The sequence below is a fragment of the Grus americana genome, chromosome Z (assembly GCF_028858705.1).
Source record: "Grus americana isolate bGruAme1 chromosome Z, bGruAme1.mat, whole genome shotgun sequence".
Classification (NCBI taxonomy): domain Eukaryota; kingdom Metazoa; phylum Chordata; class Aves; order Gruiformes; family Gruidae; genus Grus; species Grus americana.
The window spans coordinates 16,455,020-16,599,198 of NC_072891.1; the positions used below are offsets into that span (position 1 = coordinate 16,455,020).

Genomic DNA, 144,179 nt, shown 5'->3' on the forward strand with positions numbered 1-144,179 from the left:
TTTGTGATGCCTTAAAAAATAGCAATGGCACCAAAATTGGCAGAAAGGTGCTGGTGGGAGTGTGCTGGCTCCCTGCCACCGAGCCTCACAGCTGGGGGCTGCGACAAAACCCGGTGCCCACACCACCCCAGCAAACCATGCTTTAGAGAGGAATTAAGGCTCATTTTAGAGCACCAACTTCACTTAAGAGGACATAGCAGTTTTCCTTCTCTGTGGTCCTGGGATTTTGTGGCAGAAACCAGCTAAGAATTGACCTTTCTTTCTGTCCTTTCAGCCTGTTTGGATATTACCCCTCTGTGGGCGAGGATGTGCTGACTGCACCATTTCCAGGCGTCTCTGCAGCACCCCCATCGCTCACCTGGGTGATTGCACAGTGCCTGGGCATAGGGCACCCACCTCCTTCTCCTTCCACTGTAACATAGGTAACCACACTCCACAGCAGAGATGATGGTGCTGATTTATTCAGCAAACCAAGTTATCTTTTTTTTCATTTTCCACCTTAAAGGTTCAATATAACTAGTGAGACTCAAGCTGATTCATTTTTATTGTCTAAGGCTTCACCTGCAAATAGGGATGGTGGAATTAGAGCTTTTTTCCCTCTCATCTGGCCTCCAGTAATTATGCAGATGAATGCCTGCTGCTCAGATTGATTTGCCCAAGTCCTCTTAAACTGCGAAGCACTGTGTGAATCTATGAAGTTTTGAGTGCTAAGCGGCAAGAAAGTCACGGGAAAACCCTTCTCATCCTGCACATCTTTCTTTACTGGATTTTTAAAGAACCTCTCAAATTAAATATACTTGTTAGATTATATTATTATTATTAGATTATTTCTAGGTTTTAGTGCAACCCATCTCAATTCTTGAAAGCCACAGGCTTAAAACATTTACTGTGACTCAATGGTGAGAGCCCACATGTGGGAGCAGTACTCCTGGGATCCTGAGGCCACAATCTCACTAAATTAATATGTTTAGTAGTTAATGCTTAACTATCTAAAACTGCACTGGGCAAAAAAGCCCATTCAGGTCAGGATGCCCATCCCCTGCCTTCCTCTGGCCTTCGCCTCCAAGCCCGTGCTCCCGGAGGTCCCCAAGCACACACTTAAATCTGATGAGATCTGAAGATATGCTTGAACTAAACATGCACTTGTAGAGATGACCCAAAAGAGGATTCCATCCAAATCAATTGCCACGAGCAGTGGCCTCCAGTGGGTCGGTTCGCTGCCCCAGGACCAGCGGTGCCATGATGTGATGTGTGGGGCCGTTTGCCTGCGAGCTCCCTGTCTGCCGCACCCGGCTTACCTTTGGTGCTCCCTGGGCCCTCTACCACTTTCAGCTCCACCGTGAAAGTAATCTGCTGCACAATTAAAATCCCCATAGAAACAAGCTTTCAGGCTGATACCTTCTCAGAGGGATTGTTTTGCAAAGGGTCAGACAGCTTGTTAGGTAGAGACATACAACAGTAGTGATTTGGATAATTAATTACCAGCCATGACCTCTCCCACTTTTGAAGTGAAGCTATCAGCGGTTGTTACCCTCTCTCAGTTTCTCCGTGACAACATACATTACCTCTAGGTTTTTGTCCTTGTTAACATATGGAGATTTTTTTTCAGATTGGATGAGCTTTGCAACTCCACACCCAAACTGGTCTGTCATGTTTTCTTTGTAACTATTGCCCCACTGATGTACCAACAATTACTTTCCTGCATAACTGAGGGGAAGTATTTTGGAAATTATAAATGGGATTTTGTGAGGTTGTGGTTTATTTTATATTCATCTGCAGCCTCTTCTTCTTACTGCAGCAGTTAACATGTCCTAAAAATGCTGAATTGCTCTTAATGAGAACATGGATATGCTATTGCAGACAAATTTCACCATCCTTCAGTTTTATAGCTAGCAGATTTATGCTGTTGGCTTTTTTTCCTTTTTTTTTTTTCCCAGGCTGTAGGTTGTCTGAAGAAGAGGAGAATCTGAAAATGTCAGTATTAATTGACACAGCAGCAGAGAATCAGCAAATACCAGCCTGTAAGCCTGAAGAAGTATGTATCAGCAATACTGTGAGAAGCATCTCCTCGTGGAACCAAAAGCGTCAGTAGCATTTCTGCTGCGCAGGACAGAGAAATGTTCTTGTGCCGTTTCAGTCTCTGATCTCAGCCCTGCCTTTTGCTCTGAAGAAATCCTGAGCCATTCTCAGCCAAGGCAGACAGACATGGTGGTACAGCCCTGTCCCCCAAGGCTGGGTAAGCATGGGCCATACGATGTGTGTTGAGAATCTGAGAAGAGCCATGCTCAAGCCTGACATCTTCCTCCGTGTCCCAATGTGTATTGCAGCCAGGAGTATGCGCAGGGCTTGGGCTAGCCAGCACCCAGCTCTTCACTAAGATGCATCCACTTGACAGCAGTGCATTATTTTCATTTTTCAAACACAGGCATCCACACGATCTCCAAGTTGAAATGAAATGAAAAACAGAGAGATCATACCGTGCATCTTTTTTTTTTTTTTTCTTCTGGCAGGAGGTGCGTGAGTAACAGTGCATTAGAAACAGGCCAGCAAACCAGACGTGCTGATGCTCAGCGGTAGCTCTGTGACGCCGTTCCCCAGCACCATCTCTGCCCACGCCATCCGTCACAGTCACGTTTTGGCGGAGAGCAGCCGGAGCAAGCAGTGCCCCCCTGCAGCCATCCAGCCGAGCACAGCGCACACCAGCTCTGCAATTCTGGTCTCAGTTCCCCGCTGGCACATCTCTGCAGACACACGGACACACGTTTCTACCTTCTCTCCTTCACTTGAGAACAAGCCCGGGCAAGCAGGAAGATTGATGAAATTTGAGCAGTGTTCCTTGGACAAAGGGAGCTCCTCCTTTAGGATTAGGAGGGTGCCAGAAGGAGGAAAGCAGAGGTGATGGGTTTTGTTGGAGCAAATGCAAGATGGAACTAGTCAGAAATGACTGGCAAGCCAGAGTACGTGATAATAGCTTTAAAGTTTCTATTTGTAGGGATATTTATTGGACAAGACAGCTTTGCCTGCTATAGCCTCACACAGCTTGCTTTATTCTTGAACAGATCTGAGAGAAAGTGTTAATTGCTCATAGAGCCAGATTTTCCAAAGGGGTGGCAGAAGCACTATTTTGCAGGATATGGGCATCAGATCCAATTTATAGTCTTGATTCAGTCACCGCCTAAACAGATGAGATTGAATTTTTCCTAGAATTAATGTATACTTTCTGTAGGTGGTACCAAAGTGCTGCTTCTGTGGCTTGCCTTTATTTTTGGGGGGTAACATAAAAGTTTGCTTTTTACATTGCTTTTGCTCAGTTTATGCAAAATACTTCTCCTCCTGGCTGCAGTGCTTGTGCTTCTTGTAACATGTTTGTATTATGTACTTTCCAGCTGACAGAACCAAAGGGAATATTTAGGAGCTTTTTCAAAAAATAATTGACATATAGACACCTACAAGAGAATTTGATTCATTTAGGCAACCTGACCTTAAAAGGGAAAATCCCGCTCTGTACCCTGCTGAGGTGCCAGAGCAGCACACTGCTTGACCTGCCCGTTCTGTAGGTGCCCTTCATATTTATGTTCTGCGCTTGCCCTGAAACACCTGGCTTAACGCAGGTAGGTGCCTACACGCAGGGGAGCCAGAAAGGAGGGGGAAGTGAGTTGCTCACACAGTTTAAAGCCCATGTTAATAAACCAAAAACCCCTCTTCAAAGCTAACTCAGGCCTTGCCACTGCTGGGCAAATGACTTACATGCTAGATGGCCATCTCCTGGTCCTTCTTTACTTCTCTATTGACAGCTTTGTAGCCCTCACAAGCCTTTCCGCAAAACCAGCCGGTTTCCCCCAAAGCAGCAGCCTTTTCCAGCTCACCGTGCAGCGTGGTGGGTTAGGTGCTCTCCTGGGACAAGCAAGATGCGCTTTCAACCCTCCTGGACAGAGTTAGGAACCAAACCTTCACACACTCCTTGCTCAGTTCACACAGGGAGAGAAGCGCCGTTGCTGTTTTAAAGGAGCTGGGGCTGTGCCACTTCTGTGGTGAAAACTGCACAAACCTACACATTTGGTGAGATGCTTCAGCAGTCAGGCAGGTGCACGCCAGCTCGTGAATCTCATGCAGGCACAGGTTTGAGACAAACGTGATGAAGTGCACTGCACCGAAGGCAGCACTTCTCACCCCGTGCAACAGCAGCAGTGCTGGTGCCTGAAAGCATTGCAGCAGCTGCAGTCTAAGCATCTGTCACAGCTTTACACAAATCTAACAGTTTTTCTCTGGATTGCGTGCTCAGGGGACAGCTTTAAGAGCATAGAAATAGAAATTCTAGTTTTAGACTCTACTGCTCCCACAAATAAGTAATGATGTGCTACTTGCTTTTGCAAGCCACTGCAATAATAAAACACAATAGATAAAATCTAAGTACCAAGGGAGGCAGATGGAGAACCCGTTGGCCTTGAAGGCAAGAACTTCTTCCATGATCTCACTTCTTCTAAGTATGTACATAAATATGTAAACCAGGCACAGCAAGTTTTGCAACACAAACACAATAGCTACATTTACCTTTGCTGGAGCCTCAAAATCTGATGCTAGGTAAAGGAATTTCTCTTGTCCCCCCCTCACCCTGCCAAGGTGTCCCTGAAGTGGTTCCATTAAAACGTACCACGCACACCGCGGTGTAGGCACATTCAGAGCTAAGGCCCCGTCGGCAGGAGCAGATGGGTACAGGCAGAAGAGGGGCTCAGAATACTGCAGTGCATCAAAGAAATGACGGGATCTTGTAAAACAGGCAACAACTGCAGATATACAAGATGTCACAAAATTGCTCAGATACACCTGTAAGCAACTTTCTCCTCTTGTCAGAGGAAAACTTTACCTTCTACATTTGTATGAGTGGATTTTAGCACTGCAAGACTGGTGTATTATCTCAGTGGTTTGGGCACTTACCCTGTACCTCCTTTCACAGGGGTGACAGACAGCTGGATTTTGACCATGCCTATAAATTACTGAAGTTTCATTTCAGAGCGAATTGCCAAGTTTTTTTCTGAGCCTCAACATTTTTTTTTTCACATTTATCAACCTGCTTTCCAATGATACTGAAGATAAAATGATACAACATATTTACACATGACCTTATGACATGTATGCAAGGATGACCCCACTATCCATGGAAAAGCATTTTCATAACTTTGCAATCATCTACTTTATCATTTACCAGGTGGTTAATGGAATTTGTCTTCATCTGTTATCTAGTACTATTTTCAGAGTGCAGCCACACACTAACATCAATGATTAACATCTCAAATGCTATCATTTCTACAGCAGTTTTAATCAAAAGGTAAAAAATCACTTCTCTAAGGACTACATATGTAGTCCATCATTTGACTTGATTGAAAAACAAGTAATTACGAAAATGAATGTGACAATTACATTTGAGATTGACCCAACAGAGACATCAGTGAGAAGAGAGAACATGGAGAATCCAGCTGTTAGCTGAGTTTCAAGCTTCATTATTTCTGTTTATCAAATGTCTCCACCTTCAGCCAAGACCTTGAGGTTTTGGAGTGTGCTGAGGTGTGACATGCTGATGTGAACACAAGCTAACCTTTTACTGTTCCTAATGGCAGGACAGAACATCATGAAAAACAGAAACAATAGATGAAACTTGAGATTTTTAAACTTTGTTTTATTGATTGTTTTGCAAATACATAGAAGGACTTTGATGTTTAGTTTGCAGAGCTTACAGTACAACTACATTTTTCATTTTTTTTGCTTTTCCAAGGACAAAAGTCAATAAAATATAAAGTGAAATAAGTCCAATGTGATAATATAGTAGAATCATCATCTTCTTCAGGACAAAGAGTCTCAACTATCCTTGTCTTGTGAAGTGCTGTCAAGCAGAGGATGATCTCAGTGATGTCACAATAAACCTTCATGCATACCATCAACGACCAAAGAGGAACAAGAAGCTCTCATATTTCTGTAGTAATGATCATTGCACTACTGCTCAGAGTATACCTTACCTATGAACCACACTTGCGTCCACAGAAATACTTAGGAGTGCTTTAATTTCTAATCCTACTTCACAAATCAATTTAAAAAGTGGAGTCACAGCTTGTTGCAATTAGGTGCGGACACATGATGTTTTCACAACAATACCAATATTCTACCACTACTGTCCTCAAGATAAAAAATTTCAAGTGTGACATACATACATACATGTATTTGCACCACTGTTCTATACAGAGAGAGCCTGTTCTCCTTTCTTCCCCAGTTTTCAGCACGGTATCAACTTTTGCTCTCTTGCATTAACACTGATACAAATAAGAGAAGACACAGAATTCAAATATCTAGCACATATGACAGTTTTCAAGTACTCTTCCACACTCTTGATCAAGTGTGATCTCCAAGCTGAAGAGAAAAATTAACCTGTTGCACAGACGTTAGCTGGTTATTCCCTCACAACATCCCTGTGAGGTAGGAAGAAAAACATCCCCTTTTCCAGCAACAGGAGACAAGGCAGAGAGCACAGATAACATTTCTCAAGGCAGTAAGTAGAGAACTGGAAAAGCTGAAAGTCAGGAGTTCTTGGCTCCTAACTCTTTGCTTCAGAAACCAAGGTGCTGAACTCCCGGACATTATCTGGTTATTAGTCTTTTTATAGCCATATATTTATGACAACAATGGCTTCTGTGCGTATGCCAGCAAAGCATAGTTCTATGGCACAAGCAGCACATACCTGATGCTGCCCTCAGACACTTCTGTACTTTGTATGTGTCGATAAATGCTTGCTGTAATTAACTAATCAGTCCTACAACTAATATAACATAGGTAATTGCAATAGATCAACATTTCATTTATAGATGTCTTTAAGACTTCCCCAGCTACTTAAATATATATTTTTTTTTCCTCTGGATAAGTTAATAGTAACTCACTTCCCCTCTATAATAGCTTTTATACTCCTCCCCTAAAACTAGCATTCATTCTGGGTACTCTCTATGAGAGTTCTGAGTGATGACAAACAAGACACCTTCAGGGATCAGACCCATCCCCTTAGAGTAGCCCTTCACCTGGCCCTGAAGGCAAAGATAGGCACCTCTTGCTGTGTACAGCACCACAAGGGTCAGAGCTGTCACTGAAGTGTCTTTATGGATTGAGGAAGAGGCCTCTGGACTGCTGCATCCAAATCCAAAACTATTTCATACTGAGCTAAAGCAGAATCAACTTTTGTTATACAGACTTTTAATCTGCAAAATCTCTATAAGCAGAACTTCATTCCATCTTCACAGCAATAGAAATGGCCAAACTTTAAGAAAGTAATTTGCTTGGAGGGTGTGAATAACATAAGGAATACACCTAAATAGAGAAAACAGCTGAAAACTAAAGCTAGGTGAAAACTAACTTGTGCTAATCCTGGGTTAATATATTCTGGAACACTTTGATCGATTTAGTTTTGAGTCTTGCATCCAAATTACCTATCAACCAAATCACTTGTATATGTTTAATCATGAAATTAGCACTAGTCTTTGTACAACATGTTTCTTCCCCATGGGCTCAGCATCAGGTCTTGCCTACACATCCAGGCTATACAACAGCCTACCACCCATCAGCACCCATGAGTTCAAGTCATACAACTTAGTATTATGGGAGTACTTTTAAACTAGCATAACAGTGCTTACAAAGGTGCTTTATTCCTTTGTGGGAAGGATAACCTGTTCCGGTATTGGCAAGAGATTATCAAAGATTTGTTTAAAGTAAGTGCAACTAAACAAAATAATCTAACCAGAACAGTTTTACTGCTATAGAACCCATGTGTAGATCAAGACAAATTTTATAACTGTCCCATGAAAGAGGTGCATTTCTTATTTTAGAATGGAAAAATGCAGTACAAAGGCTAGTACAAGAGCTAAATATTGCAGGATTTTCCTATCTGATCTCCTAGAAATGTGTTACATCTCCCACAACACACACTGACTTTGGTAAATATCTCATCCGTCTGGTATTAGAATGCTCTTCTACATCATATCCCAACAATGCTTATCACATGTGTGATAGGCATATTTTACATGTTTTTCAGTCACTTAATCTGCTCCAGTCCTGATGTCAAACATTATGTCAGGAATTATTTTAACTGAAATGTTTTACATGTTCCTATTTATATGAATGACAGAAACCATTATACTTGGAGAAAACACCGTATTTTAGTAAATGAGGATTTCCAGTCAGTTCTGTATAATAAAGACATATTGTGCTGATTTGGAATGTGAGATCCAATGCTGTCATATTACCTATTTGCAAAAATAACAGTGATTTTGTAATTAATAACAGGGAAGGAAAGATCTTTATCAAATAGCGGAGCCAGTATGAGAGAATGACTTTTCATTTTGATTGTCTCATGGCTTTCATTCTAGTTATCATGAGTTTGGATTCCAAACTCTAGTTTTTGCCGATGCCTTGATTGGCAAGCGATGCAAACTTACTGCTTTTACCCTTAAACAACTGTATTCCCATCAGAAGAATCTTCCAAGTGCCCACAGCATTCTCTTCCCCTGTTTCTCTATGTAACACTGGAAGGACAGACCTCACTCCAGAAACAATCTTCATTTGCCTTTGAATTGGGGCTGCGAAGAAGAATTATATCAGGTGAGTAAAAGCAGTTCACCTGGAACAGCTGTGCAGCTACCAGTTGTCTGCATGGGGACAGAGACTTTTTAATCTTCTTCATACTAGCCCCATTCTAGTTTGCATGATTTAAACAGAAGGGGTGAGAGTTGGACTTTGGCAGGTGTGGGCTTCTTAATGCCAACAGACACACACTGTGGAAACTGCAGATACATTCAGGGCTAAGGTCCCAGTTATTTCCACCAGTATAAACAGTTTTGTCACAGATTCATCAAAAGTTTCAGGAAAAGGGAAGTCCATACTCCTGATGTCTCTCTACAGCTGTGTACATTTGCTATAGACCACTCCTCCAGAAAAAAACCCCACACCTTTACAGGAGAATGGACGTGGCAAGTGCTGTCGTTCCAGACCAATGGAGTGACTTGTAAGTTTAACGACATCAGGAAAAGCAGAGGCAATGATAAGTTTTGTGTGGTCATTTTCTGAACCTGTGTAAAAATGTAGTATTTGGTAGAGAGACTACAAGGCATTTTTTGGACAAATGTTCATTAGCATTTCAGTATATTATTAAAAATTTAGGGAATATATTCACCGTTCCATTAAAATTGGTAACATTATGAAAGTAAAATACAGTTTAGGCTGATAGTCACAGCCTGAGTTTAACTATCTGGAAACTACTTACAAAGCCCTTAAAAAAAAAAAAAAAACCCAGTAAAATTGCAAAACAGTCATCCATTTCTCTTCACTGAGCTCCCATTTGGAAACAAGCCTTCTGGCAAGTTGAGCCCAGTCTGTATTTCATGTTTAAATCTGCCTCATTGGTATTAGTTTTGGCGAAACCTAGCAAAAAGGAGGGAAAAAACACAGCAGTTGGCATACAGATATAGCAGTACAACCCACTGTTCACTTCCACCTCTATCAACTATATACCACTGAAGACTAGAAACACTGTATTTATTTAAACTGATATGTTTGCAGTATTTCAGAGATAAACACTCCCACAACTAAATCTTCTGATGCAGAAATACAAGATATGTGTGGTGCTAGTAGCCAGCCTCTAAACCGCATTTATTTTGAGTTGAGTTACTGATTTAAGAATGCAAGCAGATTAAACTTGGACAGCTGAACCTGTACTTGTCCCTGCTAACTACATGGTCTTCTCGGATGGCTTCCAGTGCCAGCAGAAGGGATAGCTGAACTCAGGTGAAGCAGCTCCTCAGTTAAACAGCGTACAGAATGGTGTATAAACATAACTCAAAAATGGGCCATGGCTTAGTTAACGCATTGGCCCATAAATGGTCTCAGTTTGTGTACAGTGGGACTACACTTGCCACGAACAGCAACAGGAGAGCGAGCTGCAGATGGGCAATAGCTTCAGCCATCACCTTCTAATCCACTTATCAATATCCAGGTATCAATACATTGAATGATGCAAAGGCACCAAAACAGACTACATTCAATACATGATTGAATCGCCACTGCAATATTAGAACAAACATGCCAAGGAATCTTAAACTGATGATTTCCCTTCTTGTTCAACAGACCAATTCATTCTGCTTTTCCTCCCCACCCACCAGGAGATAGGATGCTGTCTGTCAATGCTGGATTTGTGCAGAAGTAGTCAACTGAGCTCTGGAACATGCATATTAGCAGGGGATATACAATCAAATGCATATGGCTATTATACACATACTGTACCTATACTATATGTATACATTTCATTTGATTATTTGTTTGGTGATGATATATTCAATACTTCTAATTTTACCTATTTTTTAAAAATTTGCCTACTTCCATCACATTCATTTGATTTGTTTGATGATGATATAGTTTAACATTTCTATTTTTATTTTTTTTAATATGCCTTTTTCCATTCACATTCATTTCTGTGTGAGGACACACTTAGGTATTATATTGTTTTAATTCCATGTACTCATAAAAATCAATTAGTGGTATTACAAGATATCCAGCAGACCAAAAATAAAACATAGTAAGTCTATAAATAGGAAACTAGGTGGGGAAAAAAAGTGTAAACAGGAACAATACAGAGAAGACTTTGAAGAGTAGCAATGGTTAACATTTGGTTGAACCTTGACTGCAGGTCTACAAAAATACCCTGAGGAAAAGCGCTCCACAGAAGATCCAAGCCTCTTTAAATTGCTCCTGTTCCCAGTCCTATTTAAATAGGTGCCCCAGGATAAAGATCAAAAGTAACTCATGTGATCTCACTTGTTCAGGGTAAAAACCAGTTCCTAAGCTTAGTTCATGAAGAATGTGTTTACTGTATCAAATGCTAATGAAATGTTTTCAGTGGATGGAAACTGTTTGATTTTTCAAAGCTGCGTGTGAACTAGGATAATAAATAGATGTAATAGGTACAAGTGTAGATGAGCTGGAGAAACTCCCTCAACCCATCGATGTTCCTGGACTAGTTCCAGAAATGTTTCAACATTTCTGATTCCAAGTGCCTATGTGCCTCACTTAATCTGGGCCTCACCCAGGGATGTAAAGTACTGAAGTAAAGGCAAAAACTGGAGGATGAAGACCATACCATTTAAATCTGTATTCTGCAAATATTGTTAACAAACAATTACTGGAGAAGATTATTGTTTTTCTGCTACTGTAAATTCTGGTGCCTTTAAAACCTCAAATGTTTCACGTTTGAATGAGCATATTAAGTTAAATGTAAATGTCTGCACATCTGATGCTAACAGCTGTCACGTGTGTGTACCACTATCCGCTTCAGAAAGGGTCAGATCCGATGAGTGCTGAAGTGCCACAATGCCTGAAGATAACAGAGGTGGTGAGAGCCCAGCTCCACTCAGAATTGGACCCAAATACAACGGTTTGCTCTAAATAAAATGTGATTAAATAAGCAGAAAAACGCTAATGTAACAAAAGGGATGGTTTGTGCTTGGAAAACAAGGAGTAATCAAGTCTGAAATGCAGAAAGCCCCCTGGGTCCACTGCTTTAAATCCAAGTAGAGTCAGTCAATTTGGTAACACCCTACGCTAAGAGCACAGCACTTGATAAGGGCTGAACGTGCTCAGTCAAGACCATTTTACAGCACACAGCTGCAGAGTTGCTACTTTCTTGCAGTACCTCTTAAGCAACACATTCTTAATATTATTTCACTTAGGGGAAGAACAGCTTATCTTGGAAGCCTCAAAATACTTTGCTAACGTTGAACAGGTAGGTGTACTGGGAGGAGATCGCCTGGGCAGTCCTGAACGCAGCCTCTGAACTGGTAAGAGGACACACGGCCTCAGGGACTCCCGGCAATTCAAGCAAACTACCCTTTTCAGCTACACAAACAGCCCTATGCTTATTTCATTATGTTTCTTCATAGCAAGCAGTTCTTTCAAGGCCTGATTCTGAATGATGCTGAGTCCTAATAACATCTAATGACCTTACCAGGTGTGCAAAAGCAAGTTATTGTTCAAATATGTAAAAACAGTCCCTCCAAAATAATAATAATTAAAAAAAAGATCAGTGTTAGGATATTTGCTAAAATTATAAGAGTTGCTTATCCTTTATTAACTCCTAATTATTTGAAATTGAAGATAAATGCAAACCACAATTCCAGCATCACCTTTTATATAAAAATCTGTTCCTAATGTGACTTTTGCAACAGAGGTGATTGATTAGGAAAAACCACAACAGCCATTTAAAAATGGACTCAAGCCTGCAGCAGCCTGTTTCCTCAGAGGAAAACGTACTTTCAGAAAATCAAATCATCTCCTCTATTATTCTGTACTCACTTGCTTGAAGTTGGACAGTCAATTTCTTCTTAAACATACACTAGTCAATTGCTATTCAACTACGTAATGTTTCCTTGGCAGACGCTTTTCCTAAACCCCATGTTACCTTTTAAGATCATTTGGTAAAACTGAGCTTTTGCGTTAAGAAAAAAAAAAAAAAGGAGAGGTGGATGGGGAATTTTTACCCAGGCAGACTTATCCTGATTATTTTTATAATGAAATACATCTGCAAAATACGGTTCTCAGTCTGTTCTCTCATGGTCTCATCAATGGTATAAGCCAGTACAAGCCCAAACAGATTACCTGCCAAGGTGATCTATATGCTAGCCTACAGCAAAACTGATTTAAGCATGCAAGATAAGCCAACACTTTGTCTTCACAGCACAGTAAAATTGAGAGTAAATTGTTTATTTTTTATATGATGCCATGCTGTAATGAAGGTTGTTGACTCTAAATCACGTTTTCTTTCACATTTTGTTGTTGCAAATGTCCTTTAGGAGATGGTTTTCCAAATAAGTAAGCAGGCTGTGAATATGGGACTGTATAGCCAAATGTGTCTCAAGGAAAGCCATATAGGCTGTAAAGTTCTCCGCTCCAAAAAGAAGTAGTCTGCATGGGGAGAGATAGTTATATATAAAGATACAGCTATCTCTTAAAATCTCATTTGTAATGAACCTAGAGAGATGTTTGGTTTAGTTCAGATCATTCACCGCATCCACTGAACAAAGCTGCTAGAAAAGGGTCGACTCCTCATTTTCCACCCATTAGTTCTGTTTCAAACTAGCAAAACATACGATCCAAAAAACCTGCTTTTACTGTAGCAATACAGTATCACACTAAAGTTCCTGTCACCGATATAAACAAGATGTCTCATTCAGTGAACATAAATAATCACAAGCACAACTGCTACTCTTGCAAGGAAGCCTGAGGCAGATGTGGAATGTGGAAAAAAGGACTGAGGATGCTGCTTTCTAAACTAATGCCTATCACAATGCTCAAATCTCTATTTTCTGAACTCCAAAACTAAGTGAAGAAGCTGTAGGTGTTCACTGAATATGAAAATCAGACCATCAAGGGTCCAATATTACTGAACAGTGACCGAGTCCCGCTCTCACAGATGTCAGCAGAAGTTTTGGTAAGGATTTCAGTGAGAGGAGGACTGAGTCTCTGTGGCCTGGAAACACTCTTTACAGGGCGGGGGGGGGGGGGGGGAAGAAAGGAAGAAGGAAGAGCTAGTGCTCTTTCAGGCCCTTTTGGAAGTACCAATCAGTAGGTAATGCTGACCCCCACACATACCTTAGCAGAGGTACATGCTTTGCAAGCAAGCATTGCTTTGCAAGCATTTATGCAAGCCACATGCTTTCAAGTATATGAAAGTGCATAAACCAAGCAGCATCTACATTTTTCATGGCGCCCACAGCTCCTTTAGTGGAGCTCATGATTTCATGCATGACCATAGCAGCTGTACAAAGCAGACTGCCCTGGAGTTTGCCTTCAGGAGAACTAGGAAGTGGTGCTTGTGAAGTGTCCCTTCCTGATCCCAGTAAGACAGATCCCAGGGACGTAGACAGTGGATTGTAGCAATAACTCTCATCAATTGCTAACTTCAGGCTATCCTACAGATTCAAAATTTATAGTACTCCTTTGTAACATTTACAGGAAAGCACTAAGGGACAGGAGGTGGTGCTAATCTTTTCTTTGGTACTAATAGTCTTGCCCTATCATACCCACTGTGCTGAAGCAAAGATTGATCTCATAGCCCATCATTTTAAGCTTATCACTTTTTTCTCTGAATTTTTTGGTTGCTTCTGCTTTCATTGCCTTGAGCGTAGGCTGCAGGACTTTACTTTGGGTCACACAAGCTCAATTAAATGTGTATATATATATAGGTCACCTGAACCAAAAAGAAACCAACTCCTTCCAAACAAGCAGGTTTGGAACACATAAGGACTGCTGTCTTCTGACAAAAGAAGTCCTTTCCCATAGTTTCAGTCTATTTAAATGCTTACTAAACACAGCACCTTCAAATTCATCATTAAGTTAATTACCAAATTAAATACGCAAGAACAAACCAAACTGACTGCAACAGGTACAAACCTAAGAGGTCATTTTTAGGTTTTAATTTTGGATGCTAGCTGTTTGATAGGCTGATCAGCCAAAGAAAAAGAAGTCCCAACACAGAAGTCGTAAAACACTGATCATTTTTTCCTAAATCAGAGTCAGAAGTTGAATGAATAATTTCTTTTGCACATAGAATTGCTGAATATGGAAGCTTGCTTCCACTGCAAATTAAAAAATAATAATAACTTCCATAAAATGTTACATGGAAAATAAATAATGGAGTGAAGTGATTTTGTAGCAGTTTCCTGCACTCTGCAGTTGCGGGTCACTCGTCTTTAACTGAACAACGTTTCTCAGATAAAAAATGTATTTTCAGAAGTGAACAGCTCTTCATTTAAAACTTCAGAAGAAAAACATACACTATCATATTTAGTTATCAGAAATGCTCTCTTATGGACACAGGAAATGAATGAAATTCCACAGGCTCATTGCTCAGGAAGTTTAATTTACTGCCAATACTATGCTCTAAGCCTTAATAACAAACTTTCACATACTAACTGCTCTGCAATCTTTCAATGACAGGCCCTAGCCTTGACATGAAACTCTGCAAAGAGGAAGACTACTGCACTTCATTACCAAATAATTCTCCCCAACTATATTTACAGTCCAATTTGTACACTCTTATACTTGCTGTCCTTGCCAAAGGAGGGCTGACCTGCCCCAAAAGACTTGAGAACACAGAAGAAAAAAATTCATAATGTGCATATAGGAGAAGGCAAGGAAGAAATTGTATGTTATCAACCACCCATACACAATCAGTTACAATCTAGTGTGCTACAGCCTTCCATTAATAAGCCAGTTTTGTGTTAACATTAAGGGATACTTAAGAATGAATGTGAAGGTCAAAATGCAGTGGCTCTCTGGATTAATTCAGAGCCTAAGTTTCATTCGTACAAGGCAATGGGAGAAAAAAAGCAAAGATATCAACAGTAGAGCGCTTAATTGATCAGCAATAGTAACACAGAGTGGACACCTGTTGAGAAGACTCACAAACCCACCTAAAGATAGCATGAAAACTTAGCAACAGAGAGTTAGGTAAACCAACTTATACAGTGGAAAAATAAATATTCATCTACCTCTCAGATATGAATCAGCTCCCCTCTTCAAAGCATCATAAAAGTTCTCTTTCCACATCGTGCTTTTACTCTTAGTCATTTCTCCATTTCTTCTGTTTTTCCCAGCTTCTAATTCTTCCAATATAATCATACTAGATAAGCCCTAAATTATCTTACTTTTATTGTAAATCCCACAGGTCATCTACCCAGCCCTCACCTATATGGAGGAAACTTACTGCATCTACAAGTCTTCATGTGATGAGTATTTGTGGACAATACTTGTTCTGACACCAGTCTAACTATACTTGTTTGTAAAATGACTTACTGTGAAGTCACAGCCAGTGCTTTTCCTGATATCATCCACTGTCAGTCCTTCCCAGATTTCCACAAGGGTCAACCCCTTCTTCTTGTCCACATCAAACACAGCCTGTCAGGTTCAAATAGCACACAGTTAATTTTTTATTATCAAAAGAAAAAATGAGGATGTAAGTAGTAATATAGTACAAAACGGTGTGCTGAAGTAGGTAGCGTTCCCTCAGTAAGAAAAGATGCTATTACCAATTGGTTTTGCTTTTCACTTTTCTGACAGACCAATAAAGATTTCTGTTACATTTATTTGTACCTGAAACAATATAAAATATGAGATGTGTTAGTTCTGTGGGAAGAATGTGCAACTGTTCTTCATTGCATGAAATGAGGACCATGCCTCCTGCTCCAGTCTGGTGAGTCCAAACGAAGGGTTGAGACGTTCTTTGCTGCAAGAAAATGCTCATCAAGAGATCATGAAGGAAAACAGGAAAAGACAGTGTCTCCCTCATTCTTCGGTTTCTTTTTAAGGCTAGTAGAGAGCTACAGAGTGGTTGATCACCTTTGCCAGATTATAAGCTTCTCCAACAGCTATTGCATACCCAGTGCAAATTTTAGTATTGACAGAAGCTAGCAATGAAAGACTAGATTTCTTGTTGTATTTATAATAGAAAGCCTGGGCAGAAGTAGCTGAAGAAGCAAAGGCTGTTCTTTCTAATATCTTCATAAGATATGCTTTCCACTTCCAAGGCTCACAAGTGCATTAAATAAAAAAACCACCTGTAAAATAATACGCACTTTAATGGTGCCTACCAGAGGGAGATATACAGGTTGCAAGCTAGTTGCCAGGGAAACCATAAGGTCTATAGTAATTTTCCTTAAAAAAAAAAAAAAAGAAAAAGCCAGTAGCTGAGTGGTGAAGATTGAACTTGAAATGAAAGCAAAGTCTTAAGCTCATCGCAGAAGTGTACTACAGTTCCACTGTCCTTTGAGCACAAGACTGAATTATGGGACTGAAAAACAATAGTTCCTCCAAGTCTTAAAAGATAAGCTGTGCATAAGGAACATACACACTGGGAAGGTAGTGTGGAAACAGAATTTGCAACACTATCTAAGTACTGTTGTACATTTGTGTCATCTCCTAATAAAGCAACCAGATCGGATGAGTGGTGACTCTTACAGAAACTTCTGCTTGTTTTTTATTTTCTGTCAGTCCTTGTTCACTCTCACTTTTTTGTACCTTACATTTGTATGTGGCTAGTTAGTAGAAGACTGGAAAAACTTCCACGTTTGCATTTATTTTCCCTAGCTTTGTGGAGAAAAAAAAAATTTAAATTACAGTAGCAATATATCACTGGGAGGAAGCAAATTCTACATCAACACCTTTGATGCATTCTACTTAGTATCATAGATGGCTCGCAGAGGGACTACTCTAAGCCCTTAAAAATGTAAACACTGATAATAAAAGGAGTATAATCACAGCAAAAACCTTAAGTCACTTATCCTTTGCTGAAAAGATCCACTAATGTACTTTGAGCTTCAGCAATATCAGATACATGTACTTGCACTGGAGAGTAAATTGGCATGAAGTAAGGACGAAAGAATTAAAGCTGTGATACAGCTACAGGTTGTGTTTCTCTGAAAGAGACTGTAGTACACACCAAGCAAGATGCCAATGGTCTGACATGTACGTGCTACACAGTTGTTGCTCTGCTGGAAAAAAAAAAAAAGAGCTGTGATTACAGCTGTATTTGAGGATTTGCATCTCACATGGCAAATTTTCAGGAATACTTTGGGGAAAATAAGGAGATACACACTTTGCATACTTCTCATGTGTGGCATCTTTGTCCTGAAGAACATGGTCCAGTATGCTAAATGCCAATGGTGAAAGCTTTAAAAACAACAATATGAGCCCCCAGACCTATGGAATTGAACTCCAAATGGATCTTTGCCCTTTATTGGTAACAGATACCAAATATATTCTTCATTTTTACTAAGCTTTACTACTTTCACTGAGTGTCCCTTCTTAGGGACAGAGGAGGAAAGTATTGACAAGGATTCAAGAAAAGTACTTTACCTTTTCTGTAATGATGCGGTTTACACATTGTTTCCCAGTAAGTGGTAAATTGCATTTTTCCAAGATCTTATGGACATTGCCCTGTGTTTAACAATATACAGACGAGCATTAATATTCAAAACCAACACAACTTAATCAGAATTCAAATACATACATGAAAATCACAGCTGTAGCCATTTGTTGTTATTGAAACATTCACAGTACCCAGAACACTCTTTGAATTCACTTCTATGGTAGACTACATCTTTTGCAATTTGGGACAGTTATTACTTAAATCCCACACATAGGCAGATGACTAAGAAGAATCTCACTGTACCACTGAGTGGGCTCAGGAGTTTAGAAGTTCTACATACTTCTGCTTAATAATCTTCCTGCTGCAACATGAGGAGAAGAGATACATGGGACCTCACTGATGACACAGTGACATGACTTTGATGGCATCCCCACAAAGAGGAAGTCAAGCAAAAACACCAAGAGGCCCCAATGGATGGACAAGGAGCTCCTGGGCAAAGTCAAACAAAAAAAGGAAGCCTACAGAGGGTGGAAGCAAGGGCAGGTAGCCTGGGAGAAATACAGAGAAACTGTCCGAGCAGCCAGGGAGCAGGTTAGGAAAGCCAAAGCCCTCATAGAGTTAAATCTGGCCAGGGACATCAAGGGCAACAAGAAAAGCTTCTATAGGTATGTCAGTGGTAAAAGGAGGACGAGGGAAAATGTGGGTCCCCTCCGGAATGAAATAGGTGACCCGGTTACCCAGGATATGGAGAAGGCTGAGGTACGCAATGACTTCTTTGCCTCAGTCTTCACTGGCAAATGCTTGAGCCACACTGCCCAGGTCACAGAAGGCAAAGGCAGGGACTGGGAGAATGCAGAACCGCCCACTGTAGGAGAAGATCAGGTTCAAGACCATCTAAGGAACCTGAAGGTGCACAAGTCCATGGGACCTGATGAGTTGCATCCGCGGGTCTTGAGGGAACTGGTGGATGAAGTGGCCAGGCCACTCTCCATCATATTTGACAAGTCCTGGTAGTCCGGTGAAGTTCCCGCCGACTGGAAGAGGGGGAACATAACCCCCATTTTTAGGAAGGGTATAAAGGAAGACGTGGGGAACTACAGGCCGGTCAGTCTCACCTCTGTGCCTGGCAAGATTATGGAGCAGACCCTCCTGGAGACTGTGCTCAGGCACATGAAAAAGAAGGAGGTGATTGGTGACAGCCAACATGGCTTCACTAAGGGCAAATCGTGCCTGACAAACTTGGTGGCCTTCTATGATGGGGTTACAGCATTGGTGGATAAGGGAAGGGCAACTGACGTCATCTACCTGGACTTGTACATTTGACACTGTCCCACACGACATCCTTGTCTCTAAATTGGAGAGACATGGAGTCAATGGATGGACCACTCAGTGGATAAGGATTGGCTAGATGGTCACATTCAAAGAGTTGTGATCAACGGCTCAATGTCCAAGTGGAGAACACTGACGAGTGGTGTTCCTCAGGGGTCGGTACTGGGACCGGCACTGTTTAACATCTTTGTCAGCGACATGGACAGTGGGATCGAGTGCACCCTCAGCAAGTTTGCTGACGACACCAAGCTGTGTGGTGTGGTTGACACAATGGAGGGAAGGGATGCCATCCAGAGGGACCTTGACAGGCTGGAGAGGTGGGCCCGTGTGAACCGCGTGAAGTTCAACAAGGCCAAGTGCAAGGTCCTGCACGTGGGTCGGCGCAATCCCAAGCACGACTATAGGCTGGGCGAGGAATGGATGGAAAGCAGCCCTGAGGAGAAGGACTTGGGGGTGTTGATTGATGAGAAGCTGAACATGAGCCGGCAGTGTGCGCTTGCAGCCCAGAAAGCCAACCGTGTCCTGGGCTGCATCAAAAGAGGTGTGACCAGCAGGTCAAGGGAGGTGATCCTGCCCCTCTACTCCGCTCTTGTGAGACCCCACCTGGAGTACTGCGTCCAGCTCTGGGGGCCCCAGTACAGGAAAGACACGGAGCTGTTGGACAGAGTCCAGAGGAGGGCCACGAAGCTGATCAGAGGGCTGGAGCACCTCTCCTATGAGGACAGGCTGAGAGTGTTGGGGTTGTTCAGCCTGGAGAAAAGGCGGCTCCGGGGAGATCTAATTGCGGCCTTCCAGTACCTGAAGGGGCCTACAGGAAAGATGGTGAAGGACTGTTTATCAGGGAGTGTAGTGACAGGACAAGGGGTAATGGGTTTAAGCTGAAGGAGGGTTGATTTAGATTAGATGTTAGGAAGACATTCTTTACTGTGAGGGTGGTGAGGTACTAGAACAACTTACCCAGAGAGGCTGTGGATGCCCCATCCCTGGAAGTGTTTAAGACCAGGTTGGATGGGGCTTTGGGCAACGTGGTCTAGTTAGAACCACAGCAGGGCGGTTCTAACTAGATGATCTTTGAGGTCCCTTCCAACCCAAACCATTCTATGATTCTATGACACGTAAAGGAGAAAAAGCAGGGAAAGACATTGCAGGCATGACACTTCTCTGTTTTACACTTCATCACAAACAGTATGTGCAGGATCAGCCACACACACAGAAGTTTAAAATCCCCAGGGCTCAAGTGCATAGTCATGCTCTGAAAATAGTTAAAACCAGTTTCTTTACCCACATTGAATTCCTATTCCCTCCATCTCTCCGGAAAGCCCAAAAGCAGACTAAGAGATGAGTGTGATATGCTCAACTTCAAGTGCTACACAGAAGTTACATTATCTCTGTTTTAGATAGAACAAATTAGCATGCAAATATATTTAAAAAGAATGTAAATATAGAAAATAGGATTTAAGGCACTTTCTTTTCTGGGGCATCAAATGCCAGCTACTCTTAATCATGGGAAAAATACTACCTAATATGACATAGCTTCTGCCATAAAGGTAGGCAGGTAAGGTTTGTGTGGTGAGTTTTTTGGGGGTTTTCCTTTTTTTTTTTCTTTTTTCTTCAATTTTTTTAATAAGAGTTCACAAATTACTTTAGATCCTGCTAAATGAATGTAGGCTGCAAGAGTTCTGAATGGATGTAAGAGAGATGGATCACTACATTTTTAGTCAGTATTTGTAGGTGTGTTACAGAGGTAACAGGAAGTGCACGTTTCTCCCATTAAAATGTGCTTTTATTTTTTTCTCTAATTATCAATTTTCAGTTATGCATTTCAAAACTCTCAGAGTATTACATGTCCCACTTAACCATCTGAATGCAATACTTTTTAAATTTACAATCATCAGTTTGCCTTAAGGCTTAATATAAAGTCAGGAACCATCTCTCAGCCAGTTTCAGTCCTGAATGATAATAAAATGAGCAATCTATGTGCTTTTGAATTTATCTTTTTCTGAGAAGAACTATTTCTTCATTTTAACTTTAATTATACTAGCAAGATCCACATCTGGTATCAAGGCAACTACTCTGATGAAACTCACTCCCTCTTAATGAAAATAATGACTTGCGACAGTGTTACTTTCAATTGATCTATATGTATCTTGTCCATCTTGAGGACCTTCCTGCGCACTTTGCCTAAGAGCCAAGATTAATCTGTGCTATTTGCAATATCTTCAGTAACATATCAGGTATACTTCTCAGCCATATGAAATGGTCTCTTCTTGGTACTCAATTGAGATTGAAATGCATGGACTTGCAGAGGTGACAGCCAGAATGGCTCCTGTGACCCTGAGAACTGATACATTCTAGCTTCTTAACACTTGAACTGAAGATTATTGTATTACCAGTTAGCATTAAAGGCGACTTTTGGAAGACATCCATCAGGCCTCTATCAGAATAGCAATCCAAATGGAAATGCATGAATTTTTACCATCTTAATTTATACGAGATTTGCCCAGATAAAGGAAAAGGCTGTTGTGTAGATACATAAAACCTTAAGGTGTTTCAGTCTGCTTTAAGTAAAAAATTCTGTTGTTGAAGAACAAAAGTGTCCTTAATCTTCCACAACACATCAAAATCAAAACTATTCACAATGACAGAACAGAGTTTTCAATTCAGTTCTCCATGTTTCAGTCACATCCAAATCAAGTGTTTGAAACTAGTTTCCGTTCTGTTTTTCTGAACGGTGTAAACAATTCGGTTCACAACATGGAACAATTACCAGCCATTACTTTACTATGTTTTGCAAAGCATGTCAATGACGGCATGAAGGTAAGAACCTGACTTTTATTTCTCCTAGGCAGTATGTAGCAGATTAGGCACAGATGCACAGTGACTGTTTAGATATTAAATAAAAACCTTACATTCTATTATTTTTTCATGGTTATAAACAAAAAAGTAATTTAGCAAAAAATACATTAAGAAATACCATAAAAAGTCCATTTGCCTGGTGTCTCACAGTGGCCTAAGCACGTGGAGCAAAAATTGAGCCACCCTTCCACAGATAGGCCCTCCTGGTTCCTGACATTCGGTGATGTATATATGTCCTGAGCTAGAGACTGCTTCTGGGCAATGCTATTTAATTGTCGCTGATGAACTTAACCTCATAAAATGTTTAGTCCCTTTCATATAGACTTAGTTCTTTGAGCTCCTGCATCATTCTGCTGATCACCCACAACTTCATTAGCTGGCTGTGAAAAATGTTTCTAGATATTTTAAACATGCTTGTTGCTAATTTCAGTTGGCTACCCCTACTTCTTTCACAAGGCAGTGACTAGCCATTCTGTATCAATCTTCTCCATGCCCTTATTATTTTGTGTATTTCTATGTTACCCTTCCTCAATACCATTTCTTAAGCTGAAGAGTCTTCTACAAAACTCATTTCATGTTCTGTCATCTTTCTTCTTTACCTCTTGGTTTTCATTACATGCAAAAATTTTAAGTAATTAAAAATGTAAATAATTTGGGGCAGAGTGAATTTAGTTTTATTTGTAATATACTGCATAGCAGACTTTAAAGAGGAAAATTCTTTGATAATTTATTTGAGTGTTAAGACAGATACTAGTTTCACTCTCACAAATTAAGTGTAAATTATATTTTGCCTGCACTGCAAGGACTCAGCCTATTGCTGTGTTTAAAAACTGCAACATGTACTGAAAGGAGAATGCACTTTTAAGCTCTTAGAAAACTTATTTAAATGTTTAACAAGCCATTACTATTATACAAAAAAACTTGAAAAGGATTAAAAGATCCTTCACAAGATCACTAATTAGACAAAACTGACTGCAAGAACTACTTATTGCAGGAACTCTGGAACATGTCCATTGAAGGTACTCTGTATGTATATCCCATGCCTTCCACTGTATTTCTATCCATTAAGTCTTGACTGCTGTTGATTTACAGGAGATTTTGGCATCTAATGATAGATTTCTTATTATTTGGAGAACAGGAGGACAAAAATGTCCCTATACTAAAAAGTCAGCAGACACAACGGACTGTCACAGTGCATGCAGACATTTCTTTCACGTAGTAGCATACTGGACTTTGAGCAGAATGAAAGATTGCTCCTCTGATGCATAGATACAGATGCAGTAAGTTTGTGAGAAAGTCTTTGGTGTAAAGAATTAAAAAGCCATGAATATAAAATCATCTCTGTAAGAAGCAGTCACCCTAATAAAAGGCTTCTGACTTTCAGAATTGGTCTCATGGGTGCTACATTTGCTTGTGTATATAAAAAAAAAAAAAAAAAAAGAGAAAAAAAAAAGAGGACCACCTAAAAACTGCAGCAACAGCTTTTGACTTCCAAACATTAGATTTCCATATTCAATCTTCTTCACTTTTGAGCAAACATGAAGAAGCCGTATGAAGACCCCAAAAAGAGGCTAGGTAAGAGGAAAGAGTGCCAGAATGCTGTCCATTTTAAAATAATAATAAAATGAAAATTCATGCACATAGTTTAGTTTTGCAGTGCCTTCTCACAAAAGCAGAAGGAATAATTTATGAAAGCCTGTAAGTGGCTCTCTAGAAGTGCACACCAGGCATCCCATATACATAAGAGCCTAAGTAATGTATACATATGCCAAAATAAATAAGTCTATGCCTGGACTGTTTGTAACAGTGAACCTATCTGTGTTTCCATCTTTTTCAGTTTTCAGTACTCCTACTGACAAAAAACCCACCCAATATGCAAACAACTTCCAAACACTGTACTGAGAAAAGATTTTGGTAATAGTGCTTTTAAGAGAAAAACTGTCATGAATAACTATACCGTGTGTGGACTCTGAGCCTTAACCAAATTGCACAGTAACTAGAAATTTAGTATGAATATTTATTCAGATCATATTAATACCTGAAGTATATGTCTGAGCAAATGATAATTACATATCTAATTTTGGGGAGGCTGTGATAGGGATGCAAGTCATATAGATTAATTCGCTTTGTACTTTCATTTACACATATGCACGCAAAAACTATTAGGTCAGACTCAGCTGTGTTACTGAAAATGTGCTCCTCGAGATCACAGCTTAGTATAAATTGTGAAGCTACTATATTTTCAACTTTTTTTAAGTGAAAATTCATTCTTCAAATCACATTTAAAAAACACAGAACTGTTAATATACCTAGCTTTCATATTTACATATTTACTATAGTTTACCACACAAATTCCTTATGATTGCCCTTATGCATTCTGACAGGAATATTATCTTGAACAACACACAACTAATTCTTATTGCAGACATAGAACAAATTTGGAACAACAGAAACACAGAAATGAAACAAAAAGTTCACTTTTAAACATTCGGTATAGTTCCATGAATATGGAGATTTTTGTCCTTCAGTCCATTTTTCTCATAGTTTGGATAGTCCCATTTCAGAGTTTCAAATGACAAGTTTCCTATGACCTTCTGTGGGAGACTGTTTATATCTTTAAACCTCCCCCCACAAAAAAGTCTCTAGATTAACCTCTATCACATAACGATGTAAGGCAGCCCTGCATCTCATCATGCCAAAAGATCTATTCTATTAAGCTGTCAGTATCAATTTGACTGGTAACTTCAAAGGTAAATATCTTTCCATCATAACAAGTATTTAACCATGGGGAACGTCATTTTTCAAATTATTCTGAGGCGAAGAGTAAAACCTCTGGGGTAGCATCTACTGTAGCTCTGGCAATTGCCACTCTCATTAAATTTGCATGAAGTAACTAAAAAATGTGTGCAGCTTTCAAACATCAAGTTAATATTTCATTTTCAGCATGGTGAATGATTCACATGCCAGAGGAAAGGCACCATACTCACCTAGCTCCCCTTTGCACCACCATAACTCACAGCAAAACTGTCAAATCCTCACAAAGTAGCAGAATGAATGTAAGATGTCTTCTTCTTCTTCGTCTTCTTTTTTTGGTACAGAACAAAACACTTAAATAGAAAGAAGCAGCAGAGCCTTACCTTGGCTGAATGCTCCATGGTGACAACCACTTTGGTCTGCGCACTGGATACCAGGTCCATAGCACCCCCCATTCCTTTCACCATTTTACCCTAAAATTAATTTTTTAATGGAAATATAACACTTTTACTATTAAATATATACATGTGTATATATATAGGCTGCAATGATAGCACAAGATATTCACATTTTCCTGCTAGAAAGCCCACCTATTTCATCACTGCTATAGTCAAACACTAACAGAGCTTCACCAGAGTGAAAACAGCTGTCTCATTCTAGGCTCTATATGATGCAAATAGAAAAATTATGAGTAGAATAAGGTTTCACTGGCTGGTACCCTGGGGTGTAACTTAAATGGGAGTAGTACCATTGGCTTAATGGCAGCCCTGACACTGAGGAGTGATGAATTCAGTTCCAATGGTTCTGACATTAGAAAAGTAAAGTGTTCATTCTCCTGTTGATATCAATGTCATTACTCAAAAGAAATCTTTGCTTATGAAATGTAGCAGCAAGAACATATGAGCACTCTCCACCTGCCTGTTTAGAAAGCCATGGCTTGTATCACTGTATCAGCACAAACCGATCTTTTTGTTCTATTCCAGATGTCTGTGGATGTCATTTCAGAACATGGACAAATACATGAATGTGGATCAGTATTCACTTCTGTCTGTCCCTCAAATCAAGCAATCCTTTCTGCCTCTGTGACTCATTCTTCTCTTAAAGAATGTCAGAATTGCATCTGCTATCACAGCAGCTGTATTATGGCTTGGTGTTCAGCTATCTCTATTTCTACTTTCCGTAATGCTATGGCATTCAACCTTTGCCTGCTTTTGCCACTTGAAACTAAACACATTTGATCATGGAAGGTAAGAGGTCCAGACTTGGCAAACTTCTGACAGAAAATGACCGTTAAATACAAAGTTCTATCAGTAGAACAGTCATTTCTGGACAGAAAGTGCTAGACCCCAAAAAAACCCCAAGGTAACAACCTCATATGCCACTCCAGAGTTGCTGAGGAGGACAGAAAGCAGAGTGGAACATCAAGCACCTGCATGATAGGGGAGGTTAGTAGGAAATAGAAGGCAAGGAATTTTACAGAATTTAATTTCTGTCTTAAGTGTTTTGTATTTTTTCTCTTTTGGTTATTATCTGTAATTAAAATAAGTTATGGACAGTAATACAATGTATGCTGGTTTATATATAAAACCTAAAAGTAAACAACTGGAAAACTTTGTAGTACAAAACTTCTTTTATGCTTCCTTTTATCAGCTATGTGATTCAGTACCTTACTAGTATCAATACTTACGGTTCATGATATATAACATATGGAAGAGATTTGTCTCATTAAGCTGCCAGGTCAGGCACTCATTGGTCTCTTGATCGTTATGGTCTCTTGATCATAATGAAGAGAATACACACACACCCCCCAAAATAAATCGTATTTTCTTACTGTTTGCGCAGTGAGGAATAAATCACATCTCTCTATATCTATAAACAACCCCTTTGGAATTTCTCAGGTCAGATTAATATTTAGTATTAATCAAATTAATTAACATTAGTACTAAATATTTCTTTGCAAATACAAACCCAAAATGGATGAGAGGATTTATCTCTGTCCTTAACTTCCTGGTACTACTCAGATCATTCTCCATCCTACCTGGAAATACAAAGCTCTTACAGAGACTGCAGTGACCTCTCACCTGCCAGCCAGAGGCTCAGTGACAAGATAATGCAGAGTAGCTGAGGACAATGGATTATCTCCCCAGTAACTCAGGATATGTTTGCATTGAGGATTATGCTATCAGTACACCTGTCCTGACAATGCCATTAGTTCATTTTCTAAGCCTTTTAGTTCTATTAACTAGTAAAGACCTACAGCCACTAGGAAATATCTGAAGAAGTGCGTGCTGATGAAGGACAATGACAAATCTAGTGCTGGAGAAGCTGCCACACAGGACTAAGAGAAGAGACTTCATCCCTTTCCATATGCAGAAGCAGGAAAACACAAGTTAACTTGAAGGAAGGACTTAGGGACCTTTAAATTGCTACATCTGCTCCTCCTCTTTAGGCAAACATACTCATCACTGTAGGGTGCCCAGTAAAGCAAAACAATTAAGCATTACCTTCAAACTAGCCAAGTAATTACATGCTTTTATTTTGAAGAATATCCCAACCGTAAGAGCTGTAAATCGCTCTCAGTGCACCTACCAAACCCCCACAACTTGCTCTTTCCCCCCCACTATACTGGCATAGGGGACAGCTGCATCCTAAACTTGAATTAAAATGCTTGAGACTGAAAGGTGATTCCCAAAAGACATTTTGTTCCTTTTTGCCTACGATAAGCATGCAGACTAAAACAGTTCTGATATTTATAAACACTGCACATTCACAAACAATAAGCAATTTCTGTTTCTTTTAAATTTTAATAGCATATTTAACTGCATCTGACATAAGTCAGACTGTTTTATTTGAATACTTTGCATGTAATACACAGTCTGTCATGAAAATAAATATTTTCTCCTCCCGAAGACCACTTGCAACAGCCACCTCTGCTGTGAAATCTCTGAAAAAAACCTAAATTTTGTTTACAGTGCTGAAGTGGGAACTATACATTTCACTTTAATAAAATGTAAATTTTCATTTATTTTTGTTTCAACAGGGCAAATTGCAGACAGTAAAACTGTTCACTCTTCCTTACTTGATAAGGCATTTAAGTGTAATGTTATAACCTGTACACAGCTCAATTCATTTGAACAATTCATAAAAAAAAAAAAAAGGAGGTATTTCAAATAAGCAACTGATAAAGTACATTTGCAGGTTTCCTGCTCCTTCTTACCATGTTGGTAAGGTCCAAGGTTTGCATGTGTGTGTCCCCCATTTATTGATGTAAGATCATTTTTATTAGTTCCCAATTACATTGGTGCCGCTTGCTTAAGAAACCAGAAGAAATGACTTAGTTCAATGGCAGAGCACTGGTAATCTGAAGTACTACTGTAATGCCCACTTCATCAGCAAGAGCTTGAAGTGAGAAGAAAAGTTTTTTGAATTAGCCATGCGCTTCCTGGGAGGTCCAATGTTGGTAATATTTATACAGAGGGTTAGGTAGAGGACAGAAACAAGCTGACAATTTCCTTGTAGCTTCTCAGTTACCATAAAAGCTCCATATTGCTGGGAAGAATTCTGCTTTTTCCCATTGTGCTTCATCAGCAGTTCTTCCTAAGTCCCAGTCCAAATAATCTTGGGATGCAACAGGTGGAAATTCATGGACCTGATGGATTTTTTTTTTTTCCCAATTAAGATAATCAGCTCTTCTGCTTCTTCAGAGCCATAAAACTACATAAAATTAGTGGAATTTCTTATAATGCCTACTTACTGCAAAATAATTCATTTTGTTATTGTGGTGATGGGGCATCTTTAAGAAAATATGTCAAAAGGGTACATCTTTTCATATTTTCATCTGATGTTTTCTTATCTGAACACATCTGAGTGGTCAAAATACAACAGTAAAGAGCCTGAGAAACCAATTTAGCCTAATAAACAGAAACCTTCGTGTTGGTTTGGTCGTGGCATCTAAGAAAATCTGCGGCAGTCCAGCAGAAGCTTTGAGTACTCCCAGGGGAGTGAGACAGTCAAGGTATTTTTTAGAGAACATGAAGTTTTTCCACAGTGGTACTGCAAGCTAGAAAGATGCTACAGCAAGTAGGAAACAATTTATAAGAAAATCTAAGCATACTAAAAAGAGGTGGCTGAGAGAAAAGAGGAAAACTCAGGAGCCTTCAAATACTATTCAGGTATTGAATCCACGCTGGTGTGTTACACCTTTCCTCTATACGCCCAAAGAGAAAGACTTTTCTTTCATAACTGAATTTTATAGTTACTCCCAAAATCATAGGTCAAAATGTATCTGAACTGATCTGGTTCTGTTATAAGAACATAATCTTTTGATACAAAAACATATCACATCAACAGTACAGCAAAGCAGATGCTAATAACGTGTTCAAGAAACAGTGAAAACTTAACAGTGGTAAATGCAGCCTTTGAAGGACTAGAATGCAGATGGAAATAAAAGCTTGAATAATTCCGTTTAAAACTGAGTATCAAAGGACAGCCAAGGTGAACATGTATACCCATTTGAAAAGAAACTGAGCTGCTTCCCTGTTAGGAGTCCTTGCCCATGTTGCCAACTGCCCTCATACTGTATTAACTAAATACAGTTTATTCTGAATTTTCTCTTTCCTTCCATTAAATAAAGAATACATATGCTTTACGCTATGCTCAAAGTTAGTAAAACCACTATTTCAAAAACTCTTACAGAAGATAATGAATGCTTCTAGTTTAAACTACAGTCCTCATGAAGGCTTCCCATTCAATCTGAATTTTCAGGCATCCCCCTGGAAGACCTTGAACGAGCTACCTAGGATGAGAGAGTAAAGGTTTTAAGAATGTCACTATGGTCTCTGATGGCCACAGACACAGAGTAGGTGACAGGCACATCCATCACCAGTCTCAGCTTCCGTATGAAAGGAAATAATTATATCATGCCAGGGACAGCTGCTAAAATTCAGAGCAACTGGAACAGTATGAACTCCACAAAGAAAAGCAGAAATGAAGGTAATGCAGTGGATACAAGATACTTCCATCACCGCTATCAATGGTGCTAACGCTGCAGTAGAAGGGATGAACTTAGGACCGCTTCAAAGTTTTCTGCTCTGCCCCTCTCCGCAGTGGTGTATCTGTACTACTAACATACATCAGTCAAACAGGTCTCCCCCTCCGTATAGGTACTGTTTTCACAGATGTGCCAGCTTCAAATGACATGTACAGCACAAGTAAGGAGGTCATCAGAGCCATATATAACTATTTAACAAAAACATCTCATCAAATGTTGTGGGGTTTGGGTTTTTGTTTGTTTGGGGTAGTGCATATTAGCACAGACCTTAGCTTTGTACAAAAAAAGATACCAATCAGAAGGTAATAGTAAAAAAATACAAAGGCATAAATCTAACTACATAAAAATGTAGATGACAATCCTTTATCCATTGCTAACAGTCCTGTCCAGTCTTTAAAGGAAAGGTACATTTATAGTTGATTCTAAAATGAAAGCCACAACTCTTCCAGATTTCATTTCCTCAGTGAAAAACACCTGATGAAGACTGTATCAAAAAAGATGGATAAAGCTGAAGATTAAGTGTTCTGAAATATACTTCCTTGTCCTATTTTCCACTGATTTTACATCCTTATATGGCACAATTATAGAATTATTGTAATTATACTGTCAACTATGACAGCTACATTAGATTTTACTTTGAGAGTATGACTGAATAAACATTACCAAGAAACACTGAGAAATCATTAATGGGATTTTTGAATCAGTAGAGTTGATAATGCAACAATACAACAAAGAGTTAATATGGCTGAATGCAACAAAGCTAAGCACACTCTACATGCGCAGAGTGAAGATATTTTTTAAAGGATGTACAAAATATTTAGTAGTTTGGCTTAGCCATACAGAAAATGACCTGATTTTCAAGAATGCTAACCAGATATCTCCTAACAGACATAATGAAAAGCAAAATTAAAAAGTAATTATAATTTTTGAAAGAATGGAACATAAGTTCTTGAGTGACAGACACTTCTTGGTAAAATTTATTAATAACTCTTCCCTAAAATGTAGCATACACAAATATGTGCACTAACTGTATTCATATTTTTACTTTCCATAACGAGAAAATTAAGGCAGCATAAAATACGTGCAAAGAAAGTTGGTCTAATTTTATTCCTTTATTCTCCCATAAAACTAACTTGAAATAACTGTTGGCAAGAGATTCAAATGACTGAGTGAAATTCAAATGAATACACTGAGAAACTGCATCTCCGGAGCAACTCAAAACAGTCTGTGACATGCTTCATTGGAATGGATTTGCTTTACAGTGATGAATGCCATTTCAGTGTAATGGGGCAGTTAAGCCTCCATTTACCTTTGCATACCCTTTCCAAAACACACAGCATAGCGTGCAATAATTAAATATTATTGCCAACATAATACTAGTCTCACTTGAAAGTGATGGTTCCATATCGTAGTCACAATTGTTACCACTAATCCACAGATCAGGAGTCTTTTGACATGTGCTTGTATTTTTGAGACAGCCAGAATTTCTTCAGCTGCTCTCATTATACAGATGCCTAACACATAGCTTCCACTTCCCACATTGAAAATTTAAGAGTATGGATAAAATACCAGCAGTGAGCTCCTACATTCCTTCCATGCAGTCTGAAGAGAAAGAAACACAAACAAAATTGATAGAAAAAGCCCTCCAAAAGGCTGAAGAAGTAGAGCTAACACAAAACTCTCCCTTTGAGGCTCCAGGACTCTTCCAATGGTGGTAATTATGTGCCACAAGAACTCTGAGGGGCTTCCAGGGCCATGTTTGTTGGGAGGGAAGCAGTAAGCTGATACGCTACTGTAGGCTTCCTTCCAAGACACATGTCTGCAAAAACCTAGTATCTCTGCATATTAAAATAATATCCCATTGAAATGTAGATTGCCAAGGAGACTCTGGGTAACTGCATGTCCTGTTATTCGCCTTTATCCAACTACTGCTGTATAAGCCCTAATCAGTCATGTACTAGAGAACTTCACATTACTACTAAGAGAAACCTAGTCATTGAACATAATTAACCTGCAAATTTTCTATTAATACAGAATTTAGCTAATTTGTAATGCTTAATTCATTTTATGGTTAATAGTTAAAGTATGTTTCTCAAAATTTCTTGCAATGCTGTACAACTTGGAACAAAACGCTGACAGTTTGATGCACTCAGTGCAACAGAAATACTAGAAGAGTTAGTCTATTTGGATACAAAATGAAAATAAGTCTTGTGCAAAGATACTCCTATTCAAGCAAAGTGGCAAATGGCCTGCAACAAGGCTCCTTGGAGAAGACCTAGAGTGCTCTCAGGCATTCAGGGATACATGTTGTTTCTCCCATCATTAAAAATGATAATTTCAAATCAGAAAAGCTCTTCCTGTGGAGCTCTCTGCTCTCTGGTTTGGCACTACAAATAATAATTAAAAACAAAAGCAAAAATCCCTCCCTTAGTCACATACTCAGCTGCCTCTGCCAGTTTACTTTCATTTTAAAAATGTCTCCACCAATGAACGTGCAGTTCATCTTATGTTTGAAATGTCCAAAACTTGCAAAAGATGCACTTTGAACCTCTGTAGAAAAACTACCAATAATGTATAAAATTATGTTGCTAAAGTTTTAGGTTATACTGACCTCTACAGATAGTAAAATAGAAGAGTACTAAATGTGAGTTGGGTTTCCTTGTTTTCTTTTCAGATAATCTTTGAAAAAGCTTAGAATTTTTGTATCGTTTTCTTTCCATTTATTTCATTATTAACACTTTAATCCTGTAGCTTTGGCTACTCCAAGTCAGAGTATTAAAAATTAAGGCTGCTGCTTCAAAAATTCAAGGATTATTTATTTATTTTTTCCAAGAACGATCCAGATTTATGTATCCAAACTGCATCACCCTGCACAAATTACATAACCCTCTTCCTCAGCCCTGTAACTGCATTACTTTAGCTATCAAAACATTAATTTTATAATCCAGCAGAAGAATATACAAAGCTAGAGTTAATTTTCTTGCTCAAAATTGTATTTGGTCTATATTGTTTGTAGGGAATAGAGATGTTAAAGAGTATCAGTCCCAGTATCATCCTTGACACTGCTGCTTGTTAACTGAACTGCTGGCCACTAGGCTTTGAGCCTGGTAATTTAGGAAATTGCCAGCTTCCTTGGCAGCTTTGCATGTATCCTTTCTGCCCTCACGGACTTACACACATCCAGTTTACTTAATCAGTCCTCAGTCCTCTTCCATGTTTGGTACTACCCACCATCTACCAAATTCTACCGCTAGCCATAGAGACCCTGCCACTAAAGTATAAGGCAAAGATGATGAATACCTCAGCCTTTATCCAGAATCATAGAATCATTTAGGTTGGAAAAGACCTTTAAGATCACCAAGTCCAACTGTTAACTGGTGCAAAGTCCACCACTAAACCACATTCCTAAGCACCACATCTACATGTCTTTTAAATACCTCCAGGGATGGTGACTCAAACGCTTCCCTGGGCAGCCTGTTCCAACGATTGACAACCCTTTTGGTGAAGAAATTTTTCCTAACATCCAATCTAAACCTCCCCTGGCACAACTTGAGGCCACTTCCTCTTGTCCTAGCGCTTGTTACTTGGGAGAAGAGACCAACACCTACCTCACCACAACCTCCTTTAAGGTAGGTGCAGAGAGCGATAAGGTCTCCCCTCAGCCTCCTTTTCTCCAGGCTAAACAACCCCAGTTCCCTCAGCCGCTCCTCATAAGACTTGTGCTCTAGACCCTTCACCAGCTTCATTGCCCTTCTCTGGACACACTCCAGCATCTCAATGTCTTTCTTGTAGTGAGGGGTCCAACACTGAACAAAGGACTCGAGGTAAGGCCTCACCAGTGCCGAGTACAGGGGGATGATCACTTCCCTAGTCCTGCTGGCCACACTGTTTCGGATACAAGCCAGGATGCTGTTGGCCTTCTGGGCCTCCTGGGCACACTGCTGGCTCATCTTCAGTTGGCTGAAGACCAACACCCCCAGGTCCTTTTCTGCCAGGCAGCTTTCCAGCCACTCTTCCCCAAGCCTGTAGCATTGCATGGGGTTGTTGTGACCCAAGTGCAGGACCCAGCACTGAGCCTTGTTGAACCTCATACAGTTGGCCTCGGCCCATCGATCCAGCCTGTCCAGATCCCTCTGTAAGCCTTCCTACCACCAAGCAGATCAACACTCCCTCCCAACTTGGTGTCATCTACAAACTTAGTGAGGGTGCACTCGATCCCCTCATCCAGATCACTGATAAAGATATTAAAGAGAACGTGGCTCCTTCCAGTAGCTCCGAGCTAGTAGCTACGGGCTGCTCTGCTCTGGCCTGTCTGCCCTACTCCATGGCCATGTCCTCAGCATTTCTCTTCCACCTCTCTTGGACACATTCTCCCAGCTGCACTCTGTTCCTAGGGGCTCCTCAGAAATTTGCAACCTCCTTCTCCTTTCCCTCCCCAGAAACCCTCTTGTTAGTTGGAGAAATACCAAAGGGAGGAAGACAAAAAGCCAGGAAGTAATAGTGCTTAATGGAATAAAACTACCAATAAATGCCAGTGTTTAGGAAGTAACTTCTACCTAAGCAAACAGCATCGTTTATTGCATGTGCTTAAAATATTCTCACCCTCTTCTTCCTTTACTCATGGGATTTTCGTCTCCATTAGAAATTAGCAGATAAGAGCAAAGAAAGGGCTGTAATTATTGCAATGAGCCTTCCTTATCTCATTTCCTAATAATAAGTGCAAGTAAATACGCACATGCATGCACTAGGACTGAAGTGTTATCAAGCTCTTATGGGACAGAAAGGATAGCTTCATGATGGTACTTATTTGAATCACGAAATTTAGAGTTATTACTTGCCTCTGAAATAATGGCAAATACCATCAATTCAAGAACCCAAAAGCTACAGTGTATAAGGAATATTTAAACCAAACCTGAACGAAAAATATTGCAATAAAATACAGCTTAAAGTTTCCTTCCACTATGAGCTTTCAGCAAAGTTGATCTTTGTATCACCCCACACAAATCTCTCTCATAATTCAACTTAACTGACGATAACGTATCATCTTATTTACAGGAAAAGCAGAAAGATATGAATGCGTAAGTGCTGGTAAATCCCATTTTAAAAATCTGTACTGTAGAATAGTAATAACACATCAGTAAAGCAGATTAAGAATCATCTGACCAACGGATCTCAAAACAAAGTACCCAAAGGGAAATGACTGCTGATTGGAAAGGCTCCTGGCTGGATTTAGGGAGTGTCATCAGGCATATTTACTCACAAATAACTACAAACTCACTGCAAAAGAAATTTGCAGACAGCCAAAGGTTAGTAAGAGTGGCAAGTAAGGACAGCAAAAAGTCACAGGAACACGTGGTGTATACTAGTAAAAAAGGTAACAAGAAGACAAATAAAAATCTACTCCAAGTTGTATTTTATACTTTCCTGCTCTGAAAACTTGTTATTCATAAATTTGGGGCTGAACAAAATAGACAGGCATCTTCATAAGCAAAATAAGCAATTACAAATATGGAAAATACCCTTGATATGGATGCAAAATTAAAATCAGCATCTTCTAGAGAACATAAAGTACTGAAGGAAGGAATATGTAAGTCTGCACAGTTTTGAGAAAAACAGAATACAATCTAAGCTTAAACATTTCAGGAAGTATGTTTGTAAATGAACCTGTTTTATTAATGCAAAATGCTGACTTCACCTTTTGATAGTTCAGATCTCGAAAAACAAGTCAGTCACAAAAACTGTCAGTGAAAGAATTTCAACATCATGATCAGAAAAATGAGTTTCATTTCTCTATGGCAAAAAGTATTCTGAAAGGAAGTAAAAAGTGCACAAAGCTATTGGAAAAGTGAGTACTACTTGGTCTCTGAAAGCATTGTGTGGTATTGTAAATATTATTTGTGCCTGTGGTGACTGTGAATGCAGTGGTTTTGTTCAGTCTAAGTCTAGACAAAAGCTAACGCTGAGTTAGCTGAGTGGAGGTCAAAATAAAAATAAAAAGGAAATATAGCACAACGGGCTTTAAAAACAAACAAACAGAAAAAACCCATCCCAAGTAAAATGAAAACAAGAAAAAAAAAGTCATTAATTGCTCCAGCTTATACCATTGCTTTTCAAGAATGAATGCTCTAGTGAATAGCTTTTAGATTCAGCACAGATGCAACTGCATGAAATTTTATATCCTGAGATACCAATATGGTCAGTTGAAATTACTAGGATTTTGTAGCGTTAAAATATATCCACTGATGATTCAGGAGTGCCTTTTTTCAAACATTTCAGCTTTGTGAGCTATCACTAGAGGTGTATTTTTGCTGGTTTAACAGGAATACTTTAGAGCAGGCATCTTTATTTATTACTTGTTCACTTGCGTATTTTGAAGAATGCTTCTCTTGCCCTTCAACTTACAAAAGCAACAAAAAAGGAAACAAAGCTATTTTTCCTACCGAAAACTCAACCCACCCCCTTCTGCTTTCTAATAGGTCTTTCAGAAACAGGTTGAGTGAACAGAAGGCTTTAGCAGGTGCAGGAACATTTAACACTGCTTTTGCAGGACTCAAGGATTGTCAAAGAAGAAAATCTCAGGAGTTAAGTAATCTTTAATATAAAGGATAGTCTATTAACACATTTATACAGTGACTTTAATTTTGCAGAAGTATAAAGAGAATGTCAGCCTAAGGCAACTCAGCTAAACAAAACCTAGAATTTATCCGACTATTGAATAAAAAGATGCATAGATTAAAACTATCTTGAACTGTGCCTATTAGAAAATCTGTACACACAATTTTAAAAAAAATAATTGAGTTTATACTATAACAACTTACCTTTAAATATTTTTCTAGTCTATCTTCAAAATTTTGACAGAGAACATAATAGTTAAGAACCATTTTTAAAAGCCAGTATGTAAGCAAGTAATTTCTACTTGTTAATGTGAAGGAAGTGCTTTCACAAAAACAGAACGACTTCATCCAGTAAAAGAAAAGAGTAGTTCTTAGACTGACATGAAGGAAAAAATATCCCACTCAGCTTCTAAGTGCATATACCTGCAGTACTTGCCTGTTACTGTTGATTACTTACATTTAGTCACATCAATCATATGAAAAAAATACAGTTTACTAAGCGTAAGGTTTTTTAAGTTAACTATTTAAAGTATATTTAGGTTTGGGTGAATTATCACACCTTTGAGATACAGAGCCATGGATAAATAAGGTGAACTCCAATTTCAGTTACCTGAGGTTTCAACTCCTTTAAAACTTACACTATCATACTTTTGCCTTGGCTCAAACATCAAATGTAGGGTTAAAAACATAATTTCATTTATCCCTTATATTTCAAAGTGTGTGTGGGGTCCTCTGTAAAGGCTGGTTTCATTATTTTGGATTCTAATGACAAGTTCTTGTAACTCAAGACAAAAAAAGAAATTGGAATTGGACAATGCAAGCTAACCAGTATTACCTTAATGTAAATCATACTTGGACTCCTACAGTACATCTGACCATCAGATTATGTTTAAAACAGAGAGTTCTATCAAAAGACATAAAACAGTAATAGAAGGTTAAGTGCACCATTTTCCAGCTCAATTAGAAATGAAAGATGGGGAAAAAATTGAATAAAAGAAAAAGCTTTTTGGACATAGAAGCTTCTTTGTTTAAAAAGTGGTTATGGAACTGGGGGAAGATCTTTCTGTGAAAGCTTTTTTTTTTTCCTCTTTGGTCAAAATGCAGCTTTTTACTCAAATGGTTCTAATATACAGAGTTTGTAGAGGCTATTTTGTTCTTACTCTGTTTCCCTATTTGAAGTACACTAAGACAGCACATAGGGACATGGTTTAATGCCAGACTTGGCAGTGTTAGGTTAACGGATGTACTCCGTGATCTTAAAGCTCTCTTCCAACGTAAAGGATTCCATGATTCTAAGAGCACACACAAGATCCCAGAGTGATGCACTATCAGCAGCATTAATTTTCAGACCTCATTTTTCACAATATTAACTGGATGACACTGCAAGTAGAAGAGAGTCTTGAAAAAGCTAACACTTGTATCAGTGGGGTCTGAAAAGATCTAGCCAGCACTAGTCTGTCTGTTCTCAGTTGCGTGACCATAAAACCAGGTTGTGTTTTAAATACATCTAAGGAAGACTGTTTTCTTATGGATTCATCTCCTATGTGACATATTCCAACCTAGCCATAACCCCTTCACATCCCCTACAATCACTCACACAGACACCTGGAATAGTCCTGCAGACAAACCTTTCTCCCATGTCTGCGTGTACAGACCCTGTCTTTGTCCCCTCTTGCTAAAAGCAGCTTAGACTCCAGCCACCACTCCACAACTTGTGCGCTCACAGGCCTGCTGGAGAAGTCACACAGACTGCTGGGCTCAACTAACGCTTCTCGAAGAGACAGCACATTCATTTGGGTTTTTCTCCTTCTCTACCCAGCCTGCAGTTTTGAAAGACTTTCCCGAGACCTTTAGCACTGCTCAGACAGACAGAAATATGCCTCATTACCTTAAACCAGGCTAAAAAAAAAAATTGTTTCTAGACGTCTCTGATACAAATCGTATCAGAAAGTACCACATCGGAAGACACTGAAAATCTCGAATTTGTAAACCATGTGAAAGATATGTATGTTGATTAATGTTAAAATGGAAACTGTGTTCAAAGAATGGCTTAATGTCATCAGCTGCCTAAATAATACTGGGATTAGCTTATATTTCTGTGGTTGAAAACTGCAGGACTATTCAGGTAAATACAACAGTATTGCTTCCTTCTAGATGTATTTAAAATGGCAATGCAATGATCCTTTCACAGGAACACTGAGAAAAAATAATGCACACTTTTTTCATAATTTTATGATGAGCTACATACAGGTACAACTGTACAAGAGTTGTCACTCTCAAGAAAAAGCATCAGTCCTCAGCAAAAAAAGTGATAGCTGAAAGGCACAGACCCAAGAGGAAGGCAAAAGGCTTATATAAATCATGTTTAGCTTTTCACAATGCTTAGGACAAGTATAATTTTAGAGGGCTGACTCCTGATAACCAATTGCTTGGTGCCAGCAGTACACAAGAAAACTTGTTAAACTTAATGCTGTATATATCTTCTTTTTTAATGCTTTGAGCTTCACAACTCCCATTCTGCTTCAGCCCTTTTCTCCTTTGCAGGACCCTCAGCTACATTTATATTATCCTAAATATGGTGCAGCGAGAGTAGTACAAACATCTACTTACAGGAATCATCCAGTTGGCCAGGTCACCGTACTTAGACACCTGCATAGCTCCAAGCATTGTCAAATCAACATGGCCTCTGGCAACAGAAAGTGTGTAATTAGCGTATCATGTTCATGTAACAGCCCACAAATCTTAACAAGCTTTTGTTCACATTCTCATTACATCAATATAAAAACAGTGGCATACCACAGAGGTAGCAACCATTTTGTCACATGCGTAGTTGTTTTTTCTCCCATCTAGATGTATTGCTGATGCAAATTTTTCTGTCTGCCTACTGAGCCTCAAAAATGTTATTACTTTTGTCTGGTTTTCGTTAATTGCATGCACAGTCAATCAGCTCTGAACTCATACTTTTAAGTGCACTCCTTCACGTATTTACATGCACTCATTATCTTTTCAGAGCCATTAGGATTTAGTGTTTGTTTGCATCCAACCTCCTTCCCGAAAAACAAACAAAAAACAGGTGCAGACGGTGAATTTCCATTAGGGAGGTGGAATGAGGATCACAGTTGCAAGCTGAGCAAAGAGAATATACAGAGTGCACGTACAGATTAGATACTTGGAAATGACCAAAAAGTAGTTGTTAAAACATAGTTATAAATGTGTTTATATATGGCCAGGTGGTAGTAGACACGAACATCACTACGGTATCTATTAGTTACAGTGTTTTTCTATTTCCAATAGCTAGACCTAATCCTCTGTAAACCATCACTGATTAAGTCCATGATCATTTTACAGGTTGTTAAATGCTAACCACATTTCAAAGAATTACTAATGAGTTCAGTCACTGACTCAGTTTATTCTTTTCATGTTTCAAAAGATCAGGGTTTGTGTTGTTACATACCCTCTTATCATTGCAAATGATTCATCGCTAGAGAAATAGGAAGAACCTGGAAGAACAGTGACTGTCTCCTTACCTGTAAAAGAAATAAGCTACAGTATGTATGGTTTTTGTCTCTTTGACAAATGAAGTTACAGCCATTAACCAAGAAATAAGGAGTTTTTTATCAAATTCCTTTGGATTCTGTACAACTATGGACCTGATTACACTTACTATGTCACATGTAAACCTAATCAATCATAATGAATTGTGAAGCAGTTTGTTACAGTTTCCAATGATAGGATTGCTTGCTCTTTGACCACCAGCAGTTCCAGGCAAGACAGCACTGACACCAGAGACTACGAAATCTCTGTGGACTTCAGCCTTCTGCTCTATCCACAGAAAAAGTGAGACGTAACTCTCTTTTGAAACAGAGTAAGAGCATCTTCAGGAGACTGGGGGGCTTGCAAGAAAGAGCAAACAGACAGACAGAACAATCTAGAGTGATAATGATGTAGAATACAGAAACATAAATTACAGATCTAGTCTACTCTTGCTTTGCTGAAGTGCACAAGAAAATGTGGTTCTGTGTGCTGTACTCTTCTCTGCACAGTGTTTGGGTCAATCAACAGAGCACACATAGAAGTGTCTTATTTTGACTCTCTCCAGAGCTCGCTCTTTCCTCTCCTGCCAGCACTCTGATTCAGTCTAAGCAACAACCACGTGTACAGAGTGCCTCTGGCAAGACATAGGAAACACAGCTGAAGGTGAAATTAATATATATATATGCCAAAACATTGTACAGAAATAAAATTCTGTCACACAAAGTAGTATAGAATTAAGGTCATACAAGCGATCTTGCAGTCAGACCATAAGAATTCACCGTGCTAACATCCAGACCTTCTGAGACTGCCTGGATTGTCTTTCCCTACCAGGCACCCACCCAAGGCAGTGGAAGAGACAACACAGCTTGCAAGCAGTAACATGGAGCAAGAACCCTGGGATAAAGTGACAAGCCATGGCAACGCTGAGAAGAAAGGGACACATGCTGAGGACCACAGAGTAATGTAACAAGAGCACTGTATTACACACTGCTTGAAAATGCTCTTAAGAAGTCAGTACTTGTAAATATTTCTGCTGTAAGACAGAAGTCTACCTTCCAATGACAGTGAAAATAAACTTCATGGGAGACACTCAGAAAATGTGACAAACAAAAAACCTATACATATTTCAGAGAAATACAATTACATTTGCAGCTAAAAACTTGAAGAAAGCCCAAACCAGGGGTATATTTTGAAAATGTAGACTTTGGGGGCTAATACTGGACCATTCCAGTCAATGAATGCGAACAGAATTAAATCCTAGTCCTTTGCCATTTAGCTTCTGTTTTCTTCACATGGTTTTATAAATTTGGCTGGAAAGCACATAGAATGGTCTTAATCCAGCTATGTGTCAGTGGGATTTAGCAGCTTCTGAATGTTTCAGCAATGACAACAATAATAATTTTGGTGGTAGAGCTGAGGTTTACCTATCCTGTGTCCTGTCTACTGCAGCTTCAGAGGAAGATGTGAAGGTGCTTAACACTGAATTCCCAATACTAGAATAATCTGATTCTCTGTTGCATTCTGACTTCTTATGTTAGCTTCATCCCTGCAACATTATCTCTTAAAAAATATTTATCAAGCATAAAAAACAATTCAAGATCATCTTGACATCCATATAAAAACACAATGATTTTTCACACATTTGTCAAGTTCTTGGGTATTTTTTCCACCATCACTCTGTTAACATGTTCATTTCTAATGCATTCACACTAGAACTTAAATTCTAATGTGCGTGCATATCATTTCACCTTTTATAGTAATTTTTTAATTGTAAATATTCTTTTCTTTCCAGTGACCCCTTCAATATTTATTTTAAAAAACCCAAACACAACACCTCAATTTCAGTTCAAGCATTAACACAGCTCTCATGTGCCTCTGACATTTTCCTTCATACAGTGTATCACAACAGCTACCTAGCTACTGGTGAAATGCTGAACTCAATTCCTCAATAATTTCTTATTTCAAATCAGAAGATGCCCTTAAACAACTCTTTATTTAAAACATAATAACAATAGCAGTATGATAATGGCAATAACATAGCAGTATGATAATGGTATCAATTAGCTAAGTGAGGTAGCAAATGGTTCAAGTCAGTGAACAATTGCGGGACTGCATGCTGATATTAAATTTAAAAAACTTATTTGATGTCAGTGCATTATCTCTGACTTTTCAGAGTTTAATTGTACTTGCTAACAGCTGCTGAGAAAGGTACTGCCTATATAAATATGTACATACACACACGTGTATGTCTGTATATCAATATATAAATAAAAAATATAAAATGCATAGGTTTTCCATATGAAAAAAACAACTCTAAGATGTCAGCTATTGGTCTATAACCTATACCATTAACATCAATGAGAATTTATAAGGTGCCAAGGCACCTTCTGTTTGTCACAATGCAATATATAGGTATAATTTTACATGAAAACAGAACACACACAGGCACAACTTTCCATGAAGAAAACATAAATCAGACAGATGCCCTGAACTGTGAAAAGCTTAAGTTTTTACATTGCATGGCTGCTTCTGAGGTGAAATGCCCCAAAGCAGCTGGGCAAAAACAGTATGTGAGAACCGGCATTCCATTCTGAAGAGGCAAAAGCCACCTGCAGCAGAGCCCTCCAGTGTGCCGGGTCCAGTTTGGGGAGCTCTTTCCTCCTGCCCTGGCCACCAGTCCCTCACCAAATGCAAATGAGTCGCATTCCTGGCAACTCACTAGCCAGGTATAAACCAGACCATTGCACACAGGACATTTTAAAACACGTCCCACACATAAATCATTGAAAAACATTTTCTAGAAGACACAAAGTGGAAAATAGCAGGAAAACAAATCCATATTTGCATATAGGCTTCACAAAACAATCTAATTTCTGAAAAGGAAGATTTGATCCTTTACTGCCTGGCCTGGAAGACAGGTTTCTTCAGTAGCTACTCAAATGCATCAAAGCATAAGCTCTCTAGCATCTTCATTGATCAAAACCAACCTTCACTTAAAAGAAGACAAATACATTAATATTTGTAAGTAAATAAAACAAGAGTCTGGGTTCAAACACTGAATGAAAAAAAATTTTTAGATTAACAATGAATAATCATTTTCCATAAGTTAAATTTATTTAAAAGATTTTACCTGCATTAATCAGGTCTGGATCTACTTCATTTTCAAGTGGATAAGGACCCTGACAACAACACAGACATATGTCAGCTTTATATTAAAATACCTTTGAGATACCATTCATAACTGCTTTATTATTTCTAATGCTTATTACTAAAAACAGATAATCACGGACATGCATTTTTTTTATCTTTAGCAGAACAACATCCCTGACAATACTAGCCATATCAGGACCAATGGACATATTGTTAGAGGCTGTTAGAATTACTAAATAACCATGAAGTGGGGCTTTTGTTTGGTTTGGGGTTTTGTTTGAGTTTGTTTATTTGTTTCTAACCAAAGTGACAGACGTTTTTCAGTGAAAGGTATGTTGGTGCAATTCATAAAGCCATACAACAGTGAAAATAATACTCACTTTAAGCTTTATTTAAAATTATGTTTGATAAGGCTTACAAGACTTGGTCTTGCAAACTATGGAAGGTTCTAACTGCTTCCAGAAACACATGTGCTTAAGAACATACTTGGCAAAGTAGTACTATAATCCTGAAATGAGCATTTCCTTAAAAACTTTACTGCACTACAATGAGAATTTTATGATCATGCAATATGGCATATACTTGGATATGATTTTTAGTAAAATTATAATCAAGTTGGGGGTGGGCAAGGAATAAAACCCAGGCCCAGCAAGGTAAGTACACTGCTGTAAGTGACCAAGATATATTCTTACCAAGCCCAGGACTCCATTTTCGCTCTGTAAGTGAACAGTTATGTCTGGACTGATGAAGTTACTGGCCAACAGTGGGATTCCAATACCCAGATTAGCTGAAGAGAACTGGTTAAGGCACAAACAGGAACACACTTACTCAGGAACACACTTACTGCATACTAATAAATTTTATAAAGTTATCATTGTACTATGATTAGATTAGAACTGTTCTCTCCACAAACACTTTCATTTTCAGTTAGATGCCTCATATTTGTGATGAATTATTTTGCTATTTGGACTGCCTAATTGCATTCTGTCAAATGCTTTACATGAGGGTGGTGAGGCACTGGAACAGGTTGCCCAGAAAAGCTGTGGATGCCCCATCCCTGGAAGTGTTCAAGGCCAGGTTGGATGGGGCTTTGGGCAACGTGGTCTAGTGGAGGGTGTCCCTGCCCGTGGCAGGGGGGTTGGAACTAGATGATCTTTGAGGTCCCTTCCAACCCAAACCATTCTATGATAAAAACCCCACAGTGCAAGTAAGCTTAATTTCCAACGTATGCAACTTTTTCAAGAAATTCTTGCAAAACATTCAACTGCTAACAAACTCTCCAGATATGCCTGGGTAAAAACTCCAGGTACTGTGTCTTAACATCCCATCTATTTCAACAGGGTTTTAATAAAATGAGAGAATCCCAGGCTCTGGGAAAGACAACGAGCATGGTAATTAACCTGTCTTAAACAAAACAGCTGCGGTTGTTATTCTAGTGAGTTGTCACTTCAACCTACGGCATGGCTGAAGGATACCATACATGCCATCCTCAAACTCTAAAGCAGCTCGTCTGATGATCCTCTCCCTCATGTTGTCTCCTTGTTTTTGTTTGGCTTTTGAGTCTTCAGGCTTTCGGATTGATAAGCGCTGTAAAAGAAGTAGTAATCATAAGTAAAGATTAGAATCCAGATTCTTGCTTCTTAAGATACAAAAGCCTGATTTATGATTGCACTGAGATACTTGGTCTAAGAATAATGTTATTTATCCATCTTCTACACAAATTGACCTTTTATTCTATCAGTTCAAGCTTATCTAAGCCAATGGAGTCATCAAATATCTGCAATGATAGCCTTAGAGTAAAATGTTATTTCTCTGTATTGACAAGGCTGAGAGAATATGTGATACATAGACAACTGGTTCAGAAGGCATCAAGCATTAGTGCAAATACTAGCAAGTCTGAGATTCATTACCCCAGAGATACCTAAATTGATTTGTAAAATGTCAGCCTAAAATACAAATACTGCTCTCTTCCTGCATTCATTCAATACCGTGGTGCTATTCTAGATTTACATGCATGAGACAGACAAATGCCAGTCATCTAAAGATATTGGGAGCTAAGCAACTAAGTTTTCAAACATAAATCTGTAAAATCTTTCATAAATCTGCTTGAAGTTGTTTCCTGAGATTTCCTGGCCTTAAGCTGATGCTTTCTAAATCACATGTAAGTGAAAATGCCACCACATTCCAGAAGTTTGTAAGATCTTTTTTGTAAATTATTGTTTACATAGATTATGGTCTTTGTGCACCTCTTCCATGCATATAAAACTGCTCTGGGCAACATCATGTCACGCCAACATGTCTTCACATCCTCTCCTACTTCATGCCATAATGAACACATAAGGCAAAATTATCCTCTGTTCCTTTTCATCACCACAAAAGAATTTTTGCAGTGTCTTTTTTCCCCATGCTGGGAGCCACTTTCCTCTTAGGCAGTCAGAAACAGTATCAATCCTCTTGAATTTCCTAGCAACCTTCTTTTTATGCCTTGGCTATTTTCCCTAGAATTGCTTCACTTACAAGTTAGGGAAAAAGTAAGAACAATCACAGAGGGTTTTGCTGCAGCAAAGAGAAGGTTGGATAGAAAGTATGACTTGCACTAGAGGGACCACATCTAAGCCAAATTAAGTAGGAACTGCTATTTAAAGTAAGAGTTATGACAGACTAGCTTCTCTTTACTCTCTTTATTCTTCATCTCTCCTCTTACCACTTATCATACTCAACATTTTCATATGTACAGCTGCATCCTTCATATATAACCATTTATGGAATAGTAAATAAATCTGCCATTTCTTTCCTCTACTTCTATTAATGAGAGGCACCACTGCCAGAATTATAAAATTACACAAACAAAATTAATGTCTTACAACTTTGCTGTGCAGCTGATAGTAGCTTACCCCCATCATCACTTCCTTTTTTCCTTAAGCACACAGGGAAGAGGACAGTTGACTAGGTAGGTATATTCACATATGCAGCCGAGCCAAAGAAAATCAGGTGTTTGCATAAAGGTCTTCCCTGGACAAAGAGTCACCTCTTCATCCAATGCCAAACGGCAATAAGAACAGCAGTTTAATAAATGTAAAATGGATTTCTCTCAAGAAAGGTAAAAGCTTTTCTGTGAGGTATTGCACCCATTCAGAATAAGGAAACAGACCATTAATTGCAGTCTAACACAACATGCCCAGAAAAAGAAAAAAAAAAGAAAAAAAAAAGAAAAAAAAAAAAGAAAAAAAAAAAGAAGAGGTTTGACACATCTGTTTCCAGTCAAATACTCAACAACATGCAATATGCTTTTGCAGAATGAACAGATGGAAGGGAAAAAAAAAGCTTTTAACCTTAACATTCATAGAAGAGTTTACCTAGAGAAAAGGCCTTGTATGACTTTCTAGGACTCTGTGACATGATTTCAATAACAAAAGTTTAATTATTACAATTCCTTTCTGCACTTCTTTTTTCAAGATGGTTTTTTCCTTGCGTCACATATCTCCCCCTCTACCAGCTCTTCTGATGACATTTTGAATAATTCCCACCTCCAGAATAGGGAGACACAGAAGAAATACAGAATCTTCAATTGCACTTTAAGAGCATTGTCACATCACCAAAATGAATATAGGGACATAGCTTCAGTGAGGCAGAAGAAACAAAGAAGAACAATTACATAATCATTATTTTCGTGAATGTTTTCAGTGATGGAATATTATTGCTGCAATTTTTAATAGCTATTGATGTCTTTTATTCAGACCAGAAATGCCACTGACTAAAAAAGTTCCTGATTAGAGAAAAGAAAGGTTCCAGGACCTTTGCAATGTAATGTTAATTCAATACATGGCACAAAAGGGACCAAGACTAGCCCTATGTGCCCCTGTCAAAAGCTCTCCAGTAGAAAAGAAAGCATCTAATTGTAAAAGTCAGTTCTTAGTCTAGATGTTCCCCTTGTATCTACAAAAGGTGAACTGAGAGGAGGAAGGAGAATGAAGTAGCATTTTCCATCAAATCTGCAACTGTGTTAAAGCCATCCAGAATAAAAGGCTGTTGCTCTAACTTATTCAGGGACTGAACCAGAGAGGCTGAGGTACAAGAAACAAGGAGCAATTCTCAGGCCCCCACCTCACTACTACCTACCTAAGTACCTGCCAAAACTCCAGTACTTAGCAAAATTTGACTGGTCTTTCTCACACTGTTTTCCCAATGCTAAGACTTGCTGGCTAGAGTAAAAACCCTGTAAATTCTAAAATACACCCCAAGCTGTATGTTGGGACCAAGAAGTTCAGCTGCTTACTTCGATTCTCTTCTCAAACTTCTCTCCTTGTATCAGACGATCAACATAGATTTTGGGTACATGAATGTCTTCTGGGGCAAATGCTCCTATATCAACAATTTCTTCCACCTACACAGAGAAAAGGTAAAGTGAAAATATTTACAAAAAAGCATTCAATGAGAGATTTTATTAGTAAGGAAGTTTCAAATATTAAATATACAGCAGATCAAATCAAGAAAAATAAGGAATGGGACAAAATACATATACTACTTAAAATAGGCTATTTTAGATGCTTAGCTTTCCTCTTCTTCCAAAGTATATTTCTACACACAAATTGAAAGTAGTTTATGTTTTAACAGCCCATTTTGTACCACCACCTTGAAGAAATATAGCATGTGCAGTTACATCAGAGTTGTTTGTACCTACAAATAACTTCCATCCAAACAGAAGGAAATAATATGCTGGTAAGAAAATGTCAGAATACAAAGCAGAAGTATGTATTTTAAGGATACAAACATAGAAGCTGGCTTGAAGTTCTAGAAGTCTCTACAGTTAGTGAAACCGAGATTCAGCACAAAATGGCACTGATCCACGCATAGTACATTTGAAATGTCACCTATTTGGAGCACTACAGACAACAAGGTTTTCCTTCCTTCTATGCCTGAGTTCAGGGTGGTCTAGCTGGAAACTCTGCTACGGCCAGATGCCTGCAGCAAAGACCCTCAGCCATGTCTGGTGCCTTCCCTTACAGTTCTCAGGTGCAGAAAGCATGTCTCACTCTGCTGCAAAACAGACACTACTGCTAGGGCTGTACTTGCATCTCATCACAGAGAAAATGTATAATGCTACCACAGAGAAAATGTATAATGTTAAAGCAACAGGTCAAAGATAACTTCTGAAATGACCTACTTGAAAAGAAATAAGTTTCCAAACTGCTTTATCACCAGGAACTAGTTAAACTTTCAGGAATGTCCAAAGTCTAAGAACCCCAAAACAAGACCCAGGGTATGACATACCAGTAGGGGTACATCACTTAGCAGCCATCACCAGTGAAGCAACATTAGAGAGCTTAAAATTCAATTTGACATCTTAGTGTTACTGCACAATGTAATCAATAATAAAATCTATAGCATATCTGATAGACAATTACCTTCCCACTGTGCCTTGCAGTGTGACAATAAACAAACAAATCCACCCTAAAAGCAGCAGAGGCAGATGAAAATTAACAAACTAGAAGACCACAGGATCGGTTTCAGGTGATCCCTAAAAAAAACACTGCAGTAGAGACAAAAGTTGTGAAGTCTGTAAGGCAAATCTGGTAAGGAAGTGGCAATAACAGCCAAAGCAACACCAGCCCCAGTGCTCATGGAGAGCAGAATCACACATCCAGAAAGTCCTTACCCACAAGATAAGGAGAGACAATCAAATCAATAAAGATTCAGACTATTGTATTCACAAAAAAACAGTGCAATCACATCCATGCCCTATCTCACTTGAAGTTTATTATTCTATACGTGAATTTTAAAATATGGAGACCAAGCCAAACATAGGGTAGAATGAAAAAATCCTGAAGCACACAGCTGAAGCACATTGCACTCTTGGTGCAGTGACTACTACCAGAACACGCTCAAAAGGAGGGAGAAGCAGGAGACTAGACTTTTCAATGAAGCTATATGCAAGCAGATGATCTGCTACCAGCAGAATTCCCAAATTCACCTTTTCTAATTAAATTTGTCTTCACTTACCAGGTCGAAAATTACATCTGGGGAATACTAATTATTACTGATTTGAACCTTCTGAAAGAACTACATTTATTTGCTGCAGTAGCTGAGATTATGAAACAATAATCTTTGCTGGCACAATTCAACCAGCTTCCACAGAATTACGCTGTCAGAAAACTTGACACGCTGTATCTCCACCCCCATAAAATAAAAAATTTATCCAACAATAAATTATTAGATTTTGTTATTAATCACCCCATTCCCTTAATTGGTTAGTATTTTGTCTCTTTGGAAACAGCAGTCAGCATGATAGCTTTTCCTCACAAGAGCCATCAACATAACATTTATTATTTCCATGTATTATCCTAAATGAATGTAACACGTTATATTTTGTCCTAAGGATTTCAAATGAGCCTAAGAATCCCAGCAGACTGGAACACCTGTGTGTTCACAGGCAGTCCGCCACTATTCTTACTGGTGTTTCACAATTTCCGTGTTCTAACATTATAACTAGAAATCAAATGTAATTAAGTATGTTGAAACATCCATATAGCAATAAAATGGAATTTTGAAAAGGGATTAAAAATTTGCATATAATGACTGTGAGAATACGTATCATCCAGTTCTACAAGTGAAATTAATCAGCGTGTTTATATGAAAAAGAAGGAATTCGCGCAGGGGAAGTACAAATGTCATCTGATTGCTCCAACTCTCTCTCCCAACTCTGCTCACAGGGAACTAGATGATACTCCAGCTGAGACTGTAGATGGGTTGCCAGCAGCCTCCATCAGTATTGCCAGCACTGCTACCACAGATGAAGCTTTGCCAACAAAAGTGAAACAGGGAAATCTGATGGCTATGGGAATCACCAATTTAACTTTCTGTTACCACTGCAAGACACAACCCAATCATTTTTCTAAATAAGAATGATAATGCAAAAATAAATAGTTCCATAGCTGGGCAAACTCACTTCCCTTTCAAGTTTCATATTCCTTTATGAGTCTTTTATGTAACACATCCACAGCCTAAGCCTCAATGAGACATGCAGGAGAGCATTCATATTAATAATGAAAAGGATGTGTGTGAGTTTTCTTCCTGTTATGCTCTTCCTCTTATCTATGCTTCTGTTCTTTCTTCTCTCCACCTACCTTGCCTCAGGCTTTATTTTGTCATGTACAGAAGAATCACTGTGAACATCAAAAATCATTATATAGCATCCCACCCAAAAGACACAAAGTCTGGCAAAGCATAAAGAGGGAAGTAATCAGGTCAGACCACCTCCTGCCCTTTTTTTAAATTAGCAAATCAAAATACTCTTTTACCATTTAGATTGCCTTGATCGTATGTGTTCATTTTCAATCTTAACTTCATCAACGTGCTAGAAGATAGAAAACGTTTATGTCTTTGCTACACAGGTAAAGCTAAAGAGTAACTTCAGGAGACCATACGGGCTTTCCCTCTTCCAGGAAGGTTCTGATGTATGATTCAAAGATCCGTTCATTGTTTCAAGAGTTTCACAGTATTGGTTTTCTTCCTGGATGTAAATGTTCTTGCAAATCTTGTCTGATTGCTGACAATGGGAGCAGAATGAATAAATTCAATCATTTCTGAATACTGGTTTATCTGCAAGTACACCCAGAACATAAAAGCTGTTCTCCGCTATGAATCAGAAGAGCCTTCTGCCATTCCTTTTCGTATCCGCACTCATAGAATCAATGGTCATTCGTTTCACAGTATCACTTCCTTCTGTAATTTACATCTACTTTTCCCTTTTTAAAGTAGTTTCATTTATTTTTGCTTATGGAAATTCAGCTACTCTTCTACGGTTTTATCTCCGAATTTCTGAAGTCTACCAGAGAGAGGGAAAGGGAACGTCAAAGGTTATGGACTTCCAGTAAGAAAGATAAAGAGCTCCAGTTCTTGACCAAAAACTGGCAAGGAAATTACAATGACACAACTATTCATGCCAAAACACTTGAAAATAAGAAGGCCGTTCCTTTGAGTACGTACCTTTCAACCTTGCTTCTGCAGCCTAATTAGGTCCTTTATGATACGTTAAATGTTTTCACCTGTTTTAGTTTTAAATCTCAGTTTTCATAAAACTAAACTGTAACCAGAAATGACAATATAATTCCTTATTATAGGAAAAAAAAAATCGAAAACGTGCATGGGTGGGTGGCTGAGAAAAAGACTGGGGAAGAGAGTGAGGTTAACAAAATCTATGCATTTTTAAGTAGCTTATTTTAACACTGGCTTTATTAAATCTCTCTATCACTACCTTAATTATCCTAGCACACCTCAGTTCTTCAAACTGAAATAATCAAAAACCCAGCAGAACACAACTAGAAAAAAACATTACAACTGGTCAAATGTCCAAAACCACAGAAGAATGAAATGACATTTAGCCTCTTAGATTCTCAAGACCAAATCATCAGAGCACTTCTTCAGTACACTGCTGGAAGAGTTGGATGTCACTGCAAAATTAATTGTAACATTTATAAAATATTAAGAAGGTAAAAAAAACCAACACCCACAATAAGGGCTATGAGGAAAAGTTGTATGTGTCTGGTTCACTCAAGATCACAGAAATTGTAATCAACCATTCTCCACAGCTAATGACAAACAAGAAAAAAAATAGTCTTAATTTTAATTGTTTAGACTGAATTTCACGAAAAGCTTTGATATTGTAAATGAGTGGAACACATTCTGAAAACGGGTCACTGGAAATTAAGAACACACCATACGAACTTACTGGGCTACAGGAAAGGGCAAAGCAGGTTAATATTTACTCAGTTCTGCCTGCATGCAGGCAGATGAAAAGAAGATCTGAGTTCAGTTCTGTCCTTTTCTGACTCTAAGATCAGCCAGACCATGAAATTTCTACTCCTGCCCAATTCCTACGGCAATGAAATGACAGTCAGTCAATAGCCATCCTGAAGAACAGACTTCTACAACAAATTCAAAAAGCAAACAACTACCAACTAGTCTGATAAAGGCACATCTTGGTCAATAATCTCCACGTTATGCTCACATCAAACTTGGAATAAATATCTTCATAAGCATATTGAGGGGCAGGGGAATAGTAAAGATCTGTAAAGTTCAGATTTATTAGAGAACCTTTGGCTTAATGAAACACATCTGGGTTACACTGAAAGTCCATTCAGGCCAGTAACCATTTTTCTTGGCAAAGAACAGGAGCTTAAAAGACAGCATGGTACACCTGGTTATATTCTCCCAGCTTCTAGCAATGTGCAGTTCAACAATGTCCTCAGTCAGAGGCTGGACATAGACCACCTTGCTTCCTAGCTTCTGATGGACCATGAACTTGTCTAATAGTTTTCTTGGAACCCAAAAGACTCTATCATTGTATTTCTACAATTTAACTAGTATGAAAAACATTTCTCATTATCTCTTGTAATTTCACTGTGTGCTTCCTTCTCTTTGCAATACAGGAATAGCACGCAGCTGTTCTTTATTTGCCTGTTCCATACCAATGAAGATCCTATGTACATTTATATTTTTTCCTGGTTTCTAGTACACTGTTACCCTCCGTGAACAGCACAGAGAAAAACAGTGAGGTGTGTTGCCAGTATGTCATATCTGATCATTAAGGAAGCAAAGCTGACATAAATCTCCTAGGTTTGTTTGTCTCCAGGTTTTTTGTCATGTGGCTGCAGATCCTCATAAACTAGAAGCCCCTGCTATTATACACATTTCACATTTTTTTTCCCCCCTTTGCTCTAAATCTCAATTACCTCCCCTTCTAGTTGCCTCAGGCTTAATCTCTTCTCTCGCACTTCTCCACAGCTGATGCCTGTTTCCTTCAACTGTCCCTTTCTGTTCCATGAATTTAACTTCTTCCTCCGTGCTGTACTGCTGACAGCAAAGAAGAAAACAGACTGCACTAAATTACCTGCTCTAAGTACTTGTACACAACTGCAAAGAAAAGAGGAAGCATACTTGATAATCTGCAAAAGCTGCGTGTAAAGCTGTGTGCATGCATGAAAGAATATGAAAAATTTAACTACTAGCCTCTGAAAAAGTTCTACCATATTCTAAGTCAGAAGATACTGACATTTCTCAAAGGAATAATCCTTAAAAAAAAAAAAAAAACAAAAACAAACCAAAAAACCCCACAAAACCCCATATTGTCAGAACTATGTAATTTTGACTTTTTATTTTTCTTATAGCTGGGCAGTTTTACCCAAAATAAGAACTTGCTTAGGCAGACTCACTTAAACCACAGAAGAAGTGATTTTATAAAAGAGTAGCTACTTCAACAATAAATGCCTGATATCAACTGTGCCTACAGATACTCACTGTAAAAATCTATTCTGTAAATATAAACTGAAACTTCTGGGTTTTTCCTCAAGATGTTTGCAAAGTAGACAATGAAGAAAAAAGCAGTCTGCTAACTATTATTGGTTACTGAAGCTGCTCCATTAAATTGATGGAATTGCTTGTTTTACAATTTGCACAAATAGGTCTACATAATTCTGTATGCATCAAAAAGCAAAAGTGATAAATGATAGCTGTTTTCTTGACTCCTTAAATTAATTCATTTTAATTTTATGCTATTTTTCTACTGTAAAATTACCTGAATTAACTGTATGAGAGATTACTTTAAGATTCAGCAATCTACCAGTCCCAGTATTACCAACCAACCCTCCTGCAGCAGGCATACCCAAGGAGTGATTCCTTCCTAAACTCTTTTTAAAATCTGGTTGTTTTGATATAAGCCATCACAGAGTCACAGAGTGGTAGGGGTTGGAAGGGACCTCTGGAGATCATCTAGTCCAAACCCCCTGCTAAAGCAGGATCACCTACAGCAGGGTGCACAGAATCACGTCCAGGCAGGTTTTGAATATCTCCAGAGAAGGAGACTCCACAACCTCTCTGGGCAGCCTGTCCCAGTGCTCGGTCACCCTCAAAGTGAAGAAGTTTTTCCTCACGTTCAGATGGAACTTCCTGTGTTCCAGTTCATGCCCATTGCCCCTTGTCCTGTCACAGGGCACCACTGAGAAGAGTCTGGCCCCTTCCTCTGGACACCCACCCTTTAGATATTTATAAGAGTTCACCAGATCCCCTCTCAGTCTTCTCTTCTCCAAGCTAAACAGGAGGGGTTTTTGCCTCTAATGGCAAAAGAACCTGCTAAACCTGTACTAGGTACCTCTGCTGAATGGTAACTAACCACACCCCAAATCCTTCCACTCCAGAACAGAATAGATACTAACAATATTAACTATACTGGAATGGTATCATTTAGCATTTTTGCAAACAAAATGTACGTTGCTTTAAATACATTATTTCTGTACTTCATTGCTTATTTTCGAAATACATTAGATTGAAAGTCTTTGATTAGAAGGTAAAAATAAGTAACTGACATTTTTTATTAAAATTATTCACATATTATCAAGAAGACTCAAAACCTAAAAAAAGAAAAAAATTCACATTAGTCTCAGCAAAAGATTTTGTTTTCTTACTCATATCAGAGAAATGAAAAATGAAAAGAGATTGAATGAAATCTCAACTCCTATGCATTCAAAGAAATGTAACTTAGAGTTCAGGAGATAAATTTAAGCTTTACTTTCAAAAATGAACTAAGAAGAATTTAAGTGCTGAAGGGAGAAGTAGAAATGTAAAGAGAAAAAAAAAAATCAGAAATGTAATTGCACCATCCAAGAAGGAATTCTTTCTATTTTCCAGGCTATGCAAGTCCAACTAAGCCACCTCAAAGAGTACCTCAAACTAAGGATGAGAGCAGAGCATGCTAAGTAGGAGACATATAGGAAGTTAATCAGGATAAAACAATATATTAGCAGCTATTTTGTAACAAATTATGTTGCTGATTGTGTCTGGTAAGGAAAAGAAACCCCACAGGTATTTATTTCAATAAAGGTGACGAAAAGACACATAATCTCAAAATGGCACTTTATGTGCACACATGTATTAGTTATCCTCCTTATTTCAGACGTTCATTATAGACAGTGGTAGTTTACAAAGATTTCTGAAAAGTACTTTACATGCTACCACTTTCTTTGACAACAAGGGGTCAGTGTTGTCCATTTCACCTTCAAAATCATAGCAGATATCCCAAAACCTCAAAATATTCAACATCAATAAAAGAAGAAAGAAAATAACTGATGTTAGTATGTTATGGAGCTTAAACACTTTCAACAGATTAATCAGAAACCACAGAAATGTGGGTATCCAGAGATTGTAAGCAACAAATTTTAAGCAAAAACAATTTTTTCTTATACTTAATCATTATCCTTCCTGAAAGCTGCCTAGGAAGAAGAGCAGTAGGCATGCATGGAAATAAAAACCAAGAATAAAGTGCTTCATAGAATCAAAAATATTATTTGACACTGAAGCTGACGGAAATGTGTTAAATCAGTCCTTCACACCATAAAAGTTTCTGCGTATCACAGACTAATGAGAAAATTCCGATTTCTTTCCCTCTAGTAACAATGAAATATTGTCTTTAGCACATCTGATATTCAAAGTATGACTTCTAATCTCCTGATTGTACCAAGTTTTCTATTCTGTCTCTGTATTTATTAATCAGGCAGAATAACCACTGAAGCACATCAAGCCAATACCAATTGGCTTAAAATTCCCAACAGAACTCTTACAGAACTTAATCTTTTATATAAAGTCTTTGTTTTTTTAACCCTTCCCTCCCCAGTCCCCTCAAAATAGAAATACAGTAATGATAGGTTTCTTTGCTGTCTCTTATTCCTTTGAATTGTTGAAAGAATTCAGCACTCTCAGAAACCTTCGCATTCATTTAGCAATTTTTGTTCTTCTTGTGTCTGAAAGTCTAGACAATGTCTTGAAGTGGGTGGTTGGGTGGCCAACTTCATACAACTCATCTGGTTCTCTCCTTTCCCATAAGCCTCCCAGCAGATGTCTAAATCAGATACATTTGGTTAGTATATGTTTCAACCATGATGGAATCTGATGGAACCCATCACAAACAGCAATTAATTTCTACTGGTATGATGGCTCAATATAGTCCCTTAATTCTGAATTTCTTAAAATCTCAAATTAGTTCTGATTTTGAATGAATGAAGCACATCTACCATCACCTTTCTGTAAAATTTAAGACAAAAAAATGTAAAAATAGCTTTTCTGAATGCATGAACACCAGAAGACTCTGAGTGCATGCACAGCTCAGGAAAATCAAGGGATAGTCTACTTCAGTGTGCATGGGGAAACAGGAGTCTTTTCTAATTGCTGGTGGCAAAGACAAACACAAAGCACAAATGCCTTACAGGAGGTGACAAAATACCACAGCACCAAGAACGTGCTGCTGTCCAAGCTAGGAAGTCTTGTTTCTCAGCTGGCCTCATCTCAAGATGTTACAAAAGCTACAAGACTTTTCCAAATACACAATTAAAAAACCTCAAACGAATAAAACCCCCCAAAACCACAACAGCACAAACAAACATAAACAAAGATGCATAAGAACTCTCGTGAGACATCAGTACAACTTCCATCGGCCTGGAAATCAAACAGGTAAAAATTTTGGTGGAAAAATGCAAGTGTCTATTTGGAAGGTACTGTGGGAAAAAATTGGTACCTGAAACTATTTTTACTGAGAAAATTAGTTTAACTAAAAAAACCTGACTGCTAGATGTGTTTGCACCCTCATTTGCAGCTCTTGATGCTCATAGTGTTTGAGAAAGTCAGCACTTTGCGAGCCTGTGGGGCACAAGTGCTCATTAGCACAGTGCTTACACAGCCAATTGGCTACATACCTCCTTCCTTTTGATCAGGAATATATCCCAGCTCTCTTCTTTGCTTTTCCCTGCTTCTTTCAACAAGAAGAAAAAACTGATATAATACATTTGACTTATGCCAAAGGTCAACAAAAAAAATAAATGTGTCTGGTTTTCTATAATAAAAACCCAAAACACCTGTTTAAACATTAAGTTGTTTTAAGATTTGTTTAGCTATTGCTTTCTTCAGCTTAATCACAAGCGGCAAACTAAGGAACTTAGTATCTAATTCATGGGAATATCAACGGGAGAGCATTTCCACACAGTGGACTTCAGGAGCACAGGTTTTCTATGGTTTCTATTTTTGGAAAAAAATGGAAGACTAGACGACTTTCAAATAAGCACCAGGAAACTGTTTAGGAGACAGAAATAGAAAACTATTTCATGGTCCTCATCCATTCTTTTCCCATCCTCTGCAGCCTGAAAAATCAGCACAATCTGAAGTCAAGACACTCTTGGTATCTCAATCCTTTACTTCTCTTTAAATCCTCACTTTCTTCACTGAATAATTCCATTCTATAGCATTTGCAGGGAAGGATGTTGCAAGAGAAGACTACAATCTGAGCTAGAGATTCAATCAATTACTCCAAAATTCTCACTGCAGCAATAGTTAGAAGGCTGCAGCTTTTCAAATCTCAGTATTCTGACCACCTGAAAAATGCATGTTTCATGTTAGTAGGAAATTACTCACATTGTGAACTTTTTGTAAGATTTTCAGTTTGAATGTCAAATCTTTCTCATTTTGTACTAGATATCTCCATCAGAGATGTTAATAGCACAGAAAACAAATTATTGCTTTAAGACAAATAAATAGAAGTATATATACATACAAATTTCTTGAATCATGCCTAAAAATCTCTCTGCACAATTTTTTCAATGATATAATCATGTCTGATTTAAAATACAAAGATTGATAAATCATTGATTGATTGATTACGGGGCATAAGAATAATCATTAATTTATTGTATATATTAGTGCATACAATGAAAGGTTAAATCTAGAGTATTTTAAATCCTATTAATTTTCAAATTCTCACGATACAGGACATGAGTACTGTTAATGAAATATACTACAAATGCACAGTATATCAGGCTTTCTACAAATTATTATGAAAAGAACCCTAAAGTTAGCTTTAGGAGCAGAGGCTTTCCATCAGTTTCCCCAGCACACTGACTTCCTGGCAATCTACAGTATCTACTGATCAACCATGGACTTGCTTTAGCTTTTTCTTTTTGAATGTCATATTTGTTCTTAACATATGTAACAAGGATAAAAGGATTTTTTTTCATTTAAGATTATATTCACATCTGCAATGAACTTCTGAAGCTGAACGCTGAGAAAGCTCATGATACTCATTCAAGAAAGTATCAGTTTAGAATGGAATAAAATATGAGAGACAGATAGAAGAAAAACAAATTCAAATCTTCCAGCCAATGTTGTGTGTAGGTAAAACTATCTGAACAGCAGTCAGCACTAATTTGATCTGCAATGAATTTTAACCACTTAACATTCACTACTCCAGTAATGAAGCACCAAATCTGAACCCACATAATTAGAGGTTATATATAAAGAAAAGCATCTGTAGGGAAAAAGAAAAAAGAAACACTACCAAAAAAACCACAAAAACCCACAAGCAAACAAAAAACCACCACAAAGCCACATAGCTAAATTAACTATTAAAGAAGTTTATTTCCCTGAAAATCAGAAGCTTGTTAACTAAATGTAAAAAGAACTACCTTATGAACTCCCTTCTAGCCCAGTTTATTCCAGTGCTTCTCAAATCATCATAAGGTGGTCTGCACAACAGCTATAAAAATGTTTTGGTTTTCTGTTCTGTCTTTTAACACACACATGCACACACAAAAGCAAGGAATCAAATACAATGAAGGGAAATAAAAACACCAAAAGAGCATTCAAGTCTGGGGGTGGGCTTCTTTTTGGCAAACTAAAATTATTGTGGCAATGGTGTGCAAATGTTTCTAGGAGCTGCTTTATCAAGTCAGCACTAGTAGTCCCTGGGTTTTAATTCCAATCCTCCAACTTGCTCTTTAACTTTCTACGACTGGTGCCATAATAGCCACCAAACTGCTTTTTGACACTGCTGAATACTGAATATGCTGAACAATGCTGAATGTGAATGTGAAGCAGAAAAGGCATTAAATACTTCAGCCTTCTTTGTACTCTGCATTAGTAATTTTACTCTCTTCATTAAGCAGTGAAGTATCAACATCCTTGGTCTGCTAGCCCACTATGTATGTACTCTTAAAAATATTTCTTGCTGTTTTCAAGTCTTCTTTATTTTGTACTGGGCTGGAGATTTCTGAGTTTGCTCCTATGGGATTAAGTTTTTCTGTTTGTCTGAGTTTTGTGATGCTTAGCCTCAGGTATCTGACCTTTGTCTCACTTTCTGTCATTTTTCTTTCCTGGTTTTGAGATGGCAATGATTGCGATCAAGGTCAAATTCCTACTGCTATTCCAATGATTTCTCCATGCTGGAAAAGTTAAAGGAAAGACTGTGTTAAGAGCTTGAGAATAACTTAATTTCTTCTTAGCCTCCCAAAGGCTTCATCTATCAGGCATTCCTGATATTTTGCCATTTTCCCTTCTATGCTTCCTAAGGGTAGTGAGCTTGCATTTCATAGTTACTCTCCCACAAGCATTCACTCAAATCTTTTATCTAAGGTTCCTTTGGGAAAGGATATTGTAATGTCTATACTCTATAATTGGCTTATCTAAATTCAGATCCACAAGCATTCCTGATTCAGAATTTAGCCAAAACCCAGGCATGTAAATCCGATCATGCAGTCAAAAGCCGTGACTAACCACCTAGATGTTTAAGATGCAAAGACTTCCATACTTACACCAATCACATATATTTTTATATATATATATTACATACATGTTTTGCATATATTAGAGTAATACATTAAGGCAACTAGAATTCTACTGTCCTTGTGCCAAAAGCTGCAGGTAAGGTGGCAGGACTAAGCAGCTCAGTGTACATCCTGTGCCAAATGGGATTCTCAAACAAAACATTCCACCACTGCAGATCCTTGGGATGCTCCCTCAGCAATGTCATCCCCTGAGCGCACACAGGAGTCATCACTGAGCAATTAAACAATATTGAGAAAGGCTATAGCAACGCAACAGCTCAGTGGTTACAGCATTTGCACAGAACAACCTCAATTCTGCATCCTTCTTGGCCTCAAATCCTCACCTGTGGTTTCCCAGAAACACATCCTTATGCAAAGTCTGTGCTCATCCTAAATCCAGAACCGCCTCCTGTACCAGGGTTCAGTTTCGAGTTCCACAGTTGGGGCATCCAGGTAAAAAAAAAGATTCTTTTAGATTACTTTTCCACTTTACAATTGTACTTATGGGCTTTTTACAGTGAACTGTCACTGTGCAAAAACCTCGAAGAAGTCCTCAGAACAGAGTTAAGCATCTGAGGAAAGTTTTGCCATTGTTGAAGCACTTGGACAGACATCAAAAACAAAGGTTCATTTTCCAGTTTCTTCAATAAAACACAATGCCATGATTTAGCACAGATAACAAGATACAAATAGCTTATTTCAGTCTGTTTCTGTCCCCTAGTGCAGCACAGTTCATTGTACCTGAGATAATGGCGCTTACTGACGTGGCTGTGTTGTTACTAGGCAACCAGAGATAAAATGCAGGGTTTAATGATTTTTATTTAATGCATTTTTATGAGAAAGTATGCTCTCTTTTTTTCCTCCCCTGATATTATTTGAGGTGGAAATGCTGTTTACACACGCAGATATATTTAGCCATCCTCTGCGATGTGAACAAGAAAATTATTCAAACTGGATATTCAAACAGCCAGTCAATAAATATTTCTAAACATATTGACTATTAACACTATCAAATATTTCCATCATGGCAGTGGCTGAGATCTCAAACCACTTCACCAGGGACGAGTACTCAGTATGTCTCACAGCAGAGAATAACAATGGCAAGAAAACAGACAACAGCTTAGGGATGTTTCGGGCTGTTATGGATGTTTATCTACTCCTCATGGCAGAGGGCAAGAGCCCAAGCCTGTATCACCCTTCACCTCTCCCGTGCTGTCATGACACCCACACCTGAAAAGGCCACACCATGTTTTCTCCTGTGACTTTGGGTTGCCTGGACTCTCTCCAAAAAAGAGGTGTCATCACCAAAAGCTGTCCCTCCTGGTGGGACTCTGCTCACAGGAGCCTCTACAGGGAGATGCACATCTTAGGAAGTGTCCTAATATCACAGCCCTTGCCCTAGCAATCTAGGCATACATCCAGGAGGCCTCCCTGTAACTCCGAGCTGCTGCACATTTCATTTCCCATCACACAGTTCAACGAGTCTGTTGAGGGGCCTGACAGCAGTGCCGCCTGCTGAGTTAAGCAGACATGTTCTTCATTCAACAGAGTGTTGGAAATATTACCACATTATACAACCACACAAGCCCTCAAGTTTCTTCACATGCCAAGCCCTTCCTCTGCACCTTTACAAGGGCTGGTGACTCACATATAACCTGTGACCACTGAGTTCCTTTTAGATCAGCTGACTTCCTGACTCCCATCTTTGCAATAGGAGCAGGAAAGTGTTTATAGATCTGAAAATCAACTGAAAGCCTCAGGCTGAGTGTGTGCTTGATGGCTCGTGTCCAAACAAAGCTATAGCTCTGACTGCATACTTAGGTGCTGCAAGTTTTGCAAGATGAAGTGAGAAACAGATGAACAGAGAGCTTTTTTTTAAAATGCAACACTGTAGAACAACTAAAAAACACACTCTTGCACCATTTTGCTTTCACATAAAGCCAAACTAAGTAACGTTAACTAACTACTGCGAATACTGCATTATTTAACATAATGCAAAGGTTACTTTCCAAATTACAGGAATCGTGCAATTCAGTTGCAAACTTCTTTTTTGACCCTTAATACTGGTCATCTTTCAATTAAAGTAGAAATTCCACTGGACTCAGCACAGTTGGATCTTTACAGACAGTTATCTGTGCCTCAGCATACTTCCTTATCATGAATGTTAGCAGGTTCTACTTTCTATCATGCATGTAATGGTCCAAAATATTTGTGCAGGTCAGTAAATGCCTCTTGCATTTCATTAGAAGTTTACAATCTATGTATTTCTGATCCCAAAAAGGGTACTGAACAGCTGCTTTTGACCATTTGCTTCATCAAAATAAACAAGGCTGAGGGTCGGACACTAATTTGAAATTTGTTCTAGGGGAATTTTAAAAATCAGTAACTCTCCACAGTGTCACAGACATAACTGGTAACAGTACAGCTTGACATCCTGCTCCTTCAGAAGCCTTTCTATGCACAGCCAGTCTCAGTCCCCACAACACAGGAGAGTTTTTTAGCAAGCCATAGCTATCAGTTCGTGGGTTTGTGAGGTGGGGTTTTATTTGTCTCTACTTTTATCCTCCACATCCGCAAATGCTGCCAAGTTCTCCCACCTCTGAATTGTTACAAAAATTGTCTGTCCGTACTTCAGCTAAGAAAGTGAAAAATGCCACACCAACTTAAACTAGAGAACAGCAGCTTTAATACATTACAGAAAAAAGTGTCTTTTACTGTGTATGCATGTCAGGAGATTTCACAGCTCCTTGGGTTAAATTAGAAGGACAGGTTAACAAATACAATTGATTCCCAGTGAACTTCCCACTTTCACCAAGTTCACAAATAGCTTGAGATTGGATTTTCAGTAGTTTATATCTTCCTTGGTATGGATCTTACTATGTCAAGTGCCCTTCCGTATTTTTATCAATGATCAGAAACTAAAATAAATCTGGGGAAAGACTAGTGAAATAATAAATCCTAAGAAGGAAGTGGCAGTACCAGACACAACAGGTAAACTGGGTCCACTCAAATATAACACATTTCATAACAAAACACAAAGTTAAACATCTGTGATCAAGAAATAAATACCTGCCACACTTACAGAATGCATGTTGGAAAACACTGATTACACTTTTCCTGAAGTATGCCAGAAACAGATCAACAAGGTGTAAGCAACTAACGCTGTAGGACTCCCTGTGTAATGATCAGCAAAGAGTGCAGGTATGCAAACAAAGAAGCAGCAGGACCAAAGAGTAACTCTACCTTTCAGCTGACATTAGTGGCAGCAGTGTTACAACGCTGAAGACACTCTACTTTTAGCCACATTTGTAAAGTTTCAGAAAAAAACAGAGTGAGAAGGAAACGGACATAAAAAAGATATGAGAGCTGAAGAAAATGTTTTACAGTTAGAATCATTAAGAAATCAATCTGTTCATCATATCAACAGCACTGAGAAGTCACTCAGTGGGAAGGAAATGCCAGCTTCAGAAAGGTTTTTAATCTAGCAGAAGAGAGTAAAAGCACTGGATGGAACCTAAAGCCAAACTAATTACAGTAAAAAGACATATTTATACCAGTGAGGGTGATTAACCACTGGTACAAACAGAAGGATGGGAAGGATGGGTTTTCCATCTCCTGTTTTGTTTGCATCAAGGTAGGATAACTTTCTGATTAAACCTATCTTCCAAAATTCAAGTTATACTCTGACTGAACGTACTTACTGAGCTTAATAGTGACATAAGTGAATGGCCCAGCACCCATCTTTCTAACGTAAAGTTTAACAAATGAAGTTCTGTTCCTGAAAAACAGATTGCTTGTAAAGGACTGGATAAAACTAGATGTATACAAATAAACAGAAAAGGGAAAGAAATAACCCATCAGAGTAGCTACGAGGAACAACAACTCTCTTTGTGTATTTATAGCATTCATTTTAAAGGAAAAATTTCAGGAACACAAAAATCAGAAACAAAGAGGAATATGCCTCTAATTTTCGCTAGTTACCTGCCTCAGCGTGGCGCTTTGTGCTAGACAAGCAGATGTTGGCAGCATAAGTCTGATTGCATAATCGGTACAAAGATCCATGTTCAAAATTGGGATGGGAACGCCAGACTAAGAAACTACAATCCTGCAAAACCCAATTAATCACTGCATGACTCTGAAGACAAGTCTGACCTGTAGCTAGTTTGATGGAAAGGAGCTGGGATGGCTTCAAATCCCTACTTCTAGGACTGTCTGCTTAAATTAAGTTAAATGGTCAGTGGGTAAAAAACAGAAACATAGCTGGGGACAGATACCAGAATTCAGAAATCCCTGCTGCCAAAAGAGTATCCAAATTACTAGTCTACACAAACTTTTTTCTTCTCCCTGTAAATGGGATTGAGAATTTCACCCTTCAGCCTTGAACAACATTAACTAAGGAGTCAGGCAAAACTCTTTTCGGTTGCCTCAGTTCCCTAGTGATTAGCTCTAGACAGCTGCAGGCTGACAATGCTCAGTACTGAGGATGTACTAGATGCCATAGTGAAGTATCTCCTTCCAGTTCTCTGGGTTTGAATGCTTCAATCCAAACACAACATTCTGAATTCCACTTTGGAAGAAAGACACTTAAAAGTAAGCCAACGAGGCATTGCATTTGGCTAAAAACATCTACTTGTCCCACATCTCTGGGTATGCCTCTTCACCCATTAATTTGTCTGTAAAAACCTAGAATTTTCAAGTACTATTAAAGTGCCATCTTGCAAAAAGCTTGTCAGTTTTTAAATGGTATTAAAAATGCCACAAGACTCATGGTGGACACAGTTCACAGCAGATCTACTAAAGACTGTTGAGTGGAATTACAGCAAAAAGGGTGTCACATAATTGCTGCTCACTGACAAGAAAATTCTACCCTATCACATGTGGATAGAAAAGCAGAAAAAGAGAATGAGATGGAATGTAGGTGGAAGGCTTTGATCTACTTAAATCTCTAAATGCCAGACTGTGCAAAGTATGAAGGGCAAGTGACTAGAAGGAAAAGAAATGATGAAAAATTATTTATTTAATTTTTAAATGAAAAAGTATTTTAAACCTTTCTGAAAAGCAACTGTGAAACTTCATCTACTGTTGCTGAATTGTCACTGTAAGTCCTGTGACAAATTCTATGGGATTTTTTGCCATAGTTCTGTAAAATGCAAAGAAATAATTCAAGTTCCCAAGTGTATTATGTTTATATAACAAATATATTTTCCATGTAAGAATTTACAAGAAACCAACCCCAAAACAAAAAACAATACAAAAACACTGAATAAACACAGGTCTCTTCCATTTAGAATTTACTAGAAATTGTCTAGAAGAGTTTGTCTTGATCTTACTGTCAAACCATATTTAGCTTTTATTAGGCATATAAAAAAAAAAAAAAACAACTTAGCAGGGAGTGATGAATAAGCCAATACAGCAGTGTATCTTTTAGATATTCCCATGCCTTAGCAACTCTCCAGTCACCAATATATTGCCAGTGTAGGTTGCTCCATGTTTTTAAATATTAGCATTTTAGACAACAAGGAAAAAGGACAAAAAGATTGGAAGAAACTTCTAGATTATCTGGTCCATCCTCTTTGCAAGGCATACCCAAAATTTTGTATCTCATTACAGACTGATATGTATTTAATTTATTAAATTTTAGAGACCACAACTGTGATAGTTCCATGACTTGCCCAATCTATGTTGTTATGTGCTTATCCTTATCAGGAAGTTTCGCGTAAGTCTCGTGAATTTTCTCAAGCACAGCCTAAGCCTACTGTTTCTTCTTTCAGCCACATATTATTTTATCTAACAAATTTGAAGGCTGTTGGTGTGTTTCCCTTTCAAAGACTGATCACGGTGAACACGAAGTCCTGGTCAGGATCAGATGAACAGCAATAAACTGTGGAACTATGGTGAACTACTCAGTAAAACAGAGCATAGTGTTAGGAGTAGGCAATCCAAGGAGACAGGTTAGACCACTGTCCCTAGTATGAAATCTCACAGTGAGTCAAGCAAAGAAGAACTCTGTCCCTAGAATACCATGCAAAAGAAGGAAGTTTGTTGACTACAGGGGTATAGCGCTTGCTATGTTTCAAGTCCCTACCTCTACCACAGTTGTCTTGGCAGCTTTGCACATAGGTTGGTTGAAGTTTCTTGCAGTTTTCCTGCAAAAGAAAATAAAGTGAATAAATATTAAAAGCTGTAATAGTACAAGGAAAGACTTTTCAGAGATAAGGTACTACAAGTATCACTATAATATAAACATCACAAATCTTTTTGCCAAATAGCTAGAGGACTGTTACAAAAATAGGAGGGAGGAAAAAATATTATGGAATTGTATAAGATGCATATGAAATTTAATTATATTTTGCTACATTAGAAAATACTTATTACAGCTCTTATGACTTTTAATCAGCACATTGTTTAACTGAAATTGGTAGGCTACTGTTATCTTCATTTATTAGATCCAAGACCAGCAGCAAGCTAGGCTTTGTACAATGTGCTTTCCCATTATTTCACTACACAAAGAATGAAATTAATCTCCACGGGGGGACAGCACAGGGCCCAACAGCCTCTCAAGTCCCACATATGCCTTCATAATTCAGACTAGGACTTGGGACAGCACTTTGCAGAGTAGTAAATTTAATTCAATTCTCTTGATTAAAAAAGCTGTGCCAGTTTTGGCACTTTACTGCAAGACTCTGGCATTCATCCTAAGTATTCCCATGTGGTATTTGTATAACAAGGAAAAAGAACCTCTAGGGTGTAAAAGCAACACATGACATGTATAACCATGCTGGGATCTGCACTGAGATCCTAGCAGACACAAGGAAAAACAAGTCACCTGTGTATACCTCTGTATTTTTCAGAAAACAAACAAAACTGTGTGGTATAATATTTAAGCAAAATTATGTGTATTTTAGTAAGGTTCCATTGATAGCTTCTCAGCATTTTTCTTTTTTAAAATGTAGAAGTCTTGAAGTGTTTTCATCAAAATGCATGAAACTAGTCAAAACTCGCTTTCATCCCATCCCCTTTCCGCAGAAGCATTTTTTTTTCTGACCATTCTTTTCTCTTCACCCTTTTCTGCGATGACCATACCTAGTGCTATAGCCATGCTTAACTTTGGGAGGCTGCTGCCACCTCGTGGCTTTGCGGGAGGTAGGGAATTGAAATGACCAAATCCTGAGACGACCATGCAGTTTTAATAGGATTTCTAGTGCAGAGACCTACAGAATCAAAGCTATACCCAAAGACACATGTCTTGAGGAATTCTTGTTTTATTGGCAATGCACAGCAGCTGTGAAGCCTCTAACAGAGGCTACAGAAGGGACAGTATCTTTTGTCCATGGGTTTCCTCTGTGGCTGTGTAAACACAGAATGTAAGAAGAGGAAACCATAAAGAAAAAAAAAAAAAAAGAAAAAAGACTTGGATTTATATTCTTCTCTTAGTGCATGAATACAATACTAGCTAGTAGTGATTTAGGGAAAACTACCCTAAACTAGGTAGAGTAGAAAATGAGAGGAAAAATAGAGTTACAAAAGATGAATTAAAATAGCAGAGGAATGGATACAGATGGGGCAAGGCAGATGTGAAAACAAAGAATTCAGTATTTCATCCCAAATGACTACTTTTCTGAGCCAAAAAGTTTCTCAAGATCATAGTGGCTGGTCTGCCAGTGAAAGAAACTGTCATAAAATTATTTTTACCTAGGGGAAGAAGTTACAAGAAATCCTTTCAATGTCAAATTAAGAGGAGTTAATAGGCTTGATTCTGACCCTATTTATAAAAACTTATGCAATTTAGAATGTTCTTAGGTTACTACAGTTGTTTCGGAAGCAGCAGCCTTTTCAAGATCAAAGGTCTTTTTTCTAAAGAAAACATCATCTAGAAGAAGAAATCCCAGAAACACTATATTTAATTTCAAACACAGAATGATGTTCAGGAATTTGGAGTACAACATCCAGAAACTAGCTAAGCAAGTTTGCCTTTTTATTTTAAGATAGCTTTCTGGACATCTAGACTCAGCAATGGATACAGAGTCCATTGTTCCAGCAATGGATTCCTAAGCTGACCCAAAGGCATAACGAGAGCTTTTCTCCCAAAGGCAAAAGATAGCAAACTAGTTCATAGCAGACTAAACAAACAAACCACATCCACTACATACCTAATGGTGCAGCGATGAAGGGACACCTCAGATATGAGTTGAATTCATGTATTGCAGAACCACCTGAAGCATGAAGAGGTGACCTAACATGACTGTCTGTAACAGCAGGGGCCTAGACTCAGGTTATCCCTTAAACATCTCTGTTCCTTTGTCAAGAGTGTACTTTCATCAGCACCAAACAGCACCTCCGCTTGTAAAGTGGAAGTATTTTGGGCTAGAACAACTCCAAAGCAGAATGGTACCAGATGAAAAGGAAGGCAGCCAAAGGAGGTAGAATATCGACAAAAGCAGTGGCACTCCCTGCTGTTGTTTCTAATGAGCAAAGCTCCACGGGAGCTTAAGACCTGGAGACACTCTGTTCTGCTAAGCAGTACTAGTACCTGCATCAGACTAACAAAGCAAAATGCCCATACATGCATCTTTTCAGCTAGCACAGGAAAAAGGTGGGATTACTGGGAGAGAGTCTTGGATTATTTGTCTTGGCCATGGTGCACTATACTTAAGAATAATTACCTACTGGGCCACACACAGGTCTTGTTAGGCAAAAGCTGTGGTGCAGAATAGTCCACTCAGCATAAAGATGTCTGGAAGGAAAGCAGCCACAGATGCTGTATTGAACAAAAGAGCTAGGGGACACAAAGTATCATGTAGAAAACCCTGTTTAATAAATTGCTTTCTAAAGCACCTGGTACATTCTGGATCGCCAACAGTATAGATTCTTGTATGAGAATAGACAAAAAACCTCATGCTGGCATGTGGTACAAATAAGTCCACCTAAAGTACATTCTTTAAATTTTAAAAATCTCTTAGCTTGAGGGTGATTAACAGTTTGGCAGACACACCATTCCTATTGTCTCCACAGATACTGGAGTCATGGGAAACACACTATAAATAGTACCACACTGCATGAAAGCAGTGGCAGAGGTGAGTAAACCAGAGCCTATGTCTACCTAGGCATACCTCAGCAAACAAAAACAGAAGTCATATAATAACAAAAGCATGGAAGGATCCCACTGGCAGTGAATACATACTCAGTATGTAGCACGATGTCAAAAATACATTTTCTTTTTCATCCTGTAGATCACAGAAATATTGCCATTATATTACAATCTATTAAAATTTCCTCCTCTATTCTCTTCCACAGACTATGAGATAAGCCTATGTTTCTCTGTTGTAGGCCATGAGGTAATCTGTATCCCATGCAAAACCAGAATGCGTCACTGCTTATTATGAGCAAATGCTTTTAAGCTAGCAATACTATACATGGAATAAGACACTGGATGATGATGTTTCTATCTTTGATTAGCTACATTTGAAAGGAGGAGTCAAGATTTTTAGGTCTCCACTCCAGATGGAAGTAGTATGTGGTATCAACTGTATTGTGTGAATGTGGGAGAGATATGAAGACTTCTGCAAGAAACAGGAGGGAGAGGGAAAGGCATAAAGAGAGACCATGGGGCATAAAGGAAGAGGGTGAAAAAAAAGGGATAACACGACCAGTCTGTTTCTGTGGAAAATGAAAGAATTTTTCAGAGGTAAGTAAGCATCAGTAGACAGATACAGGGTAAAAGCACAGACAGTAGAGATCAAACAAAGAGAAGCCCAAGGAGGAAGACTGTTTCCTGTATTCCATGTCCCAGAGCCTAAGGAAAGCAGTTTAGCAGCCATCAAATTCATGTGTATGCACAAAAGAAAGTCCAGTTTTCAATCAGAAACAATCTTGTCTTGCCAGTGGGCAAGCCAGTATGTCAAGAGTTTGGTCAAATAAAAGATTCTTTCTTAATTTTCAAGTATTTTAATTTATTATTATATATGTAAGATATATAGATAAAAATTTATGTGAATACATGTGTATATATACATATATACACAAAAAAATTACTTTAACACTATCATTTTATCTGCATATTTTTCAGTTGCTTTTTCAACTCCTTGTTTGTTTTAATACATACAAAGATAGACTGCATCATTCAGCATCTTCTTGTAGTAAACTGCAACTGATAACCATAACACTTACCTTTTCGTCTGATAGCCATAAAACAAACAAATAAAAACCAGACATTAAACATCAGCAAACCTCTCCTGCTTCAGTTCAGGACAAACCAGAGCACAAATACAGCAGCTCAAATAAATGATGTTATCACTAGTGCAATATCCAAACTTTTCACTACAAAAGATGTTTAAATTCATATGATGCCTCTCCCTACAACACTGAGATCAAATTGACTTTAAACATGCTTTTCTGGGGACAGAATCAAGTTTTCCCATCACTGATTGGCCAGGAGACTGACTAAGCTCCCTTCTCTTCTGACATACATGAATCGGCACTTCTTGGGTCAGCCTTCAATTGCACAAGGAAAAGAATCATAGAATCATAGAATGGTTTGGGTTGGAAGGGACCTCAAAGATCATCCAATCCCCCTGCTGCAGGCAGGGACACCCTCCACTAGACCACATTGCCCAAAGCCCCATCCAACCTGGCCTTGAACACTTCCAGGGAGGGGGCATCCACAGCCTCTCTGGGTAAGTTGTTCCAGTACCTCACCACTCTAACAGTAAAGAATTTCTTTCTAACATCTAATCTAAATCAACCCTCCTTCAGCTTAAACCCATCACCCCTTGTCCTGTCACTACACTCCCTGATAAACAGTCCCTCACCAGCTTTCCTGTAGGCCCCTTCAGGTACTGGAAGGCCGCAATTAGATCTCCCCGGAGCCTTCTCTTCTCCAGGCTGAACAACCCCAACTCTGTCAGCCTGTCCTCATAGGAGAGGTGCTCCAGCCCTCTGATCAGCTTCGTGGCCCTCCTCTGGACTCTGTCCAACAGCTCCGTGTCTTTCTTGTACTGGGGCCCCCAGAGCTGGACACAGTACTCCAGGTGGGGTCTCACAAGAGCGGAGTAGAGGGACAGAATCACCTCCCTCGACCTGCTGGTCACGCCTCTTTTGATGCAGCCCAGGACACGGTTGGCTTTCTGGGCTGCAAGCGCACACTGCCGGCTCATGTTCAGCTTCTCATCAATCAAAACCCCCAAGTCCTTCTCCTCAGGGCTGCTTTCCATCCATTCCTCGCCCAGCCTATAGTCGTGCTTGGGATTGCCCCGACCCATGTGCACGACCTTGCACTTGGCCTTGTTGAACTTCATGCGGTTCACACGGGCCCACCTCTCCAGCCTGTCGAGGTCCCTCTGGATGGCATCCCTTCCCTCCAGCATGTCGACCACACCACGCAGCTTGGTGTCATCGGCAAACTTGCTGAGGGGGCACTCGATCCCACTGTCCATGTCGCTGACAAAGATGTTAAACAGTGCCGGTCCCAGTACTGACCCCTGAGGAACGCCACTTGTCACTGATCTCCACTTGGACATTGAGCCGTTGACCACAACTCTTTGAGTGCAGCCATCCAGCCAATTCCTTATCCACCGAGTGGTCCATCCATTGAATCCATGTCTCTCCAACTTAGAGACAAGGATGTCATGCAGGACAGTGTCAAATGCCCTGCACAAGTCCAGGTAGATGATGTCAGTTGCCCTTCCCTTATCCACCGACACTGTAACCCCATCATAGAAGGCCACCAAGTTTGTCAGGCACGATTTGCCCCTAGTGAAGCCATGTTGGCTGTCACCAATCACCTCCTTCTTTTTCATGTGCCTGAGCACAGTCTCCAGGAGGGTCTGCTCCATAATCTTGCCAGGCACAGAGGTGAGACTGACCGGCCTGTAGTTCCCCACGTCTTCCTTTTTACCCTTCCTAAAAATGGGGGTTATGTTCCCCCTCTTCCAGTCGGCGGGAACTTCACCGGACTGCCAGGACTTGTCAAATATGATGGAGAGTGGCCTGGCCACTTCATCCACCAGTTCCCTCAAGACCCTCGGATGCAACTCATCAGGTCCCATGGACTTGTGCACCTTCAGGTTCCTTAGATATTCTCAAACCTGATCTTCTCCTACAGTGGGCCCAAACTAACATAAAAATTGAAACGAACAGAATGTCACCACATTTCTCCACAGTCATCATAATGACTTTGGTGTGCTATGTCTCATCTTTAACTCCCAATGTTTTATTTCACAGCTATGTTTGAATTCTCAAAAGTCATTAGGAAAAACAATTATATTTTGTTTTTTATAGCAGTATAACTTGACAGTAGGGAAAGGCAATATGAAAGAAAGCGAAATCAGTAAAACATTATTTTGCCATCACACAGGAGACAGGACTCTCTTTCTCTTTCATTTTCTGAACCATTAAAGAATCTTTTCCCACTGGTAAACAAGTTATACCTGAAAATGATGTTTCCTGCACGATCAGCCTTCCATGCCTTCACAAGAGCAAAATCTCCTGTAATCGACTTCTCCAGAATAAAGTGACGCCCATCAAACTCTCGCACCTACAGAGCGAAAACACACTACTGAGATGCAGGTTTCTTCAAACAGATCTCCCATGTAGTATTTATTTTATGGGGTTAATTTTACAGACTATTATATTTAGACTTCTTTTTGTACTACATAAAATTTTATCTGAAAAACTGTAGCTCAACTGTATAATAACAGAGAAGCATGGAAAGGCTGTAAACCCCAGTTTCATCACAGCGTCTCTGTTGACTGAAACAGAATGAGAATCAGATCCATATTCTTGCTGCTCCATCTACTGAAATTAGACATGCTTTTTCCTGCACATCTACCAGCTAACAATAACTGAAGTGCTAAAGCAGAACTGTTGAAAAAGTTCATAATCACTGCTCACCACCAGAAACTCCAAATCTAAAATGAAGTGGATTTGAGACAGAGTACTCAAATCACATCATCTGACAGGCTGAATTTCATTTGGTTTTCTCTGCATTTATGATCAATATTTGTAATGATACTGAAGCCCGAATATGTAACTGACAAACAGCTAGTGTTTTAATCCTATACAGAAACATGAAATAGCATTTCTCATAACAATACAGAAGGTCAGAGTATATGCAAATACTACTTGAGAGCTATTTAAAATTTCTGAGAGGGGGAGGAAGTATGACAAAAGTATATCTGAAGCCAATTTTTTGGTCCTGTAAAAGGAGATCTAAGCTTTTATAAAATGACACTTACATTCGAAACGGATTTAAAGAATGGATTTGATCAAATCATGCTAGTCATGTTATTATTCCCCCAAAAGACTGAGGAGAGTAAAAGAGACTTTTCCACAGATGTTAAAATTGGAAGAAAAATGTTATCAAAATGATAAGCTATTTAATAAACAAAACACTCCTTCAAATGGTAAAAAATCATAATGACATACTCAGTACGAAAATAAAGAAAAAAAAAGACTAAGTTAATGATTGGATACTGAAAATAGCCATGTATAAAATACATGAAAACCATTTCTTGCAATTACCTTTACCCCAGAGACGTTCTTGAGGTAGAATTTAACGCTGTTTGCAGCCTAACTGAAACATACAGCATTAGCCCCATCCATTTCTTCAAGTACAGTTAGGGCACTGAGACATCTCTTCCCTTCTCCAAATTCTACATCCAATTTCAATATGAAGCCCTTGTTTCTCACTTGGAAGCCACATTCTTTTTATTTCTTTGCAATTTCAAATACTCAAGACTAAATTGCATTTCAATTGTTGACAAATGTGTTTCCTGAAAGTTTCTGTCAACTGAGTTAAAGCTTCATGTACTTACTCCAATAGTACAAGATTTTCTTTGAATACACAGTGAATCTGGTCAGAGAACTATCAAGTGAAGAGTAACTCAGCAAGGTAGATTTATACCTGGACCAGTTTTTGATGCTAAGTCACCCTAAAGCTGTAAAAACTTTTCTAACACATCACAGAGGACAGAAGTGAGCAGTGGGAGGAAAAGTAATGTGTCTGGTACCACAGCCATCCTGTTAATCCAATATACCAAGGTCAAACTTGGCCAGGAGGTGCTTAAGCTACTGTTTATCTTGGATACATGCAAGAAATTCAGTTTTCAAAGCAGAAGGCTTCCTAATAACAAACTGGTGTCTTACCTCTCTTGGCTGGCTAGCAATGGCAATGGTGCCATCTGTGTTGTATTTGATAGGCGCACCCCCTTCCTGCACCAGCGTCCCATAGCCAGTACTGGTGTAAAAAGCTGGGATTCCCGCTCCTCCTGCTCTAATACGTTCAGCAAGCGTACCCTATGGGAAAACACATTTAAGAACCGGTCATTTGGGAACAACAAATCAAACTTTGATGAATGGCTTGCATGAACTTATTTTTACGTCTTGTCATTTGGAGCTTTTTCTTCTGACTCATCAGACCATCACATCTATTTCTTCCTCCTATTTTAGTTGTCCTTTGCAGGATTGGCACTGGATATGGCAAGACCCACATACTGGATATGCTGCACACAGTCATAAATTGCTCAAGAGCACACTGTCACTCAACTCACTGTCAACACCCAAGCCACAGCACTTTGCTATGCCTCCTCTCTTTCAGCTTGTTTCCTAATCTATAACTCTGAGAAGAGCTCAGAGTTCTTTTTCTCTTTCCCACCTGGTTACATATGCTAGAATGTTTTTCTTTTCTATCAGTCCTACATATTTACGTCTCATTCTCCAACATCTTATGAAAAATCTCACTCCAAGATGAAACAGCCACACATAGCAGATCGAGAAAGGAAAAGGGAGTCCAGTGATCTGGGTTGCTTGTGCTAAGAATAACAAGAAGCTGACAGAACAGCATTTCTACTCTATTTGACAACCCCATCTTCACTCTGCTCTATGTCTAGCTGAACCACAGATACTAACAGCTGAAATTCCTCATCAGCCTTAATTATGGATGCCAAAGCCATGTCTGCCTGCTTTTCATTAGTGTCCTTTCCCAAATTGTTTTGATATTTTTCTGGATTCAAACCAAGACAAGACCATCATGGTCAATTATCTAGCATGATGGCCTCCAAAATACAAATTGCATTTTCCCTCGTTATCCTGCAAGAAACAAAACGACTTTTGGTAGGTTTGCAAAACGGTGGTAAGAGGTAGATGCAAACCATGCAACGATACCAAGTCCTGTATTCCAAGCACCCTTAGCATTTCAAGATCTCACCATGACCCTCTCCCTTACAGTGTAACAAGGACACAACGGTCCTCCATTTTGCCTAAAATCATACCAAACTTGGAGAGTTTTCCAAAAGGTTATTTTACCTTGATATAAATATTTCAAATTCCTGCATTTCCTAGGAATTCATTAATTCACTTTACTGTTTACCATTGTACACTGTAGATACAGTATTTTCATGCAGGATCTACATAGCTTGTCTGTGCAGTCCACAAAGCAAATTACATCTCTAAGGAGTTCAAGGTCTTCTAGATGAAAGCATTGAACATTAAGTAGGAAGAAAATAAAAATTAATTGTGAGAGTTGTTTTGAAACATGAGAAATGACAAGTGCCTGGTTATTTCCATGTCAGCTGACTGGGTATAAAAGGACCTTTTCTTTTTTTTCCCCCCCTATCTCTGGGATTCAAGAGATATTCCCAAGAGATGGAGCCCAACATTCTCTTCTCCATAAAAACTTAAGACTGTTGCTTTTCCTAGGGACTTAATAGCTGTTTAAAGCCGAAAGGTTATGTTTCACCTTTGGAAATGCCACACACTAACATGCTGTAGGCTTTAGAGTACTAATTTCACAAAACTAGATCTCAATAGATTGTGACTGATACTCATGATTTTAGTAATCTCATTGCATTCAGGCTATTTGGGTAGCTTGACAGTGCTAAAATAATTAAAATTATGGTGCTGAAAATTAAAGTTGTAAATATTGGCTCATAACACTATTAAGAGATTAATTAGTTAAGATTTAATGAACAAGCCCAACAGAGACGTAAGTCTCACAATGAACTGCAATCTCCTAATTTGATTCCTACCCACTAGATGGCAGACACTGCACACACAACATCCCCACAGGAGCTGCCACCAATACGAGAATTCAGCAGCTTCCTGACTTTTGTCCCCTTATATCGGACACAGTAGTGAGCATACTTTGTGCTGTTTTCTACAGTCTGTGAGGAACTACCAAAAATCAAACACTGTACAATAAAATATGCGTATGTATATGTATGTGTGTATATACAAATATATACTTGAAATGAATACAATGTAACAAGCCATAAAAGGAATTCACACAATAGGACCAGTCAGATATTAACAGACCAGTTGCAGCCTACAGCCCATGATCCAGACAAGTGCTGTCTATCTTTACTGCACATCTGCACACAAGCAAAACATTTGGATTGCAAAATAATTTGTAAGAGCACTTACACATTATTCTACTCAGTATTTTAGATGGAAAGAAATCACCAGTCTCCTAGAGACACTCCTTACCTGCGGTGTAAGCTCAACTTCAAGCTCACCAGATAAATACTGGCGTTCAAATTCAGCATTCTCTCCAACATATGATGAGACCATGCGTTTTATCTGCTTAGTCTGAAGCAGAAGGCCAAGTCCAAAATTGTCAACACTGCGTAGAAAAAAGCCAGACAATACTCAGCATTTATAACAGAGTTTTGTTGTATTCAAAGCGCTTGATAAACATTAGTGACTTAAAAAGATAGGACAAAGTTATGTCCCCCCACTTTAGACATAAGGAATAGGAGGCAAAAATCAAAATCCAGCTTGTAGGAGGGAGAACATTAAAGCTACAATTAAAATTTAGGAGTCCAGTGCTCAGACCTTATCTCTTCCAAGGCAATGAATACATTCAAAACCGCATTTTAGAGACATTTCACATGTAACAGCTACAAATATCAGCTTAACAAGTGGTGTTATTTTACATAGTTGCTCCTTTGAAAAGTCTTACTAATTAATAGAAAGTCACACATGGCACAACCCAATTTTGAGTGAAAAAACACTTGGTTTTTGTTTAAACTCCTGCTCCCTAGGAAAAAGGAAAGTGATTGCTTCGCAGCTCAAGGAGAAAGGCACATTCACATTTATAGTACTGGTTTGTACATAAGGTAAGACAATATTTGCATTTAAATTTTCTTATTACAGTAGATAATTCACTTATTAAGAAATTGCCTACTCCAGCTGAAGATATAAACACTGCAGTCAAGATTTCTTCTGTGTCATATCAGCTTAAACTCAATGCCAAAGATAACATTTTTCTTGTGCCAGTGCTTCTAAATTCTGATATCCTAAAGATGTTACTCTCCATTAGTATCTAGCATTTTTGTGATGTTTGTCACCCTATACTGAGTACTGATGGGACAAGAACATATTTCAAGAGTTCCTGTAACAAAAGGGCTCTGTAAAAGAAGCTATTTCAACTTAAAAAAAAGAGATTAAAATATAAAACTGGAAATAAACAGAGATGATACTACAAAGTCATGTTTCTTTCACATTTCCAACACATTATGCAGGATGTTGGCAGACTTTTACATCTGTGCAAAGTTCCTCTACATTTATGTCAGTCTCTGCAAAGCCTGAGTGGAGAACTCAAACTTTCCACTCCCACTACAGGAAAGACACCATGATCCAGAAGCACCTCACAAAAAGTGATGTATATCTGCCACTAATTGTCTCAATTCAGTATGACTTAATTATCCACACAATGGCTTAGATTTCAGGATAAGAAATATTGAAAAATATTAAAAGAATCCTTTAAGAAACCAAATCCAGTATCTAGCATGCCGTAATTAACATGTACATGTGCTTATAATATATACATTCTATCAAAAAAATGACTCCTGAAGCAAAGCTCCAAAAAGGCTGTCTGTATTTTCTAATTCTACTGATTGCTTTAATGAAATATATCCCTTTCCTACATAAATCTCACCCTCTTGATATTCTTACAGCATCATGTCTACAATACAGCTTGCTTCTCAAGGTAGTGTCAGAAATGAACTCTTTCCACTAATGACCAGATGAAGAAAGTAATGCATCAGACTGCTTTCCCTCTATTCTCCCTCCTTATACCTTACTCAAATTATCAGTAAGTATATCCCCTAACCCTGGCTTTATAAGCTATGGTGATAAGGAAAAACAATGTAAAGGAGATATGTATCAGTGCTGTAACACAAATCTATACTCCCCATATGATAAATAATATCTTACTCAAAAAAGGGGGGAAATCCCAGCTTAAAAATCAAAATACGATGCAAAGTGAGCTGAGAGGTATTTGTTTTGTATAATAAATCAGTGTAGCATCAGAGGAAAGAACCCATGAGCCACAACCAAACCTCACTGAATGTATGTTAATGTTCCACCACTTCAGGATCCACATCAGGCAACCCAGCTGCAAACTCCTGGCATCCTTTCAAAAGGACAGATTCAAAAAGTTTACTATTATACAATAGCTGCATGGACAATGTATTGGGTTTGCTTGGCAAGGTTTTGGTAGCAGGGAGGCTACAGGGGTAGCTTCTGCAAGAAGCTGCTTCCCCAATATCTGACAGAGCCAATGCCAGCCGGCTCCAAGATGGGCCCACCACTGGCTGAGGCCAAGCCAATCAGCGACAGTGGTAGTGTCTCTGGGATAACTTAGTTAAGAAAGAAAAAAAAAAAAAGGAACAGCAGCTTTTGCAGCCAGAGAGAGGAGTGAGAAGATGTAAGAAACTCTGCAGACACCAAGGTCAGTGAAGAAGGAGGGGGAGGAGGTGCTTCAGGCACCAGAGCACAGATTCCACATGCAGCCCATGGAGGACCCCACGCCAGAGCAGGCAGAGGCACCTGAAGGAGTCTGTGACCCCATGGGAAGCCCGCACTAGAGCAAGCTCCTGGCAGGACCTGTGGACCTGTGGAAAGAGGAGCCCACACTGGAACAGGTTTGCTGGCAGGACTTGTGACCCCAGGGGGGACCCATGCTGGAACAGTCTGTTCCCAAAGGTCTGTACCCCGTGGAAGGGACCCACGCTGCAGCAGTTCATGAAGAACTGTAGCCCATGGGAAGGACTCATGTTGGAGAAGTTCATGGAGGACTGTCTCCCATGGGAGGGACGCCAGCTGGAGCAGGGGCAGAGTGTGAGGAGTCCTCCCTCTGAGGACGGAGAAGCAGCAGAGACAACATGTAATGAACTGACCACAACCCCCATTCCCCGTCCCCCTGTGCCACTGGCAGGGAGGAGGGAGAGAAATTGGGAGTGAAGTTGAGCCTGGGAAGAAGGGAGGGGGGGGGATAGGTGTTTTAAGATTTGGGTTTATTTCTCATTAGTCTGATTTGTTTGGTAACGAATTAGATAATTTTTTTTTTCTAAGTTGAGTCTGTTTTGCCCATGATGGTAATTGGTGAGTGATCTCTCCCTGTCCTTATCTCGACCGGGAAGCCTCTGGTTGTTTTTTCTCTCCTGTCCAGCTGAGAAGGGGGCGTGACAGAGCAGCTTTGGTGGGCACCTGGCCTCCAGTCAGGGTCAACTCATCACAGACAGATGTGCAGTGAGAAACACCTCTCAACTACATGCATAATGAGAACAATTTTAAGGTTAGGACTGTTGTGATAGCCCACTTCTATGCATACTCAGGCATTTTGGAAACTGTATGAGAGGAAGTGAAACAAGCTTCTCTGACCCAGTTTTCTGAATTTATTCTATGTTCTCTAGATGTAAAGAAATTTACTTACTATAAAAGCTTTCTCCACTCCCCAACTCTGACCTATTAAAAAAAATTAAAAATCTAACTCTGATGCAATGTTAAAAGTGTTGCAGTGCCAAAGTCTCAAGAATAAAATGTGCGCTGCTTGGGAACAACCTATATTTCTAACTCCCTACAGGAAAAAAATCCAGCAGTTTGAAAGTAAAAGAGCTTGGAATAGAGGAGAAGTCTTGTGGGCAAAGAAAGGGATTAAAAAAAAAAAAAGAATAAAAATACAAGTGCCAGAATTTCCCATATAGGGCCACACAAACAAGACAATCTCACAAGAAAACCATCAAACCCTGATCTCTCATTATAAAAGGTAATCAACAAATGTAACAGTTTAGCCAATATCTTATAGCAGTTTAATGGGTTTGTATAAATAGAGTACTGTGTAGCAAAAGTACAGAAGTTAAACAAAACTGCAGTGCTTTGTAATGCAAGAACAAGCATGAGCAGCTTGAACCGCTTAGCAAACTGGTTTGCTACTTCCACATATCATTCAGCTGCTTAAAACTGCTTTTACTATTGTAGAAATTGCAAGTTATCAAATAGAAACAGGCAGACACGAGATTTCTGCGTGCAGACAACAAAATTGTGAGCGCACGTTCAGATGAGAAAGGGATGGCAATGGAGGGTCAACAGCAGATCTGCAACGGTCAAAGACATTTCTGCCTCATTTCACTAAGATGTATAATCCTTCCTCCTACAGTCTCAGAAGCTGGACTGGAGCACATTGTCCTTAACAGGATTTTGCAGGATCCCATACAGATACACTTGATTCCCTCATCTACTACAGGAAGTTATCTTCTCTCAAACAAAACATTGTAGTTACAAAGTTCCCTATAGTAATTCAATAAAAAATTGCATGAAATTATTCTCTGTCACACTCATCCCAAGTTGTTCCTCACTTCTTAAGTCACTTTTTCCTCACCTCAAAGGCAGTCAATTTATTCAAAAATAAAATTGCAATGAACATCAGTCACTGAGCACACAGGTCATACAACCATACTTCCCCAGCACAATGAGAAGAGGAATTTTACTTTCAGAAAGTCATACACCAAGAGGTTCTGCCTGCCTGATAACACAAAATTACTTCAATTCCCAGGTGCATTTCTTCTTCAGAGCAACATCATAAAATCTAATTCTTGTTACTCATCTTATATGTTTATTTAGATGCAAATTTCTTAAAAGAAATATTGTGCCATCCATCTTTCTTAAGGATGCAATCTGCATTCAACTTTCCAGCTGAAATAACCCTTTTGCTTTCCATGCATGTCAGTTTTCCTTTCATCTCCCTCCAAAAACTCATTTTGAGTGCTTCAGCATATTTTACATTTCCTGTGTTTTTTTCTTATATTTGAATGTCCTAAGAAGCCAACATTTTACACAGCAGTGAAAATGTTGTTCTCACTCTTATTCTCCCTACCCTTTGCTCTTGACTTGACATCTCTATTCCAGAGTAAAAATAAAAAACAAGTTCCAGTTTAGGTAAATTTCTTTAAATATAACATTTCAATATAACGTTTTTAATGCTACTTACTTGTTCTACCTCTCCATATTTTACTGCTTTCTTGGTTGTTTTGTTTTAGGTGCCAAAGTTTCTTTAACTTTTCAGCTTAAATTATGTCAATGCTGAAAATGTTACCCCTAAAATATCCGTCCTGCAGGCAATGCCCTTCCTATCAAATAGTAACCCTAGAAAGGAAAAAAGGTATTCTGTCAAGTGCTTGGAAAGAATACATTCTATACTAAAAGAAAATTTGAAAAGCTGGGTTCAGTCCTTTAAAAATTTAAACAAAGGTGAGTGCAATAAAAATGCATTGCCCTAGACAAGAAGGAAAAAACCGTGGTGGAAGTTCATGTAATTATGTATGCTGTCGGAAGAGGGAAAGTGCTAGACACATCAGTGCTAGACAGAGAATGCGTTCTTTTTGCCCTCAAAATTGTTACAATCTCTCAAAGTTTCCCCATTCTGTACTAGGATAACAACTGAATCAACAGAAAAATGAAACACATATAGGAAAAAAGATCTAATCTGGCACTCATCAAGAACGTAGGTGACAAGTTCCCCGTTCTACTGATGTGGAAGAGAAAAAGTAATCACAATTAAGGAGGTCTGGTTGTTTAGCTACAGAAACCTTCCTATGGTTTTGTCCGTCTCAGACCTATGAAACCTTCCTGTCAAAAACCAATGTCTGCCTTTTCTCATTAAAAAATTAGCCTTTTCTCATTAAAAAATTAAAAAAAAATTACTCCTAGCCGTATCTAGCAAACTGGAAGCAGTCAAAGGCAATATGTCAATGTGGCACTCCAGATAAGTGGTAATTTGCAGCTCTCAAACTTTTTTTCTTCGGTGGCTCAAGCAAAACACATTCTACATCACAGGGAAGAAGAAACTACCTAAATTTCCAAGCTGATAAAAGCTTTAAATGCCACAAGCCCTACACAGCCTGATGAAGCAGGGAATAGAAATTTGCATTCTTATACAGAAAAAAGGAGACTTGGAATATCACACCACTTTAGCAAGAGATGTAAGACCTCTTTTTTTTTGGGGGGGGGGGGGGGGGGTTGACTAAAAGGAGATAATTACATTCTCTTCCCTCTCTGCATTTGCAAAGACATTTATAAGTGTCTAAGAAAAGTGAGGATGTTCAGGACAGACTGGCTGCCCTTACTGGGAACACTGGAAACCGCTGGTAAGCGGTGTCAGTTAGCATGAGGGCTTCATTCTACATCTCTTAAACAGAAGTCTTCCTCTATACTTGTTCAAAGATTCTCCAGGACCTGCGGTGCATATTCCTGGGAGATCCTTAGACCAGAAGTCACTGGTTATGAAAGATTAACATGAATATTTGAGTTTTGGAGAACTAAAACACGTTGGCCAAAGAGGAACTAACATGATGCCCTACCTGACCTTTCTCCTCTCATAATTTGGGGATTGGAAGGATGGAAGGCTACCTACCTCACCCCTGAGGACTATGGATTGAGAAAGAAAAGCATGCAGGAAGAATCCTGGTGCAATGCTCCACCTCAGGCAGAAATCAGTTTCCTACAACTTGCTGTTGCTGGAAAAAACCCATATTTATGGTTGGTCCTACTCCTGGAGAATGCTTTATGTAAAGACATTAGTCAGCTTCTGGAGATACATGAGCAGTCTCCAGGCATTCGGCAGGACCGAGCGTTGCACAACTATGCATGAAACTTGATAACAGATGGACCTGTTCCAGAGCTAGAAATTTTCCTGGCAAGAGGCTAGGACTAGGAGAAGGAAACAATTTCCTCTATGATTTGCCACTTAAAGGAGGCTTCATCTCATCTGTTTTATTTTGCAACATCAGCTTTTCAGTCCTCAAAAGGATCTGCTCCAAGTTACATGCAATTATGTCTCCTGATAGGTCCACACTTCCTAGGGAAGTCCAGACATACTCCCCAACTAAAAGGAATGCATCAATCACCTGTTTGGCACCTCTTAGCAACACAGTCTTAAGCTTTCAGGCTTACAGGGGTGCCAGACTATAGCATGAACCTTTACCAACATCAAAGAAGGTATGGGGCTGAAGATGCCATCTAAGTTCTTAGTAATGCGCATAGTATAATCCCGGCAGCACCAGAAAGTGATCCTTTATAGCAGAAGCCTACTAGATGGCATTTGTCAGAAGACACCAAACAAAAGTGCAGGCACGCCAAGGGTAAAATAAATGTGGACAATCACTCACACAACAGTTCTTGGTGACTCATCTTCCCCAGTCATCTAGCTGTCTTTTAACAGTGAGACTGTGTCCTACAATAATCCCTCATACATTACACTGGAAGATTACTAAGGAGCCAGCTCAGATGCTGCTCCTTTTCTGTCTTCCACTTCCAGCAGGGTACATAGAATGAGGGCAAAATGAGCAATGTGAGTCAACTAACAGCGAGAGGAAAACAGATTCAGCTCATAGGAAGGTAAATTAGACAGAGGCATAATGTTTATTTGCCCTACTGATTCTTGGAACACTGTCTTCAGCCATCTTTTTTCTTTCCTTTTTCCTAGGACATTTTCCCATCTGTCCTAATGGGAACTGCTTAATGGAAAGCAGAAAAGAGAGGTAGAAGCTCTCTCAGGGAAGGTGACCAAGAAAAGAGAAGGAAGAGGTAAGTATGGGTGCTGCCCACAGTTCTGATCAGGAGAAGGAAGAGGTAGGACAGAAAACAATCCAGTGGGTCACAGCTCCCAGAAACCACAGAAACTGTCTCACCACCTTTTTTTCAGCCCATGGCAAAGGACAAAAGAAACACTGCACTGAACCTCTCTCAGCTCAGCAACCTGGGAGTTCTTCCACTTTGAGGGGAGAAAGAAGAAAGAAAACAAGGGAGCCCACAGTTGAGCATCACGAAGCCCTGCGTGCAACTTGGCATGACTGAGCCTTAAACTTCCTCTGCTCCTTCTTTGCAGTGTTTGCACTGCACTCTTCTCCCTTCACTACTAGACCCTTTTTAGGGGAACTCTGTCCTCTCTGCTCTTCATCTCAGCTCCAGCCTCGCAGTAAAATGGCTGTGTCCTTCCTCCGCCATCCTCCTTCAGAAACAATACTCCACCCCTGTAAGAATGATGGGTGCAGACATACAGGCCAAGTCCATCAGAAGGTTGTGAATGTATATAATTTTTGAAGAGGACAAGTACTGTGGCATAGTTACATGAGCCACACTCTCCTCTTTCCAAATTCCTTTCTGCTGTGAAATGGCATATTGTGTTCTTAATGCACACCTGCAGCCCAGAAAGCCAATCGGATCCTTGGCTGCATCAAAATAAGTGTGACCAGCAGGTCGAGGGAGGTGATTCTCCCTCTCGACTCTGCTCTTCTGAGACCCCACCTGGAGTACTGCATCCAGCTCTGGGGTCCTCAGTACAAGAAAGACATGGAGCTGTTGGAGTGAGTCCAGAGGAGGGCCATGAAGTTGATCAGAGGGCTGGAGCACCTCTCCTATGAGGACAGGCTGGAAGAGTTGGGCTTGTTCAGCCTGGAGAAAAGAAGGCTCCGGGGAGACCTTAGAGCAGCCTCCCAGTACCTAAACGGGGCCTACAGGAAAGCTGGAGAGGGACTGTTTACAAGGGCATGGAGTGACAGGACAAGGGGTAATGGGTTTAAGCTAAAAGAGGGCAGATTCAGATTAAATACTAGGAAGAAATTCTTCCCTGTGAGGGTGGTGAGGCACTGGAACAGGTTGCCCAGAGAAGCTGTGGATGACCCTTCCCTGGAAGTGTCTAAGGTCAGGTTGGATGGGGCTTTGGGCAACCTGGTCTAGTGGGGGGTGTCCCTGCCCATGGCAGGGGGGTTGGAACTAGATGGTCTTTGAGTTCCCTTCCAACCCAAACCATTCTCTGAGTCTATGATTCTATTAAAACAAATAAAACAACTCTATTCAGAACTTTCAAAATTTACCATATTTTTCCTTCACACTGAAGTTATATGGAACAGACTTAATCCAATAAACATTTGAATTTCATCATGAATGCATCATACTTCAAAAGTCTCCTGGCTGAAAGCTAAGTTTAACTTTTATTGTCACTTTTCTAAAACCCAGCTGACAGAGTTCCTCGACCATGCTGAGTTCTATGCCTATTTTGTCTTCCTCATGTGTAATCACAACCAGAAATCCGTCTGCACAGCTGGTTTCTCAATAGTTCCATGTAGTGCAAAGTTTAGTACAATTCGCCCTGCCAAAATCCTAAGTAACCTCCACACTAAAATTAGCAAGATGACCTAGTCAGATTTTCAGGGATTTGCAGTTCACAGTGTCACCAATTTAACAGCTGTAATAAAGCATCTGATTAGATTCTTTACAAAAAATGAGATTTAAAAAAAAACAAAACAAAAACCTGCTTCAAATCTTCAACTTAACACTGAAAATATCTTATATACCTTGCCTTATTATTTTGGTAACTTGCCATGCGCAGGATTTTACCTAACTCCACTCTTCTCTCTCCACCAAGAAAGATAAAAGTCATTGGTGAACTTGTATTTCACTTCTGAAAGTATAGTTAAATTGTGATCATTAAATTTAATTTCTTATGCAAATACAAAAATGACACACACAGCGTAAGGTACTCTGAGCATCACCTTGATGATATCTTTGTGTACATGCAAGTTTTCTTTCCAGTCCCTCATAGCCTTTTTCAGGTACATTTTAGCACCCCCTTCTGAATCAAGGGATTGTCAAATCCATGCCATTAAAACCACTTGACACTTTATATTATGTGAAAAAACTTCTCAACTTTCTGTGAATTTGGAATGCAACTTCTAACTGACAGCATTTATATATATATTTAAATATATTGTAACATATAAAAGTAATAGAAATATATGTAAGTATATATAACTATAAAAATCATATATTCATATATATATAAATAAAAGTAATAATAAGGATGTAATTAAGCCATAGGAGTTACATAAGCAAGAACAAACAGGGAGTCCGCAGCAAAGATGGCAGCCACATTTTGTTTTTAAAAAAAAAAAAAACTCAAAGCAATGACTGAAAAATTACATAACCTTAAACTTTAATATACATAATATTTATCAATACTGCCTTAAATTCAAAATATTTAATTGCTCAGATTATAAAAATATCTTTTGTGCTTTACAATATGGGGTGCACTAAGTTTTCATTGCATCCGATGCCATAGAGTAGTGCCTTATCTGGAGATTTGGCAACTGCAAATAGCCCATTAGGAAAACAGGGGTATTATGTTCAACAGAACTAAGTAACAGCATACTCGGGCACCATGACCAAGAGTTCAAATGTTTATCTCAGAGCTGTTTTCTCCTTACTAATACATAACAATGTAACAGAAGAAGAACTTGTCAAAAAGAGCACAGAGACCAAAGGTTCAAAAAGCTGGTAATGCCCTTTAAGCAGACTGTCTGAATCTGTAATAATCTGACAGCATGCTGTCAGCCTCCTTTTAAGTAATCACACAGGTGATTAGTAATCAAGGTATTAACTGTGACTTCTCTATTTTTACTGTAAGTGAAACCCTACTGTTCAACACTATTGCATTCAAAAAGAATGCATATTTAAGTCTCAAAAGCAGACAAAGCCCAGAGGGAAGTAGGTCATTTGATACAACAGTCAGACGACATGTGCAGCTTCTACATGTAATGGACTTCATTTTTACCAAGTACAAATTCAGCCTATTGAGGTGGTAAAGACAGTGTTCATCTCAGAATGTGATTATACCCAAAATCAGTTATCCATTTCATTAAGCAAAATTAACTAAAAATAGTAATTGTGTGCCAATTTCTTAAGCTTTCATTTTAAATATTTGGCTGTGTTGACAAGTACATAGTTTTTGTTGCAACACAGATACTGGAACAATACGTCTGATAGCCTTCATTAGGAAAGTCTTAGCATAAGCAGACCTGTAACATCCAAGTCCACTCTAATTTGAAATCAGTATGCAATAAGATCTGCACAAGCAGATGAAAAAACAGCCATGCACAAGAAGGTACTGTATACTAATCACAACTACATTGGGAATTTACTGAATCAACATTTAAAATAAGGACCTACTGATGTACGTGGAGCGAACCAAATCTAAGCAATAATGCAGCAAAAATTTTATAAAATGGATTTTAGTAGCTTACGGAGACAGAAACCTCTAAATTTAAAGGGTTTATAATAATTCAGTGTACAGGAAATACTTAAAATATGAACAACATAGGCAAAATAAGTTATAAAGGAAGGTGTGAGAGGTTGTATTTTAGAAGTACACCCACCCACCATGGTATCTTTCACAATCTCCCTGGTTCACAAGCTCCAATTTCCCCAGCAGCAAGTTGAGTAAATACCAGAGATACTGGATATTTGTATTGCTTCCCTTTCAAACACTTTGCCTTATTTGGCTTGGCAAAAGAGTAACTACTCTTGAAGGGGCCATTTCACTAGTTTGCACACAGCATCCACATGAGCATAATGCACTGCAACAGACGATAAGCTCAGCAGTATGATGTTTCTAACTAGGGTGTCTAACAGCACCCTGTACACGACTGTACAACCTGTCCTTGGCAAGCCTTTCAAAGGCCAAAACAAGGACTTCACCTGCCAGCAACTACATGATTTGAACAAGGATTTGCAGGAAGAATCTCCTCCCCATTACGCTGCAGCACAGAACAGCAGGGTGTGGACTTGTGAACATCCTACTCCTTTTAAGTTGTTTCCAGACTCTGCCAAGCATTTCTAAGCTTTGCTGAACCTTCTTTCCAGCTATAAGAAAGTTGGTAAGAGCGCTTCAGGACTTCCTAATTACTGCTCTCCCCTAGATTTAAGTGAAGTACTGTCTCCATTGCTGCTATCTTAGTAATAAACAGATAGCTAAGACATTTCATTGTTCATGCATATTGAAAGACATGTGACTTAATACATGTGGCTGCACTGCTCTCCAAAATAGGTTGTCTGTCTATGCACTTGGCTCCTTCCCTGCTTCAATTACAAGTTGCCTGCTAACCCCGCTGCAGGATGAGAAAACCTAACCACAACCAATTACCTCCGGCTTGCTGGAAGAGCTGGAGAAGAGAAAGCAGCTGCAGTCAGGAAAATGAAACACAGCAGGGCATCAACTACAGCGTAACAGCACCAAAGCAAAACGCACTGAATCCTGAGGGATGTTGGAAAGTGGCAAATTATTCATCCCACAAAGTACATGACTTCTCAAGATTACAGGAACAATTCATCCTTTGAATACTATTGCTGCAGGTTATATGATTGCTCTGCTACTTCAGTTTTAAAATCCATTTACTAGTATTGCAATACTTGATAATAACACTATACTTTTGGACATGGTATTAGAAGATGCTTAAATGGTATCAATCGCTGTGATAAGGATTCTAACTTTATTAATGATGACATCTGTCATTAACCTGGTTCCCAAACCCCACCAAACTATAGCAGGTTAAGTTCCATATAACAGTAATATAATAAATAAAAACAATAGATGAGATTGTATTTTATTATTAATTTAATTTCAAAATAAATGATACTGTTCAATATGAGAGCAAAACCAGGATTTTTACAAACTAGACTTTATGAAAAGCCTAGATGCCCTCAGGCATTTTCAAATCATCACACTGTTCTGTGAGGAGTGTAACGGACTTCCATGAATGTTCAGGGAAAACTGGTTTCAAGAAAGAAAACGAATTAAATTTTGCGTTCTCGCCAGCAATCAAACATTTTACAGCAAACACTTCAGCCTCGAAGTCCAAAGAATATTCAGGAAAGTTAGCATTATTTCAAGCAAAATTAATTCTAACATATAACACAACCAACTGTATGCAGAATGCAATACAAAATGTCATCTGTTCCATTCTATTCCACAATGCTTCTCTCTTTGTCATCTGTTCCATTCTATTCCACAATGCTTCTCTCTTTACTTTTCCTCACATTCAAATCCTCACCTCATTCCCAGGAGCATCTGTGCAATCTCTATCTACGTATATGTGCATCATTCAGAAATAGGAGTATCAGGAAAGTAAGTGATGTCTAAGTAATTGATCTTTCCACTCAGAATTATTTCTGTCTCTTTCTCTCCCCTTTTTATCATCCAGCAGAAACTGTTTCCCACAAGAGTCTAAGGAACTTGAGTCTGACTGTGCATGTGCCAAATACCAATACAAATTATATTTGTTATCCAATTAATGTGCAACGGCAAGCACGAAGTACTGAAAAAAAATTATCAACATATTTGAACTTCAGCCTCAGAAGCCTGGAGAATATCTATATATATACACATACACACACACGTACACACATATATATAGTCAGCATTATTAGATAAATCCCACCTAATTCACTTCTTCTGCAAGGCTAAAGGAATTGAAGGAGCAGGGTTTGACATCTTCTCATTTTGTGTGAAGAATGAAAGTTCTTTATACCCAAACAACCTTTCTGGCTCACATGAACTTGTCTCTCTTTTATTCTAACGTAGTTATAGAAGAATGAGGACAGGCTGAGAGAGTTGGGATTGTTCAGCCTGGAGAACAGAAGGCTCCAGGGAGATCTAATTGCGGCCTCCCAGTACCTGAAGGGGCCTACAGGAAAAATGGTGAAGGACTGTTTATCAGGGAGTATAGTGACAGGACAAGGTGTAATGGGTTTAAGCTAAAAGAGGGCAGATTCAGATTAGATGTTAGAAAGAAATTCTTTACTGTTAGAGTGGTGAGGCACTGGAACAGGTTGCCCAGAGAAGCTGTGGAGGCCCCATCTCTGGAAGTGTTTAAGGCCAGGTTGGATGGGGCTTTGGACAACCTGGTCTAGTGGAGGGTGTCCCTGCCCATGGCAGGGGGGTTGGAACTCGGTGGTCTTTGAGGTCCCTTCCAACCCACACCATTCTGTCATTCTATGATAAGAAAACAGTTTCCTCATGGTTTGGGTTTTTTCCCCCTTGCAGCTCTTGTTCTGCAATTGGATAAAGACTGAGCTTCTAAAGAACAGACGGGAGACTTCCAACCCAAGCAAAGGGCTCATAATTGCAAGCATTAATGAAGTTCCATGAAAATGATACAGAATTTTCATTATTATTTCACTACAAATACAGCATTCAAAAGTAAAAAGTTCACAGAAAATGTAATAACACAGATATTACCATTTGCTGAAAGTAAGCAATGTAATAAAAAATTTAAAAAAAACCCCAACAAAACAAACTGAAAGAATGCTCACAAACTATCTTCTTTACCAAATGAGGTGTGTAATCCCAGTACATCTAGCTGTCAGAAGATTCATTTCACAAGACAATAGACTTTAGGATGAGCTCCTCATCAAAACAAATTTGCCGAAGAGAATACAACTAGGAGACATCAGTCTTCCAATATTCTTTAAATCTACAATTAACTAAATTACACTGGAATGATTACATTGCTGAAGGTGACAGTTAATAGGATAAGTCACTGAATGAAGGTTAGGGCCACCTGCAGATGCTAGTCATCCAACAACACTGCAAGGAACGGAATATCAGTCTTAGTGACCAGGCTGATTTCAAATACAAGGCATTATATTCTGCATATCAATATTTTTTTTAATTTAATTTCTCTTTTATCAATGCACTTCAGCAGAAGTGGCTGTAGTTATTTCTCTATATGAAGATCATTAGGTATTGTGGAGTCTACTACAGCTTATGTAAAAATTAGTCCCAATGAGAAACTGAGAAATTACATGTAAAAGAATTGTCAGCCCCACATGAATTTCTTAATGGGTAAACACTAAAAAAAAAGAATCCAAGACTCATTAAAAAGGCTCTCCATTCTTTCATCATAAATATTCTTCACTGTTGTGTTGCCTGGGCTTTTTTTTAAGGAACAGAATTACAATAAGAAGGTCAGAAAGCATCAAACTGTAGTTAAAAAAAAATCCCTAATTAGCTCTTCACACACACAAAAAATCACTGATAAAACATTTAAAGCACCTTAGTCAGAATTTTCAGTTACAGTCAACCAGTTAAATATGTATAAATACATGTAATTCTAACTGTCTACAACAGTGACAATTGCTCCTTGACAAAGCTGAGTATACATACAGTACTGTACTTTCTGGGCTCATTCAAAAAATAATGCTTTCAAACAAAGCTGCGTGGTTAATATGAAAATTCTTATGATGAAAAGTAAGACTTTTTCATACATACCAGCCTTTTCACATAAATGGAACACTTACTAAACCACGGACATATGAATACCTACCCAGCATTATTACTGACTGCTGTTATTCCCTTTACTCCAGTCTTCAGTAAACCTCCAATGAGGTTTTCAGGAATCCCACACAATCCAAAACCTAGGTAGGGTAAAAGAAAATTGAATATGTAACAGGTGTTTTAAAGAACACAGATTAATCACATGTCTGAGAACATGCATTGTTTAATTAAAAGTCTTTTCTGAGTATAACAAGCTCCTTAGCTAAGCCAACACCAACACTTTTGGAAAGAGTTGCACCATAGTACTGGAATCTCCCAGTCACTAGATACTTCCCAGTTTGGATGAAAGCAATTTAACCATCAGAGGCCTGGTCACACACAAATGGCCTCTGGAGAAGGGCTCCAAGGACCTTGGCTCTCCTGATGTGTGTACTGCACTGTACTCATTCCTCCTTCTCCCTCTACCCAACTAACCTTCAGTTCTTTGCTGCACATAACGTCAAACAGGCGGAGCCAGGAGTTCTCCCATATAGCTTAGCCTATAATTAGGTGATAAAAATCTGACAAGCTTAATGCTCATAGGAAGATGTGCAACTGGAAGCACAGTAACTCAGATCTCCACCCAGGCTGAGGTGCCTCACATTCCTACCTATTATGTAAGAACCCAGTATGCCTAAAATAAAATACCATGCCACATTTGAGGCACCTAAGTCTTAGGCAAGGCTCTAACACTACAACTACTATCATTTCCTTCCCAATCACTTAGCCTCAGTTCTTCTTTTGATCCAACAACAAAAAAAAAATTACAATAATTCTTCCTAGAAGGCATTTTGCCTTATTAAACACCTCCAGTTAGGTTTCCCATGTTTTACAACCTTACATTCATTACTTCTTCAATACTAAAAATTGTTTCTAACCTACTAAAAAGAGAGATTGCTTTTCTTTCACTAGATTGAACATCATGAAATTGTGGAAATCATCTAGAATATTCAAAAGCTCGAGTCACAGTGAAAGTCAGTATGACACAACTTCTTGACTCTTCTGGAAATGCTACACATAATCATTTCGTGTAGCATAGATAAGTATTATCTTCACTTCCTACAGCCAGAAACACGTTTGATGATTTGTTCAAGGTCACAGAGACCCAGCAACGAGGCAGATACAGAACAGAGAATGACACCATAAATACTATCAAACTAAATTTTATTTCTTCACTATCTGAAGTAACAATGCTAACTTGAAAAAGTCCATGTTGATTTTCTGCATTCAAACTGGCACAAGTAAAGTCTAATGCTTCACTAGTGGGGAGAAAAACCTAATGATTTTTCTGAGGCTTTTTCCCTCCACTAAGAAACAAACTGTCATTTTCTCAGAGAGTCTACCCCTCATTAGCAGAGTAGGAAATCACTTGTTAAAATACCCATACAAGTATACGGATTCTCAAATTAGTTAATATTAAAAGAAACATGGTAAACTGGTAAAAAGTATCTTATTAACACTGAACATGTGATTGCATCCATAAAGAATTTAAATATTTACCACCAACAAGGATAGTTGCCCCATTGGGTATATCTTTTACAGCTTCAACAGGATCAGTATAAAATTTGGTGCTGCGATGACAGCTGGTAGAAAAATAGCATCCACAAATCTGGAACAACATTAAAAGAAACAAGTGAATGAATAAAAAGCTTTATACTGTAGCTTTATCATGATGATCATCCCTCTTGCTAGATAAGGGGGGAAATACACAAAAAAAGATATTGCTACTGTAAACACTAAACATTGAGGAGGGGAGGAAAGAAGGGTTCAGTTCTCCAAAACAAAGACTCTATTGTCTCTTTATCCCCCACATCACCCATATTTTACAAAATTCATATGTATTATGAAAGCTTTAGGCTTAATATGAGCTGCATCAATTTGACAATATCCAAACAGATTTCAAATTTCTGAATTCTATCCTGAACTGCTGATAAATTGTGACTTATTGTGAACAGATTCACAAACGCAATTCCTCAGCACGAGTTAGAGCAACTCAAAGACTGCTTTAACCTACATATTGCTACTTGTGGCTTCAAAGATATCCAGACACTAAACATAACCAGAAATGGCTGAAGCAGAGAGCCACCACTACCACAAAATCTGAGTGGAGGCCAAGGAATAATATGAAGTACAGTGCTGTGCTGGCAGTACAGTAAGCAGGGACTCCCTTCAACAGACTGGAACTCCCCCCAGCTTCCTAATGCAGTCTTAGAGCTCTTTGTGTTGTTGAAGAACAACCCAGAATCAGGGAGATTCCAACAAACTGATGAAATAGGGAGGGCAAAAGGCAAATAAATATAAACCCCACGAACAAAACTAGACTTTACAGTGCAAAGCCATTACATAGTAACCATCATAACTCATCTATTATATTCTTAGGTCACAGTTACCCTAGCTTTTCTTCTTTAAGTATTTCCCATTAATACTATCATGCGTTAGTACTAATCAAGTACTGTCAAGGCACCAGGAGCAACTGACATTTAAGTCACTACAGTGACACAGTCTCCATAAATTGAGAGTATTTGGAATTTAAAAATCTACCCACTGGTGTTTCCACTTCTAATTTGATAGTAGACGTGAGAAATTTTAAACTGGAAAAGAAGGAGAAGAATGAGTAAATAAATAATAAACAAGCCAAACTACAGTTGTTTAAAGACAATAGCCTAATTCTTCTCTAAAGAGTTGCCTTAAGATCCAGTTACAACCATGGCAATAATTTTTGGCTCAGTTTCAAGATTATACAAACTGCCTTCTTTATAAAATTAAGGCTGCAAGAGTTTACATTGAATATTAATAAAACCTTTCCGAGTGGAGGCTTATCTCCCTTCTCATTGGAAACACTGATGTTCCTCTGTTCTGGCGGGCTCAAAGAAAAAAAAAAAGTGTGTGGGTCATAAGGAACAGTGCCAGCTGAGAAAAAGATCCTTCCCCATGCTTAATTATACCATGGCTATTTCTTTCAGAAACATTTTTTCATAATGACATTCATACTGCAAAGAGCACCTCTTCTGGTCACATTTGGTATGCAAGTGACAAAAGTCACTTGCAATTAAGTGCTGGCAGCCTCATAAGCCCAGGTAAAATAGGGCTGCAGGCAGGCACGAGGGCCAGGGCTGGAGGGAGGCCAGGCCACTGCTGTGTCCCTGTACTCACACATAGGAAAATACGTTAAAGAGACCATGTGGTACCTTTTCTTTAATCTTCCCAACTGCCTGTAACAGTGGGGAACAACAGAGCAGCATGTGTTATACGTGCGTGCCTTCCCAGGTTGGATGTCTCTAATGAGTGTACATGCCCTTCGGTACTAAAAACTTTCTTTTCAATCCCTTTCCCACCCACTCTGCCATTTGAGAGCAATGGGCTTTCAGGGAATCAAGGTGCTAGGGATCACCTGGTAGGAGCTGGCTGCAATTCTGGCAGCCCAGGTTTAAGAGAGAAGTAACACAGAGACAGATGAATGCCTAGAATGATCAACAAAATTGAAGTAAATTTCATAGAAGAGCAAAATATAACTTAGCAAAACAAAGACTGAAAGAGTATGATTATTGGTCCATAAAGACATCAGGAAGAGTAAACATGGGCATGAGAAAGTCAGTAGTTGAGCTGTTTGAACTAAAATAAAACAACAAAAGCCACAGAAAAAATTCTGGCTGAAGAGACAAAAAATTAACTTGCCTATGGTTACACGTGGGCTGGAAACCATTAGATTAGTGAGGTTTGGCAGAAGCTTCCCCCAGGGAGAGCAAAGCAAGCAAGCAAGCAAGCTAGCTGCACTGCTGAACTCCATGCGTTTAGGAATGGCAGTACACAGCGGGGCTGCCAGGGAGCTGTGCACGCCGACCTGGACTCTCCCTGCCTACACCTGCAGCCTACCTTTAGGAAAGTCCGACGTAGTGAAAGCAGGATTGAAATACACACTAACATGCTGTAATTGCGCTACCATTTCAAACGCAGAGGAAATCAAAAAATTAAGCCTCAAAGCCAAACCTCCGGTCCCGGTCCCCCAAGGTCACCGCATCCCTCCCCGCTGCCGGGATCAGGCCTGCCCCGGGGCCGCGCTCTGCTGTGCTCCCTGCCGCCCGCCTGCCGCAGCGCCTGGGGGCCTCCTTCGGGCCACAACGGTCACGTTAATAGAAAAAAGAAAACCAAAAAGAAAAAGCCCATCACTTCCCCACGGGCGCGGGCATCGCCACCCTCGGGGCAGCAAGGCGGCCGCCCGACGCCGCCCGGCTCGCCCGCCCGCGGGAGACGCCGACCCCCTGCGGAGGCGGCCCTGAGCGCGGCCCTGACGCGGCGGGTACCCCGCCAAGGTCACTGCCGCCCAGGCGGGCGCGGCGAGAACGAAGGCCCGGTGGGCAGGGGGAACGCGGAGCGGCCGCGGGTCGCCGGCGGGGCCGACCGCTGTGGGGAAGTGCGGTGAGCGGCGGTCCGGGTGTCCGGCTGCCCCCGCCGCCTCGCCTTACCTCAGCCCCGGCGCCCCGCGCCCGCGCGGCGGGAAGGAGGATGCGGCGGCTGAGCGGCGGCAGGAGGAATTTGTACGCCGCCATCTTCGCGCTGCGCGACTCTCGTGGAGAGGAGCGGAGGTGGCGACGGAGCGGCGGGCTGGGCTGAGGCGGTGGCTCCTGCTGTCCAACGACGGGCGAAGGGAGCGCGAACGGGCAGGAACGACGGATCCCGCGGGCGGAGGGAGGGTGGGGGGCTCGGCCTTGACGCACGCTGACGTCGGCTGCGCCCGAGGCGGGGCCGACGCCTGAGGGGAGCCGGCAGCCGCCGGAGACCCGGCGGCTGCCGGCTCCCCTCAGTCGGCGGCCCCCCCACCCCCGCCTTCAGCCGGCGGGCCGGGGCGTGGGAGAGCTGTCCAGCCGTCCCGCGGCTGCAGAGCCCAGGTAGCCCGGGCCGGGCGCTGTCCCACGGGGGGGCCGGCGGCGGAGCTAGGCAGGGGGGCAGCTCAGTGATAGCCCCGACGGAGCATTCAGCGGTTTTGTTCTTAAAAAACCCTCAGACACACGGAAAACACACGTGAGGAAAACTGTCAATGTTACAATTATTTAAATTGTAAGGGAGGTGGGGTGGTGGTGGTGTGTGTTTCCCGTTTTCCTTCCGACGCTCCACTACTTCCACTGATGGGCAACTCCGATGCGCCATCGCAAATGTCTCCCTGTGAAGTTAAGGTGGGTTAAATTTCTGTCCTATCACTTTGTGACCGAGGGCTAACATCACAAGAATTGAAGTAAGGACAGAGGCTTTGAACAGTTAATTTTCCAATGCGTAGCCCTCAGGGTGAGACAGGGTCCAGTAAGCACATGGTCTCCACCGTGCACTTGGATGCTATGTTTGGGTGGGAAAATGTTACTAGAATAGATGTATACTTGTTTAAGCAGCCACGTGATGCGAACTGCTGGCATTGCTGCTGCTGCTAGAAGGAAAATTCAAAGCATGCCTCTGCCATTATTTACGCTTTCTAAAAATACCCCAAATGATCAGTGCATGCCCTAATGATGGAACAGGATTCACAGAAAAAAAATGTGAGAAGCTGTTTAGATGCAGGAAAAGAGAAATTCCCCTCATGCACATGACAGAAGATCAGACTTCTTGCGGGTCACACTGTTCCTCGTCTGGTTTCCAGGCTGTCTGCAACGCAGCTGCCGGCCTCACTGTACTTAGCCATCGTGGTATGAATGCATAGCAGGATAATTTACAACGAGGAAGCCAAGGTTTTAAGAGCGCGCTGCCAGACTCCAAATTGTGTGTGCATACCCAGTCCATTTTGTTTAGAGCGCTGGTCCAGCCTTGCAGGTGCTGGGCTGTGGCCCCTGCCATGCCTCTCACACATTTTAAAAGGTGGTGGTACCCATAGTTAAGTTCACATAACAAATAAACCTTGCAGATGCCAGTGAAGCGTGGTGGAGACACCTTTGCTGTTGGGAATGTTTTGGGTTGTTTTTTTTTTTTCCTAGATATTCACCATATTTAGCTAGTCAGTTAAGTCTGGGGCAGTTCCAGATCTACAAGGGGCTTAGTGAACTGAAAAACAAAATAACAGCACAGCTTGTATCCTGCCAGGGCTACGCATCAGCAGAAAAGTTTTATGGGACTGGATTTCTGAACCTCGGTTGTACCTAAATTTCATATAGGCATGTACATTCTTTACGTCACATTTCCTTTAATGAAAAAAAAATCCCTAAGCATTGAAAAACTTGTCTAAAAGAAGTTCATTCTCTTCAGTTCAATAAATATATTCCTCTAAACCAACAGTGTGCATTCTCAAACTTACCAAAGTTTCCACTATTGAGTACTTGTCACATACCCAGCTAGCATTTATTTTGCACGGGGTTTGCACTATTTGGGACTCCAACAGCATTCCTCCTTGCAGGCTTGAGGAAGGGGGCTAAATGCATGCAGTAGGTATAGTGCATGAGTATTAATACCTCCTTGGAACATCTATTATGCAAAATTGGTAATTCTACTTACAAAAATTACAGTTTCTGAACTGGGAAATTAGGGGAATATAACTTTTCATTATCAGGTGCTATGGGTTATCTAAAATCAAAATTATTTAAAAAAAAAAACCTATGCAAAGTCCACTTGCTTTGGACTGCAAGCCTCTTATTTTGGCTTACAAAAGTTGCAAAGATAATGAGTAGATAAAAGAATTTGTTCTGGAGTAGTTTATAAAAGATAGTAGATCACCTACTTTGTCTTAATTTTTAAGATATCTTAAAGCTCTTCACACAACAAGGAATACAACTAAGCAGCCAACATGAAACAAGTCTCTAAAGTGATCAAGACTATTTTAATATGAACTTATTTTGCTCACTGAAGTAAATCACGTAACAGTGGTAGCACACAAGTCAAACATTTTTCAAGTTCAACAGCATTTACAAATTAATAGTGGGAGAGTTTTGAGCCCTTGGTGCCAAAAACAAGTCAGCAGGTAGGCATTCTGGAGCTACCACAGGTTAATCATTATATACACCATATAACACCAGCTTACTTATACTATTACCAAGCATAATGAGACGTCAAAATCAGCACTCCAATACAGTGAAATAATATTTCCCGAAGAAGCCATCAAAGAATTAGCAGATAGACAGGCTATTTTTATGTGTTTGATTTACCTGCATAGGGGAAATAACCCAAACTATGAGATGAACACCTTTGTTTCTAGACATATTTCTTAAAACTTGTTTATACTTGACCCAGATGTTAGCTAATTGAAATTTAGCAATTTACCTTTCTTTCAGATCCATTGGAAGTTGGCAATAAAATTCAGTTATCGAGGCATGAAAATCACATATGGAGCCACACAGAAGGGAAAGTTCTAGGGAACAACTAGAACACACAGAGAACACCTAAACTTACCTCCAGCATGTTAATAGGTCCCAGTTCTGAAATGGTTGATGTATAAGTACTTCTGAGTATTACTCAAAATACTAAAGTACTTTTACATTAATAATTTAAAAGTACTTGAAACTAATCTTTGGATAAAGTGGAATGAACATGATCCCCTTGATATGGGACGGAAAGTCAAATAAAATTGAATATTTCATACCTTCTACAGCTTTCTGCAAGAGTAGAGTACTACAGGAAAAACAAATAAATGAAGGATATAAAATTTATGATGCAGACCTAAAGGCATTAGATAATTATAAATATATTCCAACTGAGAACATAAAAATAATTACAAGCTCCTGTGCAATACATTCAACAATTTTAAGATCAACTCATAGCATTTACAGGAACTATATTTACCTAGGGGAAGACAAAAGGGCTGCCACTTGCATCACAAATGATTACACTAGTAAGCCATGTGAACTTAAATATTCAACTTATTAACAAGGTTCAGGTGAAAGGAAGGTCATTACAAAGAAAAATGGATATTTACAGGTCTAGTGAAAACTAGATGAGTTAAAAACCAGCAGAGGTTTGGCAAATGAAAGTTCACACATAATTAAACATAAATACCAAAGGCAAAATTAAATTGGAAAACAAACAAACAAAAAACACCAAAAAGCCAACTTCTAGACAGTAATGGTAATGTAAAGCAAATGAGAGAAGCACAGAGCCAAGATTTTTGAGAAAACAACCCATGGAGCTGTTGAGGAATCCCTTTGCCAACCAACTCTGGCAACATTTTCTCTTCACAATTCTAAGCTGAAGATCAAAGAGGATACCAAAGTACGAAAGGATCCTGAAGCTACATAATAAGGAAGAATCAACAACCCTTTGGCAAAAGCAGTTCTTTATCCCTGAAGGACCTCTTGAGAAGACAATAGAAAGTCAACAAATATTTTTGTTGACTTGAATATTGTAGTAGAATACAAGAGCTCACTTAATTAAGAATATAAAAAAACATAATTGGATGAGCAGGTCCATATTGTGAAAAACAATCTGAGGAGATTTTTTGGTTTTGTTTCATACTAGTCCAGTTTCCATTACAACACTCTCAGATTTTAGGCCGGCTGCCCTACTTTCATATAAATGATACAGAACAGAAGTTTCTGTATCATGTCAGACTATCATATCATTATTACAAGCTAAGATAAGCAACTATGCAGAATCTCTTAGAAGTGACTCAACATTTTGTACTTGGTCAAAATTAGAAAATTAAAGTTACTACAGCAAGTTATTCACTTACTAACCTTGATAGCACTGAGAATTAGCCACTGAAATATCAGCAGTTACATCAACAGTTAAATAGTTACTTCAGTTCAGTAGTCTTAAAAATCCAAAGCCTTGGGCTTTCTGACCACTGCAAATACTGCACCCCAAGTCAAAACCACAGTCCTTACAAGATGTAATTATACAGTATTTAAAATTAAGGTGTCATTTTTGCTTAAATAGAACCATAAAGTCTGTACTCAGCATGATCTTTGGCACTTCTATTCATGTTCATATATTGCATGTTTAGTAACTGTCATCAACACTGTCTAAATTAGTTAAGCGTAATAACCTTCAACTGCGACAGTCAGTATGTCTACTAGTTCTGGGGAAGGGATAAGTGACTTATCATTCCTGTACAGCAGGAGTGAGGAAAAAACAAAATGCCTATTCAGCTGTACAAGTTCCATATGTTTGTGTATTGATATTTACAGAGGCTGGTTTAAATTCTTATTCAGAAAACTCTCATAATCTCTTACTCCTCATTTTTGCCTGGAATTTTTTGCTGCAAGAATGCAACAGAACAGGAAAGTCTTTTTTTTCCCTGCCTCTGGCCAAGCTGAACGAAAGGGGTTCTTTTACACTCCATACCAATACTGTTGTAAAAGAGTAAAGGTAAACATAACGAAAGGGGCTAGAAAAACAATAAACTGTAAACAGGAATCCTGAGCAGCTGTCACACTGCGTGTCCATTCATGTTTGATAGCACTACTGTAACAGGCTTTTCCAGATTCTGCAATGCAACGTTACACTAATAAGCTGCACGGGGTGCTTTCAAACAAACCTCATCAGCAAACAGAATGTACTTTAAACTCAGAACCAAGGACTTTGTAAAACTACTAGTGAAGAAATCTTTTTCCTTGTATTTGATACACAACTTACAAAAACAAACACAGGACCTTAAGATGATAGTGCAGCACTTTGGTGGCAGATGTACACAGTGAAGAGATCACACCCCCACACACCCTGTACCTCGCCACGGCTAGTGCTGTACAGTAAGACTACAGGACAACCGTCAGAGTTGGAAAATCAGAAAAGCAACACCTGCCTGGTCTGCAAGTTTCACCTACAACTCTGGTTTCCTCTTTGAAACTTGGACTTTGCCATCCATTTCATGGGTGTGGAGCTTAACTGGCAAGCACCATTTCTTGGCTACAAGACCCTAGCGTGCAAAATAATGCATGCAATCCAAGCCCCTGTAATATTTTTATCATCCACTGACTAGGGAGCCAGTTGCCTGTGTGTGTTGACAAAACCAAGTGCCAACCCATTCTCATCTGAATTGTTTTGCCTAGTTCTGCTAGTCCATGCAGCTGCTGGAGGAACAGCTGTCTGGAGCCCAGAACAGCTTCCCCCTTACAGTGGACAGCTCGTCAATGGCTTGGTTAATATTCTCAATGGTGCAAAACTTACACATCTAATAGGAAAAGCAGACAGCGATTTCCTGTGACGTTTCGTTTCTCAGTCTCAATCAAATGAACAGAAGAATTAGTAAGGAAGGTAGCTTAACTTTCACGTGGGATAGATGCAAAATCTGTAACTTTTTTTAAAAAAATTTTTATAAGGTAATTTAAAATGAACTCCTACCATTCACTTGTCCTTTTTAAAAGGCTTCTTAGAATCAGTTTTAGAATATTGGGTTTTCCTTCAGCTTCCCCCAGTTTAGGTAAAGTATATCCATCTGATTTGAAACCTGGTTCTACAAATACACGCTGAAAAGGAGCTTGGAAACCTGTTAAGCCTAAGCAGCAGGTTCCCTGCATTTACAAGCACCTAGCTGCCTGTTACAAAGCTGTCGGGCCTCTTCCTTTCAATTTCATCAGCTCGAAACATCTCATCAAAGATCTCGATGGTTTGTTCAGGCACCAGTTTGAAGCCATACCCTAATAGTTCACCGAAGGCTTCCGTACTCTGCTTTTGGGGCTTTGTAGAGTTTCAGGAAACACAATCATTTCAGATTGACATCACTACCACGAAGCATCCTAGTTAAAAGCTGGACTGTATTGAGCGCACTGATGACACCCTGTGGCATCCTGCTGAACTCTCAAACAGACAGGGCTTCCAGCAGCTTGGCATTTATCTTCTTTCAGCACCAATGCCTGTCCTCACTTCAGACTGGCGGGTCCCAATGAGGTGCTACTTCTGTAGTAAGTCTGGCATAGAGATCTTTAAGTACCAGTGGTACCATGAAAGACTGGCTGAAACTAATTACTATGGGGATAGCAAAAAGGGTCTCAGATTCCAACATGATTTTAAAGCACCTTTAGAATGTATAATTCACATGACTCTAGATTATTTATCCAAGCAATAAACATGATGCTTTTTGGTTATAGTGCATTTAATTTGTTACTAAATTCAAGCAAGCATTTCCAGTCTTTCACTTAGCTTGCCAGTTATCCACAACAGGAATCAGAAAATATGTCACAAATCCTGGATTTGCCATTTACCTCACAGGGTAAAACCTTGCCATTCCAGCAGTTTGCACCATAACAGAGGAATTACTTGTGACAAGAATAAGTCTTCATAATCAGTATGCTTATATTTATTTTCTTTTGCCTTTGAAAGGGTATTTGAACATAGGTTCAAGAGGATACTCTCAGCAGTCACACTCCCAGGTAGCAGATTTCCTGCAAGCCAGCCAGAACACCGCAGACACTTCACAGAGACACTGCTCCATGCTTTACGTACAAGAAACACAGACTTCTCACCCTAGCAAGCACAGTATGTGCATTTGCATAGTTGAACATTCAGCTGTAGTACAGGAAAAGGGGTGGGGAGGTTTTAAACACAGATCAGCTTCTCAGTTGTGTTCATCTGAAAGGTGGAATTCCATAAGCACAACTTAAAAGGCAGCATCATAAAGAGTGGGAAGAATGGGCAAGAGAGCAGAGCAGCTGTTCAAACTAGTACTCTTCCAAGACAAACATATGCCAAACTAAGGCATGACAACTCTGCCTTGCATTCTCAAATACATGTTGCTTCTCATCCATCCCATGAACCTTTCAAGGAATGCTTTGGGGTTTTGTTTTGGTTTGGTTTTGGTTTTTGGGTTTTGTTTTGTTTTTCCCAAGGGAAACCCCACAAGAACTGGAAAAGCTTTAATGCTAAGTGCTACACAGATTAAAACAATACCCCAATTAGTAGATTTAATTTTGCTATGATCCAAGGGAATTAACTGCATAAGACCTTTTATGGTGGCACAAAACTTTACTACAAGCCAGATGAAGGTTCTCTGAGGGTACATTACACATTAAATTTTCAGAACTAAGTTACAGTCTCACCTTATAGATGCCTGGATCAGCTTGGTGATCCAACTGCAGACTAGATCTGTGGAAAAAACAGGCAGCATCCAGTCAGATAAGCGAGCTGACCTTACACATCAAACTGTCACATGACTCTAGGATTAATACAATTAAAGATGGGAACACGCAGTTAGGGACATGAGTCTCGTCACTTGTTTGACCAAATGACATTACTTCTGTGTTAGTGTGTTGGGTTTTGTGTGGCAAGGTTTTGGTAGCGGGAGGGGCTACAGGGGTGGCTTCTGTGAGAAGTTGCTAGAAGCTTCCCCTGTGTCTGATAGAGCCAATGCCAGCCGGCTCCAAGATGGACCCACCACAGGCCAAGGCCAAGACAATCAGCGCCTCTGTGATAACATATTTAAGAAGAAGAAAAACACTTAGAGAGAGAGAGAGCTTTTGCAGCCGGAGAGAGGAGTGAGAAGATGTAAGAAACTCTGCAGACACCAAGGTCAGTGCAGAAGGAGGGGGAGGAGGCGCTCCAGACACCAGAGTAGAGATCCCCCTGCAGCCCGTGGTGAAGGCCATGGTGAAGCAGGCTGTCCCCCTGCAGCCCATGGAGGAAGGATGAGGGGGTGTAGAGATTCCACCTGCAGCCCGTGGAGGACCCCACACCGGAGCAGGTGGAGGCACCTGAAGGAGGCTGCGGCCCGTGGGAAGCCCACGTTAGAGCAAGTTCCGGGCTGGACCGGTGGACCCGTGAAGAGGGGAGCCCACGCCAGGGCAGGTTTGCTGGCAGGACTTGTGACCCCGTGGGGGACCCACGCTGGAGCAGTTTGCTCCTGAAGGTCTGCACCCTGTGGGAGAGACCCCATGCTGGAGCGGTTTGTGAAGGACTGTAGCCCGTGGGAGAGACTCCATGTTGGAGCAGAGGAATATTGAGAGGAGTCCTCCCCCTGAGGACAAAGAAGCGGCAGGGACAATGTGTGCTGAACTGACCGCAACCCCCATTCCCTGCCCCCTTGTGCCGCTGAGGGGGGAGGAGGTTGAAGCCAGGAGTGAAGTTGAGCCCGAGAAGATGGGAGGGGTGGGGGGAGGTGTTTTAAGACTTGATTTTATTTCTCATTCCTCTACTCTCTTTTGTTTGGTAATAAATCAGATTAATTTCCTCTCTACGTTCAGTCTGTTTTGCTCGTGACGGTAATTAGTGATCTCCCCCTGTCCTTATCTCGACCCAAGCCTTTTGTTATACTTCTCCTCTCACATCCCGCTGGGGGAGGGGTGAGTGAGCGGCTGCGTGGCACCCAGCTACCGGCTGGGCCTAAACCACGACAGTTAGCTAGAAGTCAGCTGTGAAGTAATACCCTAAATTATATACACAGTAATCTGTAACAGTTGGGGGCTGGGGTGAAGATTGCTGTAAGCCAGTTCTCCCAGACCAACATGTACAGGAGCCCATAAATGAGATGTGGCAGGCATAAGCATTCTTCTCAATGGAGGTGTCCACAGTACACACCATTCTTTGGTCATTAACCATGTAACAGAAGAACACGGGTTTCCTTGCCTGTTGCAAGTAAACTGATGCCATTATAGATTATATACTTGCTTTTTTTAAAAGAAACTACTTCAGCACTCTTCAAGCAGCAAGAAGCAGTTCCTATTTTTTCAGCCTCTAATACTCCCTTCTTCTAAGGAGGTCACTTTAGAAGAGAGCAGTTCCAACATCAAAGTTCAGGGCAAGCCACTTCTAATAACCAAAAATCAAACCATTAAACCATCTTGTGTGTTCGGAACCTATTTAAATGTGAATCAGGCACCGTGTTGTCCCAGTTGCAGGTGACCACATTGTAAGAAAGTAGCTGGTTCAGGCACCACTTGAACTACACACAGAGTAGAAAGCAGGTAGAACACAGAACGGTCATGCAAGTTAGGCAAACAAAAATATGACACACCTACAATGTCTACTAATAGTTGGCACTCACATGCCTCTCCAGAATAAATATATTTTACATCTATTGACACAAAGGTAAAATTCCATTACAGATCACCCTTATGCCCTGAGTTCACATTTGGCATCAACAGTATGAATATCAAATGCTCTGACTTGGATATATTTCAGACTGAATACATAGCCTTATTTTAAGAGGACTGCCTGAATTTGATACTTCCTTATTGAATGCCATGATATTATCCACTATGACACTGAATTCTGGAAATCATTTCATAGTGCTTAGTCCCACGAGCATGGAAGAAATCTTTGGTAGCTGTCTTCCACTTTCTTAGCATTATTCTCAATAAATTCCAGTTTTATGCCCCTTCCCTGGTAATTGCAAAGCCACACAGTAAAAGAGAGAGAGAGAATGTTTGTCTCCTTTTGTGAATCCAAGGAACATTTGAAAGGTGATGCCATAACATTGACCATCTCTCTTATAGATATTATTAGATACAACAAATTCATGAAGCTCACATATAATGAATAAAGACCTTTGTTTAATAGTTTCTGTGCATAAATACAGGGTGGGTTTTGCTTATTTTCAAGAGCAGAAACATTTGCTTCAGAGAATACAGTGATGAAAGACATGCAAAGGATGAAATATTCTGTAACACATTTTAATAAATTCAGTTTCAAGTATTTATATAAACAATATTTCTCATAATCCTCAGCTAACACAGTTTATGCTGCAAGTCCAACACCTAAGACTGAGAGCAACAATCGAGTTGTTACTGAGGCAGCTGTGACCGCCACAAACACAGAGTGTGAAGCTGGCACATCCCTTCAGTTCACCTCTTTGCTCACTACAGATCATCAGCTGATGCAAAAGGAAACAAGATGAACCTGAAGCAAACTTCTATTACTCAAATAAACTTATTTTAGACAAACTTCTATTACTCAAATCCACAGGAGAAAGGTATGACCAAATGTCATTAATACATATAAATAAGTAAAAAGAGCGAGTACTTTGGATTAATTTTTATAAAGTGCTCCCTTGTGAGTAGAGGTACACTATAACAGCAAAGCCTCATTTCTAAGACAGCTAAATCAGTGTAATGCCCACCACATGCACATAAATTCTGATCAAATCCTGAATTCACATTAATGCTCAATAAAATGGAATTTGTCTCTAATTAAGGTAGTTATGCTTCTGTACACTATCAAAGTTTGCAATTTTCTTAAGCAAAAAACCACCAAATAAGTTGCTTCTCATTTCTTTGCTAACAAAAATATACCATTAGTACTTAACCTTTTACAAATATATCCCTAATTTAAGTAATTTACCAGAGATCAAATACATTTGTGAAAACTACTGTGCAGCTGAATAAGCCTAACTCGACTAACATCTGTCTCAGTTATAATTACCATATTAAATTCAGAGACAGCTAACACCTAAATTACTTATAAAAATTTACAAGTATCACACATCATTCATGCTTGCAAAATAAGGGCATAAATTTATTCTTGAAATGATAGTAATTCAGTGTCATTCTAAAATGCTGTACCAAATACAGTATTATAATTTCTCCAAGGTTCTACAGGACTTGATGCATGCTGCTATAAACTCAAATTAGCCAAGACCATCCGTAATAATATCCATGATGTCTTCCCTGCTCATTTTGAAGACAAATTTTGACTACAGACTCTAAAACTGTTAGGAATGTGCTAGAAAAAGGATAATGTTTGGCATCTTTGGAGTCTTGTTTGATCAGGTCTAATCTAGTTTTTCCATCTCTGTCCTTCCATTCCATTTTTCCATTACTAAGTACTTCCACCTCCACACATAGCCTTTTTTTTCTTTCTTTTTTTCCCTTTTTTTTCCTCTTTTTTTTTTTTAACATGAAAAGTCAGTTCATAACCAAAGCAAGCAGTAAGTAATCCAGTAATCATCACCAGGCTTAGTAACCTCTGGTCAGAGGACTAATTTGCTGAAAGGAAAGCCTCTTTCGTCCAGCTTGCTTTCTAGAGATCAAACCAGCACATACCAGAAGGCTGAGGGGGCCTCAGGCAGCCTGCACCTTCCTCACGGTGGGTGCCACAGGGGGCTGCTGATCTCCTCTCTGGTGACCACCGACAGGACACCAGGAAATGGGATGAAACTGCACCAGGGCAAGTTCAGGTTGGACATCAGGGAAAGATTCTTCACTGCGAGGGTGGTCGGTCCCTGGAACAGGCTCCCAGGGAAGTGGTCATGGCACTGACCCTGTCAGAGATCAAGGAGAATCTGGACAAGGCTCTTAGTCATATGGTTTAGTTTCAGGTGGTCCTGTGAGGAGCAGGGAGTGGGACTCGATGATCCTGATGGGTCCCTTCCAACTCGAGATATTCTGTGATTCTATGAACATATACAGTTCACTTGAACCCAACAAAATTTCTCCCAGCTACTTTCTCCAAGAATTAGCATGAGTTCACTATCACCCTGCTTAGGTGCTATAGTTCTAGAAAATTTGCACAACCTGCACAATTTAAAAGTTCTTGAAGCTGCTAATGATAAAAGTGCATCAATCATTGCTGTGCAAAGCTGCTTTCTCTAGACAATTCTATATTAGTAATTAAAGATAAAAACATTTTCCTAGTTTGGGTAATATTAAATATACAGAGGAACAACACACTTCTGTTCAAGCATTGTTTCTTTAACTTTCAGAAATAAAAGATGTCACAGAACTTCTAAAGCAAGGTAGATTATCTATAATCAAGACATTGGTTGTTCTAATATGTTCAAAGTTTTCAGGTATTCAGAGATGTCAGGCTAGCCCACAATAACATATATCAGGACAGTTACTAAGTGTTGATGGAATACCACAGGACAAAAATAATTCCAAAGTGTATAGTTACAACCAGTCTGTCCTCTAGCAGCATACACATTTACACACACAGATCTCAGAAGGACAGAAAGACTGTATGGTGTGGAAGGAAAGAAGCAGCAGAATCTACTCTAGCAATCTACACAATCTACTTTACATTCACACCATATATACATACATGCACATACACAGAGAGATATATTTATATATAAACCCAAAGTAACAGGAGAACTGTTGTGGCAATGCCATGTTCTTGGCTCTGAAGGACAAAATCATAACAGCTTTCCCTCTTCCATCACCCGCAACTGTTTACACACCACAACACTTTTCCTGTTGTGCTTCCACCAATTTAGGAACAGAGCCTGTCTCTAAACAGCCAACACCTTACACTTTCCCTTATTAGTAACAGTAGCCTTAAAAACAGGTCAAAACTAGATTTCACGGTATATTTAGAGTGGATAATAATTTCTGGAAAAAACTAATTGCATATACATCTAGCTTTCAAAACTGATACAGCTAAAGTAAGCTGAAGCACAGTAAGCCTGAAGCACAGGAAGAAAAAAAATACCACTTCCTTTATGAAATGAGTCAGCACACATCCATTTTGGGGTTTTATTTTGGTTTGGGTTTTGTGTTTTGGTTTTTTTTTTCACAAGAGACATCTTGAAAGCTGGATGACTTATCCTTCACTGTTAAGGACACTGACCACCTGCCCACTTGACTAGTTATGAAGAAAGCAACTAAGAGAGCAACACAAAATTATAGCTGGGTATTGAAACAGAGAAGTAAGGGCAGGACCAAGCAAGCAAAGGATCTGAAGAAGGGAACTTACCAAGGCACAACCATTCTTCAGACCCAAAACTGACAACATGGGAAGTGTTGTATTTCACTTAAAACATGAAGCACCATCTCCTCTACTCTCAGGTATGATATGGTTAACTACCATAGTCACCGAAATTCGGGAATGAAAGAAAACTCCTTAACACCAATTTAGCATTAAGAAGCAGGCATTTCCTTTATTGCAGCGCTGGGTGTCAGGAGGATAGTTCCTCTAATCAGGCACACCTAATGCTGGTTCTCTTGTCATATTTATACACAAATGTTACAAAGATTACAAAGTGGTACACTCCCCGTTACAATAATTGGTTCATATTTCTTCGCCTAGTATGCAAACTAGAACGCATGCTCAGTTCCTTTCTCCGCCTCTATCTTTTGAGTAGGTGGGATAATTTGGGTAGGGGGCTTATGAGTCGGTGGTCGTGGGGACCCTGGCCCAAATTACCTTTCCCCTAGTTTCTCAATATTTCGGTGTTGGTAATTGTTTGCTATACGCCTCAGCAAGATAAGGATGTTGCTGGAGGCAATTAACGTCCTCCCTTTCTGCAAGTATGTACATAAGGACCTTGAAGTGTCTTGTAGCTCCTCCTTTTTCTCATGATGTGTAGCAGGTGCTCATTCTAAGAATCGTTAGCCTTTTACCTAAAGTAATAATGAAGAGTTTCTTATCACCTATAATACAAGTAGGCCTTCATTACAGGCCTTTCTTCTTGGCTATGTTTTCTTATTATGTATAATACAAGCAGGCCTTCATTACAGGCCTTTCTTTTTGGCTACAATAATACTTTTGGTACTGTTAATACAGCTGTTCATTAGATGAAAAACTGTATCTGGCTATGGACTATGCAGGAATAAATGATGATACATATCCAGCCAAATCTCTAGAAGATATTTCTTCTAGATTCCAACCATTTTTGGAAGCAAACACAATTTTGCCTGTTAGGTTTTACTTTCTGTTTGATCTGTTTGGCAACTCTTTCATAAGACAAAACACAAGCAGCAGCAAAAACATCTGTGTCTGTAAGCAGACAGCTTTTCACTATGTAAAATACCCCAGTAAATGGCACTTTTTTCTGTTCATTTGTTGTTTAAGTACTTTGGTGGGACACAGGCACTAGCACAATGAACACTACATGACTTGAAAAGTGGAAAATGTCTTTAGTCAATTATTCTGACGCGCGGAAAACAGACTCCACAACCTGTGAAGTTGTAAAGTAGGTATGTTTATTCAGCGCTGGGCAGCACGGGGGGTCGTCCCACCAAAATCGTGCGCGCCTTGCAGCAATTCCCTTTGAGTTTTATACGATAGAATGTTACATATTCAAAAAGCACCTATACATATTCATGATCTTTCCGCGGAAAGGTGGTCTTATTACAATGAGTTCATTTCCATTGTCTCCGCCTTTAACTCCTCTCAGCTGCGCACGCGCAGTGCCTCTTGGTGGTCGTGGGCCGGGGTCTCGGGGATGAAGGCCGTATATCTTCCTCACTGTGCACTTTTCACCTTCACCACAAAACTTACTCAGACCGGTTCCTAATTAGCAGAGAATCCTCCGTTTTCATTCCATTCTGATTTACTACCTCCTTATCTTGTGATTGGTTACAAAAATGCAAGCAGAGCGAAGGGTCATCTTGACCCTTCCTTACGCTAGTTCTTGTTAAAACATCTTACGTAAGGGTTAAGATTACTAGATATGTGGCTTAAGCTAGTTAATGATCCTGCCATTTCCTTTAAGTGTTAGTTCTATCAATTCTTTTAAAATATTCAAGCTAACAAAATCCAAAATATTGCGTGAGCTCATGATACCTTACTCCAATGGACAATGAAGTATCAGCTTTTTCCAGGCAGGTAAAGAGATGGAGAAAACTGGAGAAGCAAGACAGTGAAATGCAGCATTTTTATAACTACAAAACATAAAATATGTAATGATTTACTGTGGGTAGTAGCAGGATTTTGTTAAAAATAAAAGGAAAACTTAATGTTTTCCCATCATAACATGGAAGCTATTTAGCACTTCTGAAGTTCATGGACAAAAAACTGGAGCAAAATTCTCATTTCTCTCACCAAAGGTATGCAGTTTCAAGATGGTTTAACTGTACTTTTAGAGTTGTACCTCTACGTGTTAAGTAATCCAATACTAAAATGTAAGTAAAAAACCACCAATAAAAATATATTTATTTATAAAAACTATGGGTTTGTTCTTAAAAAAGACCTCACTGCCTTTCAACATTCTTTTCAGTTCTCTTACGGGCAAGACCTATTTTGCAGCGAGGCCAGAGAGCTCGGTGGGGGCACCGCAGTGACACGCCAAGGACTCTCCCTGGGGACACAGATCTGCAAAGGCCACAAATGTCCGTTATAAAAGAGCCTTACAGTCCACATAAAACCAAAACTGCAGTCCCAGCCGACGGCGCGCACCAGGCTTCCCCAGCCGGCCCGGCTGCCGTTTGCCGGCCTGTCCGCTCAGCCTAGGGACGCCGGAGGTGCCCTGGTCCTGCTGCTGCCTTGGCGTGGAGGCCAGACAAGGCCAATTAAGCCTCACCACCGCTGTAGGGGTGGCAGGCCCAGCCGGCGGAAGCGGAGCGCGGCGCCGGCATGCAGCGGTCTCCGCTGCACCAGACCCTACCCCCGCGCCGCCTCACCGGCTGGCGGCCGTGCCCCGTCCCGTTCCGCCCCGGCGGGGCAAGCGCCTCGCATCACCGGGGAGGAGCGGCCCTTCAGCGCCCGCGGCCCTGCCGCTGTTGCGGCTGCGCGCCTCTCTCCGCCCCAACGGCAGGCGCCGCGGGCTGGCCCGCCCTCACGGCCGCGCCGAACCACCCCCGCCGCGTCGCGCGTAGCAGGGCGCGGTGACCGGCGGCGGCGATGGCGGCGGTGGGGGGTGTCGAGGCGGGGGGTGCCGTGTCCGCGCTGCGGCCCCGGCTGGCGGCCCTGGGCCGGCGGCTGGCGGGGCCCAGGGAAGCGGGCGGCGACGGTGAGAGGCCGCAGGAGGGAGGGGACAGGGCCGGGCGCTGCCCGGCGTTCCCGCGGGCCCGCTCCGCCCTCTGCTGCTGTCGCGGGGTGCGGTGTCCCGCTGCACTGCGGGAGCGGGCCGAGGGGCGCGGACCCCCGGCTCCGGGGCAGTTGCTCATGGCTGCCCTTCTCCTTCCTCCAGAAAGAGTCTCGCCTCCGGAGCAGCGCGGTTGGTGCCGACCCAGGCTTCCGTCTGGAGGCTCTGTCTGGAGACTCTTCTGTGGAGCAGGGCGTCTGAGGCCTAAAATGTGTACCTGCGCGTTGACAAGTTGTGCTTTTGGTGTATGGCTTGTTTGCACACGGAGTGTGCGGAATTGGTTTTGAAACGTCTGACTGTAGCCATGAATGCCCTTACTTTAGTCGTGAAAGGTGTAGTCTAACAGAACAAGGGGCCTGTGTAAATGCTGTATTATTCAGCTGCTGTTGTAGGTACCCCAAGGATAGATAAAACCATATGAAGTGAAAAGGGAGAGGAGCAAGGCTCTTGCTGAGTGCTTTTCAGTGCTAAGGAGGTGTTGTATTCTTCCTTCAGATACCTTCTTAGCAAAGGGCTCTGCTACTCTGGAGAAATTGAAGGACCTCTGTAACAAAGGGAGAGAACATCCTTCCACGCTTTTGCAGCTCTATACGCAGGTAGTATATTTAAAGCATTAAGAACTCCCTTTCTGTAAAATCTATTGTGTAGGGTATGGCAGAGGGTTAGGTGTAGGAAAGAAGGTATAGCAGGAAGGGATCTCTGTTACTTGTGTGCAGTGAACATCCATGGAGTACAGAGCTGCTTTTGTCTGGATTAGAAGATAACTTAGAGTCAATAATGATTGTGCTGCTACTGTAAGGACAGAAAGGGTTTTGAGTTTACATTGACTGTCAGCAATCTTAGAGTACTTTTAACTTGCAACTTTTGTAAACTAAATCTTAAAAATTACCTTAAAATTGTAATGTTTTTTAAACTGTAGCAAGTTTGCATGTTACTGCACACCACCATTTGATTATTTTGCTGGTAGCTTTTTTACATTGTGTATCTTCTTGTTTTCACAGGCTATCTTAGACATTACTTATTTTGAGGAAAACCAGCTTGTGGATGAAGATTTCCCAGAAGAATCTTCCTTGCAAAAAGTTAAAGAACTTACTTGTATTCTTTCAGAACCAGAAGATCTACTGAGGGAATGCAACATAAATGAAGAAGTGAGTACTAACGTCATTCAGCCAGAGAATTATTTATTTCATTATTTAAAAAAAAAAAAAATTAAATGGGATAGTAGTATTTGTCATGGGCAGAATTTAAGATCTTTTGAAAAATTTTCAAGTCTTAGTTGTATTTAAATAGTGATTCTGGAAAATACTTTTTCAAATAGCTTGTTAGGTGCTCAGAATTTTTCTTGCTAACATTTCAGGATTCCATGTGCCTTTGGCCGTTTAAATCCAAAGTATTAGGCTTGTGTCTGTGACCATTGCTGTTAAGTACAGCCTCTAAAGTTAGAGACTTAGTATCATGCTATTTGCATGTATGAATGTGTATACGAGTAGTTGAGATGGTTTACTTTTGGGTTAGCCCAGTTTGTTGGATTTTATTTCAGCCCATCAAGATCCTTGGTGCAGAGTTGTTAGAGTGTCTTTACTGGAGAAAAGGAGCCCTGCTTTACATGTATTGTCATACAGCAAAAGAAAGGAGTGAATGGCTGCGAGAAAACATTGCCATATTTAAAAAGGTAAAGGAGACTAAAAAGTTCAGTGAGCCTGTGAAAACAGTTTTGAAGTTTCACTCTTTGTTTTTAAAGTACAGCTTCTTTTTTCCCCCCTTAAAATAGGGTTTGGGAAATTCATAGCAAGAAGTATTTCTGGCTACCATTAAATTAATCAGAATTTATCTAAAATGTTTTTTTTCCTCATTTTTTAACTGTACTCAGTGTCTTAATGATGGAGTTCATTACTTGATGAAGATGCTTAGCTTTAGATGCCCTCTTCAGCTAAATGAAGATGTCTCACTTCAAGATAAAGACACAGCTAGATTACTCGGTGAAGGTAAAAAAGAAAACAAACCTCTAAAACCCCCACAACCTGCTCCACTGTATGGAATGTTTTATTACGTATTTTGTTGTTTGACTTTGTTTGTATTCAAAAAATGTCACTTTTTAGATTAAAAAAATAAATAGATGAGACAGATAAGCAGGCAGCAGGGCTCCCCCCCCCCCTTCTTTTTGACTCATGGATTTTAGTAGGTGGCAGTGCTCATTTTCTCAGTGTTTTTGAGTGCACTGGAGGAAAGTGAACTGAGGCAATGGGTGTTTTATGCACAGCATGTGTTTTACAACCATCCAGTTGTCAATTGACAAATGTTGAAAGCAGAAATATGATTGCAAGAGAGTGCTAGATGTTCCCATGTTGGTGGTCTTGTTTAGATGTAGGAGAACACAGATAGGAACACAAAATTACTGACTTCACACAGGTTTCTACATGCAGAATTGGTTAGATTTGGCACACTTTTATTCTGTCTCTACTTTATGCATTACTATAGTACATTTACCTGAGGATCTGACGCTGCATCAGGGTGATGCAGGTGGGGTGATGCAGCAGGAGGGGATTTGTGAGGTAAAACTGCTGGTGCTGAGGGCGTGATGTCCATGTACACACTCAAAACGAGCTCTGCTCTGGCTGTGGGGGCATGGAGCACCTTCTTGATTAATTTCTAAAAGTGGCACTGTGCCAATTCAGCTCCACAACACAAAGCCAAGTTCAGTAACTGATTTGTAGATTAATGTAGCAGGATTTTTTTCTTTCAGTGTCTGGCTTTCTATTCAAATACTAAAGCTGCTGCTAGTTAACCTCAGTTAAGACAATGCTCAAACAGCATCTTCTTTTAGGCTTAAATTGTGGGAGGCACAGAAGTTTTCTAAAACAAATATGCATAATCATCCTTGTGGTTAATGGATTGTAAAGAAATAGTGAAAGTCTCTAAGATAAATAGGCAAACACAATTGTCAGAATAATGTTTATGTGGCAGTCTTAAAGATTTTAGCATTATGAAGGGACAAAATGGATAGAGTAAGCAAAGTCTTGATCCAAGTTCTCTTCTTGGCAGTGTCAGTCATCTCATGGTTAAAATTTGTTTTTTTGGTGTACATCTTTGATAGGCTTATATTGCCTTTTTGGAATTTTTCTCCAGTGTTACTGAAAAATAAGTATTGAAATTAAGCTGTGTACTTGCTCAGAACAATAGAGTACTTGACCTAAATTATTTTCGCAGGTATATTTAGTGACACTCACTTACTGGCGATCATGTACAGTGGAGAAATGTGCTTCTGGGGACTGCGACACTGTGGAGAAGGGAAGCAGGAAAGCCTTGAGACAATAGATCCTGTCTCTAACAGCGACCTGGGCTGCAGATCACAGAGCGTGTCGCTGGATTTCCAAGAAATGGGCAAAAACATGTTAACAAAGTATGTGGCTGTATGTGAGGGACCTTTAAAAGGCCAAGGGTGGAACACAACAACTGCAAAACAAATGTTGTGTTACTTTGTGAAATCGCACAACTAAAATACACTGCTTTGGCTGTGCTGGAACAAACTTTTGTGTCCGAAGAGCACGCTTAGGGAGTTGGTTTCCACTTCAGTGTCTGACCGTTCTTTTTATCAAAATGTATACTTTTGTTGCATTAAAAACATCCATTCAAAGAACTCCTGGACTACAGGTCCAAAGTCTAATCAAGTATTTTTAGGGAAAAAAAAATAATAAAAAAATGAAGATTGTGTAATAAACTCACACGCAACGTAACTGCGTGTCCCCCTCCGCCCCGCCTCGTCCGCCGGCGCCGGCGCTCTCGGTCCGAGGGGCGGTAGCGGCGACGGGGATCAGCGCTGCTATGGCGGCCGGCGGAGCGGAGGAACGGGGCGGTTTGGAAGCCGCCGTGCGGGGTCACCTGCGAGTCCTCCGGGAGCGCTGGACGCGGGGGAACCGCGAACGCGGCGCTACCGCCGCGTTCGCGGTTCCCCCGCGTCCAGCGCTCCCGGAGGAGGCGGGGGAGGTGAGCGCTTTGCAGGCGCTGCCGGTGAGTGGGGCCCGGTCGGAGAGTGGCTGGGGGGGCGGGTAGAGCACGGCATCCCACCTCTTGCATGTTCACTGCTCAATTAAACCGCTGCTCTCGACGGTTTTCAGATCGACGTACAGCTGAACATCATGTCCTTCCTCTCGCCCCAAGATTTGTGCCATTTGGGAAGCACGAGTTGTTACTGGAGGGCGGCTGTGCAAGATCCGTTGTTGTGGAGGTATTTTCTCCTGAGGGATCTCCCGTTTTGGACATCTGTTGATTGGAAATCACTCCCAGATGTGGAGGTTTTTAGTAAAGCCTTTTCAGACGTCAGCGATAATACGCTGTACGATTACATGGCAGTGTAAGTATCTTCATATTCTCTTAGAGAACTTACAGTCTCTACAGCAGTAATACTCAGCCCATAGGCATGTTTCATATTTACAGCAGTAAAGCTGTGCTTAAATTTTGATATGTCTCAAATCCATTGTTTGTTTTGGAAATACAATTTCCTGTTCTTTGACAGTTTGGGCAGCTCTTTCTGTTTGGAATTCAACAAGAATGTAAAAAGTTGTAAAAAAATCAAAAGTGATGTTACAAAAAAATACAGCTTTTTGCAAACTGCATGTCTACTCTGCCACAGAAATACAGTCATCTTGGAAGCTGTGCATACTGTTGATCTTGATTAAAATGTGTTCTTTGCTCTCAGTACAATGACAAATGATTTCTTATTTTAATAAAAGTACTAAGAACCCTTCACAGCAAATTGAATGAATCTTTTAATTTTTTTCATCTTATCTGGAAGACCTAGGACAATAAAAAAGGTTTTTTTGAATGTGCACAGAATAACAAGTAGTATTGCTTTAGCTCTGATGGTCAAAGGCTACAAGACAATGACTGTGTTTTCACTTAGTGCAGTTGAAAAGCAACACTAATAATGTGTTTGGATGACTGAGAACTCTTAAGCAGATTATTCTGTGGGTTTTTTTTTTTTTAAACTTCATTCAATTCCCTTAATTAATTTGCAGTATTTTTTTTTTAATTTGCAGTTAAATTTTCCAAAGATGATTTCACAAAACTTGATTCATGCTAAGTACACTAACCTCTGCAATCTTTGTGCACTTTGTCCCCACTTTACTGATGGGAAAGATGCACCCAGAATTTGGAGTGCAAAATATCTACTGATTTTGAACGTTGGATTTAAATCTCGTTAGGACTGAATACTTCAGAGCACCACCTATTTTAAACAACCTGTCACTGATTTCCTTGTGTCTGTGAACACTTAACGGTTTTGCCGATCTCAACTGAAGCCTCTCAGTTTGGGTGTAGAGGAGCACAGATTTAATGTTTCCTTGAAATGACTTGTCCAGCAGCAGCCTACCAGGACCACAGAAGCAAAGACTGAAACTGCATTTCGAGGATGTCTGGCACTTTCATGACTGTTCTTTCCTTTGATTACCATAGTCTTTTCATGCCTTCTAGCTTCTGTGTTAAATGAGCACATAATCTTGCAGACACAACCTGTCTCCTTTCACAGCATGCATTCTCTGTGCCTACAGGGGAAATGGTCCTTTTCAGGTGGTTACCTGTTTCATGGTTAATAAACACAAAAGTGATCTAGTTAAGGTTTGAAATGCACTCAAAAGTCTCGTATTTTTTACACTGTATGTGACTCATCAGCTTTGATGTTATTTTACCAATATTGTGTGTTCTTCGAGTGTGGGGGAATTTGTATTTTTTTGCCATAAACTGAAAGATCCATAGATAGAAGTGTGCTAAGGTCTAGAAAGTCAGTGTTTGTACTTCAAAAGGACTGATGCCTTTACCTGCTTTGTACGGGTGCTTGAAACCATAGGTTTGGAACTTTATAATTTTTGACTTGTGCTTGAATTGTACCAGTAACGAAACATGAGACGTGTGGGACCTAAATCCATTTATGATGTTTGATTAATGCCTCTTTTGTACTTTGTGTTTAATTTCTAGTTGCATCTATTTTACACAGATATAAAAAAAGCTGTCCTCAGAGTAGAAGAAGTTTGAAATCAAGCCGTCCCCGGTATGGGGCTGTGACTTCCTTTTTGCAATCACTGGTCACTCAGGCAGAACCTCGCTTTGCTATGTTTGGACCGGGCTTGGAAGAACTGGACGACTCTTTAGTGCAAAAGATGATGACATGCCCAGAAATTCTGCTAGTAGCTGGCTTACCTCAAAGACAAATTCATGGTAATGTTGGGTTTGGGTTTTGGCTTTTTTATTTCATAAACAGATATAACAGAAAAAATGATTGGGGGAGAAATTGAGAAAAGGGATGTTTTTTTCTCCCCTTGAAACTCAATAGCATAATGGTAAAAAAAAAATATCTCTTTGTATTTATTCAGAAGGATAAATGTGATAAACTTTTGGGATAAAATTACAGCTGCAGTGAATTTATGATTAAATTTGTACAATGTCAGAGGGATCATTCTACTCCTTATACTTCTGTTTTGATCCTAATTCCATGCCATACCTGCTGTTGTAATGGATAAATGCAGACAGAACTTTAGATACTGCTTCCAGTAAGTGGCAAAAAACACATTTGTGTTTTTATGCAGGAAGTCAAGACTGATCCTTTATATGATTCAGTCTTGTGGTGTCAAATGGTGTAAATTTTGTTTAGAAGAATTACAGGGGCAGGTGAAGGATTTTTTTTAATGTTTAAAAACATAGTTTTGAACATCAGTAAATTCATTTCAGTCCAAACCAGAGACAAAAATCTCTTACTTTTTAACTTTTATTTTAGCACAGAAGAATTGGAATAATTAAACTGTATTTACAGAAAGTATGAAAATAAGATTTCTTAGTGTCATTATCTTTTTTCTCTCTTACATCCTTTTCAGTGCAGCTAGTTGTAAACAGACTAGAGCCTTTGCTATGCCAGTTTCGGCTAATAAACACAAGTCTAGCTCCTCTCTGACTTAGGTTTCTAGGTTCAAGTCTAAGTATCAGAGAAATGGAAATGCCTCCCTGCTTTCTTTTAATACTATTGAATTGATTTTAATTAAATTAAAAGTCTGATCAATTAAAGCATGTATAAAATTTCAGTGTAAAATAGTAAATATGCTACCCCCAACAGCAACACCTAAGCTTGGATGTGTCCATTCTATAGCACCACAGGAATTTTCAACCTGACACTTAGTTGTATTCAGTAACCAAACAGTTGTAATCTCATATATTCATTTTTTTCCCTGTAGGAATTGGATCAGGAGTCAGTTTTCAGTTTAATAACAATCAAAAATTCAATATTCTGACATTGTATTCAACCACCAGGTAAGATTTGTTCTCCACCAAAAAAAAAAGTACAGTTTCTCAGTTATTTCCTACTCTTCCTCATAGTTTTGTCATGTGATTTGTATATGTGCCTTCACATGCGTGGGTATCTCCTATAAACTGACACTTCAATGCACTTTTTCTTTCTTTCTCCAACTGTTAAATTTCCACATGGAAGTCATAAACCTTTTCCAAACCTTATGCGTAGCATATGTGTATGACAAATACATAACAGGTCTTTCTGTCCCTCTCGATACCTTGATTTCTTTTTTGAAACACTATATAAACTCATTCTGGGGTGTATTTTCATATGCATCTTGCAGATTGCTAAACCATCTGTATATGTATACTAGAAAAGAAGGTGGGCAGGAGGGGGGTGGGGAGAAATGTAACTGTTTTGCTGGCTCAGGCCATTTTCCTGTCCCTTTCCTGTGCTGCCTAGACTCTCAAAATTGAGTGTTTGCATTCTCAATTAATCTGACTAATGAAATATTGAAATATCTTGCAGTGTGGAAAGGAGGAGAGCGAGGGCAGAGCAAGCTGTTGCTGTGAATAAGATGTTCTACCAAGAGAACAGCATAGTAGGGAATCAGCAAGCCGTGCACTACAGTGTAATAGCTCAAGTGAAAAAGGTGTGCGAAGTAGTCAATGGATTCATTTATGTTGCTAATGCAGAAGCTCATAAAAGTAAGGGGTTTATTTTATTTATTGATATTTTGTGAATGATTGGAACATCATAAAAGATTGCAAAGAATATGCAATGCATCAAAATCCATGTTCTGATGCTTTCAAAATCTGCTTCGTTAGTGCTATTTATTCATGGCTTATCCAGTCAAAGAGGTCCCCTATCCTAGACACTCCCTCATCTCCCTGTGGAGGGTTACGGCCCCTTCTTTCATTTATGGCAGATACTGGTACAGTTGCTATCTAAGCAATGATCTTGATTTTAAAAAAACAACAGAACAAAAAAACCCATAGGGAAGGGTAGGAGAAGGTGCCTGAAATGCATCTGTACTGGTGTAATAGCCTGGAGACAGAACCTTCACCAGGAAAACTGCAGTAAAAGATGCAATTAGTCCAAATCAGGATAGTCCTATAAGAGAATAATCCAAATACCTATTATGGTAATTGTCTTTACATTAATCAACTAGAAACGGAGGGAAAGAGCTACCTCAGAAAAGAAGAGGGTAAAAGAAATGTGAAGGGACAACATACTAAAGAGAAAAGTACAGTCAGTAGGGAAGGACTGTGAGCATTTCTTAATGGCTTGTTGCAGTTTTGATCTCTGTGAGGTACTTGGAAAACAATCTGATGTTAAGCATGAGACTAGGCTGCCTGTAGAATCCATGGAGATCTTTAAATAACATCTAAGTGTGACATAAACACTTGTGTGACATGAGTGCTGGTGTTCCAGCCATGTGATAAGCAGAACTAGATAATTTTGCCATGTCCCTCCCAGCCCTCTGTTTCCTTACCTCTAAAATTTCAAATATTTGAAAACTACAATTTTTTTTTTAAAAGTTCTCCTTGGGATTTGCATATATTTAATACTTATATATTAAAATTTATTTCTTAGAGCATGATCGTCAAGAGGAACTGGCTCGCATTTTGGCAATGATTGATCCAGCCCTCGGGCCTCCGAACAGACCTCTGCTAGTTTTGTCTTGTGTCTCTCATGTTGGTGTGAAAAGAATTCCTTGTGTTTACATGGCACATCAGTTGCAACTAAATCTGCTACGTCAGCCCTGGATGGTACTTGCTTTTAAACCCTTATTTTCTATTTCTCTGTGACTTAAATTTAATTTCAGCTTATGGTAGCTCCTGAACTACTTAAGCAAGTATGCAGCTTTCAACACTAGTACGTGAGCTCTCCACTTAATTGAAGAATTTCGTTTCTGTGGTCCTCTAAGATGAGGCATTAGTGTCTGAACATAGGTGAGCTAAGTGGCTTGCCCAGGAACACACAAGAAACATCAGATGGAGCCAGAATATAAGCAAGGACGAAATGCTGGTCTCAAAGGGAGTAAGGAAGCTTCAGTTAATTTAAGTCTAAATCTCCTGAATCACGACCCAAGGCCTTGGACCCAAGGTAGATTTTTCTGCCATTTTCAGGACACTGTTAATTGTCACTTGCTTGACATGATGTATTGAGTTTTTAACAAATCAGTTTTTTACCTAGCACAACAGGTCCTGAACCTATTCTTTTATGCTTGTCAAGCACAGTATATATCAGTATGGCTTAGCCACACAATTTATTTTTGATCATGTTGTGTAGAAGAGTAACAATCAGAAAAAAAAATCCTGATTTGAGATACTTCTCTTGTTTTCATAAGGAAAATGTTTACAGGCTTTTTAAAAAAACATACTTTGTATAATAGTCACTTTATAATACTTACTAAAATCTGAGACTTAATAATGCACATTGAATTCTAAAGCTAGCATCGTTTTTGCTTTATGAGCTACGAGAAGAATTTTCAAGTAGACTTTCATGTGAAAAGTAAGTATAATGTTCCAGAATAGCTGATGGAATGATTGAGATGAAATTCACCTTGATACAAAGAATGTTAGTCTTTACTAATGGATCTTATAATTCATTCTGTAAAGAGTAGTGTTTTCTTTTTTGTACCTTACTCTTAAGAAACCTTTTTTGATATGAGTATTTCTGACTTTAAGGATAGACATGGAGTGATGTTAAAATGCTGTTAGATCCTATTACCTGTTATCTCTAATACATTAGTTTTTATTTTTGCAGGTGCAGGACGCTGTGGCTGCAACTTTGGCTGGATTGCTAAATGGAATTGAGTGGCTCCTGGAAGAAGCAAATTGTAAAAATGCACAGTAGTGGAACTGTGCATTGTTTTACTGTATAGAGACTTTGGAGTGTTGCAGTTCAGATGAAGTGAGAATCTCGTCCTGACAGAGCACTGTCAAAAGAGAGATTTATAAGGCAAACCTGCATGTATTTCACTGCAAATACTTTAATAATTAACATTCTTCCAACTGTAGTCCTGAATTAGAAGTACAAGTAGGATTGCCTGGATTCCAGCAGCTGATGGAGAAGTGATTTTGAGCGGCAATCTGGGTGTTTTGGGTTTTTTCTTTCTTTCAAGCTAGGGCCGTTAAGGTGCAATCTTTTCTCAGTATATCTGATAATCTAATCTCTTCTGTAAATACAGCAAACACTAGGTTAGTTTATCAATAGAACCCTATAGCACACATCACACATTTAGTAAGTATACTCAGTGGAGATCTTGACAGTGACTGTTCCCAACCAAAAAAATTATACTGTACATTGTACAGCAGTAGATTGACAGAAAGACGGTATCTGTTTCAAAAGAATAAATTCCCCTGTATTTTTTCCAGAAACAGTGCCTGGGCAAGAAATAGCACCTGCAGGAGAATTGCCCCAGACCAAAATTCTTAGAAGCAAACTAACAAACTACCATGTATTAATTGGTTGTTTCTTGCTTGTGATCTTATTTATTAACCAATGACAAAAGACTTCAGCATCTTCTGCTTTCTGTTGCAGTGAATTTATTAGCTTGAATAGGACATACCTCTGTTATAATGAATAAATGTTAAACAGAATTGTTAGTAGTTCAGGACATTTGTCAAATACATAGGACCTATCAGTTACTCAAATAGTTGTGGCCATTCGCAGATATGAAGTGTACTTGACTTAAAATTTTCTACACACAGTTGCAAATATTTTTATAAAAAGGGAAACAACATTTTACAGCTGGAATTGCATTTGATGTCATTTGAGATAGTTCCAGTCTTCCACCTTTTAATGTTTTTTTAATTATTGGATGAATGTTCAGAAGCTTCCCTTGGATTTCTTGCCTGTGTATGTGTTTTGTTCTGCATTTTTTTTTTCCTCTCTCCCTCTCCATGGAAATAAAATAGTCTCACAATTTTTTCTTGTTACGTAGCTAAATGACTGCATGGTGCACATTCAGATATAACTGCCCTCAATCCGGTATCTGTGTGGTACTCAACACAGCTATGTCAGAAACATATTTGAGAAGTTTTTTATTTTTTAATGAACAGAGATAGACACAGGAAGTGTCTTTTCATCTTCATGCACAATTAACTCAGCTTTCTGAACATTTTTGTATGTCTTCCAATCAGGACATAGGCAGTTTCAAGGGAAAAGCCATGGGATGCTATATGATGATAATTCTGTGGTTTATGCCTTTTTTTTTTTAACGCTAGGGTATGTGTGCTTTTCCCTTTAAAATGGAGAAGACACAACAGATTTATCAGTATTTGGGGGAAAATTCCCCGCTTTGTGACTGGGTGTATGTGACTTTCCTGCTAGTCATAGTAATTCCGTAATCTATCTGTAGAGGGTTGAATGCAGCAACCTGTTGCTATGTTAGCTACTACAAATATGGGCTTTTATGCAAGATCCTTGTTCTGCTTTCTTCATAAGGAATAAATTATTTTTTAAAGAACAATATTTTCTGTGTGTGTTAAGCCCCCCTGCATGCGTGCATGTGCACGCAGAGTCTGCAGTCATACTGTCAGATACGTTATTGTCATTAGTTATTAATGAATAATGTTATTGTATATTATCTGTTTAACCTATTAATTCAGTGACATTTTAAAAGGTCAAGATAATGTACAGAATATAATTTTTCTTAACCTAAAGAACATCAGTTATATTAACTTAAAGCTGGGATAACTTAAAGAATTAAGAGTTTTAAGGATGCAGTCTAGGAAAGACACAGTGGGAATTAGAAGTCTGTGCAGTCACAGAGCTCCAGCATCACAGGAATTGCAGAGCTGGTGGTGAGGTGTCCTGCATGATTGAGTGCTGTGGTGGATCAATACAGGCAAGCAGGTAAGGAAGATGAGTGTGTGCGTAGTGCAAAGGAGCAGCTTAGATGCACAGAGGTGTGCTGTTGAGGAGGGAACCAGTCTGCTGAGCATTCATATGCCAAATAGCTGCAGAGGTGCACTGTGGATTTAATTTAGCACTACCTTTTAGATTTCACCTAAAACACTTCCTACTATTTAAATTCCAGAGTCTGCTGGGTTTACAAGCATAGTAAGTCAATTAAGCTAGGGACTTAAATTGTTACAAATTCAAAATTAGTTGGATATGGAATATTAGAATGTCACTAAAATGTATTTTAAAACTCTTTAATATAAAAAGCTTTCAAAAACCTATTTGATTTTCTATTTACCACAGTAAATGCAACTGTGATGGGTTTGTGAGAAAAACTGCCCACTAAGGCTGAACGTTTATCTGAACACTGGTCACAAAAAAAAAGGTAAAAGGTTAAAATTACAATACATGCGATTTATAAGAAAACTCAATTACTGAGGCTTCCCCTGAGCAGCTTCCTCAAAAATAAAATGCCTCTGGGGATGCTAATTTTCAAGTCTTTGAAACTTAAGATAACAAACATGCCTGCTGCCAGCTCAAAGCAGTACGTGGGGGCACCGGCCCGGCTCGCAGCACACAGCTGGCAGGTGTCTCGCAGTTCCTTCAGTGGAGCGGCCCTGCGTGGGTGGCCACGGAGGCTCCACGCGGGAGCGGCAGTGGGGACGCTTCGCCCGGAGGGGCGTTGTGCCTCGCTGTCTGTCCCACTGGATGGCACTGCTGATCCACATCAGCGCTGATGTTCTCCCTTTGCCAAAATTGCTTCAAGTTGCCAATTCTACTCCCTTCTCAGATATGGCGGCAAGCAGATGCAGTTATAAAGCCTATGAGAAAATCAACATGTCTTTCAAAGGCTTATAGACGGAGGATATGGTGCCTCTTCTTCTAATCTGGTAGGTATCAATAATGATTTGTATGGTAGGATGGGTATTGCAGCTAAAAAGCTGTAAATAGTTGCTGGCATTATTGCAAGGTGATTGATGCTTTAGTCTGTGATTTAGTTTGTCTTTTGTGCCATTTTAGCACTAGTGGTTCTGGATAAATTATTTTAATTCTGTACAAGAATAAAGAAATAATATTCTTCAGCCAGTTACAGAAGATGATATTATAACTAGAGCTTGTGCTTAAATGTCAGGCCAGAGGATGTTTGCACACAGGCTGCTCTCTGTTCCCTCGGGAGGCTGAAACTACAAATCAAGAATGTAGGTAGGCCTATAGCAGAGGTGTTCAATGGGTGAGACAGAGCAAACAACAAAACACAGTGCATCTGGGTAGAGGGGTATATTTAAGAACTGGTGAGATTAGATTGTCTCCCACGCAAGCATCACTCCCCTTCCAACATTAATGTTCATGATGTCTACCCTTCCCAGCAGGGAGGTCACAGGTGGTCCAGGGTCAGGCAGAAAGTCCTGTCTGTTTGTGCTGTGCAACTTCTTGCTGGTACCAGTCAGGACATTACTGGCCAAGGTTCCTGGGCAGTTCTCCAGCCTCTTAACCATCTTAGTGCCCTTTGCTGGATTCTCTCTGGTTTATATCTCGCATACTGCAGGCTTAAAACTGGACACTGTCTTGCAGATTCAGAACTTCAGGTCCTGGGCAGAAGGGAATGAGCACTGGTCCTCAATGTAGCCCAGTATGTGGTTAGGCTTTATCACTGCAGGGGCACACTGCTGAGTCCATTCACCGGTCCACCAGGAGCTCAGGTCCCTTTTGCAGATCTGTTCCCAAACCAGTTAGTCCCTGACCCTCACTGATGCATGCTGTGTTCTCTCCTGGATACAGGACTTCGCATTTTTCTTTGCTTAACATCTGGAGGTTCCTGGAGCACCTGTTGGCCATTGAATGCGCACTTGCAATATTTCTGGCTGTTCTTTCCCAAAGAGCCTAGTGTCTCTGGGAACACTGGCCCTGCACATGACAGCATGCAGAATCAGTCACCTGATGGGAGAGGAAAACAGCATTCAGTCTTTTCCTGAGGGCTGAAATCAATCGAGCCATCTACTCCATCAAAATAGTTGAACAACGCTAGTCTTAGAGCCTCAAAATAAATTCCTCCATAGTTTGGCATACTGGTGGGAGATGAGAGCTGTGAGTGTGAAAAGCTGGTACTGTCCCAGAAGTACACTTCACTAAACCCTGAAAAGTGTTGTGTTGTGTTGGTGACACCCCAGAAACACCTACTGTATTAATTACATTATTTAACACTACTCTCTGCAAAGCGATAACAATAGACTCTTCTGTTCTCAGGCATGACAATCAAGGTAGGTAGAGAGTGACTGAGGGACTGAGGACTGTATTTCTTAATCAATAGTGTTCTGTTGATAAAAGGATATAATTTTGGTGTGGCATCTTTCACATCTTCTCCACAGACTTGAATTATGAAGGCAGTTCCACAGCCTGATGTCAGAGGAGACATTTTTCCATGAATGTCAACATATAAGGGCTACTCTTCACAAACAAAATCAAGCCTGTTTCTCTACTTTGAATCAAATCCAGCTTGTCTTTTACAGAAGGTTTTTATACAAGTTTCCTAAACAAATGAATCTAGAAACAGCAGTTGCTTAGAACTTTCTCCTGTAACACTGATAGTGTTCACAGCCAATTGCCTTTGAAATTCATCTGGCTTAAACTTAAATTTTGTGGACATTTAAAGAAATGGCCTTATCTTTGATTCATATGAAAGCAACAGTTTAAATTTGACCTGCATATGTGCTATACATTAAATTCTGTCACATAAATTATTTTAAATTTTGTCATGAATCTGAATCATGGAGATTTAAGTAAACAAGTTACCTGGGAATCCTCTTTTCAGAATATAACCTTCATTCATCACATGTCCAAACCTTGCACAGTGTAGCATAAGGATGTACTGGTACAGCTGCACACTACACTGCTTTTAAAAAGCACAAGCTATTTGCAAGAAAATAAATGCAAATTACAACTTTAACTAACACAAATATTAAAAGAATCTTACGTTTTTTCCCAAAATTAGAGACTCAAATTTTGTCAAATCAAATTATTGAGAGCAAAGAACCTAATTACCTGGTTACTGCTACATTCATATAAAATAAGAGAGGCAACACTGAGTGTAATCAACATGTGGCTGAACTGTGCACTTGAATTCAAGCATCTTTTTTCTTGTTGAAAAGAATTGCTGCTGAGCGAATATAAATATCCTTCTTTTCAGCTGATTTCCACAGTGCCCATTGTCTATGGGTGTCCTACTGCCACCTGAGCCATCCCCTGAAGTCTCATGCGCTGAGCACGAGACTTACAGTCAGCTCCTGCCTTACTTTCCCCCAGGCATATACTCCGTGTCTCTCCGGTCTCTAAGCAGTGCAGCACAGCAGTTTCCTTCCTGCTCTGTTATTCTGTGCACCGAATTAATGTCACTGGCCTGACCTGTGATTTGCTGAGCAGATTGTTCTGAAATCAGGAGTAGGAGAAAATGCAGAACTGTGCTTCATCTGAAGCTGGCGGCCCACATGAGATTCTGCACTCAGAGGTGCAGCCACATGCTGGGAACCCTCCCCTAATCCTAATCACATCCTAGGTGTGTAAATTTACCCCATATTTGAGCACACAGAATTGCATACACTGGGAGAAAGGAAGGTCTTAGAATATTTGTGTCGCATCCACAGAATTTCAACAGTTACAGCACAATATGCAGTGAAATTCTTGAAATCTGATCCTGTATTCCTGGTGAAAATGCTGCTCAGATATTTCTGTGCATTTGTATGTTGCTAGTTTGTTTTCTTTTTGTGCTCATCAAAGTGGAATGGAGATCTTTGGATACTGGAATATCAGTGTTGTCACACCATTCCCTGCAATGGCAGAAAGGTCAGTTTGCTCCAGAAAGGTGCTTGCAACATACCCGGAGGTTGTCAGGCTGCATATTTATCTGAGCACAGGTAGAAGTTGGCATGACAGCTAGGGCACCACTCTTCAGAATGGGTATCTTCTTCCTGACACCTCTGTAAAATATCTAAACAAACTGTATATATTTGGAAGTTGTCTCCAATTCAAGACTGAATTCAGAAAAAAATTTGCTATTCTTGAACAACTGCAAGTAGGGTCACTCTTATTCCACTTTGTTCATTCAAAGTGGGTGAAACTACACTAGAAGGACATACTCCTGACCTGGGAAAAGAGCATCAGCACACCAATTTTATGTTCAGGGATAAAATGTTGTAAAACAGTTCCAGAGTAATTTCACAGAAGGTAAACCTTAAATGATAATGTCCTGTAAGATAAACAAATATTGTATTTCCAAAATGTGAATGCAGTGAGTTAAATCTTTGAATTAAGTCTTTTTATTTCTTCCTGGATCGTTGTTTGACACACTGTGATCGCAGGGGCTCTGTGAAGCACACATCCTGACCTCACTAAGCTGTGGGCCATGCTTGCTCTGTACTTCAGCTGCAGCACACCTCAAAGAGATGCACTGCAGCACTGTTTGCGCCTTGGCAGCCCTGTATGATTGCTTATTGCCAAGAGAGTGTGTTGTGAGTTGTACGTGTGTGGACCCAGGTCCAGAAGGCACACCTCACACCTTAGTCCATCCAGGGTGACAGCAAGCTATAACAAGGAGTCATGTGGGCTCTCTGAGGTGCCAGTGTCCTGGACCCCACCCAAAACCTAAAACTTCGTCCTAGTCATATTGATAGCGAGCTGGAACCAGTTCCTAAATAGACCATAGATGTATTGTGAATCCACTGAAATCATGTTTCTGCTGGGTCAAGTTAAGAGAGGACTAGGACCCTCTAACTCACTGCTGTAGGTCAAGGAATAACTAAATAGCCCCCCTGTATTTATCACCAAGGTTTCTAAAGATAAGTTTTCATCATACAACTATTGAAGGGTATTTAAGTAGGGTGTTGTTGAGAGTATCTAAAGTCCCTATACAGAGAGAAGGAGAGACAGTTGTATCCTCAGAGAGCATTTTGGAGATCCTGTGTTACTTTAGCACATTGCAACATCATTGCTCCTAAAGAATTTGGTTTATGATATTTAATTCTTTTTTGTTTTATCTCTTTGAAACAGCCTGAAAGTTCTCTGGACACTGGCAATATCGTGTCTTGTTCCTTGCTATCAATCACACAGAGGTCACAGTGCTGTTCCCTCCAGGAAATTACCCCATTGTTTGCAGAATAATAAGAGCTTCCTGTACATACTGTTTATTTTAAAGTCTAGGACATCAGAGTGCATTTTTGCCATAAATGTAGTAGGGTCAGTGCTATTACTCCTTTAATATGCTTAATATGCTCTGGAATCTCACTGCAGATTCAGGTCCTGCAATACCACATATGTGGCAAGGGTCATCAAAGTCAGTAGTACTCATATGGCTGAAATTTTGCATGTGGGTCTTTGCAAAATGAGAGGCTTGCTTTTCCTTTAGAAACTATAAAGTGTATATATATATATATATGTAGATGTAATAATAAATTAATTTTTTTCTTATTCAGTTGAAGAATTCTAACCAGACTGATCTGGAAGCTCTAGGCTTATTTGATTTTATGGATGTCTTCACTGATTTCATTGTCAGAAACTGAGGAATGGAATTTATTTAGTCCTGTGCTTGCCAGTCCCTCTTTGTATAGAACAAGAATCACCCTTTTCTTATTTTGGGGTTGCTGCAGTGATTTCCCCTCATTTAGCAACATTCTACAGGCCTGTGGTTTGGCTGATTACTGGCATAGCTCAAACAGCCTACAGCATAGTGAGGAATCTCTCTAACCAGGGGAGGCTAGAAGAACTTGGTTTCATAATTAAACAAAAGTGAATTAGCAGTATAATTTTCTGTCAAAGAAATAGGCACCAATCAATACCAGTGAGGGAAAAAAATCTACTGAAGTCACTAGTGACTATTTGATTCAGGAGCCAAATGTATTTCTATTGATCTGTGCATGGACCCTTCTTCTAGTAACCATCACTGTCCTCTTTCTTCCTTCCAACCCTGCTTGCAAAGGGTTTGACTGGAATGTAGAGAGTGCATTTCCTCATATTCTCCATATCCTCAGCATATGTACTGTTCCAGCACTCAACATCCATGTATTGCACCTGGCCTCACAACTCTGACCTTCTCTTTTCTCGCACCAAACCTAATTCTGGCTTCCCAATCCTAAGGAGAATTTAGGTTCTCCATTCTGATTCTCCTCTGTCTTCATATAGAGTCTAGCTGACTTTTCAATACCAAGGTGGGTGAAATCCAGAAGGGCTTGACCTGCCAGTCCCCAATCCCTCTCCCTCTTTCCTCGGATAGCCTGGTTGTTTTCCAGTTCAAACAATTGCATTTTAGCTTGAGCTCTCACTTTCTACCACTACCTGTACTTCTCAACATTGCACCTTCCCTAGACTTTCCAGACTTCCCAGTCCTTTTCTTCTTCTCTGACTGCTCACCACATCTCTGTCTGTTTCTTCAGCATCTCTTAGTCATTTATATAAGGTCATCAAAATGGCCATAGTGGGTCAGTCCATCATCTCTAGCAGATAGATACATCATCTACAGTGACTGGGCATGAAATGTAGTTTCCTGGCCGCCAGCAATTCATTTTTCAGACATTCTGAAGCAGTCATGATAACTTTGCATTTATTAACACTAATAATTTCTCCTCCTTGCCCTTTTTATGTGTCTGTATCCTTTCTTTTTATATGCTTTTGAAGCCAAGCTCAACTATCATCTCTTTATCTAGGTGAATCAAAGATTTTTATCAGTCTCTGGATCCAGATTTTTATTTCTGCAGCACCTGCTGTTCTCAGCCAGAGACATGGGAGCAATTTGTGCAAGGTACTGGCCAAACACAAAGCAGGAAGATAGATCTTACTCCAGTGCACTCACCATTCAATTATGAGAAACACAGGCAGATAAAAGTTAAGTGGGAGTGTTTGGATAGGATGACAGTGGATGGCTCTGCACAGTGATACAAGCACCACAGTAAAACAAAGTTTTAAAGACATTTTTCTTTATTTACCACTTCCTTTCTCATATTGCTTTAGGTAAACAGTCATCTTCCTTGTGTTTCAGGATTGTTCATCTGCTTGTTATCCTCACAGTGGCTTCTTTCTCTTGTCTGCAAAACCAAATTGCGTAAACTTTCGCTGTTGCTTCTTTCATTTTATTATGAAGAATCAAAGTTTCTTTTTCCTTTTAACATGACTGAATCAGGGGGAGTGAAAAGAAGCTGGAAAATCTATCACCTAAAGAAAGTATCTTGCTTATGTTTGTAACTGAAGAATATCTTTAGAAACGTTCTATCTGAATACCCTATTACAAATTCTAAGCCCCACTCTTCTGATAATCATCACTTTTACACACTACATGAGGAGAACCTTGTTGTGTACTGCCCTTAAGAAGAGCTTGTGGGTTTCTGGGCCATGCAATACTCCGCTGGCTTATAGGAAATAATAAAAACTGAAGCTGAAACCCAAAGTGAAAACATGAGCTGGAGACTGGGAGAGAAATTGGATGATCCAGACATGTTTTTCTGTGGTGCTTCTCTCAGACTTACTGAATTCTTAGAATTTAAAAGGAAAATAAAATCAGACATGTTTCAATGCATGTTTTCATGCTTTAGCCCCAGCCTGCAGCTAAGCATGACATGGCTGCTCACTCGCTCCTCCCCTACTCTGATGTTGGCTAGTTTGGGTCAGCTGTTCTCCCTGTGCCCCCTCCCAACGTCCTGTGAAAATTAACTCTATCCCAGCTGAAAATCAGGACAGTATCCACCCGTTATTCTATACTATCTATGTCATGCCCAGATCCTACACTTCCCAATTTATCACCACCACTCTTCCTGTCTTTGATGTATATATTAGTGTGTGTATATATATATGTATATGCACAGATATCATTCCCCTAGTCAATGGGCCATCCCTGTAAAATGTCCGTTGAGTTCGTTTAAGCCATGACTTTGGGCTCCATCTGTCATAACAGTTTTTCAGGGCAGTAGAGATGGTGTGTGGGGTTGAATTGTTGCATGCTGCACCTGATGCTCATAGCTAATGTATCTGGCACGGCCCATGCCCACAGTCTGCGGGCTGAAGAGGTCAGTTTTGAAGCAGTTGCTGGGCACCAGTTGCTGAAGGCAGGTGTAGTTCCATCATTGCTTCACTTTGCTTGGTTTCATCAAAGTTCATCCTTCATTAATTTGGGTGATTCTTACTGTAATACCGTTGATACAGCATATAGTAATTGTAGCAATGATGACATACAATGGCAGGGTTATTTAGCAATTAACATCATACAATTTAATTTATTGGCTGTTCTCACCCAAAATCAAATCCCCTTGAGGTACACATCAGACTTCCCCATCCTTCTCCATCACCCACCAAGTGCACCCAGGTCTCTGAGCAAAAGCAATCCTTTGGATGGGTTTGCCTTTGCCTGAAGCAGGGATAACCCAAACTGTCTTTCCCAACATGTTCTTCATGCGCACTTTATCCCCTTCTACTGGGCGTGGAAGTTTTGATTGGGCAGGGCCAGCTCAGCTGGTAGATCCCCTAGTGTTAACTAACCAGGTGGCCTTTGCTAAATGTGTATCCCAATATTTGAGGGTCCCACCACCCATTGCTCTCAGTGTAGTCTTCAGCAGTCCATTGTATCATTCAATTTTCCCAGAGGCTGGTACATGACAGGGGATGTGATGCACCCACTCAATACCATGCTCTTCTGCCCAGGTTCCTGTGAGGTTGTTTCGGAAATGAGTCCCATTGTCTGACTCAATTCTTTCTGGGGTGCCATGCCACCACAGGGCTTGCTTTTCAAGGCCCAGGATAGTGTTCTGGGCAGTGGCATGGGGCACGGGATATGTTTCCAGCCATCTGGTGGTCGCTTCCACCATAGTAAGTACACAGCGCTTGCCTTGGTGGGTTTGTGGGAGCGTGATGTAATCAATCTGCCAGGCCTCCCCATATTTATATTTCAACCATTGTCCTCCATACCAGAGAGGCTTTAACTGCTTGGCTTACCTGATTGCAGCACATGTTTCACATTCATGGATAACCTGTGCGATAGTGTCCACGGTCAAGTCCACCCCTCAATCATGAGCCCATCTGTATGTTGCATCTCTTCCTTGATGGCCTGAGGTGTCATGGGCCCATTGAGCTATAAATAATTCACCCTTATGTTGCCAGTCCAGATCCACCTAAGCCACTTCAATCTTAGCAGCCTGATCCACCTGATGGTTGTTTTAATACTCTTCAGTGGCCTGATTCTTGGGTACGTGGGCATCTATGTGAGGTACTTTCACAACCAGCTTCTCTAGCTGGGCAGCAATATCTTGCCACAATGGGGCAGCCCAGACGGGTTTGCCTCTGCACTGCCAGTTGCTCTGCTTCCACTGCTGTAGTCATCCACACAGGGCATTGGCCACCATCCATGAGTCAGCATAGACGTAAACCATCAGCCACTTTTCTTGGTCAGCAATTCACCTTACCAGGCAAAAGAGTAAGTCAGTCACAAGGTTCTTGCATTTCTGGCTGTGTATTGATGTTTCCCTGCCTTCAGTCTGATGGGGAAACACATTCTCAAGAACTGTCATTCCAATCTGAAGGGACCTTGATCCTTAATCTCCTGTTTCCTTTTCAAGTCTTTTACCACTAAGCTACTTTGGAAAGGTACTGTCAACCTCCTCTTTCATTTTTAAGTGTTTTCTATATCTGAACAGGGTATGATCTGATGGCATGGTAAGAGGGGAGGTAGACAAAGTATTTCTGGATTGCAACAGAACTTAGACATGATGGATTTCAGGCAACTTTCACAATTATGTAATGCTTGACAGTGGTTAGTCTGTTTTGTACCTCTTAGAAAGTCCCAGCTGTGACACCTGAGCATGGTCGAAGCTTGCTCATGGTAGCATAGAAAGTCTGTAAATGAGCTAGATGAACAATGAATAGAATCCACACTGAAGAGTTCAGTGTCAGTATTAAATTTTCAGTTGAAATTTGGGTAACTCATTGAACAGCTGGAGACAGTATGTCAAGTAAAAATATGAATGGAAAATTGGACTCCCACCCTGTAGACTAAGTATCAACCCATAATGAAACTTTTCTTAGCTGCAAATGAGATATAAACAGACACAATAAGAATTTTATTACAAGTGTTCATATTATTCAAAATCCTGACACCAGCTGGTGTTCAAATTACTGAAAAACCATCTCTATTAGTTCAGAGATAGGGAGATTAGTGTTATGTGAATAGTACATTATGAGTCCAATTCTCTGCTGTCAGCAAGGGTTTTTTTCCCTCAGCAGCAGCATTCTAAATTGCCTTTCTATCCAATTTTCTAGCCACACTAATTAAACTTCAGAACCTGATTTCATGTCCTCATCTGTGCTGCTACCTTAGCCAAAAGGGGAAATGCTATACTATGTAAATGACAGGAGAAAGTACATTTCACTGGAAGAGAACCTCAAACCTTCTGCCCCCGTGAGAGATAGCCCGGAGCAGCAGCTGGAGCTGGCTCTGGAGAGGAGAGGGATGTGGGTGAGTGGATCAGTGATTCCTGTTTACCAGTTCAAAGGGAATAGCATTGTGTTGAGACAATCTTTACTGCCCGAACCAAAAGTTAAACAAAACCCCAAAACAACAATTAAAAAACCCCAACAAATCTGTGACTGCCCCGCTTGCGAAAGGAAAAAAAACACTGCATTTTCTGTGCTTTGCTACATCTATGGCTTCTCTGCCAGAGGGACTGGGAAAGGACTATGTCATCCTCATTGCATTGGCATGTTAGGCTAAAAAGCTTAATGAGTAAGAAAAATGCAAATGCAGAGGGAGAAAAAGGTAATAAATTCCTTTTGGCCTATCTATAGTGACAGATGCACACATGTTTACTGTGAAGACTGATGGCCTCATTCCCGTTTACACCACCAGTCTTTGACCATCCCTCTGGCATGGTAATAGCATTACACTGGGTAGAAATTATATTATATGACTTCATGCCTGCTTAGAACAGGACCTTAATTCAGCCTACAGAAGACAGCTGTGTCCTGGGTGCTCCTGTGAGGGCTCTGGGCCTGGGCCACCCCACAGGGACTCCACGGCCCCACCTGCCACATTCAGTTTGCCTCAGCGAGCCATGGGCTGGCTTCAGTGTCTTGCTACAGCCTCCCCTCAAGTTGCAGAGTCATCTGCTGAGGGAAGAGGCCACACTGAAAAGACAAAAAGAGTTGTGTTTAGGTGGCGAAGGTCCCAGATGGCTGCTGGAAGTGTTCTGTCAGGTGTTTTCACATGACGCCCCTGAGCAGGTGCCAGACTTGACCATCCTGTGAGGCAGGTCTCAGCATGGCCAACATGGCACTCCCTGGGTGAGGCAGCACTGCTGCTGCTGAGCCCTCGGGGGCTTGTACAGAGCACAGGCACCTTCAGAAAGGCAAAGTATTATCTGGCTTTGCTGAGTATCAAACAATGCAGCTAGAGAGCAGAGGAGTCTGTTTTTCATCTGTTTTGTCTCCTCCTGACCCACCTCTCTGCTTGCCTTCAGATGGCACCTAAGGAGGGAGAGGGGAATGGAAAGGGAGGGGGGTAGATCTCAGCTCTTTGTACCAACAAGTAAAAAGAAAATTGAAAGATTCAACTGCACTATATGATCTCCTCAGCTGTGAGGTTTGTGCAAGTCTCACCACTGGTGGTATTGCTCTTTTCTCTACTGCAGTAGAGGCTGTGGAGCTCTTTATTGCACACAAAACTAAAATAACTTGATATTAATTGGGGAAAAAGACTGTACAGGCTTTTCGTTGTCATCAGTGTACCCTTGCAGTGAAGAAGACTACCTGTATGCTGGGCTGCAGTGCAAGGCAGGAGCCTGCAGGCTGAGGGAAGTGATGTGTTCCTCCTGTGCCACGTTTGGGAGGCCACTTCTGGAGCACCACATCTGGTTTGGGCCACTGGTCCCAGAGGTGATGATGAATTGGGGAGCAGCAAAATCCCATTCAGTGGATCAAGGGACAGTCAGAGCCTGAATTTATAGAGCCCTTGTAGTTTGTTGTAGTAACACAGAAGAGCATGGACCCCTCAGTGGAGGTGGTTTAAAACGAGCATGTCATAGATCTTTTTACTAACTGCAATACTTAAAACCATAATTTTACTTGCAAGATATTTCTCAAGGCTCCTCTGCATTTACTTGGTATAAAGCAAGAGCAGAAGGCCAATAAAAAATTCTCACCATAAAGTTGTGAAAACAAAAGGCAGAGAAGACCTGGAGGGAAATATTTGAATACAATAAAAATGTTCAGTGAAATTCATAGAGTGAGTATGTCTTGTTTTGAAAGCTTAGATAAACAATAAAAGGATTAGCAAATAAAAAACCCCCAAACTGGCGAAGTACATGTAAAAGAGAAAAAGAAAATATTACTAGAATGAATATTCTATGATAAATATGTTTAGAAGATAAATGTAAGATAGATTTTTTTTAAAAAAATTATGTATTTACAGATTATAAGAACACATCAATAGAAGACCTAGTGCAGTAAGATCTTGAGTTTAACTGCTGCTGGCCAAGAAGGAGATTCCAGTTTTATAAAGCTTGAGAATATCACAATTTATATAAAAGTTTGTTCTCTACTTCCAGTTTGCATGTGGGAGGAGAGAAGAATTTGCCTTTAATCATTTTCATAGGAGGAAGTTAGTAGAAATGTAAGCAGAAGTAAAGAGTTGGAAACAAAACAGAAATTTAATTCACTAACCTATGCAGTCCTCGGTCTCAGTTTTGGGAATGAGTATACATGTAATTAATCAATCAAGATTTTATCACTTCAGTATTTCAGAACCCTCCCTATGTCCATTTCATATTTAGAAGCACTTTTACAAAACTGTAATAAATTTTGTACTCAGACGCTCATTTTGCCTCTTTTGTGAGAGGTTTACTACTGATCACATTTAAGCCAGTACATTTATTCTTACTTTAAATGTCTAGCTCACAATATTCAGCAACCTCTACGTGGATGTACCATGTTTTACATAATGCAACATCTAATGAAAATGAGATCCTATATATTCTATATAATAAGTATTTTGCCTAAATATTCTATGAATCTATGAATCTCTGCCAAACTTCCAGCAGGCCCTGGTGAGCCATTATCTTTCCTCTCTATGATGAATTTGCTATGTTACGTCTTTTTTTTTTTTAACACTTTGGCATGTTAATGGAGCACGCTGCCACAAGAAATTAATATTCATATATGAATATATTAACCAGTATATTCTTGCTTCAAATAATTGACTATATATGAGGAATAATTCACCTAGGGTAATCACAACTGAAGACAAATGTCAGTTCTATGAAGCTCCATATTTCTGAGTTTAAACCAGTCTGAGAAATTAGAATGAGATTCATGCAGGTTATATTGCTTTCTTAGTTTCTTGATTCTTTCTTAGTTTCTTAGATTCTTGCAGTCTTTAGGCACATTGGCTATTTTCTACTGATGTAAGTGGGAAAACAAACTAGATGTTTGGATCAGTTCCTGAATGGCAAGTTCAAAATGCATCAAAACCCCATCTTTCTTCCTTTAAGATAATGGGAAATTATCTTGAAGTTTAGTGTAGACTTATGTGAGGTGGACGATTTTGTCTAAATCAGCCCTTCTAAGTTCTATGTATTTATGGTAAGACCAGCGTCCAAGATGGCTAACTTAGAGTTAGGTCAGGAATTTCTCTGTTGTTCTATGGCCACTGATTTAACAGCAGCATAGACATATTCAGGTACCTCGACTCAGATTCATAACCAGGGTGATAAAGAATAAGGAAATAGTTTTAAGGGGATGACATGGTTCAGCCCCAGCTGGCAGCTGAGCACCTTGTGGCTGCTCGCTCACCCCTCCCCCAGCAGGATGGGGAGGAGAACGGAAAAACAACGGCAAGACCTCAAGGATTGGGATAAGGGCAGGTTACTGGGACAGCAAGGGAGAGGGAAACAATCAACAACAGTACTGATAACAGATACTAACAATGGGTGATAACAGAGAACAATTTACCGATCCAACGACCGACCGGATGCTCAGCCTGTCCTGGAACCGCGCTGAAACCGCGCTGAAACCGCGCTGAAACCACGCTGAAACCATGCCGCCCCCTCCCCTGCCCGGCTAGCCCTCCTTTTATGGTGAGCATGACGTCATATGGTATGGAATAGCCCCTGGCCAGCTTGGCTCACCTGTCCTGGCTCCTTGTGAAATTATCCTTGCCAGAACCAGGACAGGGAAGTTTTCTTCAAACCATTTCTAATAAAACAGTTGAAACAGCAAATGATCCAATAAAGGAGACACTTGAAGGTGAGAACAAACTTGGATGGCTTATGCTTTGAATTTATGTCATTAAAGGAAAGGTTAACACTGCGATTATTGTCATTAACTTTTTCTTACCCTTTCTTCTTCTTCTTATTATTATTATTTAAATGCCTCCTTCTGGTTGTCTGGAATGGCCCCATCTTTCTATTCCTCTTGAAGATGAAAGATTCTTTTGTTCTTTTTTGAAATTAAATGTTTCCAAACAGTGTAGAAAACACTTTAAACAGCTTCTTTTTTGTTTCAGCTCACAGGAGCCCCTTTATTTTTATTGGCGTTACTCTGAGTCAGATCAGGTAATTCTCCAGAAAAATAAATAAGGAAAGGAACTTTTATTATGCAGTATCTCCCCTCAAACTCTCCTTTTCTCAGTGGACATTTAAAAACACTGATTTGAGGATCAATCAGCCTGCCTTTTGCTCTTCTCTGAATCATTCTCTGTCTCTTCAGAATGCTTTGAGAAACAAAGTATAACTTCATGAAAAAACCTGTGCAGTCTTGGACTGCAATTAGATGCACTTAATGGAAGAGAGAGAGTACCCTGCTGTTGTGTTAAAAGTCTAGGTATTCACATTTTGTTTTAAATCTATTTGATTAATTCAAAGAATTTTCGTTACAGACCAGATGCTATAATTCAAATGAGATGACGTTACCTATTTTTTCATTTAATTTGAATAGCATTGCAGTGTGCTTTTTGCCTGTTACTAATACAGGAGATTTGGGGTTGCTTTTCAGTATCTGGTGTGGTTTTGCTCCCTCACCTGGTTCTATTAAAACAATCCAGGTTGGTGTAGTGGGTTGACCCTGGCTGGAGGCCAGGTGCCCACCAAAGCAGCTCCATCACTCCGTCTTCTTATCTGGACAGGGGAGAGAAAATACAACAAAAGGCTTGTGGGTCAAGATAAGGACAGGGAGAGATTACTCACCAATTACTGTCACGGGCAAAACAGACTCTACCTAGAAAACGATTAATTTAATTTATCACCAGACAAAACAGAGTAATAAGAAATAAACCCAAACCTTAAAACACCTCCCCCACACCTCCCTTCTTCCCAGGCTCAACTTCACTCCCCATTTCTCTCCCTCCTCCCCGCCCAGCGGCACAGGGAGGACAGGGAATGGGAGCTGTGGTCAGTTCATCACACATTGTTTCTGCTGCTCCTTTGTCCTCAGGGGGAGGACTCCTCACACTCTGCCCCTGCTCCAGCGTGGGGTCCCTCTCATGGGAGACAGTCCTCCATGAACTTCTCCAACATGAGTCCTTCCCACAGGCTACAGTTCTTCAGGAGCAGACTGCTCCAGCATGGGTCCCCCACGGGGTCACAAGTCCTGCCAGCAAACCTGCTGTGGCGTGGGCTCCTCTCTCCATGGGTCCACAGGGCTTCCCAGGAGCTTGCTCTAGTGTGGGCTTCCCACGGGTTCACAGCCTCCTTCAGGTGCCTCCACCTGGTCTGGCATAGGGTCCTTCAAGGGCTGCAGGAGGAATCTCGGCTCCCCATCACCCTCCATGGGCTGCAGGGGACACCCTGCTTCACCATGGTCTTCTCCATGGGCTGCAGGGGAATCTCTGCTCTGGTGTCTGAAGCACCTCCTCCCCCTCCTTCTGCACTGACCTTGGTGTCTGCAGAGTTTCTTACACCTTCTCACTCCTCTCTCTGGCTGCAAAAACTGCTGCCAGTTTTTTTGCCTTCTTAAATATGTTATCACAGAGGCGCTACTACTGTCACTGATGGGCTCGGCCTTGGCCAGTGGTGGGTCTGTCTTGGAGCTGGCTGGCATTGGGTCTGTCAGACATAGGGGAAGCTTCCAGCAGCAATTTGTAACAGAAGCCACCCCTGTAGCCCCCCTCGCTACCAAAACCTTGCCATGCAAACCCAAAACAGTTGGGCAACGTATTTGCTGTAGGCTCCTTAACCCTCCATCAAGAAACACTACACAGTGTTCTACACAGGCAGCAAAAATGGCAGATTGAATTGAGTGATAACTTCTAGCAGGATGGTTGCAGTCAGTACTGCACAGGAGTAACAACCTGTTCACCTAGCTTGACAACAAGCAGAACAGCATGTCTGACCTGAGCCTGAGATTCTTTGATGACCCACTTTGGAAAATCAAATTAAATGCTTTCTCTCTCACTATCTTCTCCTAATCTCTCATCTACTATGGCTTCAGGGCTTCACCTCTTCAAAAGACCTCAGTTCTGCAATATGCTGAGCAATCCAGTGCTCTTGCCTAATCTTGCAGAATGCTTGAGGTTGAGTTCTTTGTCTTCAACAGACTTCTGTTGAAGACAGCCTCTCTGGAGGCTAAAACTTTAGTAGTGTTTTGAAATGGTACGTTAGCTTGCAGTGCTCTGAATATGGCAGAAAGGATCTCAAGCCCTCATTCATGCCTGGTATTGTGATGCTATCCAGCTCACTGCCTAATCAGGCAGTAGAATTCTTGTTTTATTTGTTGTTTTCAGATCAGTACCATGAGCTGCAATGATTTTCAGATTTTCTTCAGCTACAGAGCACTTACCTAAGCCAGCCACAGTAAGAAGCAGCCTCCTGTAGAGAGATTCCATTCAGCTTACACTTCAGCTCAGAGGAATCTTTTCATTCCCATTACCTAAATGCAGCTTTGCAGGCCTTCACAGAAAATAGGCTATTCCGATGTGCCATATTTATTTCACAAAATAAGGAGCCACAGTGGTTTAATACACATTTGTCTGTACTTGGTCTTATAGAAGAGCATGCCAGAGGTTTCATTTGGTTACATTTTCTTTTTAATGTGGATTATTTGCCAAGAAACAATGTGAAGGACTAGCAGGTGAGACTACTAAAACGAGCTTGCTCTCCAGGTATTCGTATTTTCAAGCCAATAAGGAGATGTCATAGTAAGTAAACTCTTGAGTACAGCCCTGGAGCTGCCCTGTAGTTGCTTTTTCTATCCCTTTATGCACAACTATGATTCCTTAGGCCAAGACATTCACATTAATTCCACCTACAGTGGTGACTTCACAAAATGTTTCTATGAATTTCCTTCACTGTCTTTACCTTAAAACTTCTCTAAGCTTCAAAGTTAAAAGGAAGAGTTTTGCCTAGGGAGATGCTACCAGGTTGTTTGCACAATTCTACAAGAAAAATCTACATTTTTAGGAATCATAGAATTGTTTAGATTGGAAAAGACCTTTAAGGTCATAATGTCCAACCGTTAACCTAACACTGCAAAGTCCACCACTAAACCATGCCCCTAAGCACCACATCTACACGTCTTTTAAATACCTCCAGGGATGGTGACTCAACCACTTCCCTGGGCAGCCTGTTCCAACAATTGACAACCCTTTTGGTGAAGAAATTTTTCCTAACATCCAATCTAAACCTCCCCTGGCACAACTTGAGGCCATTTCATCTTGTCCTAGCACTTGTTACTTGGGAGAAAAGACCGAAACCCACCTGGCTACAACCTCCTTTAAGGCAGTTGCAGAGAGCAATAAGGTCTCCCCTCAGCCTCCTTTTCTCCAGGCTAAACAACTCCAGTTCCCTCAGCTGCTCCTCATAAGACTTGTGCTCTAGACCCTTCACCAGCTTCGTTGCCCTTCTTTGGATACGCTCCAGCACCTCAATGTCTTTCTTGTAGTGAGGGGCCCAACACTGAACACAGGACTTGAGGTAAGGCCTCACCAGTGCCGAGTACAGGGGGATGATCACCTCCCTACTCCTGCTGGCCACACTGTTTTGGATACAAGCCAGGATGCTGTTGGCCTTCTTGGCCGCCTGGGCACTCTACTCATGTTCAGCCAGCTGAATATGAAGCGTGGCTATTTTTCATTTATTGGGCATTTTGCTCAATATACTTTCCATCTGAAGAGCAATTCAAGTCTGACTATCAAGATAGATAACCTGAAATGCCTTTCAGGATAGCTCAAGTTTGTTTCTTAAAGTCTTGAATTGTCACATCCTAAGTTCTAGAGATCCTCATGTAGGATCATGTAGGATAATAAAATAACATAAGTTATAGCAAGTAAAAAGGATTCATAAAACATGCATGCTTTCTTTTCTGCCCTGTAGAACAATCCAGGTCTCTCAGTGTAAGTTTGTGTAACAGTTCATGTGTTTATGAGCCAGGGGTTTTATGGTCTTTTTCTAATGTTATGGAAACTGCTACAGACTCTCTCTCCCCTTCCTCAGTGCTAGATTCTCAAAGTTCCTATCTGAGGTTAACCTTACTGTACAATTTTCAGAATTTATATTCCTATTGAGTTCCTAAGTGAATTAATGCTGATTTGAGTGCTATTAGTTTTACATTATTCTAAAACTGTATGAAACCTTTTAGACTTGTCGCCATAAACACAGCTTAAAAATATTAATGATTTTCACTTCATTGTCAGTTTTCCCTGGAGACTAGACATTAAAATTATCAGGTTATCTCTAAGACCTGTGAGTTAGAATACTTTTGTACCTCTTTCCCTCCTCCCACCAGTTACAGAATCCTTTTAGCTGCAGGTCTGTTAGGACAATCTGTATCTAATCTAGCCAAAACAATGAAACGCATTGGTAATAGCTGGTAAATACTGTAAATATGGCTGTTCCTTACTGGAACAACAATTATCTTAGTGTTCATGAGTCAATGCATAGTCCATTTTTGGTCAGAATGTAAGTACATGATAATTATTCCCAGGCCTCCTCTCCCATGACTCCTACTTTAAAGTGGAGAACTTGAGAACACCCATGGCAAAAGTCCCTAGAGTGGGTGAGGAAGGAAACAGCAAACAGCCATGGTCTGGATGTATACAGGAAAAGTTTGAATTCATGACTTCCATGAAGTATGTGCTGTTACAGAAAAGTAGCTTGTTGGGCTCTTCAGAGATTTTGGCTGTGTTTTTTTAAGTGTGGAAACCTCTTTATGTATAAACAAAGACACAAAATTGTATTTAATCTGATTTGATAAAATGTGTCTATGCATCTCCGGATATACTGCATTCTTGGTAATTAAATGTCACAGAGCTTTGTGATACAGCAATAAGTCATTTCTATTGAAAAGTATTAGGTTTAGATTGTTGTTGATATTAGGCTACCCAAAACAAAATGAAAGTAAAGGCTTGCAGAAAAGTCTTGTAATAATGACTAGGCAGTAAAACAGTAAATGAAATGCATTAACTGTAGAGGTAAAATGATATCCATGGTAAAAAACAGTCCTCATTTCATACATGCAGTATAAACTCTGTGATAGCTCCTTTCCCTTCTGCAGTCATAGTGGTTGAGTGAGCATCCTTGCTTGTGTAATCTACTTTTTAACAAGATTAACAGCATTTAGCAATCTCTTGCTTTCTCTTTAAAACAGGAAGTCTTCCAACTACCACTCAGTAGTTCAGGCATTTTGCAGCTCTGCAACAAACCTACAAAAATATTTAAATTTGCTTTGTGGCTAAAATAGGAACTTCATTTAGAAACCAGCAGATGCTTACCTGTTTTGTAAATATTCATATCAGGCTTCTCCAAATGCCTTTGCTGTTTTTGAATATCCATGAATGCTACTAGGCGTCTCTTCAGTGTGGGTGAAATTCTGATCATAGTCATTTTGCTATTTCATTTCACAGAGCCAAAATTTCATATTTTGCTTTCAGATGAGTTCACTAAGTCTTGGTTCTGCGTCCAGATGGTATCAGTCACAATTATGAAATCTCTTCACTTAGTGTTTCAGGACCAGGCATGGTTGTTTTCCTCATGCTTTTTTAATCAGTGCAGAAACTTCAGAAAAAATTGCAGGAAGTTAAATTTTCAGAAGAGAACTAAGTGTTAGGATGCTGCATGTTACAACTGTTATTCTTACATACTAATTAATTATAGGTCATCTTATTAAAAAATCTA

The 144,179-nt window shown here is 39.9% G+C and overlaps 3 protein-coding genes and 1 long non-coding RNA gene across 7 annotated transcripts; 2 read left to right on the plus strand and 2 right to left on the minus strand.

Annotated features, from left to right (window-relative positions):
- Nucleotides 1-5,653: 5,653 nt before the first annotated feature.
- Nucleotides 5,654-96,024, minus strand: OXCT1 (3-oxoacid CoA-transferase 1). Its single transcript, XM_054810405.1, has 17 exons — nucleotides 95,752-96,024; nucleotides 92,789-92,897; nucleotides 91,299-91,389; nucleotides 76,345-76,480; nucleotides 74,008-74,157; nucleotides 72,291-72,397; nucleotides 65,951-66,011; nucleotides 47,508-47,615; nucleotides 44,707-44,818; nucleotides 43,924-44,018; nucleotides 43,212-43,260; nucleotides 40,002-40,074; nucleotides 39,158-39,233; nucleotides 25,267-25,356; nucleotides 17,932-18,012; nucleotides 15,874-15,975; nucleotides 5,654-9,450 (listed from the first exon to the last, which is right to left on the minus strand). Exons 1-17 carry the CDS (start codon nucleotides 95,833-95,835, stop codon nucleotides 9,415-9,417), a joined length of 1,560 nt encoding a protein of 519 aa, XP_054666380.1. The 5' UTR covers nucleotides 95,836-96,024; the 3' UTR covers nucleotides 5,654-9,414.
- A 13,983-nt stretch (nucleotides 96,025-110,007) lies between these two features.
- LOC129199627 (uncharacterized) lies at nucleotides 110,008-111,460 on the minus strand. 2 transcript variants are annotated; one of them, XR_008574702.1, is made up of 3 exons: nucleotides 111,197-111,460; nucleotides 110,630-110,689; nucleotides 110,008-110,356 (listed from the first exon to the last, which is right to left on the minus strand). It is a non-coding gene; the product is annotated as an uncharacterized LOC129199627 (long non-coding RNA). The 2 variants fall into 2 exon arrangements; XR_008574703.1 differs by having other exon boundaries at nucleotides 110,630-110,727.
- Nucleotides 111,461-111,567: 107 nt separating this feature from the next.
- RIMOC1 (RAB7A interacting MON1-CCZ1 complex subunit 1) lies at nucleotides 111,568-115,543 on the plus strand. Of its 2 annotated transcripts, none has more exons than XM_054810409.1 (6): nucleotides 111,568-111,794; nucleotides 111,975-112,114; nucleotides 112,871-113,017; nucleotides 113,410-113,541; nucleotides 113,740-113,854; nucleotides 115,077-115,543. In XM_054810409.1, the coding sequence occupies exons 1-6, from the start codon at nucleotides 111,686-111,688 to the stop codon at nucleotides 115,364-115,366; spliced, it is 933 nt and encodes a 310-aa protein (XP_054666384.1). In that variant the 5' UTR covers nucleotides 111,568-111,685; the 3' UTR covers nucleotides 115,367-115,543. The 2 variants fall into 2 exon arrangements, with proteins under 2 accessions (XP_054666384.1, XP_054666385.1); XM_054810410.1 differs by lacking the exon at nucleotides 111,975-112,114 and adding an exon at nucleotides 112,365-112,465 and having other exon boundaries at nucleotides 115,077-115,538.
- Nucleotides 115,544-115,560: 17 nt separating this feature from the next.
- FBXO4 (F-box protein 4) lies at nucleotides 115,561-123,622 on the plus strand. 2 transcript variants are annotated; one of them, XM_054810408.1, is made up of 8 exons: nucleotides 115,689-115,754; nucleotides 115,825-115,877; nucleotides 115,985-116,220; nucleotides 117,859-118,079; nucleotides 119,087-119,162; nucleotides 119,671-119,849; nucleotides 120,739-120,914; nucleotides 121,915-123,622. In XM_054810408.1, exons 3-8 carry the CDS (start codon nucleotides 116,006-116,008, stop codon nucleotides 122,002-122,004), a joined length of 957 nt encoding a protein of 318 aa, XP_054666383.1. In that variant the 5' UTR covers nucleotides 115,689-115,754; nucleotides 115,825-115,877; nucleotides 115,985-116,005; the 3' UTR covers nucleotides 122,005-123,622. The 2 variants fall into 2 exon arrangements, with proteins under 2 accessions (XP_054666381.1, XP_054666383.1); XM_054810406.1 differs by having other exon boundaries at nucleotides 115,561-115,877.
- The last annotated feature ends 20,557 nt before the right edge of the window (nucleotides 123,623-144,179 follow it).

What these genes read in the sequence shown, in the direction of transcription:
- FBXO4 (XM_054810406.1), top strand. Translation starts at nt 115,692, where the DNA reads ATGGCGGCCGGCGGAGCGGAGGAACGGGGCGGTTTGGAAGCCGCCGTG. An exon ending in GCGCTTTGCAGGCGCTGCCG is followed by an intron (nt 115,878 to 115,984) that starts GTGAGTGGGGCC and finishes GACGGTTTTCAG; the next exon opens with ATCGACGTACAGCTGAACAT. An exon ending in TGCTACGTCAGCCCTGGATG is followed by an intron (nt 120,915 to 121,914) that starts GTACTTGCTTTT and finishes TTATTTTTGCAG; the next exon opens with GTGCAGGACGCTGTGGCTGC.
- RIMOC1 (XM_054810409.1), top strand. Translation starts at nt 111,686, where the DNA reads ATGGCGGCGGTGGGGGGTGTCGAGGCGGGGGGTGCCGTGTCCGCGCTG. An exon ending in CAGGGAAGCGGGCGGCGACG is followed by an intron (nt 111,795 to 111,974) that starts GTGAGAGGCCGC and finishes TCCTTCCTCCAG; the next exon opens with AAAGAGTCTCGCCTCCGGAG. An exon ending in AGCTAGATTACTCGGTGAAG is followed by an intron (nt 113,855 to 115,076) that starts GTAAAAAAGAAA and finishes TTATTTTCGCAG; the next exon opens with GTATATTTAGTGACACTCAC.
- OXCT1 (XM_054810405.1), bottom strand. Translation starts at nt 95,835, where the DNA reads ATGGCGGCGTACAAATTCCTCCTGCCGCCGCTCAGCCGCCGCATCCTC. An exon ending in CGCGGGGCGCCGGGGCTGAG is followed by an intron (nt 92,898 to 95,751) that starts GTAAGGCGAGGC and finishes ATGTTGTTCCAG; the next exon opens with ATTTGTGGATGCTATTTTTC. An exon ending in GTTTGAGGATGGCATGTATG is followed by an intron (nt 44,019 to 44,706) that starts GTATCCTTCAGC and finishes AGTTCTCTTCAG; the next exon opens with CTAATCTGGGTATTGGAATC.